Here is a 140085-nt window from a genome sequence, read left to right as displayed (position 1 = left end):
TTATGCTCTCTGAACTAAGCAAAAATGACATGTTTATCAAATTAAACTCAAAACGGGGCCCTTTAAATGTTTCTGAGAAAGGTGCCTCTGAGAAAGGTGATTTTAAATCTAGAACTGTCCAATTGTCAAACAGACACATACATCAAAACTTCAGCGATCTTCTCTCTGAATGAATCATCTATTCCAGTCAAGCTTTCTGAAGCGGGGATTTAATATTGGTCTCAGTCCAGATTCCTTCCCCGATCCAATCTATCAACTTCACTCTTCTAGCTATCAGACTTAACAAGATTTATTAACTAGCTGATAATAAAGCTAAATTGGATAAATGAGAAAAGAAAGCAAATTAACATCAGGCTTTCGCGATGGGATTGCATATAAACGCTATAATCATTCGATATTCCCTTCGCGATCCCCGTGCAGACGGCTCGGTGAAATCTGAAGATAGAAATGATAATTGATCAGCATTCCAGGTATCGCTCGTTCAAATCCCTCTTTTACTATGCCCCCGTCTGGTCTACAATGGATTCAGTTTTTTCAGTGTGTGCGTGTGTGTGTGTGCAGGTAGCCAGGTCTCCAACCACTCAGCCAGTTTTCCGAGCTCAAAGACTCGAAAGTCTGTCCTCGATTCCTGGTGTTCTTTGTCCTTGCATCTTCCTCTAAAGGCCCCAGAGTCATCAGGTGTACTTTGAGAAGAGGGAAGAGGAGGGGAAATCAGGAACAAATAGGAGACACATTTCATGTCTGTGTTATTGGATCAATAAGCCAGTCAGATGGTGAGCGGGTGCTGCCATGGCGATAGCAGTGTGATATCTTGGAACAGGCTAGCATCACAGTGTGAAGGCAGGCTTCAATAAGGTCTTAGCGACTACCCATAATACTTTGCCATCCAGGCCAGGGAGCCGATCCCTGCTGACATCAAACAGGCTGTCCCACTGGAAAAGAAAACTCTTCTAGCACTACATACAGTACAGTAGGTTGGATAGGTTGTGGTGTGCTGAACCCAATAATTAAAATCAGTGTTGACATACATTGACCTCGGAAGATGACAACATGATGCGTGTCCTATTCAAATCAAAAGGGCTATTTGCATATCACTTTTTTTTTTTACAAGCGTTGCCACAGATGGCTTCACAGATGACCTTAGACCAGCACATAACACCATTATAAAACTCTAGGAAGACATGGAAAATCTCTTGACACATGATAGAAGATGTACGTTTTCATTGTTTTCATGTTATGTCTGTAGTCCAGGATTGCATGTCCACAATGACAGGGCCGGAGCGTAATGGATCAAGTTGTCTTAGCTTCTGTAACTGAGATTCATATTGACAGACACAGCAGGACAGGTGTGTGTATGGTGGTCAGAAAAGGGAGGGTGTGTGTGTGTGTGTGTGTGTATGTGTGTGTGTGTGTGTATATGTGTGTGTGTGGACACCGCAGAGCTTCCCAGGATCCTGTCGGAGTGCCCAACACGGTGGAAAAAGTCTGCTGTCACAACGTTTCTCACAGCCCATTGTTTTCCATTGTGCAATCTGAACCCTGGAACGCATCCATCAACTGTTTGTGTTTACATAACGGCGGCCATATCTCCAAATTCCAGCAGCTGTTCCCGTCATCGTTATGATCCTGTTGGTGAAAAGTGATAACTCTGGCTTTAGTAAAGGTTGCTAGCCTGCTGCAGTTCTGCGCTAGCCTGCTGTGCTCCTCCCGGTGGTAAAGCAAGGGATTGAACCAGCGCCTGCGAGTGAAGCTGGGGTATTCGTTATGTGAGCACACAGTGCTGCAACAGTACCTTGTCCTCCCCCTAACCTCCCAGCTGGGGTAGTGAGATCCACCCCCCCACCCCCCCCCCCTCCCCTCCACACACAAAGAGAGATGGAGGTGCAGAGCTGGAGAGATCAGTCTGGAGCAGGGGAGGGAAAGGAGGGGTGGAATCTGATCTCTTTAGCCCCTCTGCGTCTGTGGTATCTCTGACACGGCCGCACGCTTGTCTCTCTTTGTCAGATAATGATCGGAGAGGGGATTCTGTTCTGCTGTCTCTCCCGGAGGAAGAACGGGGTCGGGGCTGAGGCCGACATCAACGCCGCCGGCTGTAACTTCAACTCCTTCATACGACGAGTGGTCAGGTTTGTCGGTAGGTTTCTCAGTCCTTCTTCTCTCTCCAGCAGCCAGCCAACAAACAGCTCAGAGGTGTGACAGTGTCGGTTATACATGATTAAACCCGTACGAAATGACGTGGAACGAGCACTTAAGACAAGATGGTGCTGTATGTTTGTCTTTGTGTTGCTCATGGGGATACACACATCCTTACGTGTGCCCGTGTGCGCGTTTGTGTGCTGTGCACGTGTGGTGCGTGGGGTGTGTCTACGCGTGCTTGTGTGTGACGTGTGTATGTGTGATGTGTGTGTTTGTGACGTCTAGGGGTGCACGTGTTTGGCCTGTGTGCCACAGCTCTCATCACTGACATCATCCAGCTGGCCACAGGCTACCATGCCCCCTACTTCCTGACCGTGTGTAAGCCCAACTACACCACCCTGAACCTCACCTGCGACCAGAACTCCTACATCCTGGACGACATCTGCTCTGGGGCCGACCTCACCGTCATCAACCAGGGAAGGTGGGACACTGTGGCCTTTCAACTTTGACCTGTGAACTCCCTTTTGTCACTTTTTTTGTGTTCCTAAAGAAGAACTTGAGGTGGTTTAGATTACTGGGCACATTGTGAGATGAGAATACTCCAGGGGTCTATTTTGAACAGTGAGCATTACCAAGTTTTACGAATTGAGCTTCAGCAAAAGAGGGTCTGTATCCTTGCTGTCTTTTATCTGCAGCCAATGTAGGTCTTGGTGCTGTATGTGAGTAACATTCTTCCAATTACTGGGCCTTTTTTAGCAGGTTTTCAGAGCAGCAGTGGAATGCCAAATTAACCAGGTTTTTAGGGTGGTTTGTTTATGAGGAATTTAGCTCAATGTCAGTTCTGGTTGCTCAGTTCTATTTTCATACTGAAACACACAGGACCAGACAAGTCTATTTTAGTATCTAACAGTGGGTACGGGAAAGAAGAGGAGCCCTATTGCTCTTCCTAATGAGGTCTCTTTCAAAGAGAAATATGCTGAAACACATCAGTAAATAGCTCCTCACACTCAACAGTCTTAGTTTAAGAAAGCAAGGCCCAAATGAGCTTCCTTCAATATTTACAAAGTCCATGGAATTCTTGGGAAAATAAATAAATTGGCCTTTTAGAAGGATAGTATCTGTGTTCAAACTTTTAAGTCGCCCGTTTAAAGACTATAGCCTGATACAGTATTTGTGTGAAGTGAACACTAGACATCAGCCTGCATGTGTTGCTGAAGAATAGCTCAAGCCTACTACCGTAGTTTAGACTGGATCATTTATCGTAGGATATTGTCCATCTTAATGCATCTTTTGTCACTTTAGTATCATCCATAATAAATCGATTCATCCTTCTTCCCCTTCCCGTGGAAGACAAAATGCCAAGTTGTCCCGCTGATTCATGCGTCTCACCTGCGTGCGAAACCACTCCGACCCGCTTTGTCATTCCGCCGACGGATGCACACCGTCAAGCGTCGCATCCATCCTCGGTACAAACGGAGAACGGCGAGACAGACCATTAAATTCTTCCTGAACCTTTTTAACCCTCCGCGCGAGCTGCAGCCAGAGGCGTAAACACGCTGTGCTCTTCTATGTGGCTACGCTAATTAACCAGAGACCCCGCTAGAGACATGACAGAGACCCCGCTAGAGACATGACAGCGTGGAACAGTGGAATTGTCTTTTACGTTGGAGGGTTGCAGATAGATAATGCGTCATTGAAGACGTAAGAATGTGTGATGTTCATTTAGTTAGGTCAATCATACAGACACGGCTTTATTTTTCGAATTATATATTCTCCGAGATCTCTTGTGTGGTTGTGTTGAAAGTTAATGATTAACGAGGAGTAAACTATGTGGGTAGGGTTCTGTTATATGTATTTTGATCTTTAAACCAAATGATAGAGCAAGTGGGAGAGCCAAAACAATAACAGGGTCAGATCTTGGGAGAAGTACGCTATTAAAGTGTAGCTCAGTGAATAACTGGGGCACCAGTTCAATTACATTATCAACGGTGTTATGTAGCTTTTGGTAATGCTTCAGATAAGCTCTTTATGGCATGCAGTCATCTATGATGCAAGCGCTGCATTCAAAATGAATCTAGAGCACTTTCATAATGATGTATTATGTGTTTGTGTGCTTACCTGTCTCCATATGTGTGCCCGGCTGTCTAGTTGACTTAACTACATTTGTGTGTGTGTCTGTGTGGGTGTGTGTGTGTGTGTCAATATGTGTCGGTGAGTCTGTGTATCCTCGGATGTTGTTTTGAGATAGCATCTCATTCAGTTGGTGTGAGGGTGATATTTATGTTTCCAATGACTCGTGTGCTAAGTGTGGGCTGAGGCGGCAACGTTGTTATTTCTATTCATCTGTCTCTTCCAGAAAATCCTTCCCTTCACAGCACGCCACCCTGGCCTCCTTCGCTGCCGTCTACGTCTCGGTGAGTTATCCGTCCCAACCGCACCCCAGTCCTCCCCCCTCGCCATCTCCAAACATCTCCGGATTGGCTGGTGCACTTGGCAGATGACTCAAGCAAGCCTTTCTGTGGCATATTCAATCAACCATTGTACCTGGGTGTTGCGGATTCAATCATCTGTGTTCTAAATAGAGCCGCTCGCCCACAAATCAGTCCTGTCTCCCATTGTTGCTTGTTTTCCGAGCCAGGTTCATCATCCTCATTTCCTGAGGCGAGATTAACCTCCCAGGTTAGTACAGCAGCAGCCACTTCCTGTGTGGGCTAGTAGGAGATTGAGTTCATGCTGATAGATACTAAAGAACAAACCCCTGAAGCTGGGCGATTGGTGGCCGAGGCACGTTACCCAGAATCCCGAGCACTGCTGTGTCCACAGTGAGGGCTGGAAGCCATAAATCTACTATAATATAGTACCTCCATGGGGGAGAGTGCTGACTCATGTGTTGTGAAATATAAACAACACTCTGCTACACTGTGACCTCTTCACAAAGGAGAGAACACAGAAGGAGGGATATATATATATATATATATATATATATATATATTAGAGAGAGAGAGAGAGAGAGAGAGAGAGAGAGAGAGAGAGAGAGAAAGGAAAGAAATATAGAGAGATAAGAAAGAAAGCGAGAGAGAGAGTACTGTAGAGGGAGCAAGAAGAGAAATAGAGAGAAAGAGGCAGAGGAAGAGAACGAGAGAGACAATATCACCCTAACCCTACAAATGCACCACAAGGTGACCAGTGACAAACACCTTGCTGTCAAACGATAACCTGACCTACAACTTCTCTCCACCCTGGCCCAGCGTGTGCAGATGGAGCCGTGCCGGGTGTGCTTAATCCCCCCCCCCCTCTCTCTGTGTGTGCCCCAGATGTACTTCAACAGCACGCTGACAGACTCCTCCAAGCTGCTGAAGCCCTTGCTGGTCTTCTCCTTCATCATGTGTGGCATCATCTGCGGCCTGACCAGGATCATCCAGTACAAGAACCACGCCATCGACGTCTACCTGGGCTTCCTGCTGGGTGGAGGCATCGCCGTCTACCTGGTAGGAATCTGAACCCGGGCACTTCTCATGTGACCGATGTTGCTGCCCGTCGGGCCGAATCAGCCTCGCTCTCGTTTGATCCTATGGTTTGATGGTGATTCAATTGAGGATGGATGGTAGGGGGTTTGTTTCATTTGAACCCCCTCTCCCCCCTCCAGGGAATGTATGCCGTGGGGAACTTCCAGCCCAACGAGGAGTTCTGCTGCCCACCTCCCCCGCCTCCACAGCGTCCCACCTGCACCCTCCCCCACATCAGCCAGGAGGCCGGGCGCCACCTGCAGGCCAAGGGCTTGTCCGCCTCCCACTCGGAGGGCATCCTGCACCGCAACCTCCACCACTGCCCCAACGACCCGGCGGGCAGCCTGAAGAGGTCGAGCGCCGGCGCGGAGGCCATCTCGCCCCGCGGCCCCCCGGGTCTGGACAGCCTGGTGACCTTCAGCCACACCCTGCCGCGGGCGCACACGCCGGCGACGCTGGAGGAGGCGGCCCGGCGCAGCGCTGCCATCCACGCCACCATGGACTCCAGCCGCTCCAAGCAGCTGCTGTCCCAGTGGAAGAGCAAGAACGAGGGCCGCAAGTCGTCCCTGCAGAGTCCCCACGCCTCCGACTCCTGCTCCTCCTCGGAGATGGGGGGCCAGCTCCCCCCGCCGCACCTCTACCACCACGGCAGCATGGAGCTCCGCTCCTGCCCTGACCCCTCGGCCATGGGCCTGGGCCTGGGCATGAACGGAGGAGACCACCTGTACCCCCACCCCTACCTAGCGGCAGGCTCCAGCAACACCCTGCCCAGCAACTGCAGCGGGCTGACGGGGGGAGCTCGGATGTCCATGCAGTCCAGACCCGGCTCCTCCCAGCTGGTTCACATCCCCGAGGAGACCCACGAGACCTTCAACAGCTCCTCCCCCAGGTCCGCCAGCACCACGGGGGAGGACGTGGCGGCCAACAGCTCCGCCCGCGACAACTGGATGAAGGCAGCCGAGAAGAGCGGCGCCCCCGCGAGGGCCAACGGAGGAGGGCCGGGCCAGCCCCGGATCATGCAAGTCATCGCCATGTCCAAACAGCAGGGGCTCCTCCACTCCAAGAGCCTGGACGAGAGCAGCATCGGCTGTGAAGGGAGTTGCCAGGCTGGGTCCGGCCCGGGTCGGTATCGCTCGCTGACCGACCAGGATCCTCCCAGCGCTCCGGGCAGCACGCTGGGCAGCACGGTGGGGAGCATATCCGGAAGCACCGGGGCCATCGTGAGGGTGGAGGCCCACCCCGAGAACCACCTACCCCTGGTCCAGGCTCCGTCCGTGGACGGGAGCGGCTCGTGGAGGTGGAGGTCCCAGGATGGTGGTGGAGGTGGAGGAGGAGGAGGGTGTAGTGTCCGTCAGTCCTTCGAACTCAATGACCTCAACAGAGACTCGGAGAGTTCCGAGTCGGTCAGGGACGGCACCATAGACAGGAAGAGAGTGACGGTCCAAAACCCCCACAACCCCCACGGCGCTAACAGCACCCCAGTCACCAGCCAGAGTCAACACCCAGGGGACCCGCGCCTCCAGGCCCAGCCCATCACCACCATAAGGGTCACCCCTGTGGAGGGGAGTGGGGTCGGGGGTGGGGGTGGGGTCGGATACGCTGCTTCGGACTCGGCTCCTTCAGTGGTGTCCAGTCGGGACTCGACTCTCCGGAGGAAAGGGAATAACATCATTCTGATCCCAGAGAGGGGAACCAGCCCAGATACGACCCGGAATATCTTCTACAAGGGGACCTCATCCACCCCTGCTTTTAAGGAATGACTTCTTAAAGAGACAGTACACTGGATATTAGTGACATCGTAACGATATAAACGTGAGGGCATTTGTTACAGTCTCTGACTATAGTATGTTTACAGCCACCCTCGGTCAGTGATTTGAGTCGGTTTGTCGCAATATCCAGATGTATTTGATCGACCAAACAGGCATGTGTTTTGCTCACACTTAAGCACAAATCCTTTTCGTGTTCTATAGGTTTGACTTTTCTTTGTTACTTATGCTGTCACTGACACGTGATAGGAATGGTGTAGCATTGATATTGTGCCAGTGTCATTTTAAAACTATAGTTTGAGTTGAATAAGTGTTTATATTCAACATGTTTACCTTTTCACATAAAATAGCTATTATGTAAAGATATAGTGAAATATTAGACTTGTGCACCATAACTGTGGAAACAAACTTTTCTTTTGCAATTTTCTCCTAATGTAAATTTTGTATTTTTACTTGGTGCTAAACCACTCGCACTATCTAGATTAATTACATAATCGAACAAAAAAAGTAAATTATTTTGCAAAGATTGATGTGTACTATCTTGATAACAGAAAGACAAATACCTTTTGTATGACACTTTCTGGTATACAAATTCCATATAACCTAGAGAAAACTGTGTTGACGACCAAAAGTGCTTGGTATACTAACTGTAGCTATGACTTCAATATGCTGTGAAATGCACTGATGTTTATTTTTTACTCTCGTGTCCTTTACAGTGACATTGTTGTGTTCTCTTTATAGAAATATCATACCCATGGCACAAAGTACAGACATCGGGTATATATATATATATGTCCAAATGTCACAGTCAGATGACATGGATGGCCCTTCTTTGATACTTGGGTGGGTGTGTGAGAACCAGGTTGACTCTTAACTGTGACGGTGGGTTAGGGTTCAACAGAGATCTCACAAAGCAACGCTGCATTTGAGTCCGTTTTCATTTTTTCTCTCCATGTAAAGCACCGTTCTCACCTTATGAAATATATATAATCTAAGTTAGACTGTAGCATAGGACAGATATATACTTTGTTTGATCCTCCTTGTAAGTTTACCAGTTGAGTTGACACCGTCAACCGTTATTGTTCGACCAGAGCACTCTATGTCATCTATTTCTGCTGCAGACTGTGAGTTGTTTTGGGCAAGATAAAAATAGAAAAGTTTTTTTTTTTTTTTTTTTTTTTTTCACAAAGACCTTGACACTGTATCCTGGCTAATGTTAGCTATCAGAAGTGACTAACCCTTAGAAGTGTGTTACGAATCCTGTGCATATCAGTGACAAATAATTGAAATAATAAATAGTTAATTAATTTTCATTTTAGCACCCCATGATGAGTCAACATATGTTATGTAATTATGAAGAAACGTTATGAATTCATTTTCCACCTGGGACTTTGAAGCGAATAACAACACAATATATGCCAAAGGGTATTTTTTAAGTAAATGCAATTACAACTTGGTTCTTTTTCGTGTCATATAGTTCTGTACTATAAACAGTAGCAGGCCCCTGTAGCCATGATTAACCCTGTGTTGTCCTGACCACTCTTTTTATTGGGAAGATTCTATTATTTCAGATCCAGTGTCTCTCTGCTCATCCCATAGCACATTTAGCCGGACTCACTCTATGAACTGACTTCAGATCATTAACGTGACTGTGAAACCAGAGAAACAATGTACTGGAGTGACTGAAAACAAAATGGTGATCAATAATCTTCTCCTGTCATAGCGAACATCCAACGCACGTTTATCAGGGCAGATGGCAAACTGTGTGTTGTCTAAGTATTGGAATAAATGTTTGCAATTTATACTGATGAAATCATTTCAACTGGAGTAGACTTCACATAATTTACCTATTTAATTCTTCTATCAGCTCTTCCTCAGTCTTTTCTTTTTCCTTTTTTATCTGGCCATCACTTTAGATTCAGTTTTTAGGAGAGTGCTTGAAGCTCTGGGCGTCTGCCTCAAGCGAATCGTGGAGATGTTTGATCTCGGTGTTCGACCTCATGAAAGGCTAGCTTTGTTGATTGTTCCCAAAGAAGACTCTCCCAGACGCATCACAGACATCCCTGTTTTTATGGTTATTACAGAATCATTCAAATCAAGCTGTCTCGTTCTCTCCGAAGATATGCCGAGCTGCCCTTTTATCAAAGTTCAAAAGAGCAATAATAATTTCACAGTTTGATGCAGCTCTCTCTGTCTCCCCCCGTTTCCGAACTTTCTCTGATTTTCAAACCTCTCTCTCTGTCTCTCTCTCGGTCTCTCCCTCCTCTTTTCTCTCTCTCCCTCTCTCTGAACCACCCACTGCTTTCACTTACTGTGTATAAGAAGCCGTACTTGTAAGCAATGCCATGTATAATTACCATCATTGGCTCCTAAGTAGGTCAGTGAATTGACCTAAATGGAAGGTTCCAGCACTCACAGGGAAAGCTTATCTTGGTAAGGAGGATGAGGATGAGAAACTAGGAAAACCAAGACAGCACACAATTAATTGTATGGTTTCTGCCAACCGAGCCATGTGTAAACTAATCAAGCATCACACCACTCACAAACAGAAACACATAGAAGGGCACACTCTTTCTCTCTCTCTCTCTCTGTCTCTCTCTCTCTCTCTCTCTCTCTCTCTCTCTCTCTCACACACACACACACACACAGGCACGCTCTCTCACACACCCACAGACACACACACACACACACAGGTGAGCACTCTCTCACACACACACAAGACAAGGAATCCCCATCAGAAACGCCGTGGCCGTGTCTGGTTAGAGCGGCAGCCATGTTCGGGTCACAGTGGCATCCCCCATGTAAGCTAACGCTGAGGAAAGTGTCCAAGGTTGGTGATGTAAGAACAGTTGGTCTTTCTGGGTCTTCTGCAGTGAGGCATGCCTGTCAGGGTCAGTTCAGCCAAGTGGAAAGTGGATACCTGGGTGCTGGGTGCGAGGTGAACTGTAACAGGAGAGTTGTAGTGTGAAAGACAACACCTGACCCGGCAAGGCTGAGGATGTCATCTCAACTTGAGTCTCTGTGATAAGAGAAAACCCAGGCATGAACTCATTGGACGCATCTGGCAATGGTATACTTGGCAGCTGGAGTAGGGGTTCATCTCTGAAAACAGTTATGTGCTGTATAATCGTTTTATAAATACTTGAGATTGTGTAAAAACTTTCATGATTGGATTAGGACGGTGTTATCATATATTTAACATATGTCACCATAAGCCTTTTGGTCTATACCAGTCTTGAGGTTTTAGCAATGCAAACTGATCTATGTTTTATTTTATGCTTACCTTCATGCTTGGTTTATTGATGCTCGTAGCAATAGTGTTAAATCTTCTTCGTCACCCACCCCCCCGTTCAATGTAGGTCAAAGAGAAAGAGGGTAATGCACATTTAAATAATTTGTCAAGTTTCTCCATCTTTATGAATGAGATAGCTTGCTTGGCATTTAGAATATGTACTCTTGAATTATGAATACAAACATTTTAATAATTTACCCTTCACTCCGTTAAGAGTAGACCTTAGAAATGCTGGTAATAGTATATAAATATTGGCTTTGAAGTGCTCCAGTGTTATGTTACCACCTAATTATTTTCTAGACCTATCAGGGCATGTAATGGTCTTAGAAAAAAACATCACAAATCAGTTTGTGCAAAGACGAGAACTTTGTATTTTGGGAGGTCTCAACAACCTATACAAATCACAGCGGATGGCAGAGCATTAGTGACTTGTTCAGTTGAACTCCTTCACACACATCCCTCCTGTTGTTCTGACAGGGGCCTACAGTACGGTCTATCTCAACCCAGGGATGAGCAACACATTAGCACCCAGCAGAGCCTCGTGTTACCGTCGTGACACGGTTGACACTGCAATTAGAACGCTGCCTGGAGGACGGATGTCTTCCCGAGGACGTGTCATCTCTTGCAAAGGTGCCGACACAAGAACTACTCCCAAACCTATGACATAAGCACGTTTATTTTCCAGTCAACGGACAGCCAATCAGGCTGGGTGTGTTCGAGACCAGGCTCAGAGGGGCCTCGGGGAGAAGAGAGAAAAGCACTTCTTCAAAGCCGTCGACGACTCGCGACCTCGGAGCTCCTCTAGAGTCAAGGTTGGGATACTGTTAGTGAGGTAACCAAGGGAAGAGCGAACAGGGACAGCGGTAAAACAATGGTCTCATGCAGACTGCAGTTAAAGTCAGACAGCGGCATCTCTCAGTGTCCTTCGTGCATTATCGGATGACCTTCTTGGGCTGTTTAATGGAACGACTCAATTACAGCATACGGCGCGGCCCTCTCTGGTGAGTGTCACATATTGTGATTTAAAATAAGGCTGCCGATTTTCACGACGCCAAAATGGCTCCTGTCGACAGCGAAAGGGCAAGGCACATTTTGACCCTCTGACATTTCTGGGACTCAACGGCCCATTAAAAAACAAGAATGAGTTGGCAGAAGGGTCCAACCGAATCACACGAAACAAAAAAAACTGGAAGATGATATCTGTCTTTCCCAGTATCCCATTACAGTACAGAAAAGTGCAGAGCGGCACAGTGTAGGTTAGGAAAAGCTATGGACAGATGGCTTCTTCACCGTGGGCTTGTCTAAGGGTCTCTCTGAGCTCCTGCTGAACCCTCAACGCTGAGTTGATGCATCTAACGCCAAATGATTTCATCGAGGGAAATGATTTGCCCTTTGAACTCCATTTACTGTGCATACAATTTCACTCTCCGCTTCAGCAACTTTCAGCTCTGGTATGGCTGGGTGGACTGTGTTGTTCACCGGGGTTGAATGGAGGATTGGACACCTTCTGCAGCCTCTCTAGGCTATGAATACGCCACTCTGACACTGAGCACCCTATCTACATATTGCGTTCCTCATCTGTTCCAATGCCGCCTGTTCAAGTGTGCACAGCTCCTTCAACGGCACACGACTCTCATGCTGCACATGATAGGATGAACAGTAGGATCACAGAGATGGATACAGTGAGATTTATTTACACAGAGAACAGACCATGCACAGATCATACTCGATGTTTATTTATTTATACATATATTTTTTTTTATGCTGTGATGTCATTATAAAGGTAGTTACGGCTGTGCCTGATCAGACGGGACAGGGACCAGGCACAAGGGAGGGGGGCTAGGAGGATGAACAGGTGGACGGAAGGCTATTCTTATTACCTGTCACATCAATATGGAGCCGTGGCTAACGTGAGCCTGCCCTATGAGAGACCCAGACGCAGTACATCCACTTGAGTTCATCAGGGTGTTGACCCTTTCGTGTGACAGGGTTTGGATATTTGTTGTTTTCTAATGGTTTTTAAAGTAAACGGAAATGTCAGAAGACTGGATAGCCTACTTCAGTGTTTCTCAAATGGGGTTGCTCGTACTCGTAGGGGTCGGCAAAGGTACTACTTAGGGTACTTGAGAGAAAGTGGAAAATAAAAGATCACAAGAAGAAATCATGAAAATATTGGTGTAAATGTTGTTTTTATACAATATAAAAATGGGTGCACAGGGTTCTTGAATTCATTAATCAGGATAAGGGGGTTACTGAAGACACTGGCAGACTCTATGTTTTGAAATCATTGCAGCCGTGAGGAGACAATGTTTTCGGATCAAGTCTGCCTGTCTTTTGGAGAGGTACTTTGCCAAACACTGGCATCAGCATTTTCTTTTTTAATTTTCAACCATCATCCACTCTCCAGAACTTCTAGAAGAAGAAAACTTTGAATTTGTCCATGGCAAAAGTAGAATTGCCACTCTGAAGACTGGAGTTGGTCCATCAACAACTGACAAGCCCTTAACCTTCTGACCTTGGTGGATATGAATTTTGGGCGTACACCACAGTACATTTTCAACACAAGTTTAATCATCTCAAATTAGAGCTAGTCTGAATAATGTTACTGTAATTCATTATTGTTTAATGTTGTTTGCTGAACTGGTGAACTCTAAAACTCTTTCAAGATGATAGACGAAGATAAATAATATATAAGTTAACACGCACGATTGTGATTTAGTTCAGTGAATAGAAAGGCTTTCCTCTCATTTTCTACTCCTGTAGACATCCAAGCAGCTGTGTGTGCCCTACTTTTGTGACCAACACCTTCAAAGAAGAATTAAGTGGGGGTGTAGTGTGCCCATGTGTGGGAGGAAGATTATCCTAATTACTAACTGTCAGTGAGTTAGCTTCCTGTATTTGCAACCCAACATGCATAAACTGTACTGCGCAAACATTCAGAGTAAACTAGCCTGATAGCGAGGCTAAATCATCAAATCGCAATTTCAAAGGTTTTCATTTGACAATTCCAAGATGAACCGCATGTGTATTTCCCTTTTTTTCCTTTCTCTCTCACACTCTCTTCCTCTCTGTCATTCAGAAGAACCCCCCAAACCCCCCACACCCCCTTACTGAGTGGCCTAGTTTTACAGCACCAGGGTGAATGGCTGGGTAGTGTCTCCACAGAGTTCTTCACGGCACAGTTTCATTAACAAATGTGTGGGCTCTTTGAGAACTCCAGAAACCTCCTGGGGAACAACAGACTCATTCATGGAATATTCAGTTCAGTTTGGAGAGGCTCTGTCTGTGAGAAGTACCTCCCGCAGGTAGAAGTGTAAGGCTTGCAAGTAGGACAAGGCAGCAGAAGCCTTCTAACTGCTGTCCGATATCTGGGCTCCACAAAATCTATGATGGATTTTCACTTTATCTTTAGCAGTGAAATTCCGATTCCAGAATCCATTTCTTTATGGATAAATTCATGTACTGTATTTATTTTTTCTTTATTTTGCCAACCAGAAACACAGAATATGCATATTTCATAATGGTCCCCAGCACGTTGTCGAGAGTATAAGTGAACCGCTTTTGAAACGATTGAAAAAGGGGACTGAAACGAACAGAAGGAACACTGTACAATGCTAACATGGTTGTTTCACATGCTTTCGAATGAGAGAGACGTCATTAAAACATGAAACACTCTTTCGCTTCCAGTGGTTTGCTGTGCTGCGCGGGTGAAGGAATCCCCAGCCATTTCAACTTTTGGAGTTGTTGTGTTGTCCTTGTACTTTTTGTTTTTGAAAGTGTCGTTTTTGACTCTCACTCTAACCCAGTTTGTCAGCCAACTGGAATGGTATACATTTCAAAGAAAACATTGATGTGAAGTTTTCGCTTCTGTTCCCGAGACGTCGATAGCTTTGAGGTAGGTTTGTGTGTACGTGAGTGTGCGTGTGTGTGTGTGTGTGTTCTGGGAGACGGTAATGGCATTATTTGACACGCATCTTTTTTGAGAAGGTTTTCGAGGACGCTTTGGGGACGTGATCTTTCTCCTGTAGAACCCACCAGTGACCGTCCACGTTTATCTTCATCCATACCTACCAAAGCATGACACAGCAAGCACGTCTGTCATCAGCAGCAGTAGACGACTACCACTAGACAACACCAATCACGGTGTCACACGTATTCCAGGAACAGTGTCTTCCGAGCAACCATGGGTATTTTATGAATGGCTGCCGAGATAAAGGTTAGCGGGCATGTCCCGTCCTCTTCAATTACGCTCCAGGCGTTTCACAGAAACCCCAAAATAGGCCATTGAGGCAAGACGCATGGGTTGGAAATATGTGAACTGAAGTTCACACGTTTGAGAAGTGATCCCGGTGACCTTTCCCACACGCCACACACACACACACATTCACACACACCTTCTGTATTAAACCAGTGTTCACACAATTGCTGTGAAAGCCATTTTCTAACAAAGTCTTCCGAGCATCCAAAGAGCCCTTTAAGTGTCCCTCGTCCCCTCCTACAGAGACCCCCACCCTGACAGACAACGTATATCAAAATGATTGCCAAGTCAAGCTGCAGGACACTTGGACATTTATAAAAAGCTGTGATCACATTTATTTTCCTGAAGTCAATATGGAGGCACAACGTGACATTTAAATCACCTCAATGTACAGAGGCTACTGTGAGCCTGCAGTAAATCAAAGTGACACTTTCAGATGTGCACTCGCGTGAGTGCCCTTCCGTTTACATGCAGCCTATAGAATATGTATGGGGGGGGGCAAGCAGTGTGTGTGTGTGTGTGTGTGTGTGTGTGTGTGTGTGTGTGTGTGTGTGTGTGTGTGTGTGTGTGTGTGTGTGTGTGTGAAAGAGAGAGAGAGAGAGAGAAAGAAATACCCTACAGCATTTCTTTAATACATTTGAATCCCTTATACCATCGTTCACCACACTGTCCGATGATGAAAAGATGAAAGTACTCTTAGGGGAGGGACACACAGCCCCCCTATCTGGACGATTTCTTAAAGAGTGCCATGAAATGAGGGAAAACCTGGGTGTACCCTAACCAGCCTTTGTTTTGATCTACTTTTGATGTTGTTGTCACTGTGTCCTACAAATGACTATTTGTTGACGTATAGTTTTTTGTTATTGTGCCTCTAGCTTTGGCAATAGGGTTGTAGTGACTGTCATGCTAATAAAGCTGAATTGAATTGAATTGAAAGAGAGAGAGCGAGAAAGAGAGAGAAGAGAGACAGAAACAGACAGGACAGAGGGAGAGGAGAGAGAGAGAGAGAGATAGAAGAGAGAGAGAGATTGCAATGGTGGACACCGCTTTTCATCGGCGGGCGTGAATAATCACCATGACAACCACACCTGCCGAATAACGTCCAAAGCGCTGCTAAGTGCAGCTGTCAGTTTTGCTCCCTCACTCGACCTGCTCTATCCCCGAGCCTGGATCCTGAAAGCAGGCGTCCCACTCTTAGCTTAGCTGCTTTACACCAGGACATCAAGAAGATTCTGTGGATGTGTCTGAGTGTTTATGTGTATAATAGGAATGAGTGTGTGTGTGTGTGTGTGTGTGTGCGTGTGCATAGGCGCGCAGGCTTGTGTTTGTGCGTGTGTGCCTCCAGATTCACAATTCTCAGACGTGCTGTATAGACAGTAGCGATGATCAAATTGAGCAGTGTCTCCTAACACAGCAATAGAAGGGACTGGAAAGCTACCATACATAGAATACTCAATATTCCAGGGGGCACACATTTGCACACACACACACATACACACACACACACATACTATGTACACAAACACAGATGTTTCATTGTCAAAGAAATACCTACTGTATAGGGCAAGCTAAGTCTTCAAGCTGACAGGGTGAGTTATTGCTTTTGACAGTGATCTACTGAAGACCTTGAAGGATTTCAAGACTGAGTTCAGAATATTGTTCTTCACAGTCTTCTACGAGATTTCCATTCTTCAAAGACCACCAGTAAAATGATGAAAGAGCCTTCTGACAATTGTCGCTCTGAGAAATGCACGCAGACTCAAATACACAGACACGTACAGAAATACACATGTACACACACTCACACACTCACACACACACACATGTCTTATTAAAGTTAGACGCAGCAGGAGGTAAGAGAAATGGTCTGACTCAGCATTTGGTTCTGACACACCAGGCTGGAGACATCTCTCTCTTTCTCTCTCTTTTTATTTCTGTATCTCTCTACCCCATCTCTCGTTTCCTCTCTTTTTGTGGATCTCTTTAATGCTCTCTCTCTCTCTTTTCTCTTTAATGCTCTCTCTCTCTCTCTCTCTCTCTCTCTCTCTCTCTCTCTCTCTCTCTCTCTCTCTCTCTCTCTCTCTCTCTCTCTCTCTCTCTCTCTCTCTCTCTCTCTCTCTCTCTCTCTCTCTCTCTCTCTCTTTCCCCTCTCTCACGTTCTCTCTCTCTGTCCCCCTCCCCACTTCAACTTTTTCAGTCAGTCTACAAAGGTGTGACTCACAGTTCACTTGACGGTATTCTCCATCTACTACGACAACGGAACTTGATCTGTATCCATCTTCTCTCCTCGCTGTGGCCTGCGATATGAGCAGCTGCATCCGTTTGGATTTACTGCCCTCTGTCGGACGCAAACGGCCACCGCAGCGCCACTAGGATCGTCTCCGTGAAGCAGCAATTCTTTGTCCTCTCGGCTTTAACCTTTAGATTCCTCTTCTTGTCGGATGAATGTAAACAACAGCTTTGCTTTGAGTATATTTACACAAGTGTGTGTGGGGGGGGGGGGCTTGTCATTCTGGACTGCTGAGATAGAGGACGGAGCTACGCACACATCCCAGCCAAGGAATTCTTTAGAGGGGTTGCCAGCGATCCTGTCCCCTTTCACCCGGCCACAATGATGAGTCTGTGGCCAGCACTGGATTCCTCCGCACACGCACACAGTCCCACACACACGCGCACACCTACACACAGACACCTATGTACAAACACACTTACACACAGACACTGACACATCTCCCCTCTCAGCCCGTGTGATAATCCCTGCGTGATTAAAAAAAGGCTCAAGGCAGATCTTTGAGCGGTATTAAACAATGATTAAACCATGACGAAGTTCCCTTACAGTGCAACATTTTTAAGGCTGGGGGATTTCCAGTTGCAGAGTCTCATTTTGTCCACCTTATCTCTCTCGGGGACATTGAGAGACTTATTTGGCTCCACCAGTCCTATTGACGGCCCTGGATCAGTCCCCCTAGGAGCTCACCGTGATGCGAATCAAACACACTGGAATGCCAATCGAACATTGATCCGCACGGCTGTCCCAGGTCTGCGCCACGTAACGGTGGACCGAGAACACTGCACCACACTTCCCAAACAGCTCCTCTCCCGCCGCTTTGGAGCCGCTGCCATAGCAACAGGGCATTAGCGAATCCCTGCCGATGACGTGGCTCGTCCCGTTTTGTCTGCGACGGACACTTTCGGTCAGTCTGGGCAGCGTCAAACACCATAAACATACACCCCCACCCCCCCAACCCCCCTTCTCCCTTCCCCCTCTAATCCCCCCCCCCCAATCTGCCAACTCCAGCATCCAGTTAATCTTATTTTTATTTTTATTGTCGCTCGCTTTTTCTACAGGTACACTTGCACTTAGAGATTCATGTTGTTTAATTGTGACTTGCTTAACTGCATGCTCTTATGGTTCTTTCCTTTGGCACTTATTTTTTGGTTGTTCACAATATGTGCTTCTTGTTTTTGGCTACCCGTAATGCTTTGGGGCTATCTTGTTGTTATTATCAGTGACATCTGCACTTTGTAAAGCTCTCTCTTGGAAGTCGCTTTGGAGAAAAAGCGTCTGCTAAATGAATGCATGTAAATGGGTCGCCGCTGTTTCCCTCGCTACGCTGGGACAGCATTAGAAGTCTCTCTGCAATCCATCGCATGGATTCTTCTATTGACCGTTGGACTGTGCCAAACAATCTGGATGAGCCCTGGACAGTGCGATTCAGTAGTTGAACCTCACGTTCGACATCCGCTTTCTTCTGTGTGACAGATGTGGGGAAGGTGGGGGGTGTTTGTGAACCAGGAAGTCAGAGAATCCTACCTATCAGGTGAAGGGTGTGGAACGAGCAGAACAATGAGAGGACGTAACAGGACAGTCACCGACAACGGAGCCACACATGAACACACACACACAGAAACACACACACAGGCACACACGTGAACACACGTAGGCACGCACACACACACACACACATACGCCCAATCACAGCTACAGACTGTGAAACGGGGTGAGAAACGTGTTTCTCCATGGACACACTGATGCTGCAGTGACAGTGTTGGGGAAACAGCCACTAGGCACACTGTGCATGGCTCCACTATGCTTCTCTATGTAGGTCAAGTGAGCGGACTGCCAACTTCACTAGCATGTCGGTGGAGGAGATGTCACGGCGTGAAGTCATCCGTATTTACAGGTCCACGTGTTTGCAGCATTTCTTCACCGCAGGGAAGTTCCATGAGACGATGTTGCGCTTCGAAATTGGACAGGAGTTGTCGTCAAGACGTGACTTGTCGTTGAATTGCATAGTTGTGTGTAATGACGAAATGTGACCCGTTGTGGGCGCTGTTGAGCCTGTTTCTCATTGAGGCGTCTCTCTGTGGCCGCACGGTGGAGGAAAACAGAGCCACACTAATAACACTGAAGAGCTCTGGAGTGGAGTCCTGCCACATCTCATCACCTCGGTCAAGAACCTTACTACACTCCTGTGTGCGTGTGTGCGTGTGTGTGTGTGTGCGTGCGTGCGTGCGTGTGTGTGTGTGTGTGAGAGAGTGGGGGCTGCATGTGGGTGGCAATTTGAGCCTGTGTGCATGTGTGTTTGCAGTTGGGTGTGTTGGAGTGTGTGTGTGTGTTTGTGTATGCGTGTGTGTGTGTGTGAGTGGGGGCTGCATGTGGGTGGCAATTTGAGCCAGTGTGCGTGTGTGTTTGCAGTTGTGTGTGTATGCGTGTGTGTGTGTGTGCGTGGACATGGTATGTGGGAGGGAATGTGGGCCAGAGTGCGTGTGTGTGCATGCATGCATTTGTGTGTGTGTGTGTGCGTGTGTTAGTGGGGGGCTGCATGTGGGAGGGAATGTGTTCATGTGTGTGTGGGGGCGGGAGATTGGATTGGCATTTGGGGGGATGGAGACCAAACCTGGATGTTTTTGTGAACACTTCATTTCAGACACACCAAACAGTCATACCAAACATCAACACAAACAGAAAAGTCTTCCGTGCATGTCTCAACTATGATTATTTTTCTGCCTCCCTTTCTGCTCAGGTGTATTTTTGTACCGTAAAAGACATGGTCTGTATAGAATTGGATTAACCTGGTTGACCATAATCCAGCCAGCGGAAGTACAGTATCAAACTCCAATACAGCAAGCGACAAGAGTGAGGACCAGAATGGGAGGATGAATATGAAGAACGAAAGGAAACAGAGAAGAGAGAAAAATAGCAGAGCAGAATGCAGTCAGTGTGACTTGGCTGTGTCTGGTGTGTTTCACAGTTGGTCCAGTTGTCAGCTGCCCCTCTCTGTGTGTTCCTGTAGAGGAAGTGGCAGACCAATACACAGATGACCAATCTGGACCTCCTGTCTCTCTCTCTCTCTCTCTCTCTCTCTCTCTCTCTCTCTCTCTCTCTCTCTCTCTCTCTATCTCTCTCTCTCTCTCTCTCTCTCTCTCTCTCTCTCTCTCTCTCTCTCTCTCTCTCTCTCTCTCTCTCTCTCTCTCTCTCTCTCTCTCTATCTCTCTCTCTCTCTCTCTCTCTCTCTCTCTCTCTCTCTCTCTCTCTCTCTCTCTCTCTCTCTCTCTCTCTCTCCCTCCCTCCCTCTCTCTCTATCTCCCTCTCGCTGTCTCTCTCTCATCCTCCCTCTCTCTCATTCTCTCTGTCTCTCTTTCTTTGCAACAGTTTCATCACCTGCGCCTCCCATCAGTTCATTTTAGTGTCCGCTTTCTCTTCACAGTGCAACAGTCACGTGCTCCCTCCTATTGAAAGTCGGCGGGCCTTGAATGCTAACTCCCTGTTCTCTTTGAATAGGACACGTGTTTCCTTGAGACGGAATGTATTACACGAAAGCTATTTCAGTCAGCTGATGCTAACTGGCTATCTATGCGGTTGAAGTCAGCACAGCGCACTAGCGCAGCGGCAAATCAAAACCACAGCAAGACGAGGCATGTTGTGGCTCGTGGCCACAACAGGTGGGTGGCAAACAATCTCAATCTTCCTGTCAGACACACTCTCACACGACCTTGAGGCATTTTCTTTAAAAGATTCTTCCTGGGCTTTTCCAAAAACAGGAAATGATGTCAGCTCACTTCAAGGCACACAGACGTGATGGGGAAAAAATGCATGTAAAAACTACCGGACGAAATCTTTTGCTACAGTCCCTCCTTCCATTCCAAGTTTATAACATCGCAGTAAAACTGTGCACTGGTTGGCTGAGTTGTAACTAGGGTGATTCTCTCTTTCTCTCTCTCTCTCCCTCTCTCTCTCCCTCTCTCTCTGTCCCTCTCTCCCTCTCTCTCTCCCTCTCTCCCTCTCTCTCTCCCTCTCTCTCTCCCTCTCTCACTCCCTCTCTCTTTCTCTCTCTCTCTCCCTCTCTCTCTCCCTCTCCCTCTCTCTCTCTCTCCCTCTCTCTCTCCCTCTCTCTCTCCCTCTCTCTCTCCCTCTCTCTCTCCCTCTCTCTCTCCCTTTCCCCTCTCTCTCTCTCTCTCTCTCTCTCTCTCTCTCCCTCTCTCTCTCCCTCTCTCTCTCCCTCTCTCTCTCCCTCTCTCCACAACAGAATGTGAGTGGGAAGCTCCAAACGAGCCCACAGCCCTCCTCAGTGGGTCCAGGCTGAGCAGCGATGAGCTCACCACAGATTCTGCATCCATTTCCATTCATTAGCGAGCTGATAGGGAATGAGGAGCGCTGGTGAGGGAGAGAGGGAGGGAGGGAGTGTGTCGGGGGGGGGAATTGACAGTTTAGGGAGTTGAACAGGCGGAGGAGGAGGAGGAGCGAGCTGTGGGACGGCCTCTGTTCCCGTCTCCCTGCCTCTAGCTCGTCTCTGTGCTGTCGGTCTAATGACCGGGCTGTCTGTCTGCCTGCTGTCCTCCCAGCCTGTGTACCTGTGCACCTGTCTGCCCATCTGTCAGCCAGCCTGTCTATCTGTCTGTGTTCCTGGCGGCCAGGTCTTTCTGCCTTCCCCTCCCTCCCTCCCTCCCTCCCTCCCTCCCTCCCTCCCTCCCTCCCTCCCTCCCTCCCTCCCTCCCTCCCTCCCTCCCTCCCTCCCTCCCTCCCTCCCTCCCTCCCTCCCCTCCCTCCCTCCCTCCCTCCCTCCCTCCCTCCCTCCGTCCGTCCCTCCCTCCCTCCCTCCCTCCCTCCCTCCCTCTAGCCCCCCGGTTGGATGAAGCAAACTATCAGAGTCTTCTTCTGTTACTGTGAGTTATGGCTCTGAGGTATGTGTGGCCCGGGTGACAGATTGGTCAACACTGACCTGTTTCTCCCTCGGCCGTGAGGTCATCGCACGCGCTCGCCTTCACCCTCCGAGGTCTGTAAACAAGCCGTGTGTCATGTGCCCAAACTGGGCCTGACCTGCCTTTTGTCAGGAGGACCCTGTAGGCATCTAGCATTGCTTCAAATCTTTATGATTTACCCTAACAATGGAAGTCTTTGACATAGCAAAAGTGATTTTATTTGACTTTGTGACTTCAAGCCATTTTGTCATGAGAGAGACGCAGCATTCCAGCCTCCATGCCTCTCCTGTGAGCTATCGGTGTTTAAAGCTTCGCTTGTATGTGGTCCCGGTCCCAGCTATCTTTAGACCGGGGGGAGCTCTCTCTCTCTCTCTGCTACACAGTTGACGATTGGGTTCAGCTGGTTGCCATGGATACACCTGTACCGTGCCTCCATGGCACAGAGGCAGTGTGAAGTATGTAGGCATGATGGGATGGCTCCGCTAATTACGAGCTGTGTGAAACCCAAACGAGACTGAGACGTGTTCGGTGTACGCTGCGGCGCATGCAGCTTGCAGCTCGCGAGCCAAACGGAGTGCGTGTGCCTTTGGCGTTCGCTTTACAACACGTATCAACCTTGTCTCAAGCTAGGTGAACACGAACCCAGACATGTTGGCTTCACAGGACAGCGTTAGGGTTTAGGAAGAACAACCTGCCAACTTATCTGGTGGATCAGCCTACATCAAGCAGCCAGCATGGAACCAGGTCAACATGGGTGTACTGGGCTCATAGGACTGGGTCAACTGATAATACCAGGAGATGAACTGGGGATCCAGCAGAATTTGGCAGTTGGCTTGGAAAGTATCCGAGATTGGGAGGTTTATCGTGGTCATTTAAATGACGATAGACCTGCACACACACACACACACACACACATACAAAGAGGGACTACTAATGGGCCATCCTCACTTTGACAGCCCAGGTCTTTGGAGCTAATTTTAGAGAGGGGTAATTCACTAATTGTGTGTTAGCGCTGATGGCTGTGCATGTCCGTCACTGGTGGGGACAGCTGATCACACAGAGACACACAAACACATCTACTGTAGTCACACACACACACACTCAGAGCTTATAGGCAATATAGGTGTGTGTTAGTGTGTGTGTGTGTGTGTGTGTTTGTGTAAAAAGCCATTGTTTTGGCAGTGCTCTGCTGGCACGCACATGGCTGAGCAGCTCATCTTCGACAGACTCATGGGAAGCTGAGGGGGTTGTTGAGAGAGAGAGAGAGAGAGAGAGAGAGAGAGAGAGAGAGAGAGGGAGGAGAGAGAGAGAGAGAGAGAGAGAGAGGGAGAGAGAGAGAGAGAGAGGGAGAGAGAGAGAGAGAGAGAGAGAGAGAGAGAGAGAGAGAGAGAGAGAGAGAGAGAGAGAGGGAGAGAGAGAGAGAGAGAGAGAGAGAGAGAGAGAGAGAGAGAGAGAGAGAGAGAGAGAGAGAGAGAGAGAGAGAGAGAGAGAGAGAGAGAGAGAGAGAGAGAGAGAGAGAGAGAGAGAGAGAGAGAGAGAGAGAGAGAGAGAGAGAGAGAGAGGGAGAGAGAGAGGGAGGGAGAGAGAGAGGGAGGGAGGGAGGGAGGGAGGGAGGGAGGGAGGGAGGGAGGGAGGGAGGGAGGGAGGGAGGGAGGGAGGGAGGGAGGGAGGGAGGGAGGGAGGGAGGGAGGGAGAGAGAGAGAGAGAGAGAGACAGAGCAAGACGGGAGGGAGTAGAGGAACAGAGAGAGAGAGAGTATTGAAAGAGAGGAGGGCAGTCAGCCAGTCAGAGCTAACCCCGTCTCAACCCCTCGTCCACTAGTACGGCTCGTATCGGTAATGCTGGATTCCGCCGCAACGCTCCTGAGAGCGAGTGTCCTCCACAGCTGAGCCGCTCACACACACTCACACACACACGCTCACACAGCCACACGCACACACACCCGCTTCGCAACTCCTGACAGATACGCAACCGGTGAGTACACTGTCCTCCAGGATGTCTGTATACAACTCTGCTGTGTCTGCTAATCTGTCCTCACTGTTCTTTTGTCTCGGCATGTCTGTTAAAAGGCTGGGTGTACATCCATGTTCATTTGTGAGGTGGATGTGTAAAGTAAGCTTCATGAACTGTGAAACAGCGCTCATCCTGTAGAGAACAGCAAGCTCGCAGTTACAGCCAGCATGCTCGTTGAGAGGAAAGTCTCTTACACTTATTAACAAGTATCATGAATCGAAATGCAACTCCGCGTCCAATGTTTATGCTCATATTTACCGGATGGGTCCAGGCAATTGTTCTGTGTTCTGTGTAGTGGAGTCCGTGAAGAGTGTGTGTGTGTGTGTGTGTGTGTGTCGGGGGGGGGGGGGGGGGGGGGGGTGGTCTTTTAGTTCTGTAATCTTTTAATTCCTCTAAAGCTCTCGGCTTCCCCCCCAGGGCTCTAGCACCGGGGGGTCTCCAAGGCTCCGGACGGCAGATTTGAGGCGGCCGTCTTTAACGGTCACTTTCACTGTGACACTGGGAGTTGTTAGCAGGGAGTGAAAGTGTGTGGGGGTGTGTGTGTGTGGGGGGGGGGGTGACTTTAGTAGGTTAAAAGCTTATGCATTTACTCCACTTCTGTGTGACAATGAGTACGACGGTTAATCTTTGGTGGCGGTCACTTTAAATCAAAACAAAATAGTCTTGGCAATTATGTATCCCCCCCCACACGCACACACAAACAGACATTAAGCACTCATGACCCCCCACCCCCACACACACTCTCTGAAACAGTGGGCTATACACGCGGCGATGCCCCTCTCTCTGGCCTCACCTCCCACACGTCTCCATCGGAACAGCCGGCTCTTTGGTTGTGAAGCGCAGGGGAGGGCTACATGCTAACAGCACTGAATGGCGTGCTCTCATCAGGGGGCACGACGCTTGCAGTAGCCTTCCCGAGACTTTTCTCTTCCAAGTGTGGCTCTCATCGGTACTGTACGTCGGCAGTCAGGGGATGGATGTTGATTGCTGTAGTTCATGACTGCAGTTTCCATCGATGGAATCGAGCTTGGTTTGATTTCAATGGAATGTATTTATGGCCGGTCGTCAATCTCGTTCCATATTTAAATCTAACCTTTATTTACCCATGAAAGGCTCGTTGAGGTTTGAAATCTATTTTGCGAAAACATCCTGGCGCAGACATTACACTTTTACAGATCCCATGAAAAACTGCAAGTTACCTAGTGAAAATGTAAGACGTAGAAATCCTGTAGCATTGTGATCACATACAAACCCCCCGAGTTATGAAAAGCATATGAAGTGCACAAATAATCGTGCTTCACAGGAACGAAATACCGTTTCTGCAGAATGTTTTCTGGGTTTGAAAACGGGTGAAAGCAGTGTGTGAGGTACACATGGCGTTCTAGACGATGAACACTTCACGCTTGAGTGTCCCCCCTCTCGTTCAGACGGCAGATTGTCCTCTTAATCTGGGAGAGATCAGATTAACCACGAGGGATTAGCAGGTGTGTTCACCTGAACTGAAGAGCCCTGTCTGTGATAGGCCCACGGTGGACTGTCTGAGAGAGAGAGAGAGAGAGAGAGAGAGAGAGAGAGAGAGAGAGAGAGAGAGAGAGAGAGAGAGAGAGAGAGAGAGAGAGAGAGAGAGAGAGAGAGAGAGAGAGAGAGAGAGAGAGAGAGAGAGAGAGAGAGAGAGAGAGAGAGAGAGAGAGAGAGAGAGAGAGAGGGAGAGAGAGAGAGAGAGAGAGAGAGAGAGAGAGAGAGAGAGAGAGAGAGAGGGAGAGAGAGAGAGAGAGAGAGAGAGAGAGAGAGAGAGAGAGAGAGAGAGAGAGAGAGAAACAAAGTGTGCATGTGCGTATGAGAGATGTATGAGAGTGTGTGTGAGTGTGTGTGGGTTTGTGCATATGTGTGTGTGCATAAATGTGTGTGTGTGCATGCAAGTGTGTGTATGTGTGTTTGTGTGCGTGTGCGTGTGGGTGGATCCCCACACACAGTGTAGAATACAGTCGTGTACAGTCGCCTCTGACGTTACTTATCACCTTAGACCCTCCATGAACTACATCATAGAATCTGCTATTGACACTGGCCAAACATGTCATGATTGCCTGAAACAGACAGTGGACAGGCAGCCAGTAGCTACACTCCAGACAGCCCACTCCCATTGCCCTGTGCGTGTGATTGGCTGCGAGCCAGGTGTTTGACCAGGGAGCAGGGAGAGGTTAAGGATCACTCTGACTGTCAGTGGCATTTTGCTGAGTCTCTGTCCAGATGCCCTCTGGCCAACAGGCCTACGTCACCTGCTGGAAACCATCAGCTCAAAGGGCCCGCCGACACACACACACACACACACACACGTATACAGGCCAAGTGACACACTTGCACACACACACATACGGTCAAATGATTATCAACTCTCTCACACACACACACACACATACTGGCAGACTAGTAGCCCAGCTGTAAGACTGATTGGTATTTTTAGCCAGGGTGGATCTGGGCTGACTGAGCACGCCATGCTGTCAACAGGTGGGGAGGAGAAGAGAGGAGAATTGAGGAAAGAAGAAGAGAGGAGAGGGGAGGAGAGGAGAGGAGAAAGGAAACCGAGACAGTGTGGGCTATTTGCGTCCATCTCTCCCCTGTCTTGTCCTCCCTCCCTCCAGCATGGGTGTCCTGGCCTCAGAGACCTGCTGTGTCGAGTCACTGGGAGGAGGGTTGCACTGCAGGGGGCACACCAGTTCAACAGGGGGGAGGAGAGCCGCGGCACAGAACACAAGGACAGCAGTGTCCGGTCTCGGTGGCCTCGTAAACATGTGTGTGCGTGTGTTTGTGTGTGTGTGTCGCTTCTGCTTGTGTACCTGTGGGTGTGTGTGAGCCTTTCTGGTAGCGTACATGTTTCCCTCGGCTGTGACTAACACCCTCCACCTCCTCAGCCCCCTCCCACTACTTTCCACAGAGCACTGGGAAGAATTCAGTTACGTAAACCCAATCCATACACGTTGTATAAGCCATGCATTCACACTGGTCTGACGGCACCGGAATGAGAAGCAACGTGCAATTAGAACTCCTGTCCTATATATCATGGATTATCGCATAACGTACGTCCAACCTCAATGTCTCAGACAGCTTCACGACCAGCGCTATGAATGCATGCAGTATGTAAATAGTCACACGCACGCATCCATTTTCACGAGTAAATACAGTCGTTTAACGTTTAGAACGCGATTATCCAGTTGAATGTACGGCATGGTTGGATACATTGTTCATGTTCACGGAACACAGCCCGCCTTCCGAAGCCGTATGTGATGAATCTTCAGACCATCTGTGCGAAGTGAGGTGATAATTGTGATTCCGTCTCACTGTTGAGAGAGGAAACGGTGGGCTTGTGTGTGGAGCACGCACGCGAGGGCCCCGCCCGTGCTCTGGGCATGCTCTCGACGGTCATGGCACATGCCTGTACACCCTTCCACCACACGTACGTCAATACACAGACACACAGATACACCCCCTCGCTCTTTCGCACACTCTCTTGCCTCGTTTTGGTCTCTCTCTCTTTCTCTTTCTCTTTCTCTCTCTCTCTCTCTCTCTCTCTCTCTCTCTCTCTCTCTCTCTCTCTCTCTCTCTCTCTCTCTCTCTCTCTCTCTCTCTCTCTCTCCTTCTCTCTCTCTCTCTCTCTCTCTTCATGGCAATCTCTGCCTTTCCCATGCGCACACACACACACACACACACGTATGACAAGTACATGTGGGCATGCCTGCATTGTTCCTCTATGTATTGACTATGTAAAGTCAGCTGCCCTGTGTGTGTGTGTGTGTGTGTGTGTGTGTGCGTGCGTGTGTGTTTGGTTTCACAGAGGTAGCACCGAGTCCCCGGGATCAGACACACTGACATTTAAGGAGCCCAGGTGCTAATAACGATGTGAACATTGGCGCCACACAAATAAACCGCCTCCGTCCGTCGACACGAGAGGTCACATAACCGCCCGTATATATTTGGAGTCGTGCTCTATTGTGACTTCAGCATACAGTCGAGCTCATTCCCTGTAAGTGGAGACGTTTCTAAAACAGCCTTACTTCATGCTGGGATGCAGGGCGAGGGTGAAAAACAACATGAAAGACTGCCGCACTACAAGAGCAGGAACAGCATACTCGATGAGGAAAGTGGGCACTACATACTTGCAGACTTTCAGATGTAAAAGAAGGATAGATGGATGGACGGATGGAGGGATGGAGGGAGGGGTTGTGAAGTGAACCAGAAGGCTCTGTGAATGGAGGGTGGGATGGCATGTGCGTGACTCGTTTGTTCAGGTCTGTAGCGCTCAGTGGGAAGAGCCTGGGCCATCTGTCCCCAAGACTGAGAGAGGCATTCTGCCGAAGACTCACGCACACACACCTTATAAATCACATCTCATATATCAGGGAGCTTTCATCGCTCGGTATGGGGTCCTTGCTTCATGGCACCATGGGTGGCTATCGATATGCCTCGTGAAAAGTCCGTTCGATTTTGGAATGCCTTGCTTTCCGTTTTGAGAATCCGTCAAGACGATTCGGCGTGTGAGAACGATTCATCAAATCGTGTCCTTTGATCTTATCATCATGAACACGGTTTGGTTGTCGTCTTCTGTATTTATGGAAAATCTTCTCTAACTCTTGATGTAAATGATCCCACGGATGTAGGTACAAACAGCTGTGTCCACATTGGCCAATCAATACGGTGCCCTGCAGTATCACACAAGAGCCGAGCTCTATTTAAGTTCCTCCCAGAGGACAGTGCGTCAACCATCTCTTGGTGATGTCATTTCTTACATTCAGGCTCCGTTGTACAGCTCACTTTTAGCTTGTCATTGTCTTTCAAGGACGGGAAATCTTTTGGGGCCCTGGCCCTCAGACAGGAAGAGGAGGGAGGTCAGTGCCTTGTGTATGTGCGTGTGTGGGGGGGTATAAATGTGTGTGTGGTTTAAACGTGTGTGTGTGTGCTGTATAAATGTGTGTGTGGGTGTGTGCTGTATAAATGTGTGTGCGTGTAATGAATGTGTCGGAGCATACAGATAGCAATAGGATCCTGCCCTGTTTCATAGCTCAGGGTTGTTATTTGAGTGGCCTCTGACCTTGGATCTGTGCCTAGGTGGTTCTGTGCGAGGAGATGTACTGTATATCCTGCCTCCTTAAGTGTTGACGAGAGAGGATGGGGAAGGAGGGAGGGAGGGAAAGTCCCTCCCCACACACTATTAATATCACATCAACATATAATCACGTCATAAATAACCCGGCTAACTGACAACCTGGCTCTAGCATCCAAGCTCATGACAGCATGCTGGTCGACTCACAATGATGCGAGCCAATATTTTACAGCTGCAATAAAGATGCGCGTGTTCGTCCTGTGTTGGGAAGTGTAGGGTCTTGAACTAACATCACAGTGGCCCTTTGCACTATGGTTTCACATGGTTGGTATTTTTCGCGTCAGTTTAACGTTTTTATTGGGCACCACTCTTGTCAGAGTTCTGGCCCTTGCTTTCAGCCAATCATGTACACTTTCAAGATCTCTAGTTATGGAGGTCATTCAAATGTTCCATGCCGGCTTTGTTTTTCCAACTCTGAGTGTGTGTCTGTGTGTGTGCATGTGTGCGTGTGTGTGTGACTTCAGTCACTGTCTTTAACAGTTATGTACTGTGGGACATTCAAATGGACAACTGCAACAGTAGATTCCAGAACAACAGGCCAGAGCAGGTCTTTCTGTCTGAGCACCTGTCTGTCAGTTGGCCTGACTGGATCCATTTAGCGTGTGATGTGTCTCACAGACACGTTAGTTATCTCAGCAGGACTCTATTAGGGACGAGCCGACCCATCTTTAACCACCCCCTCCTGTTCCTCGCTCACGCAGACACACACACGCGAGCGCGTGTTTCCTTCTGAAGTGGAATCCTTCCTTTTTCCTTCTTCCTTCTCTCCGTCCTTTCCTTCTTTCATCCCGTTGGTAGACTTTCCCTTACTGGAGATGCGTTCTGCTGTTGTCATTCACAACGAGGACCTGGCTCTCTCTCTCTCCTCGTTCTCTGCTGACTCCTCAGATCTGCCCTCCTCTCCCTTTCCTGTCACTCTGTCACTCTGCTCCCACCTGACCAGCTCTGGTGTACCCAGGCTGCTGCACACCACAACCGCCAGTTGTCTCTCTCTGTCAATCCATCAGCTTCTCTGCTCTCTCTCTCTCCCTTCCTCTCTCTCTCTCTCCCTTCCTCTCTCTCTCTTTCTCTCTCTCTCACCCACTCTCTTTGTCTCTAACACACACACACATTCTCCTTTATTCATCCGTGTGGGGTTCCTTCTCTGCTCTCTGTGTTCCAGGGCAGCATGGAGGAAGCCGACCTGCTGAAGGAGAGGCTCCTGGCCATCACGGTAAGCGTGCTAACAGCCTCGACCCCCTGAGCGCCGCTCTCTGTCTGTCGGGTACGGTCCGTGGCGAGGTGGCTCGTGGGCGTGCGAGCGGCCCCACCGCGTTCAGGTTGCCGGGGCTCAGGACGAGGGAAGACATTCGGAGCTCTGGTTTGTGGGGTGTGAAGATCAACGCCCCCCGTCAAGAGTCGAGTCTTCGCCGTCCTCTGTGTAGGATTTCTAATATGATGCGGGCTCTGGCACAGAGATCGCCTCTGGTCGGATCCATGTCCAGCCGTCTTCTAGATCTCTCTGCCTGTGTCCTCAGGGGATCCTGGCTTCACTGGGGTCAGTGTACCCAGAGTACCCAGCTCTGTGGAGCGTGAGGGCAGTCGGTGTGGAGTATGAGGGCAGTGGTTGTGTGGCGGGGCTCACGGCTAGGGCCTCACTTTCATGACTAGGGGCTTAGAGAGACATGGACCAAAGCAGCAGAGCTAAAAGAGACAACAATGACTGTTTTATGCGCGTGCGCAAACACACACATACACACCTGCACACATTTGTGTGCACACCAACTTATGAGGGATGGGGAGGGTAACTTTCTTCATTAAAGAAAACTCCCGATGTAATTGGAATTGAATTGATTGAAAGACTTCATTGTCAATGAACAGCTCCGCACACAACAAAATTAGGAGCCCCACTCCAGTTGGTGCATTGTACAAAGAAACAGCAAAAAAACAAAAAACAGATCCTGTAGATAATGTCAATCACACAAGATAACTTTCCAGTCTAAAAGTCTAAAAGTATTGCACAAGAAAATAACAGTATACTTTCAACTAAAATAGAAGCCTATACATGTATCCTGTTGGACCATAAATTGATGTCTGACTAACAGTGAACCAGGCTGAGAATATACTGAAACAACAGGGAACATGCAGTCCAGGCCCAGTTCTAATAATAAACAGAACCTGCTAAACTGTCACATTGGCCAGATGGACGACACACACATGATGGGTCTAGCTATCGGGTCATATCAGGTAACAGAAAGAATGACGGTGTATTATTCTCCATCTTGATTGGTCACGATGGGTCTCTGAGATGGCCCATTGGACGATTTATGAGATTGCTGAATGGCTTTGTTCAGCAGCTGACAAAGTTGAGGATGTGAAAATGGCAACAGGTGGAGTGTTTCTGGGATACACTGCTGTCACTGACTGACATGGAAAAAAAGGAAGTGATTTGCTACAGAGGGGATGGATAAGGTCTTGAAACCGATCGATCTATCTGACATCTGTTTCTTTTGTCGTAAAGGACAAGAGAAGAGTCCAGGAGGAAATCGCCAAAAAAAGGAGACAAATTGAAGAGGAGAAACTGAAACTCCAATACCTCAAGGTACACCATCACCCTTCAAATTGCCCGTGTTTCCATTCCCCAAAAACACGAACAAATGTGCAGGCTTTCATCTACTAAAAGCCCACGCAGAAAAACAAAAAAAAACAGTCCATTAGCAGACAAACTCAAACATGGAAAGGGAACCGTATTGACGTGCTCTCTGTCGGAACAGAAAAAGGCCCTGAGGGAGCAGTGGTTGATGGATGGGCTGAGCCCCCAGAACGAGGAGGAGCAGCAGGCCATCAAACAGCAGGCCCAGGACCACCAAGACCAGACCGTCCTGCTGCAGTCCAACATCGACAGGTAGGGGACTCTCTGTGTGTGGGTGGGTGGGTGTGGGTGTGGCCTTGTTTCACTTTTCTTGTCGATCAAGACAAATACGAGGAACGTTTAAACAGGTGGGGGACGTTCGTCGCCCTCACAAGTTCAGGTGTTGATTCCAGGGTGTTTTCTGGTCGGTGCTTGGGTTAGAATGAGTGGGAGGGCCGGAATGACTTTTAGGGTTTGGATTAGGAGTTGGGGGTTTTAGAGTTAGAGTTGAGGTTTGACTTGAGGTTGGAGGTTTGGGAAAACTGGATTTTGAATGGAACGGAATTTCCACAAGAACAGTGACTGAAACCTGAGTCATTAACAATGGGGGGGGGGGGGGGGGGTGAGTACATTTGTGAGAAAGAGTGAAACAGAGATAAGGTGGAATTAAGGATCAATAGAAAGACTGAATGGAAGGATGAAATGCAAAGAAAGATAGAAAGAATGCAAGTGAGACATAAGAAGGAGTGATCAAGGAACCCTGAGGGCAATGGAGGGAGGGAGCGTGCACAACAAATACACGTGCGCCTCCATCGACACCAGCCCCACAACAGCTTTCCCCTCGTCCATCCATGGCTTTACCTTTTGATACGGTAGGGTGGGAAGCGCTTGGGGGATTACGCAGAGACTCCTTACTGTGCCTAACCCCGCGCTGATGAGCTTTGTGTCTCAGACAGTTTACCCCTCCCCTCCCCCACACACATGATATAACCTGTCTTCCGAGCAGCAGACCGCTCCGCTCTGACCACTCACACTGCATGGGGATCTGAAGCCTCTCTCTCTCTCCCTCCCCCCCCCTCTCTCTCTGTCTCTCTCCCTCCCCCTCTCTTTCTCTCTGTCTCTCTCTCTCACACACACACACACAAACATACACTCAAACATGTGGTTGATTTGCGGTTTTATGAATCTTTTCTCATCAGAATCTTTTTTTACCGCTTATGAGAATTATTCAATTAAATTCAAAACTTTATTTCAGACTCACAAGAGGGTCAGTCGCAAGAAAAAGACAAACGAGACATGCAGGACAAAACCACAACAACTCGAATTAAAAACTGTTTACATCTCGCCAGTGTTTACTGAGAATACCAAGAGCAGCTTTTTCTAGGACTGCTTAAGCTCTCGATTACTTTGACCTAGAGTAAGAAAAACATGTTAATCATAACTCCATAGACAATTGAAATAAACATGCAGGTTTATTATCAATGGAAGGCATCTCAATGGAAGATGCTACATGGGTTCAGCAGGTTGACAGCAGGTTAACACAGTCATATGCCGTGCAAAATCCCCATGCTCCTGGCAGTCACCGATAATCCGTTCATGCTACGCTATAGCATTATTCCAACACATACATTTGTCCAAACGTGTGCCACAAAGTACATTTGTTTTGAAAGGAAGATTATGGCCTTGACATTAGCGAAAGGGAGAGCTGATCTTCAGTGACCTGTCTGATTAACTTCCCTGATAGCTGCCAGCCCTCGCTAATGGAGCCGAGGATGGAGTTCAGTGAGCCGTATCAGAGCTTCCGGAAAAACAACAAACTCATCATTAGAGATATTCCAACCCGTCTCCTGGACAAACGACCAATCAAGGCTCAGAAAGAGGATTCAGAAAAACATACGCCTCACCTTAACCAAGGCCATAACGCCCTCTTTTTTTTGACACTGCTTTCTAAAACGCCATCTGAGGGGCTAAGAAATTGAGATAGAGGTCACAGGAAGGTGACGGTTTTCTGAGTTCTGAAGCACGTTCTAGCGACCTGCATCTGTAGGCCTGAAGGCAGGCGCGCAGGAACACATACCGGGCCGTACGCGCCGTGTGACCATGTCTTCTGTGGACAGAATGGAGGAGGAGATTGAGAGCCTGGAGACCCAGGAGCTGAGCATCTCGGCCAACGAGGAGGTGATCCTGAGGAGGCTGAAGGAGGTGGAGAAGACGCCGGAAGACATCATCAAGGTAGCGCTCCGGCACTCTCTGTCTCTCTGTGTGGAACGGTCCCGTTTCGCCGCGCGTTGATTGGCCGGCGGTTGACGGAAGAGGGGAGGGGGGTGGGGGATGGGGCATGACAATAGGCGAACCCCTTGCGGCTGTCGCCTGCTGTGTGGGTGCATGCATGCACGGGTTGGTTTGAGGTCCTGGTTAGGGGTTTTCTCCTCTACATGCGGTGAGGTGAGGGAAGGGTCCTCTGATGGGTCGCTCGGAGTGTGAGAAGTCGTTTCTGAAACACTTTGCCTGGGTTTCTGGTTCACCGCGTGCTGTCTGACTTTAACAAGATCACCGAACACTCGAGCGTTTGACAGTAATCGCTTTGCTGTGCCTCATCCTAACCTTCTAACTTTTTGGTCTCGATCAATTTTCTCAACTATTCTTTTCTCTCGTTTTTTGAACACCTGTATCTTCACACAGGAACTAAATGCAGAATACCAGACAGGTAAATATTTCCATTCCTTAAGGTCTTTTTACATAATGAAGGGACATGTAGAATTGTAAGAGTGTAAGAATGAGTATTCTAATCTAACATGTTAGGTGTTTGTAATACACATTCTAATGTAATCAATATCCATCAATAAGAAAGAAGACAAACTACTTCACACTTGGCCGTTTGTTTGTCTTTCACAGATCCAATCCAATACATGTATTCACCTATCTCAGACTTGTCCCAGTTTTGTGAGTCTCTGCCACAGAAGAAGTCCCAAAGTCCTAAACCACAGCCTGACAAAGATGAGGAGCCAAAGAGAGGTATCAACCGTACCTCATGAGCCATCTAACAATATATAGGTGACCCCCAGATATAACGTGCAAGTGGACTTCAGGTCATATCTATTCTGTCAGTTCAGCACAGATGGGCAATGTTCAGAATATTTCCGTAACATGTTTCAGGTTAAAGTTGAGAGAGAAAGTCATTCATAGTCTCTGATTCACCACTGTCACACATTGTGAGTGATTGCACTTGCCGCTGTTCCAATTATACAAATTCACAAGCTATAATTTCCTCTTCTCAAGCTGAAGAAAATGGAAGGGGCTGTTTGAGAAACACACAGCCTTTCGATTTAGACCGAACGAGAAATGAAGGCGTGCTTTCAACGTCCTCCTCTTTCCTCTTCTCTTCCTGTAGCCATGTTTGCCATGGAGATCAGCGTCGAGAAGGATCACCGAACCGGTGAGAGCCAGGTGGTCTCCACGGCCACCCTCACGCCCCAGGAGTTCCAGCAGCGGGGCGTCAAGGTGTTCGACGACGGCAGGAAGTCCGTCTACGCCCTGCCCTCCGAGGGCAGCGAGGCCCGCAACGGTGTGGGGGAGCTCAGCCACCTGGAGGTGGACGAGCTGCTCCGCCAGGCCACAGAGGGGAAGGTTCCCAGTGAGGTCCAGTACCACCAGCCCGTCTATGCCGCGCCGTACACGGCCAGCAGGCCCGGCACCCCCAAGAGGCCCGATGAGGTGCAGCTCAGCCCCGGGTCAAATGGGCGCCGGACCCCTGACAAGACCCCCAGCCCAAGCCCTCTTTCGAATGATCCTGTGGACAGGGATGGTGCTCCGAATTGGGGAGAGGGAAGACAGACACCTCGCAAGACCCCCATACCCAGCCCAAGCCCCTTCCAGCCAGACATCAGACCCAGGGACGGAGCTCCAACTTGGGCAGAAGGAAGACAGACACCATGCAAGACACCCACTCCCAGCCCGAGCCCCTTCCAGCCATACATCATGTCCAGGGAACAAGCTCAAAATTGGGAAGAAGGTCTCGGGGCTCCCAGTAAGACCCCCAGTCCCTTTCAGCTGGACACCACACCCAGAGATGGAGCTCCGAGTTGGGGAGAGAAAACTCAGCAGTCCCAGTCTCACATTCCAAACATCCACGCCCCAGCTTACCAGCACCTGCCTCACCCTGGAGGTCACCAGGAGATCAGCACTGGACAGGGGAACGGCCTCAGTAACGGAGGTGGTTCAGGTACGAGCCCGAACCGGCTCAAACCGTCCACCTTCTCCTCAGCCCAGAGGTGTGGAGAGTCGCCTTGCCCCGTTCCTCTGATTGAGGGCACAGTGCAGGAGTACAGGCGACTGTCGCCGTTCTACCTCGACGACGAGTCCGCCCTCAACGTCGTCAACACCCTGCCTCCAGACCTGGCGTGCGAACCCGTCACTATGATCTTCATGGGCTACCAGACGGCGGAGGAGGAGGAGGAAGACGAGGAAGACATCCAGGCCGAGCTGGTCGTCATTGGCAATGACAACGACGACCCCGACAGCAACGATTCCTTCATCTCGTACCACCCCGAGGGCTACCGAAGTCAGATCTTCCAGCCCCACTTGACAGCCAAAGCCTTGAGTCTCGCGGGATATCCGGAAGATTCCACAAACTCGGACGATGTCCAGCTTCACCGGCCCACGTTCAGCCACAAACCGATCAAGCGCAGCCCCTGCCTCGACAGACAGACGGACAGGGAGGGGAACGAGGTCTCCACCACCGCAGGTATCAACAACAGCATCAAAAAGCAACAGCAAACTTACAGATCCTCTCACTATGTCTCTCTATCGCTCCCTCTCTCTTTCTCCCTTTCATCCAGCAATGACTGGGCCTCTTGTTTTCGCTAACCTCCTAACAGATTCGTTCTGATCTTTTGGGCTTTGAAGATCCTACACTGCTGTGTGCCTACTCACAATCTCTGCTTAGGATGGTCAATCTCTACCGCTTCTTGCTTACGTTCTGCTCAACATACAGTCATGGAACACAAAAATACTCATATGACCTCAACATAAACAGACTTTGCCAACCAAGATTCTTATCATATAATTATATGAAAAGAAACTGCCAGCAGAAATGAGTTGTGACATGACCGTTCATCTGCTTTGTGTTTATTAGAGACTTCAGCGCCATCTAGTGAAGCTGACTTGGTGTTTGAAGGAAAACCAAAAATCATGCAGCTGCTTTCTATGAGATACACCTCAGTCGGCAAATGAGATGCCTTATCTTGTTACTGAACTGTATTTGAGATGAATGTTTATCATTAATGCCCAATGGTAAACATTGTTCAATGCTAACTGTGTGGCATTTCTTTACATACTCAAAATGCATTAAAAAAAAACTTGGTCATAACAATAATAACAACGTGTGTTCTTTTTTTCTTTCATGACATTTGAAATCCTTTCATGAAACAATGTTATCAACCACACCCTTTAATCCTTCAAGTTCATATACTGGCACCAAGTGTACTAAAACAGATTTAACACTGACTGCCATCAACAAAACCATAACCTTTTTTACTTGATGTTGAATAAGTGTAATTAGTCTAACCATTTAACATTTAATACATTCTCATGTGGATCATAATTGATCATCATTCAAACATGTTCTTCTCACCCATTCCTTCATGATTCAGTCCCTGGGTTGCTACGGCACTGAGAGGAAGAGCGAGGTGTTCCGACACCACGTGGGTTCTGCCACCGACTGAGTCTGTTGTGAAGCGCTTGTCCTTGAGTGCTTTATTTTTCACCAGGCATCTCACAGGCATCTGAACAGAGCCAGCAGAAACCAAAGTGGCCTCTTCAGCATATATGCTTGAGAAACAGTTACATAAGCGCCCGTCTTGCATTATATAAGATATGACATTTCTGATCATACGTCCATTCTGAAAAACGTTATTGTTGTCAGATATACCTGTTCCACACGAAACGCAAATCGATAAAACACCCGGGGCAATTCGATATTTGTGAAATCAAGTGTATTAGAAGATATTAAACAAGAGAGCAGAAAAGAATCAGTTGGAAGATGGACTTGTCAAGTAAAACACTGAATCGTTCTCCATTTCTTTTCTCCACAGCTTTGGCAATGAGAATGGCAAAGCTAGGAGAAAAGGTGTAACCGTCAGAGTTTGAATCCTGTCCCTCCCCACCATTAATATTCCATGAAGAAAAAGGAACAGAGAATCCAATGGAACTGGGTCTTTTTCAACTTTGCACAAGAAAACAGGACTTATTAGACAGCCTTCGAAATTGAAATTGTGTGTCAATGTGTCAAGATTTAAATCAAATATTTCCTTTATTAAGTTGGTGTTATTTTGGGAACTGAAGATATGTACATTGTCGCCATGTGTAGAGATGGCTGTGTGAGTTTTGATGCCAAAGTGTTTTTTCTGCCTCTTTTTGCTGCTTTCTGTACTTTAACAGCTAATGTAGTTAGGCTTATGTTACCCTTTGTTCTGTTTCATTAAAACAAGGTTTTGAAAACCAGGTAAATGATTGCTAAACATGAAGTGCCAACGGCCATATTGGTATTAATAGAAAATAAAATAAAATATGACTCGAAATTCAAAGCACATAACCAACAAATTCATTTGCAGTGTGTTTTTAAAGTGCTGTGCCAATTTGTGTGTGAGAGTGAGAGAGAGAGAGAGAGAGAGAGAGAGAGAGAGAGAGAGAGAGAGAGAGAGAGAGAGAGAGAGAGTGGGGAGGTGGAGAAAAAACGGGAGAGAAAGGGAGAGAAAAGGAGAGAAAAGTAATTTTGCATCACTGCTCTGCTATTGGCTGCCCCCCCCCCCCTCATCCGCCCAACACACACTGACACACACACACACACACAGACAGACACTCAGTGAGAAATTGAGAGCCACCAGCCTTTACACCGCGTCCTCGCAGCCTCCTGCAGACTGCACCGGCACATCACCATCAGCACCAGGCGCTGGGAGGTAGGTTCACGCCAGCTATCAACTCTCGTTAAGTTCGCAGAGGGTTTCCCTGTCTCCAGGCTGTTGATGGATGTCAGGTATACAAGTGTGTGTTCTTTTCGGCACGGACGTGCGCTGTGTTGTCTGCAGATGCAACTGAGATCTGATCGCTGTAACTGTCAAATGCACTGTGGGTGCCTGGTGGGGATGGATATTGATCGGAAGGTGACGGTTATTTGTCTAGGGTGTGAGCATGTGCATGTGTGTGTGTGTGTGTGTGTGTGTGACAGAGAGAGAGAGAGAGAGAGAGAGAGAGAGAGAGAGAGAGAGAGAGAGAGAGAGAGAGAGAGAGAGAGAGAGAGAGAGAGAGAGAGAGAGAGAGAGAGAGATTATTAAAAATGTCTTCTGAATTACATCGATGACATCTATTTCACTGTTAGTGCCAAGTTGCAACAGTAAATACTTATATTGTGAAAGAAAGCAGTATTTCAGCTTTCTGCCTTCATAATTGCTTCTCATTTAGGTGACGTGTTGAATGGAAAACTTGGAGAAAAAAAAATGAATGATTCTGATATAGCCAAATTGTTTTAGATGCTATAAATGCAGTATATAATAGCTTCCATAGAATCATCAATTTATTCGGTAAACACCTCATCTGAATCCTGTTTGTGAAAGTTCAGAGTGAGGTGACACTATCTGGAATGTCGGAGTTAACGTGTGGTCGTGGGAGCTTTCATTAATTCTGAACAGAACATGGCAGGATTCCTAAAACATCTTACTGGAATTTATCTGCAGCTCTTTATGCTTGTTCAGACGTAAGCAGGTGTTAAGCTAAAGCAGAGAGAGCTAGAGAAGGAGACCGAAAAAAAGAGCGGGAGATAGAGAAAAAAGCTGGAGGATGTGTGTGAAAGAGAGAGAGAGAGAGAGAGAGAGAGAGAGAGAGAGAGAGAGAGAGAGAGAGAGAGAGAGAGAGAGAGAGAGAGAGAGAGAGAGAGAGAGAGAGAGAGAGAGAGAGAGAGAGAGAGAGAGAGAGAGAGAGAGAGAGAGAGAGAGAGAGAGAGAGAGAGAGAGAGAGAGAGAGAGAGAGAGAGAGAGAGAGAGAGAGAGAGAGAGAGAGAGAGAGAGAGAGAGAGAGAGAGAGAGAGAGAGAGAGAGAGAGAGAGAGAGAGAGAGAGAGAGAGAGAGAGAGAGAGAGAGAGAGAGAGAGAGAGAAAGAGAGAGAAAGAAAAAGATAGAGAAAGAAAAAGAGAGAGAGAAAAATAGAGAGAGAGAGAAAAAGAGAGAGAGAGATAATTATCTACTTCAATATACAGATGGCTGATGAAGAGGATTCAATCTCCTTCCTCTTCTCACAAGCGTCAGTGGGAAAAGGCCAGTCAAAGGCTAGGGCTCTCCAAAAAACATAGAAACTAATTCTTCCTCCATCTCTCAAGTGCTGTCACAAAGAATAGTGATAATGACCAAATATATATATAGCTACATTGGGCTAATCTGGCAAATACATTACAGCATTGTAAGATGGCTATTAATTAACAACGTATTGATCCCATTCTCTTCTCAGAGGGCTCCCCCATGCACACGTGCCTCTATTGAAGGCAAGCGTGTTCCTTCCATTATGGCCATTATGTCTTCTATGTGGAAAAAAACACCCTTTAAATGAATGAATGCAGGCAGACAGGCAGGCAGGCAGGCAGGCAGGCAGGCAGACAGACAGGCAGGCAGGCAGGCAGGCAGGCAGGCAGGCAGGCAGGCAGGCAGGCAGGCAGGCGTAACATCTCTGCCAGGCCTCCCATAGTCACACTGGGACAATCGAATGTCAAACGTAAGTGCATCTTGCCTGTTGATTGTTTCGTGAATGGAGGACATACGACCAAAACACTGTGAAAACCTCCGAAATGTTCCGTCCGACTTACAGTCCATCTGTCAATGAAGAATAACACGACAATCAATCCCTCATTGTTTTAGGGGATGGCCTGTGACCCACAGGTCACCTATCGACATCCCTGTAGCAGGAGACCTCTCTGCCGTTTCCATGGTCACACTGCCATGACCCGACACGTACACCAGTGCTTAGAGAAAACTCCCTGAGGGACACCAGTCTCTGCAGCAGGACTCATCTTAATGGCATTTCTGTCAATACATCCCTGCATCGCTTCATCATGGGTGCCATTTGACCTCGTAAAACTCCAGTGTGGGTATAATCACCAAACGACCTCATGCTGTGGACACAGTCTCTGAGAGGGGTCGGGTGCGAGGACGGTTTTGGGTTGGTCTGAAGATGATTTCTTTCTGGCGGATCTGCCTAAGGCTGCTGGTAGGTGACTGGACACGGAGAGACGGGTAATGTCACCATCTTTCTCCTCCTGGACTCCTGTTCATTTATCTGTACCTGACCAAGGAGCTAAAAATCTGAAAAGAAATGCTCTTGGTTTTAGTTAACGTCGCGATAATCGGAAACAGAAGTCTATATTTTAGGGAGTCGGACAAGCGAAACCAGTTTTCCCTTGAACTTAAGTAAATATCTACTCCATTCGTATTTCTATTTATTCTTCATTCTATTGACTTAATATGGAGACAGAATATCCCTTTAACACCTTTGTCTGCATGGCTCTAAATGCCTTTTTTCTGATGCAAATGGCATTGACACTGCATTACTTACTTCACATTATTCGAGACTCGGGTGTCAGAGCTGAGAGTCTGTGAGGAGGTGGACACTGGAACACTAGCTGAGATATGCACTAAGTGTTATGCCTACCAAGGGTTGCCATGGTAATCGGCAATGCTCAGTCTGTCATTCTCTCTGTGAAAGATTTCACAGACTTTTGCTTGGCTTTTTTTGTTGGGCTTGCAGGTACATCGATAGCTGAGATTGGTTTTATGTGGTTAGGTTACGGAGCGGATGTGAACCTTGACATTACTCCAATATCTGTTGTGTGACATCTGTGTTTGTTACTGTACTGTGTCTATAAAGATACTGTAGGTGTGGTGTTGAGAGGGAGAGAGAAACAGTATTTTGTCTCTGTGAAATGGTGGTGTTGATTCAGCTGACAGCGAAGGTACAATATCACACTGTCAACTGCCAAATTATTCAGCCACGTCAACACTTTAGACAGGAGGAGCAATAAAGCATTATTGCTGTGAGATCCGATCACTTGCATTAACAACTATTCCTTCATGGAATATTTACAGGTGCTGACTTTTACAAGAGACAGTATGTCTACGATTTTGACTGAGAGTAAAGGCTGAGCTACTGATACAAGATTGAAGGTCGGATAAATAACCTTTTCTGCCTTTTGGACATTGTCCTCCTTCGAGCTCTGGTCTGCTCTGGAATGTGCCTACAGGGAGGGGTCCTGGGGAGAGTCACAGGATGAGGATTACAGGGATTGGAGGTTGGCTGTCCTTACTGTGGAGTGTCAGCACGGCGGGCCTTTCTGGTAAAGCCCGCCCTGGGGTTGCTGATGAATCCCATGAGCTTTGAGGGTGAAAGTGCCCAAGGCCTGGGATCAGCATCGCTGCGGCACTTGGCAGGCTGACACTGGTGACATCACTGTCGGAGAAGTCAACGGAAACCCGGCCTGTTTTTGTGTGTGTGTGTGTGTGGGGGGGGAGGGGGTCACCCCAAATGATGGACTCAAGCAGTTTAATTATTGGAATTCCATACCCGGTGTTGACCTACCAGTCAATCCTCATGACTGACAATTACTCACAAGGTATTGATATGACAGTGTTGGCCAGATTCAGCACGGGGCAGCTGGCATGGGCGTGTGGGGTGTGTTGTTTTTCCCTGGGCTCACCTCTCCTGACTCCCTCGCCATTCTCCAGAGTCCTTCTGGTGTGACACAGCTAATCGACTGCAGGGACACAGCGCGGTGTGTGGGCGACAGCGTCGGTCCCCGCAGTCTTACATAACGGAACATCTCATTCAGCTGGCTTTGCGCTCTGCCTCCCTTACTCTGTTCATAACCCACTTTGCGGAATGATTCACATCAATAGTAAACAAACTACCTTCACTCCGCACCCCCTCCCCCTTCGTTATTTCATCTGAAGCCTCTTGTCTCCCCTGGGCCTTTGGTTACAAAGAGTTGGAGGGCCCTTGATGGGAGACAGAAGTGCCTTTTTTAACATTAGCATATAATGCTGGACTGGCTTTTGTGCCAGCCATTAGAAGTCAGATGAATAGTATTTACACTGGGATAAACAGATATTGTGGGCTGTGTCATCGTGTTTACAACATTGTTCTCATCCAGGATATTATGTGATTAATTAGCATATTTACCACGGTATGCAGTGTAGTAGTTATATGGCGCAATTTCAGAGATCCTAGAGAATGGGTGGAGCACGACGATTCTGTGTGCTTGAATAAAAACCTTTGTTGGGTGTTGTAGCGGGTGAAACACAAAGCCACCTCAGCAGTCAGATCACAACAGAAAGTATGTTCTGAGGTGAGTAGCAGGGTTGGGAGGTGTCTTGTAAAGAACGTGTGTTAAGGGATTTACAGCTCACTGGGGAAATAAAGGGGGAGAAAAATAAACATTCACAACGGCCGATGACGCTGAGGTAAAAGAGGCAGCCACAAATGTAAAGCCAAGCTGTCAAACCGTGTCAAAGTTAGACAGAGAGAGAGGCAAATTATTTTCATTTCCAAAGTGCGATACTCAGCAATCCTGCTTTCAGCGGGGGACCAGGCTAACAGGCCCCAGTCTCCCTCTCTGACGAAGGAATTATTCATTCCTTTATTCCCTTTTCAGAGAGCTACGGCTGTGGTGGAAGGCACGGACGAAAACGGAGCGAGGGAAAGCTGCAGTAGCCCCGAGAATCTCAATCCAGACAAACCCAGATCCGACACAGAGTTAGTTGCCATGGAGACGAGCGAACAACCTGAGGTGGCCAAGGTAACGGACTGCGAAGAGGAGCTGGCCTTGTGTGAATCACCTGAAAAACACAGTGCAGAAGACGAACGGGTTGGCCTCGACGACGACTGCCTGGTTTCCCAAGGAAAAAAGGCCATGGTCGACATCCTGAAAGAGCTGCCGACCGGTTCTATCGAGATGGAGGAGCTGGAAGGCCTGGGGAACGGCCACAGACCCTGTCAGAGAGAAGCCCTGATCCTCGACACGGCCCGCGACGAACTCAACAGAAACGAATCGATCAACTCGTCCGTCTCTGACACGCTGTCCAGCGCGGACAGCGTGTACGAAAACGAGGCTCATCGCAAGAGGCAGGACACCCAGGAACAGGACCCGGTCGAGGACCCCCTGCCCGGCCCTGAGGAGGACACGACCGGCGTCCACACCGCCGAGCCCTATGTGTGTGAGGACGACGCCTGCGACCCTCTGGCCGAGGACGTCCCAGAGGAGTCCATCCTGGAGCAGTACATCCGAGAGGAGGCCTTGTCCGACGTCTCCAACGAGGAGTACCCGGAGGAGCTTGACGAGTGTCTGAGGGTGGAGATCGCCGCCGCCTCGTCCGACAGCGACGGCGATGACAAATGGCGGGCCATTTTCTCCTCGTCCATCAACAGGGAGGACGATGACTCGTACTTGGACAGCTTGCAGCTCAGCGCGCAAGAGCTGTTTGTCCAGAAGGTTGAGGTGAACAACATGCAAAACCATGCCGACGGCTGCCCAGGAGATGAGGACCTGGAGACCAAACAGGAAGAGGATGTCGTCGTCGTGGAGCAACCAGACGACATCAATTACAACGGGACCCCTACGCAGGAAGTGATCTTTGACGCGTTGACCCTCCACGACCTATCACAGAACGCAGACAGCGACGAGGAGGAAAAACCCAATAACACACACCCACATCCCCACCACGCCACGGGCGACCCCAACAAGAAGATGCCCAAGGATTTCTGCGTGATCCAAGAGACCAAGAGCGAGAACGTCAGCACGGAGCATGTGGACTTCCAGCTGGCCCGAAGGCAGTGGCTCGAGATGGAAGAGCAGACCAAAAACCAGGTCCTCTCACCCACCAGCAAGACCCCCACCTTCCATGGCAGCCACAGCTTCATGTACACCCCAGTAAGGAACATTGACAGGCCCAAGAAGGACCCTAGTCTGGAAAACCTTCCCCTGCTAGGAGACCACCCTCACACCCAGTTCAGCCCCTGCTCTGAAGACTCTGGCCTGGATGACTCCAGCTACAGGTCCCCCTACGATGACCCGGAGACCCCCGTGGAAAAGGAGATCCGCCTGGCCATGGAGAGAGAGGAGAGCTTCCGGAAGGAGCGGGGCTTCTCCAAGACGTTCAAAACCACGGAATCGCCGCAGGTGAGGATCCCCAAATCCCCCAGCGCCCCCCTGACGCCGTCCTTCATCATCACCTCCTCGCCGGCGAAGGCGCCGCTCGACCAGATGGCGGGGAGCAGCGTTGTCATCCTGGAGCCTGGCCATGACGACTGTCCAGCGAGCCCGCGTCACGGCGGCAGCGCACGCACCCTCTCGGCCCGCACGGGCGAATGGCGTTCGGATGAGAGTCACAGCTCCAGCTCGAACCTCATCATCCTGGAGACGTCCAACCTGATCGTCCGCAGTGCGTCCGAGTTCTGCCTGAACAAGGCCAGCGACGAGGAGCAGCCGCAGGAGAAGGGCTTCCTGCAGAACCCCTTCTTCAAGCTGCGCTCGCGGTCCACGCTGTCGCTGGTGGACGAGGAGATCAAGATGGTGAAGCAGAGAGAGGAGGAGCTGAGGAGAGAGAGGGCCGGCATGTACACCAAAACAGGCCTGGTGACCCCAAATATGATGGACAGCTTGTCGTTTGAAAACTCAGGTGAGCCGACACACAAAACCTTTCTCACCAAACCACATAATGAACTCAAATATAATATATGATTAACAATTTGACGTTTTACGTTGAGATATTCATGTCAAAAACCTCACCTGCACTTTGTATGTTTATTTTAGCCATGCGTGTGGAAATTCATGTTTCTCTTGTTTCAGTTGATGTTCCTATGAAGTGCAAGTCCTCTCCATCGTCACCGATGAAAACACCATACAAGATGGATCGCTCCGCGCTCTCCTGTGATCACAGAGTAAGTTGTATTTCTAGTAAACACTTGAAGTGTCAGGGTCCCATGATGATGTCAGCCATAATATGGAATAATTTGAGGTTGCTTTCTTTGGTAATGGCATACATTGTAGTCTCCAAGTTGGTTAATGATACATTCGGCCATGTTCCATCGAAAAAACAAGGTGGTTAACCCACGTTTCTCTCTCAGTTTCCAGAGGTGTACACCGGTGGGCGGCGCAAGAGCGCCATGGCACTGCGCTGGGAGGCCGGGGAGTTCGCAAACAATGATGACTGAACACCAACAGAATGCAGCTGATCCTTATGAAAACACGTTCTTGTCCAATTTCAGCTGTTTTACCAGATCTCAATGCTGTGCTATAAACTCCAGTTTGTTTCTTGTTGCAACATGCTGTTTCATCGCTCGCTGCTTCTGTGTTGTTGATGAACCTCTGGAAAGAGACAGAGACAGACTTGTGGGCAACGTTTATTGACGAGACTATAGATCATGTATAGACACTAGCTATCAGCAAAGTGAACTGCAACTCTGTTGTTATCCAACAGCAAGATATGGTAAGTGGATTTTGTAAGTTTTTATTGATAGTTGAGCGTCTATATATTTTCTATAGAGGGGACCTCTTTTTGAAGTGACTATTGCAGTGTATGTTTACCAAGATGCCTATGTAATCTGAATGTAAAGTTTAGTCCACAGTTGCAAACGTTTTCTGACATTTCCATGTAAAGCAAATCTGAAGACATATTTTAATGTATTGTCTCGCTAAAGACTGTATTTATTGTATTTTCGTACTGTGTATTCCTCTGAAACAAATTATGTGGTTTCCAGACAATCTTGTAGAATTGTGCCAGGCCTGCATATTCTCAACACAATACAATGCAAAAACAATTTTCTCGATTAATTCAAAACAAATGAACATTACTTTACAGTATAGCCAGGTACGATACAAAAAAAAAGATTTTTAAACAGTATTGACGTCTGTTATGGATTTCTTTTTTTTCTTGTCCTAAAAACACTATATAAAGGCACTATTGGGACTTTCTGCATACCAAACTCAAGCAGAGGCATCTCTGCAATGCACCAGACTGGTCCACTGGTCTACCTCGAAAAATCCATGAAGTCAAATACATGTTCCAGTCAATTAGAAGTTTTTTTTCAAAGAAGGAAATACTGACTCCTGTTCATTTTATTCACATTTCTCAAAGCTGCTTCTGTCATTGTTTTTCCATTTCATACAATTTGTTTGTAAGCTTCATTGTTCCTGTCCCAGTTTAGAAGTCACCAGAGTTGCTTGCTTACATTGGATCACTCTGTATGAGAGAAGCACTGTGGTTGTCCTTTTTATGATTCTCTTCTGCGGGTGAATTTCTTTGCATTCTCAAAGCAAATGTATAAGAGGATATAGTGCAACAATAAATATATATGACCAATTCCATTTACGCTTCATCAATAACATTTTATTGACCAGTACACACACACAAACACAAAAAAGTGATCCAGTGCTCTAATCAGAAGAAAATTCCCACAAATGGCTGAAGGCACTTGCAGTCACAGTGGTGACATACTGAGGCGATCTCAAGAGCACAATTAGCATGCGCACATTTGAATGTAATTGGCTGGAACGAGTTGTCGCTTCAGCAAAAAGCACCGAAGAAACACTAATGAGCAGCACTATGTAGGATACCAGCAGAAAGCCCAGTCCTTTTCTGCGAGGCGAGCTGGAGGAGGTATTAAGCGGCACACGGTGAAACTGCAACACGTACAGCATCAACATGGTTGTGCCAATCAAGCCCCTTTGAGATACCAAATGATTAACATTTTGATTTGAGTTGTTCACATGTAATATGGGGTATTTATTCAAACAAGCAGAAGAAATACTAAATAAATCACAGCAGAAGTGTGTTGTTGAACAGAGACTTTTGATCCAGTGTGCGTTCCTTAAAATGATTTTTAAACAAATCATTCAAATCTGACAATGTCAGAGGCAGTGCCGTGCTAAATAGCACCATTTTGGCTTGTGTGGAAAAAATGATTAACAATTCTGGTACACAAATGACGTACCTGTAATCACAATAAATTAGAATACTTATTATAAAACTTTAACATTTCTAGTTACACATTTGCAATAGTACTTAGAAGGATAGCCAGGAATGTCACGTTTCCCAAAAGGAACACGGCCAGGACAACCTTTTTATACGGAGTCGCCTGAGAAGGAGGAGAAAAATGACAATCCCATTTTAAAAGATGAGAGCGAAACAGAGCAGAATGTAAATCTAGAAAGTCATCAGTCAGTCCGATTTCCAGCTCAGTCTCACCTGTTTCTCCCTCTGCTCCTCCTCAACCTGAGTGACCAAGATCTCCTTGTCCTCTGATCCTGTAAAATAGTGGAAACTGTGAACTGACTACATACTGACTGTTAACTGAAAAATACATTGCATTAATTCATGTAGCAGACAAAAGGTGCTGTCGGGTAGAGCAGTGCCACGTAGAAAAGAGTAGAGTACATGTGGTTATAGACCCTGTGGGGTATTAGTCAAAAACAAGAACATCCTTTACAATGTTCTGAACATTCAGTCTGCAATATAGAAGACCAACGGCCAGAGATGACATTTCAAAGCCGAATGGTATTAACGCCCACGCATTAAAGAAGTAGGCTTGTGTTTTTTCCACTTCTGCTTTGAATGGAATTGACAATTAGGTGTGCTTCGCCTCTGAGCATGAAACATTCAAATAGGCGCACATTGTTCTGTGTGTTCCTTTTCTGTTGTTTCAAGTTCTTCCAGGTTCAACTGAAGGTTTAATATCAAGTGGTCAGTCTTTTTTTTGGTACCTGGTAATAGTGGTGTTGGTGAAGACATCTACTGTAAATGCAAACTCAGCACCACTGACTCCACAAGCTCGACTACTACCAACTACTCCAATGAAAAGCTAGCGCTTCGCTGACTCGGGTGGCTTGTATGTATACCCAAGGAGTGAGTTTAAGTGAGTCTATGAAGACCAACAATGGATTTTGGTGTTTCAAAACCCATTGACACTGTTTGACTATGTTTAGCTTGTGTTCTGCTCCTCTCTCTTACCAACCGTCTCTGGAGGAGGGGATCCCTCTCTGAATTGCTCACCCATTGGGAGTTTTTCCTTGTCTTCCTTGAGAGTTTAGGTTGGTTGAGGGGCAGTTCTATGGGCGTATGTGAAGCCCTCTGTGACATGCTTGCGTGTAAAAGGGGCTATACAAATACATTTAAGTTGAGTTTAACTCGTCCACGCTTGTATTTCAAACATGTCGTTTGTTGCCCCCTAAACGCCACGGGTACCAAAAGTTACATCCCAGCAAGAGAGGAGAGAGGCACACCTTTGGCGAGCGATCTTCTCGTAAGGAGCTCCAGGAGCAGGTGGGTCACGACCAACCAGGCCACCCAGCCGGACAGCACGGCCGTAGGCCAGGGGCTGGGCAGGAGCAGGGCCTGCTGCTGGGGTCCCAGGAACATGGCTGCAACTGCAGGAGACAGAGTGTGAGGAAGGAGACTGGGGGTTCCTGTGTGATCGTCACCATCATCACCACCTCCACCATCATCGTCATTCGGATCATCCTCCCTTACCAGCCAGGACCTGTGCAGCGATGCCTGTCCCCAGATGCATCCAGTTGAAGATGTACCTCCTGAGGAACGAAATCGATCGATTCAATGCATTGGGTCAATAGATGCAGACATTGCACTGCCCGGACATAATATAGCGTTTTGCTGGTTCATACCCCACAAGCATGTCCGGGCTGGGTAGAATCGGGGTCTCTTACCGTGAGGAGTCAGGGGCCGGTCTGATGAAGGCCATGGTGGGCTGGATCACGGACAACGCCATGACGGTACTGCCAAGGTAAGGGTGGGGGCCGGCACGCTGTAGGGGTGGGGCAGAGGGGCGTGTTGGAACTAACCTTGAACAAACGTTCCACTCCCCATCCACCGAACTTATCAGTACTCGAAGGTTGAGGGGTGAAACGTATGTGGGGGGGGGGACCTGGGGGAGGGGGGGTCTGTTGAGGTTGATATTCAAGTACGACTCAAAGCAGAGCAGCGTTATCAGTGCTGATGAGACCTTCCTGTGATGTGTGATCCGAGAGCATTGTGGTTGCTGGGGTGCAGAAAATACAGCTTCAAAAGTTGGTCATCTAGGTACATACGCACTCATAAAATATTCAACTCGGGTCTCTGTTCTCAGAGAAAGAGGGACCCCTAGTGGTCATTTGAAAGCATGGCTCAGAAAACAAGAGTGAAATCAATAGCACAGAGGGCATTAGGCAGACACACAACAAAGGCTTCTCAGTGAGGTTGATGGGTCCAAGTCAAATTACCGTTCTTACTCCAGGTTCATAACTTCAGGAATGCAAGCCAGTGTTCCTGAAGTTGTGAGTCAGGCGTGACAAATACTTTGGTGGATCGCAGGCATGCTCAACACACCAACCCTTCCCTCTCCCTCTCCCTCTCTCTACCAGGGTGGCACAACATGTGACCACACAACTGACTCACACAGACAGACGGGTGAAGGAGGCGCAGGGAGAAAAACAGAGAGAGAGGAGGGAGAGAAACAGAGAGGAGAGAGAGAGAGACCGTCACCCAGCCAACCAGACAGGAAGGAGAGGAGCGTGGTGCATTGTTGAACATTGACTCATTACCAGCTGGCGTTGCAGAATCCTACAGGCGGCCATTAAAGTAAGAAGCAGGATAAGACCGGCTTGGAGGGCCGAGCAGACTCACCTTGCTCCATCCTCCTCTGTAGATGAAGGGTAAGGTGAACCCCACACAGGTCAGCACCACAGACGCGGCCATCAGGCCTCTATGCACCTGCAGGCACGCATTCGCATCATCGTCATTGAGAACAGGGAGAAAGACTGTGTTGTGTGTTGATGCCGAAGGGCTGTACCTGGAACCAGATCTTCTGCCCACATGCAGTCCTCTCCGGCCAGTCTGCTTTGAAGTGGCGAGCGACCACAACCCCGGTGCTGACAGTAAACATCCAGGCTACAAGCATCAAGGCACCTGGAGACAGACGGAGAGGGATTCAGAGCTCAGAGCTGTGGGGAAGCCCAGCCTTGCTGGAAGGGCTGAGCTTTCATAGCCAGGTATAGACCACCGCAAGTATGTGTATGTATATGACTGCTTGAGAATGGATGGGGAGGTAGCACGGGTTGAGGTGGTAATTGGAATTTCCTTTCATTTAAGGCCTTTTATTATCCGTTTTTGTTTTTTTATATGATGTATTATCAGGAGTTAGAACTGGGTTATGTGCACTCACCATGGAACTTGATCATCAAAGGTGATCGTGAGCCAATCAGATCCTCAGGAGTGCTTGTTAGGACCTTTGGATTGGTGGAAATCAAAGGCTGGCGGTCGTGTCTATGTATGGCGCCGTTTTCGGACCTGCCGTGAGCTAGAAACAGGAAGAAGCTCTGGTCCAGATTGAACCTGCCGTCGCTCTGTTGCGCGGTCCGCACGTTTCTACGGAAACGACACTGGATGACCCCGTCAGAGATCCTCCAGGCCCGTTCTGACAGAACATCCTGGGTGAAACACAGAGAGAAAGTTCCGGGGTTAAATCAGCCCCCTGTTTCCACATGTATTCCAACGGGAGCAGGCGTGCGGGAGTCCATGTGTGTGTGTCCACCTTCTCTGCCGGCACAGGGTGCGTTCGTCCCGAGACGTAGGCAGCGTCGATGTTCACGCTCTCGCCGTCTGTCACACACAGGTACACGTCATCGTCACCCTACAAACAGACAGACACATCACCTGCTGTAATACCTGGAGGGCCAAGGAGCATCGTTCCTATCAGCCCTCTGAGGGATAACTCGAGTCGACAAACACTGTGGCGCCATCTACTGACAGTTTTACGCTTTTATCCAAGCGCCCTGCGCACTCGGGTATGTTAAGTGCGGAACTGCTTCTTCTTGGGTCGAGTGATGCGGTCTCTGTACGAACCATCCATTTGTCTAGTGACAGGGCGAAGGACATGTATCCCTCCGCCGGCCCGCTCAGCTCAAAGAGCACAGTGTTTCCCTCCGGGGTGAAGGACAGGAAGAAGCAGTGCAGGTCGGCCTCTGGGTCACAGCCCACGGGGTCCCGCAAACACGACTTGCTGCTGCCGCAGCCAACCGAGGTGAACTGAGGTGGAGGAAGACAGCTATAATCACTGTGTGAATCGACACTCTCCTCTCCTTGCCTTCTCTCCTTTCCCCTCCCCTACGCTCCACTCCCTCTGCCTCCCCTCCCCTCCCCACCAAGATGGCGACTCACAGGACTGTGCAGTGGAGATGGGGTGGGGGGTTTAGAGGTGGAGGCAGAGGGGCTAGGAGGTTCCGGAGTCGTGCCCTTTAGAGACAACACAGGACCAGGGACCTTCACCCAATACTCCTTATATTTGTGCACCACCGTCACCCTGATACAAGAACACAGGCATGCACAGGTAGTAGAACATTGAATAGGTCCAAAAATCTATTGAAAACACAGTACAACCAGTGGTGTTGTATTTCAAAAGGTACACAAGCGTTTGACACAGTAAGTAGTACATAATGAATGTGAAACCAAAATGCCATCTTTTATGCAGGAGGCAAACTGAGAGGGTTGGTTGACTAACTGTTTCAGACGGGAACAGAAGTGGAGATTACTCACAGGATTTGAACTTTTTCTGGAGGGTTCCTTGGACATTCCCACAGAGCCCGGACCTCTGTCTTTTTGGAATCGCTGGTGTGGCTTACTGCGGATCCCTTCAAATGACAGGGTTGGTTGGCAACCATAGACACACAACGTTTTTTCACCAAACCCCACATTACTGTCAGGAAAGCTCGACCAAAAATCGAGACAAGTAAAACCTATTTTTCTTGGTTTGTTATGCCATAACTAAGGTAAAGCCAGGGGGATTAGAGGCCAGTCAGTCAGGCCTTCACAGTACCTGTGCGTGGCCACAGCGCAGCAGCTGGGAAACAGCCGGGTTGACCAGGATGAACGACCCTACAGGAGATCCAGTGGGGTTCCCAGCATCCCTTGCTTCCATCAGGAAGCCCTTAAAGTAGCCTGACCCAGAAGTGGCGACGGATAACGTCACTGCGGATGAGCAGGAAAAAATTAATAAAAAATAACACCTCAAAATGCTGCAATATCGGTCTTACTACCTTCTACTGTATGCAAAAAGATGTTTTGCTCACATGGTTGTCTAAGGATTGAACTAAACACTCTGCGGGCAGTTACCTGTTATATTGTCCCCAGGACCAAAAGTCGAAGTGTGTACAGAGATGTTGTAAGGAGCAGGTAGGGGGCTGGACACAGAGCCATGCACTGGCACCATGTCCCCACAGGCCTGGGAAACCTTCCCATTGCTAAAGCCAGAAACTGGCCCCATACACACAGCCACTACCACTGACAAGAGATGCAAGGCCAGCATCTGAAAAGACAGAGACATTTCATTAGAGAAGGTCTTTTAAGAATACTATAAGGAACCTTCTGGAAACAACCTGGGAGATTAAATAACCCTTTGTCTAAATTTAAGTGGATTTAAGTAAGTTTATCCAAGACTGGACACTGACTAATAGCACCTGACTGGATCCTGTACATGTGTTCCGTTTAGGATCACGGGAAGGGAATTTATGATGTTTTTTCTTCCTCTTAAAATTGCGTAAGTGATGTATTTTATCAGCCTGTTGCAGACGGAAAACCGAGCTGGTCTCAGAGATAATGAAGGGGTTTCTTGATAAATGTGTGCCGTTTCTCAATAAACTTTACACCAAATTGACCATGTAAACACAAATTTACGAACAATTGTCGTATAGGATAACACTTTGAATGCAACACCTATCGATACACCCAGAACACTGCCAGATGAGTAGGCCTATATATAAGTATTGTTGCCTCGAAGTCAATTGCAAGGCGTATTGCTCAAAGGCTCTCTTCGTACACCGCCACACAAGTGTCCGCATAGTTCACAGAGTGAAAGGAAAGTTGTTATTCAAGAAGCTGATCAACTATTGGCAAACATTATCTAAGTGTTTATGTAATTGACTTGAAGTTCGTATTTGTAAAGCTGATATGGATATCAATATCTTCTTACCTCGTTTCAGTTTCCTTGAACTTATTCATGTAAGATTCCCCGACCACACTGAAAAAGGGGGCGGTCTTTAGCCTACTCTATCAGTGGGTCGCCTGGGGTAGGCACAAAGATTATTCAAAGTTGGCCATTTGGTCCGTATTTTGACTTCAGATTGTATTTTTTCAGTAAGTAACCAATTGTTTGTTTTAATTATTCTACATGAAATACATTTAAGCTGAGCCAGCAATAACTTACAACAAGCAAGTCTTATCCGGATGTTTCACAAAAAAAGCTATTGTAAACCACCTTGATAACCAAACTACTTAATTTAAGCGTTGAGTTGAGTGCTCGTGTCAACGATACTTATTCAACACCGTCAGAGGACATAAACGGTAAAATGTCAAAAGGGGTTGGCAAAGTGTCCCAATGAAGCCACGCCCCCAACCATTGCAACTGTACACCAGCCCTCAAAGCTCATCGTGCGCAGTGGCCTGCTCACTCGCGGAAGAACAAGGTGATTTTGCTCTTATCGAATTAACTTGCTATGCAACCATAGTCCAATGTAGGGGGCTGAAACTATGTGTATGCGAATCCTGCAATGCACAGTCAATTCTGCTTCCACGCATTCATTCAAGTCTTGCTGGGCTGTATGCATGTCCGCATGTATATCTCCAAATTTAGTTATTTAGTACTATTCATGCTCTTAGATGTTTATTTGACAACAGTTAATTTGACTAAATGTTCAACTTTGGCAGTTGATTTTCACTTTGACATTGCAATCTTGAACAATATCCGGATTGGCAACACGAATTCGTAGTGTGCAAGTAGACTATGTTTAATTGAATTAGTTAAAAACACTTTGGAATTCAGCGTCCATTTTTCTCATTGTGGAGAAGCAGAAAGTGTAGTTACGCTCCACTATTGAGCAACTCATGTCCTGCCCTTGAATTTATGCTAAAAAGCCAAGCAGATGAGCACGTATGTTCATACTGTGGCGTCAATCCATACTATCTCATTACCCCCTGTCTCCCCCTTTATTGAAGTAGAGGGAAGCGGCGTGAGAAAGGGGCATCGCTTCCGTAAAGGGCATCCTAAAAAAGGAACGAGAAAATGGTCCGCGCCAGACAGACCCGCGTATTGCTTCTAAATGACATGGAGAGACTGGAGAGAACTCTGTTCCGGCTTGAGCAAGGTACGCCACTACGATTTCTATTATAAACCCTCTTGTTATGAATGAGCCAGCCTATACTCTGTGTTGTCACTTAATATAAACAATATACATGTGTTTAAGAAGTAGTATTAAAGAATGCAAGTGGGTTTATTCAAGTAGGGACGGATGTTTGTTAACTATTTAAACTCCGTTTTGTTATGGCAAGGGTTTCAACTATGACACATTTTATGAAAGTACATTCAAGTGTAAAGGTTAGTAAGGCTTAAGAGCTATTAAACTAAATATATCGTTGGATCTACTTGTAGTAGAACTGACCCACGCACATGTGTTCTGTGGCTTATCTGCAGACCTACTATATCAGTTTTCAACAAAATAGGCATACATTTGGTTTGCCGTCATATTTGCCGACATGTGTGTATGAACAGGCAATTCAGGAGGACAGAAATGTAAACGTCCCCCTTTCAGAAGTCCACTTTCTGTCCTTGACAGGTCATTCGTCGTTGTGTAATATTACCACCATGGCATGTACTGGGGGGGACACATTGTACAAGCACACAATATATACTCTTCTACAGACTCCCGTCCGAAATTGTGTGTAGATTTTAGCCTCTCTTATCGTCCCTCAAGGCAGCCCATGTTAGAAAATATCTGTCCTCACCACATAAGTGTTTCAATACTATATGACCCAACAGGCTTTGAGCTCCAGTTCCGCCTGGGCCCCACTCTGCAGGGAAAGCATGTCCACGTCCACACCAACTACCCAGCAGAAGGCGAGAAGTTTGAACGTGTTAAGTTCCGTCCTCTGGACTGGGTCAACGCCGCAGGGAAAGAGGATGACTCGGACAAGTATTGTAAACTGGAACTGAAGGTGGCCGGCTCATATCAGTACTACTTTGGTTGTGGGTAGGTCCCCTCCCCTCTCAGTGTGTGTGTGTAGAGATGGGAGTGTTGATTTGCCATGAAAGCAATCCCACCGTCGTTACCCACAATGCAAGGGACTTGTCTGACGTATCTTCCTGGTATTTGTTACGAAGTGGGTCGAGTCACAGATATGTTTCTCCCCTTTCAGAACCAATAAGGTAGCAGTGTGAGGATTCAAACGTTTACATCACGAATAATATACAGTATTATATGAATGCCATTGGTAAATCCTTCCATTTCTGGGGGTTTTGTGGGTCAGGAACGATGAGAAGGTGGGTGGTGGCTACATTGTGGTGGACCCTGTCCTGCGCGTGGGGGAAGATGACCACGTCTTGCCGCTGGACTGTGTCACCATCCAGACCTACCTGGCCAAGTGCCTCGGACCCCTGGACGAGTGGCCTGACAGGCTCCGGGTTGCCAAGGAGACCGGTGAGAGGGGCATCGTGGGAAGTTGTATGTTGTAGTGAGGTTGTATGTACATTAGTTGTATTACACTTCTGGGACAGCTTACGGTACAATTGTGGCATGTTTAGGTTCACATTAGAAGCAAACGAATATTTACTTATTGTAGACCACAGAAGTTCTTCAAATATGACATCATCATATCTTCAAATGCATATCTTCATTTTGGACATGACAAAACACAGTGTTTATCCTGCTTGTTGTTTTTGCCCATGCTCATCCCAAGGTATGTATACATCATTGTGTTTGACAGATATGACAGGACTGTTTACGTAGTCTGCTGGTCATTGAACTTGTCCAGTATTCGCAACAAATGAACCGTGAGGTCCACCTTGCTGATGTTGCTTCTTATCAGTTCATTTCAACATGAATATTACGTGCATTTGAAAAGGAATACAATGATGTTTCCACTAACCACTATTAATGACCCAATAGACACTGGATGTCTGTTCATTGATCCAGTCATCCATAGAGACGCGACCACTCTTGTCAGTCACAGAAATCAACCATAATCATCAAACTCTTTTTTTCTTCTTCTTCTTGGTTCTCTCTCTAGGTTACAACATGATCCACTTCACTCCTCTGCAGAAGCTAGGCCTCTCTCGCTCCTGCTACTCCCTGGCAGACCAGCTGGAGCTCAACCCGGACTTCTCTCCCCCCGGGAAGAACTACACCTGGATGGACGTGGGCCAGCTGGTGGACAAGCTGAAGAAGGAGTGGAACATGGTCTGCATCACCGACGTGGTCTACAATCACACAGGTTAGCGCTTTACCCATTCATGGGATAAAGAGGGACATGGGATTCATGCGATCGATATAGATGCGAGTGTTGGTTGATGGTCAAATTAGGTGGCATACGGTATGAGAGGGGATTTTACGACATAACTCAGTTCATTTGAGGCCGGATGAGGACGCCTTTCCCTCTTTTCGAATATTGGCAGTTGGGGTAGGTTAGTGGGGTGTTTTAACGATGCTGGCGAATTTGTCTCATAAATATGACATCATCCTACTTCTGTTCATCATTCAAAGAAGGTTGTGGCAACTCTCTGGCTGCTTGGCAGCAGCAGAAGAATTCCGATCTGCTTCTCGGCCTCTAACGCAACTTGTTGCTGACAGCCAATTAGACCCTTCAGACACACAATGGCACGGTTAAAGGTAGTTCCTGTCGTTGTTTGCAAACAGGAATTCCCCCTGCAATGTAGGAAGAGTATGCCACAGTGCTGAGTCGACCTTTGATGCCTGGTCTAGAACTATATGTGCTGACCTCAGAATGGCCTTTTCCTCTTGGCCAGAACGGCATTAGAGCTGCAGCTGTGAGGCTTGCATCATGGTCTCAGTTTGGACTTGGACAGCCTGCCAACCTGGCTTGATCTTATCCACACTGGAGGTAACTGAGGTGAACACATTCTCATAACCCCATGACATGGCGTCTTAAAAGGCCAGAAGCACAGGATTTTGGTATCTTCGGCTCCTCTTTTAGTCTGATAGTGGGGGTGAAAGTTGGGGGAATGGGAGGCTGTCAACTTCAAGGCCGCAGTCGGTCTAATGTGCTTTGGATTGTGTGCAGCAACATTCTGCTGACCAAGATAGAATAAATCAGTTGTCCTGGACTTTTCTATTTATAGATCGTGGAAGGGTGGAGTGCTTTAGGCTGGAACATTGCAGGACTATGTATTTGGAATGGACAGAATAGCCTCAGGGTTTCTTACAGTGTTGCTCACTGTTTACTTGGATTTGAGTACAGTTTAGTAATAAATCCTGGCCTGGCTCTGCCCTCCTACGTACTTCCGCTCAGTTTTTGATTTTGCTTCTGTACTCCGTCTGGGAATGAGGTACGTAAGTCAGATGTCTCAGGTTAACTTTCTACCTGTACTTTCTACCAGAGGGAGTGGCTGAGAACAATGACGTTGATGTAGTGTGCTAGTTTGTGTTGTAGTTCCGTAATGGCGGTGGAAAAAGATGCGAGCAAAGTTGTGGCAACGCTGCCGAATATCCATAAGCTAAAGCTAGAGCAAGAACAAGTTTTGATGATTTTTGTTGGTGGCCATGATGTTGTGGCCCTCCTCCCCACGGGGTTCGGGAACAGTTTGATGTTCCAGCTACGGCAGCTAGCTCTGTTACAGTAGTGGTTAAGGAATTGGCTAAGGCAAACGCTGGCGATTGGTTATGGCAGATCAGAGTGGCTCTAGGCAGAGTACCCGCCTACAAGGAAGTCAACGCTTGTCAATGGAGCGAGCCCAGACTCTCTGTACAAATGAAATGTACGAGTCTGGTTAGGACCAGGCTAAATGAATCCAAGGTTTCCCGCAGAAAATGTGTTGGTTAAGGTGGTAGGGGGGTGTTTGCCGTCAAACGGGATGGGGGGGGGGGGGGCAAACAGGGGAATGCCACAGTTGGCGCCCTCTGCTGGTAGTGCGTTTAAATGGATGCACTTGGGAAATTGCCTCCCCCCTCTTCATGCCGCCCTAGGCTGCTGCTTTTGTCGCCTATAGCAAGGACCGGAACTGGGTACACATGTCATATGTCTTTTTGGTGTTGCTCTGTATAGCTGCACGCATGCTAAATTTAGCAGCCTGCTATTCTATACGGGTGTAGACACATACAAAACATGCTAGTGAGGCTGGAGCTGCCAAATTGTATACTGAAGCCAGCTCCCTCAAATAGCTTAATCAGTTATCGTAATAGCTAATACCATCCTATTGTAGGTTCAGTTTGAAACGTATTCTTTTGAGACATGTGACAAAATCCCATCAAAAATCTGTTAAAAATAATAGGAGAGCTGCTTGTCCTGGTAGCTATCCAGTAGATTTTCTTTCATCTATTTAGACCGTTTTTTTCCAGGAAGAGTGACAGAGATCACTGCCATTAACTTGTTTATATTCAGTCATTATGGAGTCCAGAGTTGCCAGGGTGGCTTGGTCAGAAAGGGACACCATCATGCTCCAACATGAAACGCAATGTACCAGGTCAGAGAAGATCCCCTGTCTAAATCTAAAAATGTTCACGTGTGTGTGTGTGTGTGTGTGTGTTAGTGAAAGTGTGAGTGTGTTATGTACGGTATGTGTTCTCAGTGTAACACCATAGGCCACACTAAAAAGGCCAGTGAAGGAAAAGCGAACTTTTTAACTGTTTAACCTTGACATCAGTCTACGATTTAGTGAAACGCAACCATACCATGGGAATTTCCTGGGTTAGAGTAGAATAAAGAGTTTGTTAGATTAGTCGTTTAGCCCTAGATTGGTTTGTTTGTAAATGTAAACGCCCCTGTACGTGGAGCCCCTTACTGTGTGAGGTAATGTCCTTCGACACGTGTTCACCCAGGGTTCCCATTGGCCCCTGAAAATCATTGAAAGTCTGTGCATTTTAGTGAAAAAAAGTCGAAGTTGGAAAAGTACATAAAAGGACATGTTTTCATTGAAAGTGCTTGAATTGCATTGAATCTCTTTGCAAAAGAGTACAGATTGGAGATCTTTGCTGTGCTAGTTGTCTGCGAGCTTCTGTGAAGCCTGCAAGTTCTCATTATGAAATAGCAATGAATATTGATCCCTGTCTCAAACTATGCCGTTGGGTCCTTGAGTTTGAGGGAATTGGGCCTGAAAAGTCATTGGGTGTGATGTTTAAGGAGGCGTGTGGGAACTGGGAACCCTGGTTTATCCTACGTTTTCATCTGAGGATCCCCTTCATTCCACCCAGCTGCCAACAGCAAGTGGATCCGGCTTCACCCAGAGTGTGGCTACAACCTGGTGAACTCGCCCCACCTGAAACCTGCCTGGGTGCTGGACCGCGCCTTCTGGCACCTCACCTGCGACCTGGCTGACGGGGTATACGCCGAGCGGGGGGTCCCCGCCCTCATAGAGACCCAAACGCAGCTGAAGGTGAGTCTGTCGTTTTCAAGGCTTGTCGGGTGCTTGGTGTATTTGGATCCGAGTATGGATTTTTTCAAAGGAAGTATAGCTCCGATTTGAATGGGACGTGGTTAGAGCTGATTTGACTGCAGATTGAGGTTGCCCACCCCTGTGGTGCACGTTGCTTCGGATGGAAGTGCCTGCGAAATGAATAGCCACAAGTGGGAGATTAGTTGCTTAAGTACAGGGTTGGATGGAGGCACTGCCCGAGCTGTGCGTCTGTGTTCCCCCAGGCCCTGCGCCAGCTGCTGTCGGAGGAGGTCTACCCCAAGCTCAAGCTGTGGGAGTTCTTCCAGGTCAACGTGGAGAAAACAGCGGAGCAGTTCTTGAAGCTGCTGCAGTCAGGTCAGAGTGGTGGTGGTGTTCTTGTCGTTGTAAAGGGATGGGAAGCAGACGGCACATAACTGTTGTGACACAATGCCCTTAGCTTCTGAGGTAAAGATGAATTTCCACCTCCAAAACCTTTGCCTTTGATAGTTTTCAAAAACAAAAAAACCTATATAATGATAGACAATTGACTAGGTTAGGGGCTCACAAACAGCATTTAACATACAGACTAAAATGACACCAAAAAACATTAGGTGACTAAGTAAACATGATCATTTTTAGGTCTTTGACAACCAGTTCTAATCCCATCCTGTTTGGGGCCTGCTCCTTCAGGTAGTATCTCAGGTACAGCAGACCCTGACAGTAAGAAGCAGTTAAGGATCCTCCAGGACCCCCAGTGCAGGCGCTTTGGTAACTCTGTGGACATGTCCTCTGCCCTGGAGATCTTCATACCTCACCGGTGGGTCATTACATGAGATTAGAACAATGCTACCCATCCAATTCCAAAAAAACATGGATTACAACCCGTGTAGAGGTATCAAGAGTTGTGGTTCGGCAAGAAGGCCTTGACTTTACTGTCAAAGGCCAGAAGCTGTTATACCTTTCAGAAGTGTTTTGTTGATCGTGAAGTGGGGTGTGACAAATCTGTTTTGTGTGTTTTACAGTAATGGGCCCTCGGCCCTAACAGATTGCTGTGACTTGTTCAAGAAGAAGCTTGAACAGGTTAACCTGGAACGGGTTAAGGAAATGCAGCATCACCAGGAGAAGGTATATGCTTGTGCGCTGTATGTGGGTGTGGGACTGTCCATGCTCTTCTTGATTCACAGTTATCCCTCATTGTTGTTTTCATTTGCTCTCAGGCAATCGACTGCATCTTGGGAACTGTAGTTTACGAACGTCTTGCAGGCCACGGGCCTAAGCTTGGACCCATTACAAGGAATGATCCACTTGTTACAAGGTACCTGAACTCTTGAGCTGGTTGCTTGACCAGTCTAAATGTGTCCTTTAATTTGAACAGAAAAGGTTCCAAACTAATTGAACATCTCTTACTATTCAGATATTTCACCTTCCCCTTTGAAGAGGTGACCTTCGAGCAGGAAATGCAGCTGATGAACCAGGCTGACAAGGCTTGTCACTTCCTGGCTCACAATGGCTGGGTGATGGGAGACGACCCACTGAAGAACTTCGCAGAACCTGGTCAGCTTACCTCAGCCTATACGTAGCTAATGCATGGTAGCTGGGCTAGTTGACATCCTGCTAGCTAGCTTGAGGAGTAGCTAACAAGTGACCTAACCTAACAAATGTAATGTTTAGTATATTTAGTGGTGTGTTGTACATTTGTAGCTCCATATTCACGTACAATTCACTAAAGTTAAAATGTGTTCTTGAAAAGATTACAACAACCAGTGTGTACCAGAAGGGGGTGCTAGAGATTTGTGCTTTTTCTTCAGATGTCAGAACTTTTTTCTTCAGTTCAGATGTCATTGCCAGGACTGATATTCCTTGGGAAAATTCATGACCATGCATCGATCTCACTTTACCACAGTTCAAATAACAGTTTATTACTGTATGCCGGTCTATTTCTGAGAGACCCACCAGGATGATGATTTGCTCCTTGTCCAGGCTCTCAGGTGTACCTGCGGAGGGAGCTGATCTGCTGGGGGGACAGCGTGAAGCTGCGTTACGGGGACAAGCCCGAGGACTGTCCCTACCTGTGGGCCCACATGAAGATGTACACGGAAATCACAGCCAAGCACTTTGCTGGCGTCCGCCTCGACAACTGTCACTCCACACCCCTGCACGTGGCTGAGGTAATTGAATTACTCAACTCAAGTCTGGTTGATATCTACCACAACGTTGGACAAGAATACTGAAGTCTAGCGTTACTGTAGATATGAACCAGTACCATCGTTAGACTTGAGCTCCTTGGAGTACCAGGGCTTTTATTGATTGTCACTGGTGCTACCCATGTGTATCAGATCAAGTTCAAAATCATCTTCTGTAACCTCTCCAACAGTATTAGTTTGATACCTTTCTCTCTATGACCTCTGTAAACATTTGGATTTTTTTGAACATTTCACATGAAGCATTCTAGTCTGTATTGTAGTCTGTGAGGCCTGGTGTAAGCCTGGTGTAACTGTGGTGTCTCTATAGGCTATGTTGGCAGCTGCTAGGGCAGTCAGGCCTAACCTGTATGTGATAGCAGAACTGTTCACCGGCAGCGAGCTGATTGACAATTTGTTTGTGAACCGGCTGGGGATCACCAGTCTGGTCCGAGGTACTTGCCAGCACTCCGCGTGACGTTCAGCTGAGTGGAACTGAGGGTTGTTTTGGAAAATCGACTGTAGCTAGTTAGCCAACTCACAATTAATTAACTTGGCGCTTGTTTATTTCTCTTGGACATCAAAAAAACTATGCCTTAATGTGTTGGGACATTTGGAATTTAGTAGTATCAGTAAGTTATAAGCTCAAAATGTTTTTCGGACTCTTTGTTTTTGGAAAGTGAGTTGGCTAATCCTCAGTTAGCATGTTCTGGAACATCCTTTAAAGTGTATTGAAAAAGCATTGTTCTGTGCATGGTGCTAAATCTTTGTACTTTTGTCCCTCCCCTTGCCCTTTCTTTCTTTCTATCTCTCTCTCTCTCTCTCTCTCTCAATTGTTCAATTGGCATACTCCACTTACCGTCTCACCTTACAACATATTCTAATACCTGTATTTAAACAAACACGCTACCCTTTTCATTTCACCAAATTCCTTGTATTTATATCTGACATTTCTGCCTCAATTAAAACAATATTTTTTCACCAAATCCCTTCTTTAAATTAACATGTCTAAAAAAACTATTAATTTACCCTATCTGTACACCAACTGAATTCCTCCTTTCTTCTTTCTTCTCTCTGTTCCTTGCCGATGACCTACATGCTGCTAATTAAACTACATTTGTTCCTCTTGTGGTTGTTGCATGTTGCTCATTAACACTGCACGTCTTCCTCTTTTGTGTGTGGTCTTAATACCGACTTCTTGCTAAGCTCATTCGCTTGCACTCTTCCTTGCCCCATATTTTCATCGCTCTCCATCTCTCTGTCCCTCCCTCTTTCTCCATCTCTCTCCATCTCTCTGTCCCTCCCTCTTTCTCCATCTCTCTCCATCGCTCTCCATCTCTCTGTCCGTCCCTCTTTCTCCATCTCTCTCCATCTGTCTGTCCCTCCCTCTTTCTCCATCTCTCTCCATCTCTCTGTCCCTCCCTCTCTCTCCATCTCTCTGTCCCTCCCTCCATCTCCATCTCTCTCCATCTCTCTGTCCCTCCCTCTTTCTCCATCTCTCTCCATCGCTCTCTGTCTCTCTGTCCCTCCCTCTTTCTCCATCTCTCTCCATCGCTCTCTGTCCCTCTGTCCCTCCCTCCATCTCCAACTCTCTCCATCTCTCTGTCCCTCTGTCCCTCCCTCCATCTCCAACTCTCTCCATCTCTCTGTCCCTCTGTCCCTCCCTCCATCTCCAACTCTCTCCATCGCTCTCTGTCCCTCCCTCCATCTCCCTCTCCCTCCATCTCCCTCTCTCTCCATCTCTGTCTCTCTCCGTCTCCCACTCCACCCGCTCCATTCCCCGGTGTGTTGTTCCTCTCTGGGCTCCGCGTGTGTGTGTGTGTGCTCGCTGTGCGGTAGCACATGCTGGATCACGCTCGCCAGCAGCGGCCTGACCTGTATGTGGTGGCCGAGCTCTTCACCGGGAGCGAGGAGCTGGACAATGTGTTTGTCACTAGGCTGGGCATTACCTCTCTCATCAGAGGTAAGACATGCCGGCCCGAACGTGCCGCACTCCCACAGTACACCCAGGAAGTGAGCCCATGCAGTAGTCACACAACCCTCGACATAGTTCGGTTGTTACAGTACGCCCATATACGGCCCAATGTATTGCACACCCGTGCTGTACTTTCAGGCGATATACTTGAACGCGATACTTTAAAAACAGTACTCCCATATGCAGTGCGAGTACACAGCTCCAATATGCATACCGAGCTAGAAAGATAGATTGTTGTTTGTGCTCCAATGTGTGTGTGTGTGTGCGTTGCATGGATATGGTCATAATTATAGTACAGCCTGAACGTGATATGACATGTCTTAATGACACTCGGAGTGTCTCTTGCCGTGGCGTATTTTAATGACTGTTGACGGTTGCCAGTCACCCAAATCACAAAAGCACATTGTGTGTGTGTGCGTGCGTGCGTGTGTGTGTGCCAGAGGCCATGAGTGCAGGGACCAGCCACGAGGAGGGCAGACTGGTGTACAGGTTTGGCGGTGAGCCTGTGGGCTCGTTCGTCCAGCCCAGTCTGAGGCCTCTAGTGCCCTCCATCGCCCATGCCATGTTCCTGGACGTCACCCACGACAACGAGTGCCCCATTCAGGTGGGACTGCCAACCAGGGATTTGAATAGTGTTGTGAAACCGTGGCTGTGGACGGACCAATGTACTCGTATGTATCTCCCTCTCTCCCTCCTTGAAAACTGTAGATTCGCTCCGTGTACGATGCCCTCCCCAGCTCTGCCATCGTCTCAATGGCCTGCTGTGCTATAGGCAGCACTAGAGGATACGACGAGCTGGTCCCTCACCAGGTGGGTAAACTGGAAACGACAGCAATTAGCATGGATGAATGGGCAGGTTCATAATGTGTGTGTTTGTGTGTCCATGTATATTTGTTTCTGTGAATCTGACATTTTCTGTCCCCTGGCAGGTGGGTAAAGATGTGAACAACAACGCCAGCATGCATGGATGGACAGGTTAATAGGATGTGGTTAGTGTTTGCCTCTTTGTCATTTCCAGCGTTGTCCCCGCCTCCCCTCCAGATCTCAGTGGTGAAGGAGGAGCGCTTGTACCCCCGGTGGAATCCAGACGCCAAGCCTGCGTCCCCAGGGGAGGTGAACATCAGGACGGGGATCAACGCTGGCAAATTGGCCCTCAACAAGCTGCACAAGGAGCTGGCCGCACAGGGCTTCTCTCAGGTCAGCTCCAGAGGGCGGAAATGGCATGCAAACACTCTGCCTGTGTAGTCATGCTTTACAAGGTTATTAAACAGGATTTCACTGGCGGAACTAAACTTGTGTACTTGTTGTATGGTGTGTGCGTGTGTGTCCAGGTCTATGTGGACCAAGTGGATGAGGACGTAGTGGCTGTGACAAGACACAGCCCCAGCACACACCAGTCGGTGGTGGCTGTGTGTCGCACTGCATTCAAGAACCCCAAGACCCACCCCTACAAAGAAGATGCCCCCCCCATGTTCATCCCAGGTACACGCGTGTGTGTGTGTCATGTGGGGTCATGTGTTTTTGCTGTGTGTAAAATTGCAATTCAGGCCAGAGTATAGACGGTGACAGTCAAAGAGATGTATTTGTCGCATGCACAGTACGACACGGATCCTTCGTAGTGTGAAGATGCAAGGCAACGTGGGCATAACGTTGAAATCCCGACAGGTAAAATAGAGGAGGTGGTCCTCGAGGCCAGCACTGTGGAGAGGATGTCCGGGCCCTACAGGAAGGATGAGGACAACATCAACGGTCTGCCTGGCTACACTGTGGAGATCCGAGAACACATCCAGGTGCACGTCTCTCTCTCGAAGAAAGCGTTTTGTCCGTCTCTTCATAACCGGAGTGACTAAATTCAGTTGAGTTCTGGATTATTTAAGTATTTATCAAATATGCAGATTGGGAGAGAAAACCAGACCTCTGACAATAACTGACGACACAACGCCAGCAACGTTACAACAGTCTCAGAGCAAAGAGATTCACAGCTCCCAACACATGACCACTCAGACTAGAGAGTTCATAGTTGGAGCTCTCCTTGTAGTCATGACAAGGAGATTTAGCCAGTACTTTCTCCTGATCCCGAATATCTATTAACCCTGACACAGTCTACTCTTATTAATGGCAAGCTTACATGAGAACATACTAACTAGAATCCAATGACTAGTTCTGTTGATGAGTGAATAATGTAAGCACACAGGAAATCGCAATTTCTTCCACACTCTTTTCCTCCCTCTCTCTCGCTCTGTCGCCCTTTCCTCTCGCCCTCTTTCTCGCTCTCTTTTCTCTCTCGCTTTGTCTGTTTTGCTCCGTCTCTTTTTCTTCCCCCCCTCTCTCTCTCTGTGTCTCTTTCTTTCGCACCCATTGCCTTCTTTTTCTCGACTTTTCCTAGAATATCATGGCGCAGCAAAATACCGGTTGATCTGGTATATAAACAGAAGACGTAGCACCATATTGCCTCCAACGTACAAAACTGCTTAGTCATTCAGATCTTACAGTAACCGAGCTAAAGTTGACAAAGCGTTTTTAGTGCGATTATCTCCCTCTCTATTCACATCCCTCTCTCTTTCTCCCTCTCTCTCTCTGTCTTTCTTTCAAAGCCACTCCCTCCCCATCCCCCGATACTTCGTATCAACAAAAAAAGAGGGATCGTCTCACGTTACAGGCTTTGTCTGAAGACCTGTTGTTGTTAGATGGCCCTCTGATTGTTTGGCGCGATGGAACGTGAGAACCCCACCAACCATGGTGTCTTTCTTTCAGCTGAGGGACAGCAAGATCGCGAAGCAGGCTGACGTCAAGGCCAAGGGCCGCGGTGAATTCATCCAGGAGATTGCATTCAAGCACCTCACTCCCGGGAGTGTCATTGTCTTCAGGTACCCAACGCGTGGCATGAGGACGCATCCAGTCATCTAGTCACTAAGGGGCTGAAACTCCTCTGAAAGTTTTCCCCCCCCCCTCTTCCAGGGTGAGTCTTGACCCCACCTCCCAGGAGATGGTTGGGATCCTGAGGCGCCACCTGATCCAGTTCAGCTCCCATTACGAGGCAGGGAGTGTGCAGGGTGACCACATGCCTGACATCCTCACCTCTCCTCTGGACTTGTATGTGTTCCCAATAACAGAGGAGGACGTCACTTACATTACAGTACATATATGTATATGTACTTTTTGCCATTTATATGTATATCTTTGTGTATCTGTTTTTCCCTGTCTGTCTCCCTGTCCAAACACACACACACACACACACTGTCCTCCAGTATCATGTCTAACCTCACGCTGGCAGACATGAATATGTTGTTATTCCGCTGTGACGAAGAGGAGAAAGAGGATGGGGGAGGCTGCTACGGTGTCCCATCCTGGATGCCTCTCAAGTACGGTGGCCTGCAAGGTACAAATCCTGCAAGGGGCAAAAGTCTCCCAACTCTCTACAGTACAGGGATTCCAATTCTTGTCTGTTGGCGTCCCTGGTCAGGGCATTTCCAAATGCACATGAAATGATGAGCTTGGTCACTTAAGACGAAGTGAGTGGCGTTCTGTTGTTTTGCCTCAGGTCTGATGTCGGTGATGTCAGAGATCCGTCCGAAGAACGACCTGGGCCACCCATTCTGTGACAACCTGCGTCAGGGTGACTGGATGATCGACTACGTCAGCAAGCGCCTGGTCGCCAAGGGAGGGGCCCTGGGGGAGGTAAAAGATGAGAGGAACCTTTATTATGTACACGTCCTTCCCCCTTTCAAACGTGCGCGCGCGCACACACAAAAGCCCAAGCCACAAACACACCAGTAAACTTTCACCAGTAAAGTCAAATTTCTGTTTTACTATATATACAATTGTATTTTGTACTTATTATATATGTTATGTTATATATGTTATGTATATATGTACGGAGGCAGTATACTGTACGTACCGATAGTGGCCGGGTTTCCCAGATTCGTTAAGAAGCTCTTAACGCTAAGGAGCGTTCTAAGAACGCTCTCGAACGCTCCTTAGCGTGAAGAGCTTCTTGACGCATCTGGGAAACCCGGCCAGTGACCATAGTCGCCTAGTGACGAGTGTAGCGGTGATCCAGGTTGGGTACAGCAAGGTGTGTGTTGCCGTGTCCTCCAGGTGGGCGCCTGGTTCCAGGCCATGTTCAGCTACCTGAAGCACATCCCTCGCTACCTGGTGCCCTGCTACTTTGACGCCATCATCGTTGGGGCCTACGCTACTGCCCTGGATGTCGTCTTCAAGAACATGTCCGGGTTCGTTTTATGTTGTGTGTCGGGCAACTTTTAAGAGGCGCGTTTTTGCCTGGAGATGGAGGTGTGTGGGCCGTTTGCGAAACGAGTCGCGTTCATTGCGTCGGTTTGGTATTGGCCACAAACCAAAACGCGCACGTCCGTCATGCATCACTTTGAAATGTGTGTGTCTCTCTCTCTCTGGCTCTACTAGCTTCGTGCAGAATGGTTCCACCTTTGTAAAGCAGCTCTCTCTGGGCTCAGTGCAGATGTGCGGGGTGGGCAAATTCCCTGCCCTGCCCGCCCTTTCCCCTAAACTCAACGATGTGCCCTACCGCCTCAGTGATGTCACCAAGCAGGAAGAGCAGTGCTGCGTCTCCATGGCAGCAGGTCAGAGAAAGTGTCGTGGGCCACGGCCCCGAATGATATTGTACGCGCACTGCTGGAAGAGGCACAGCTTTCACCGCTGTTCATCGAAACCGACACACACTTGGACGCTAACGAATGGGAGTTTTAATGTTTGTGTTTGTTTGCCTCAGGTCTGCCTCACTTCTCGTCCGGGATTTTCCGTTGCTGGGGCAGAGACACTTTTATCGCCCTCAGAGGCCTGATGCTGGTGACTGGCAGACACATGGAGGCCAGGTCAGAACCTAACCAGCAGAGGACAGGAGAGGAGGGGGGGGGGGGGGGGAGAGAGTCAGACAGATTGAATAGAGGTATGGTAGAGTAGAGGTAAAAAAGAGGTAGGTTAAATAGAGGTGCGGTAGAGTAAAAGTAAGTAAAGGATTGGGTTCGATTGGAGAATACCGTCAACATAGTACTCCGTTCAGTACAGTACCCTACTGTTTCAATCAAACCAGAATACCCATCCCCCTAACCGTGGTCTAACCCCGGTTTCCATAGGAACATCATCCTGGCCTTCGCGGGCACCATGCGCTACGGCCTGATCCCCAACCTGCTGGGCCAGGGCACCGGCGCCCGCTACAACTGCCGTGACGCCGTGTGGTGGTGGCTGCAGTGTATCCAGGACTACGTGCGCTTGGTGCCCGGCGGAGCCAACATCCTCATGTGCCCCGTCTCCAGAATGTACCCCACCAACGTGTCTGAACCGCAGCCCGCAGGAGCCTGGGTGAGAGGGCGGGGCGAGGGAGGAGCTTGAGGATCCCGATGTGGTCATGAAATACAGTTTGTGTGTTTCGCACTGCGTTTGTATGCATGTATTTATATGAGAGAGACAGAGGATTGCTGACTGTGTTATATGATGATATACTTCTCCCCCTTGTCCCTCCGTGACCCGCGATGTCCCCACGGCAGGACCAGCCCCTGTATGACCTCATCCAGGAAGCCATGCAGCGTCACATGCAGGGGATTGAGTTCAGGGAGCCAAACGCCGGCCCGCAAATTGACAGCCACATGAGGGATGAAGGCAAGTTGTCCAGGTTCAACACATGCGTCACGTTTCCCTGACGTCCTCCAACCACAGCAGACCTGTCTGGCTCGTTTTTAAACGTGCGTGTGTGAAACTAGAAGGCAATTGTTGGGATTTGGCTCATTCGGGAAACAACACGGTCCATGTTTTGTTTGACTGTATGTGAATGTACTGTAGATAAACAGGAAACCAATTAATATAAGCAGTTATAATCAAAAGATTCCGTTTTTGTTTTTTTTATAACCAATCAAAATAAATGGTCCTAAAAATTGAATGAGGTGGAGTGTTTGTGTCACTGTCCCACAGGCTTCAATGTTGAGGCCAAGGTCAGTGAAGACACCGGGTTTGTTTATGGAGGCAACCGTCACAACTGCGGCACATGGATGGATAAGATGGGGGAGAGTGTGAAAGCTCACAACAAAGGTGTCCCAGCCACACCCAGGTAATGTGTGCGTTCGGCTCATTCGAATCCTCTTTTAAAGACTGCCTACCTTTTATGTTCTACAAGTAGATATCATATATCGAGAGCGCATTTGAGATCCGTTTACAAAACGTACAGTATGCGTTCTGTAGAAAAGAAGTGTATTTGAAGGGAGTGTGTGTGCGTGCGTGTCCAGGGATGGATCCGCGGTGGAGATAGTGGGGCTGTGTAAATCCACTATCCGCTGGCTGATCCAGCTCCAGAAGAAGGGACTTTTCCCTTACACCACCGTCACCATTCGTAGAGAAGGTACTCCAGGGGGCGCCCTAATAACCCATAATAGTGTTCCTTTTCATACTATGAAGTTTGAACCCATAATGTCCGGGTTTCCCCAGATTCGTCAAGAAGCTCTTAACGCTCGGAGCTTCTTAGGAGCGCTCGAAGAACGCTCTAGAATGCTCTTGGAACGTTCCTAAGAAGCCCTTAGCGTTAAGAGCTTCTTAAGGAATCCGGGAAACCAGGCCAATATTTGTATAAATGAATGTCAATTCTTTTTTTTTCTTTTTTTTTTTTTCATTCCATACAGTGTGTTCTGTTCATGGTACTCTGTGATCTATTCTAGATCGGAATCTCTCTGTGACCTATGAGGAGTGGAACAGGAAGATCCAGGAGAACTTTGAGCTGAAGTTCTACGTGTCCCATGACCCTCAGGACCCCAACGAGAAGCACCCTGAACTGGTCCACAAGAGAGGCATCTACAAGGACAGCTATGGGGCCTCCAGCCCCTGGTGTGACTACCAGCTACGATCCAACTTCCCCATTGCCATGGTCGTGGTATGTAAGCTGTGTGTGTGTGTGTGTGTGTGTATGGGTGTTTTTGTGTGTGTGAGGAGTGACGTCCTTTTAATTGAGCTGCTCTGTGTTTGGACTCGCCACACGTTTGGATTTTGGTTCGACATCTTTGTCAAGCCTATTAAATAGGCTGGACATGATTACTTCAGTGTGTGGATTCTTTTTTTTGTCACAGCCTCGAGACAATTGTGACAATGTGTATAGATGTGAATGAACATCTGCGCCCCCCCCTCTCCCCATGTCCTCACTGTGTGTGCGTGTGTTTCAGGCCCCTGAGTTGTTCACTGTGGAGAAAGCCTGGGAGGCCCTGGATGTAGCTGAGAAGAAGCTGCTCGGGCCCCTGGGGATGAAAACACTGGATCCAGAGTGAGTTGGATTCACCCCAGTCTGCCAGACAAGGGTTCCAGTCAGGTTTACTCCTAAGACCAGGAGTGCAGGGTACAGAGCTAGATATACAAGTACACCACTTACTGTTTTGTTTGTTACTTTAATCTTCAAATGGCCGACTTCACAAAAAACGAATCCTTGGCAGAAACATGTGACTTGTCAAGGTGTGCAGCTTGACTTGTCTCTCCATTTCTTGTCATCCTCCTACAGTGACATGGTGTACTGTGGAGTCTACGACAATAGTCTTGATAACGACAACCACAACCTGGCCAAGGGCTTCAACTATCATCAGGGACCCGTGAGTGTCTTTATTGCTCCTACCCACAGTCTCCTGTCTAATACGCTCTGATGCTTCTCTCTGGAGGCCATTTTGACGTCTCGTGGGGTCCTGTTTCCTTCTCAGGAGTGGCTTTGGCCTGTGGGATACTTCCTGCGAGCCAAGTTGTACTTTGCCAAGAAAATGGGGCCTGAGATATACAACAAGACTGTCTACATGGTGAAAAATGTCCTTTCTCGGCACAACGTCCATTTGGAGAGGTACAATTGGTGATCACACTGGTGACTCTTTGGGTCAAAAGTCACCCAATAATAATAATATGGACTGTAATATCCACTAACATCTGTTCTTTGTGTCGTGTTCATTCTTAATCCATGAGACATTGTCAATGGAGATACAGAATATCCACAAGCCCTTTCTTTTCTCGTCGCCGTCAGGTCATCGTGGAAGGGCCTGCCAGAGCTGACCAATGAGAACGGACAATACTGCCCCTTCAGCTGTGAGACCCAGGCTTGGTCCATTGCCACCATTCTGGAAGTCCTGCACGACATGTGACCTGCGAGACCCTCGTCCCCTCAGTGCTCTGCCAGACTGCCTGTCCTCCATGAACTGTGAACCAAAACCACTAGCTTCCTCAACACTCAATTCACTGTGGAGGGTGAACACAACCTCCCTGTCTGGTCTGTGATGGAGGACCGCAACTGCAGTCCTGTCAAATCCTTACAGCCTTCTTCTGTGACAAAGCTGATGTCTACATTTTCATCACTGTGTGTCAGCCTATTATCTCTGATCTACTATGCAAGAACGTTATCTAATACCTCTGGTGTTTTGAGGCATACTAGATTTCACACACTGTAACACCCTTTCCTGTCTTTCTGGACTAAAATAACTTCATGGATGAAGAGAAATTCTCAACACACACATTGTATGACTGTGACCTGAGAAATCCCATAGATTGGCATCATAGCTGACTACTCGAAAGCTTTGCCCATTGGATGACATTAGATACCTCTTAATGCTGAGTCACAGTGACAATGCTGATTACCTTGTTTCGTGTCAATGTGGTTTACCTCTACGTATGTGCCATGCATGGTTTTTCTATCACTCATCAGAGTCAGGGTTCGATATGAGGGTGGGCTGGGGGATCAGAGACCCTCCATAAGGACCCCTGAGGACCCCCACAATAATTTAGCCAATAGTTTGTTTTTGAGGGTTCCACAAAACTAGCATTTTTCACTATGTATCACGTCAGTAGACCTTGATATAATTTTCAGGAGTGAATATCAGATAGGCTAATCTTAAATTATTGTACAAAATATTCAAATTCCAAACTTAAGATTTTGTAACATTAAAAAGTGATTAAGATACGGATAACATAACAAAATACTAATCAAAAGGTTTTATGAAAAATTGTTGGGGAACCCCAACGAATCAGATCATTTCGAACCCTGATCTAAGTAAATCTGCAATATTAATAAGAATTACAATGTGGCATGTTTATTATATCTGCACTCTTGCATCTAATCATTTTCGTTATTAAAACTAACGTGAATCATCATCAGTACATCAATAAAGAAATAAATGCTGAAGTCATCAACTCGAACTGTTTTTTTCACCTGTTGCTTTCTAGCAATGCACCGGTTGTTTTCCTAGAAAGCCATTGCTCAACATAATACCCGTTCATCTGGTATATTAACTTCAAAGGTTCAAAGCACATCACACCAAATTTCTTCTCCCAGCATTCAGTATAAAAACTGCTTAGTCATTCTAATTCACACCTTAGTGTAATAAAATGTGCCTATACGCGCTAAAACGATAATGTGACAAATAGCGTAATGCATAAAATGATCAATAGACTGAAAATAACAATAACTACAGTAAATGTAATCGACATTGGTTTCCTCATGCCATTAATTGACACAAAGCAGGATAGTGAACCCAAATGCGGACAGGAAGCGGGGTAGTTTACAGTAGAACAGTTTATGTGTTCTACGTCAAGCGATCTCGTAGTCCAGGTCAAGCAACGGTTGGCAACAAGGTAGCAATTAGGTGCACTGGGGGCAGGCAGGTTCGTGGTTGGGAGACTAAACAGGCAGAGATAAAAAACCATGAAGACAGAAAAAAACGGGAATGAGAAAACGGGAATACTTAGTAATAGGAATTGATGGAAACGACTGTGAAGCACAAGACTATCCGGGCAACTGCCAGAATAGATAACAGGTTAAATACCGAAGACAATTATGGAACACCTGGTGACGAATCGGGGTGTGACAATGATGTGCTGTCCGTGAATTTACAGGCAATGACGAACTAGGCTATTGGGATGTTTCCACCCAGTGTGTGACAACACTGACACCCTCGTAGATAATATCCACTATTGACTCTGATCCAACACCGACCGGGGAAGAGCTTAATGGGCAGCAGTTATTTGAATATATTTCCATAACGCGAGGGACTTCACAGCTACAGTAACTCATCTCCATCAGGTTACTGTATCATCGATGTTTCGACCCACTTTAATACTCGCCTGCATTGTGCAGGTCGTGCGATGCTACCCGTCTGGTGATGTTTTGGCAAGTTGTTTGGATATGAGACCGGTGCACGGCGGAACTGCTCAGCAGAGTACTCCGCCGTTCACTCTCACCGCTGACCGGACCAGCTATGCAGATGGCGTGATCATAACAGGTGAGCCTCATCTTAATCGCAAAATTGGACTGCTGGTTGATCAGCAGGTAGTCTAAATATAACATCGGATACGCCTGAATGTTAGTGGGCCTAAAAATATGTTTTACTTCATTTATTTGTTTAATTTTGTTTTACAGTGTATCTCCAGGCATCTATCCAATTCAAGGGTTTCATGTTACAAGCTCGAGAGGAGGGAAGTAACAAGAATGTGGGGTCCTTCAGCACAATAGGATCTGGCACTCGACTTCTCAATTGCAACGGAGTAGCTGTAAGTCTACACAAAATCCCGCAGCTCTCATGAAAGCTGGTTCTATTTGGAAATAACGCGCTTGAATGTTCCCAAATGTCATGTTGAAATCATTACATTTCCATATGAGGCGAAAATGATAATTTCTTGGAAAGGGCGGAACCTTCGATCTAGTTTCAAATGTGCCAACATCTAATTTCCATTGCTTTCAGCAAACCTCGCACTTGTTTGATTTAACTCAGCAATTTTGGACAGTTACCCACTGTCCCAGACAGTTACCCTCTGGAAAAGGAACCATCATAAGCGTATTTTGATTTTGTGACAACTTACTGTTTGAAATCATTCAAATTCAAACCCCCATACTTTTTAGACCACCCTTAAATACCTATCATTGTTTTTGTTTTTTTTACTATGTGAAGTTGCTTCCGTTTGTGATGGAAGTAACACAGATTAACAAATTCATCTGTTTATTAAGGAACTGACAACTGATTGATCAGACTTCAGTATAATTGTGTGATTGATCAGTAGTACAAAATAACAAACAATGACATTTTCTTTCCATTTGCAGAATTCGGCATTGGTTCATTCGTCAGGTGCACTAAAGACTGGTATCCAGGGGACGTGGAAGGCTCCAGCATCAGGAAGTGTCCAGTCCATCCAGTTCAGGTGAGCGAGGACATGCAATTTCATTTGTGGAATAAGATACAGGTAAAACACAGAGACTGCCATCTAACTGTGGCACCACCTGGAACATTTCACACCATGTTCTTTGAATCATTTCCTTCCTCATAGTGCATCTTTGGTGAAAGATACCAAAACCTACTGGGTTAGCGTGAAAGGTCCACTGCTCAGAAGTACCAATGTAGTCTCAAATGTATCCTCCTCAACCTCATCTCCTTCATCATCCTCATACTCATCATCAGTGAGTACAGGTGGTCATGATATCTCAGTAGATAATACCCAGACATTGTCGCGGTTTATTTGAATCCTACACTGAATGATATGTGACTGAGATATCAACTTTACATGTACCCTCTTCAACAGTTATCCATTTCGAGTGCTGAATGTGGCATCAGTAAGGTGTGTTTCAGCCAACCTCCCGACTGTGACCCGAACGTTACCGCAAACTGCTACTTCTTGTCAGCCATGATGGCCTCACCTAACAATACAGCATTCCAGTTTGAGCTGGCTGGTGCGTCAACAGGATACGTTGCCATGGGCTTTTCTGATGACCAGATCATGGTAATGACCTTCACTATCTAATTAGATCTTTTACTATGGAGTGGGGCACCTTGAATGAATCAGAGTCAAGGACATCATGTTTGGCACGTCACAAACTGCCACAGCAATACTCATAGTAAAAACATTGTAGGTACATAGAAATAGCTTTGTAATGACATGGAATTAAGTGTTATAGGCTAGATGGTATAGGTGATGGACAATTTAACAAAGGTTTTCCTAAAAAGCCATTGCTCAACATAGTACCTGTTCAACTGGTTTATTAACTTCTTCAAAGGTTCAAAGCACATTACACCAAATTGCTACTCCCAGCATCCAGTATAAAACTGCTAGTCATTCAGACCTCAGTGATTGTGCAAAATTTGCCTATGTGTGCTGAAACGATAACAGACTAATAGTTTAATGCATAAATTGATCAATAGACTGAAAATAACTTTTAATTACTACCGTAAATGTAATGTAAACAACATTATATTGTTTTAATTTGAATTAATACTAACCTCATGCCAATAATGTGCTGTCCATGAATTCACAGGCAATGACGGACTATTAGCAATGTCTCCAACCAGTCTGTGTTACAATCTCCTCCATGCAAAGTGTTTCACCAGTATTAGGATGATGTCAGTGACTTTGACAATACTCATACTCCTCCTTTATGCAGGGCAGTGATGACATCTACATCTGTGGTTTGGACAATAACGGACTTGTCCAATTGCAACATGTCTACTCCACAGGAAGAAAACGGCCAGGGCCACTTCCTCTGGTACACTTCTTATTATGTCCCAGCTTGTCATAGTAGTAGGAATAACACATTACTTTTTTAACCATGTGTTTAAAACCCCTCTTAAATAATATCCTCAAATTGATAAGTAACTGCAGCCTGTTATCTTTTTGTCAACACTGTACACAATACTGTGCCCTAACTCCTTTTCCTCTGTATCTTGTAATATCCGTTCAGTTCAATTCATTTACATTTATGTTACATTTTATAAAAGTTCCATTGTCTATCTTTACTCTTTTTTTAGGGAAATGTTTCTCAAGTCAAAACCAGCATGAGTAATGGCGTCATCAGTTGCTCCTTCACCTCCTGGAACTTAATCTCCACTCAGCGGAGTACTGGGTCCGGCACAACGTACTACCTCATGTTTGTCTATGGAACCACCAATGGTCAGTAGAAGGTCAACAGAAACTGGAGAATGCAGACCAGTTATGGGCCCTGTTGTTTATCTTTAAATAACCTTCTGTTCTGTGGTTGCTAGGTTGTGTGTAGGTTTTTTATCGCTGTTCAGTGTAAACTTGACTGTTAATTATTACGGTGTCATGACTCTATATTTTCCCTTCACCATCTAATTATAATTATGTAAGAGGGTTATTATTATTTCAACAAGGTGGTAACGTTATTCCATATATTTTGTTGGCAGGTGGTCAAATCCAGATTCATTCACAGACCTTTGTTAGTGACAGGGCAATAGATATTTCCAACCCACAGCTTGTGGAACATGAAGTCTTTCCAGACATCATCAAGGCACATGGTAAGGCTGTGTTTAGAAGACAGCAAAACTGTCTCGTCTAGAAATGTACACTTGTTCACTGTGGGGATAAAATCTTGGTGTTTGGCCCACCAAGGTCCAAGCACTAGACCTTGGGGAATGGAACATTAGTCTTACTCTTGGGAAAAACAAGGCAACCTCAGGTGTTGATAAACCCACTTTTATGACACACAGACAAAGCAAATTAGTTCTTAGTCATCCATTTTATTTGTTTTGCCTCAGGTTGTTTGATGTTGATTTCCTGGATGACAACAGGAAGTCTAGGGATGCTCATAGCAAGGTATCTCAAAGGCCTCTCCAAAGGCACACAATACTGGGGCAAAGATGTTTGGTTTGTGGTGAGTCTCTGTCCAATATTTCATGCTCATTTTCACATTCGTTCACATGCTTCGAACACTTGCTTGTCCACTGTCAAAGAGGCACATTAACTAGTTGTTCACTTTTGGAACCAGTACTTTGTATTCAATTTTGTCCACCCAAACTCAGCCTAGCACAGCTACAATATTTGATTTCTGAAATTCTATTTTAATTTATGCCTTCTCTGATCTCTGCTCATATGACTATTCTCCTCAGTCACATGTCTCTCTGATGAGCGTAAGTGTTGTCGCCACTAGTATCGCCTTCATCTTGGCATTCTCATTTGCGAAGGACTGGGCTGGGGTATGTACAGCAGGTTACTGCACTGCACTTTTTTACATCAGTGTGGAATTATTGTACCTAAATCCTCTGTCCAGAAGTCACATCCAACTAAATATTTTGGATTGCTTATTTCCCTCTTAAATATAATTCTTATGTTTATTGTCATATGTCATTCTTCTAGTATTGTAGTTCAGTGTTAATTATTGGGTTCTAATCTATATGCGGAATTGATTCCGATGAAAGATCAATGAACTTTGATGTGTCTGCAGGGAGCTCATCCTGTTCTCGGTTGTCTGGTTATGATCCTCGCCTTACTTCAACCAACTGCAGCAATCTTTCGCTGTGGACCACATCACCATTGGTAAGCCATTTATGATTATATAGGGTGTGTGTGTCTGTGTACATAGGTGTCTGTGTGAGAGAGCAACTCGGGTATAAAATACACACTGATTTATTCTGCTTGTGTCCGCAGGAGATTTATTTTCAACTGGGCACATGCTATCAATGCACTGGTCATTAAAATACTGGCTGGTAAGGAACACATCATATAAGTTGTAATGTAACTACAACTGGTTGCATGTAGGCTTTACATTTTTACATGATCCTCACATTGTCTTGCAGTGGCAGCAATATTTACTGGCCTACAGTTAATTGAAAGCTCTGAAGACAGCTGGATGCCAAAGGTTATGGGTGGTTTTGTTGGATGGGAGGCACTATTTTTCCTCCTTATGGAGATCAACAGCCGGTGCAACAGAACAGGTAAGATAGGCGATATTCTTTTGTTGGGTAATGTTTACATTGTTGTTTTGTGATTGAGACTGGAGCCTTTCAAACATGTTTTTTGTGCTTTCTCGTAGAAGGTGAAGATGTGGATTCTAAATCGGTAAGATAACTCGCTTATCTGTAGCCTGTATGAAGTACAAGTCTGTTTGTTTGTTAATTACGTGTCCATTTTGTTACTCCTTACAGATAAGCATGAAAGGGCTGTTACTACTCCTGTTTTTCCTTGGAAACATTGCCTTTTTGGTGGCGCTACTTGTGGGAATTGGCATGACCGGATGAAGGTCCCTGTTTGGAGAAATTTTGAAATTATTCTGAAATTCGCAAGCATTCATGTGTTATATGAAATAAGTTATAGGCCTATAGAATGATTTTGATAGAATATGATACAAGATGATACACAAACAAAGTTAATACAATAGCCTATGTAACTTGACATTCATTATTCCCATCAAACCACTCTCTGTAAATAGTATCACATCAATACAACATGTTGAAAGTATTTGTGGAAAATGTGTAGCAGATGTTCGATAATACAAAAATAAAAAAATAAAAATGAAATTGTGTGCTTTCAGCTTTAATTGTAGTTGGGGCACTTAGCTAGGCACCGACTTCTTCCGATGCAATAGGTGGCAGCACAAAATATTTGAGTAGAGAGTTGCTTACTTACCACACCATCGAGAAGAGAAAGCATTTGGAACTCAAAAGCCATTTTCCCTACGTCAGCGAGACAAAAAGGCGAACGTTGAGGTTGTCTTGGCTTTTGTCCTATTTCATCACCGTTTTGCAGTTAAATCGACTCGGACAGACTAATTCATACGGCATTAAAGCGCCGAGATATTTCATATCTTCAAAGTTATCGCCCTAATATCGCATGTCCTCTATTCAGAACCTCCAATCTTTTGGTAAGTAAGGTATCTAGCTAGCCTAGTGCTAACACTAAAGGCGCTAGCACTGCAGTAACTGCCTTAGCTCGCTACGCGCTAGTCAGTGCAGGTAGCTTGTTGGTAAACAACATGTAGTCATTGTGAAAAAAATGCTAGTACATCCCCTTGTCATTTTTGATATCATGTTTCAATTCATCTTGCTCTAAATAGTGAAAATAAATCTTGTAGTGTAGCTAGCTTGCCTATTTTCAGGCCGTTGGCAAGCTAGCTAGCCTAGCTTCCTGTACCAACAAATGGATGGAATTTGGCAGGGGAACTGTACTTGCTAACGCGCAATGCCTGTCTAGGATATAGTTATATTTTCCAATTATAGCTAGTTAATCAGTGCTAGCTGTTTCATCAAAAACAACAGAAATATTCAAACCCGGACTGTATCAAAATAGATACATCCCAAGCTAATGTGTTTTAGCAGTGCTAGAGTGCATTACTTATTATAGCTACCTAACGATACCGCCAGACTTGAAGTATTGTTTTCGTTTTTCATATACTCAGATCCCTTTGCTGATGCAACCAAGGGTGACGACCTTCTCCCTGCCGGGACTGAGGATAAAATCCACATAAGGATACAGCAACGAAACGGACGCAAGACCCTGACCACTGTACAAGGGATTGCAACAGACTACGACAAGAAGAAGCTGGTGAAAGCCTTCAAAAAGGTGACAATGCCAGCTTCTTACTAGTTTGCAATTTTGCCAGAACTTGTACGTGATGATTAAGCAAACGTTCCTCTTTCCATCAACACTCATGCAATAATGTTGTGATATTTCGCCACACAGACTGATAAACCAGTTAACTTACGTGTTACCAGTGATATTAGCATATAGGTAGTGTTCAATGTGTGGTCTGTGGTTGTGTTTGGCAGAAATTTGCATGCAATGGGACTGTGATTGAGCACCCTGAGTACGGTGAGGTCATCCAGCTGCAGGGAGACCAGAGGAAAAACATCTGCCAATTCCTCCTTGAAGTGAGATTCTTCGATTGTTTCTATGTGTTTTCTTGTTGAGAAAACCAGCACGATGCCCTAAATGTTAATATCTTGGTGCTACAATTTTTTGCTCAACTTGTATATTGTCTTGAGCTTGTGGATTATCGCTGCTCAAAGAAATGGTAATTGAATTGTATTTTCAGTCTTTTATCTCCAGCTCCAGTGTGTAACTGCTTTTATCCTTCCCCAGATCGGTATTGTCAGGGAGGAGCAGTTGAAAGTCCACGGATTTTAACGTGATGCTGTTGCCTCCGGACCAGGACCTCACCACCACCACCCCTGTGTAGTCGTCTATTCATTATGCTTTGACCCGTCAAGTTTAGCCACATACATGTCTGATGTAACACTCTGAGAGGCAATAAAGACACCCACCATGTCCCCGTTTTTCAAGACGAAACGCTCCAATCTCGACTCTTCTTAACCCCCGGTCTCTCTTTCTGGCTGTCAGATTGTACTTGACAGTGGCTTCCACTCGGATGGAAGCAGTGCTGACTGAATCCATGGCTGATACTTTGTGTGGAAGTACATCTGGAGTTATGTACTCACACAAAATATCACTCAGCAAAATACCGTGATCTGAACTATGCAATATCTTTATATCCACTGATTTTGTTAAAACATCTTAGCCAGAGCCATACACTGCTCTGTACCTAGCAAAGTTCTTAGGTACATTTGATCATTACATCAATGTTCAGTGTTGTATTTTCTTGTCAGATTCTTCTAGGAGCTTCAGTGTAGTGTTGTATTGAGTTAATCCCACACAACAAGGTAATGTCATTGTTCCAGCCAGCCAAATCTCATGGAAGTTCATTTAATTCCCTAGATATAGTATTAACCTTTAAGTGTGGACAACAGTTCATGCATGCAGCGTGATACAGTGCAATGGATTTGTCTTTTTCATAGACAAAAGGTGCTATAAGTGGAATGGCAAACCTTTTCAGATGTGGGTTACTTTGACCATCTGTTCTGTATGATACAGGTCGTGAGACATACTCTGACTCGATGCCAGTCCAGATTTAATCCCTTGGGCACTTTGACACCTCTGTGTTAATCTGTTGAATATTTGGAAAGGAGTCTGATCACATGGTTACATTCACTGCCAAGGATTGGAGGGGGGCTGGGCCTGGGAAGTGGATTTGGAGTATTAAACCAAATTGACTAAAGTGGTCTGCAGTCTTTGACACTGTGTGTACATTTGTTAAGACTAATGCAAAGATCACCAACATCAGATTGTTCTTTTTTTGCATTTTTATCATGCATATTATAATATCCTTACCAAGGACTTCATGTTAAAAAGTTATCAAATCCTTTTCGTTGGTGTATTTGGTCCATGGTCTTGACAGTTTTGATCAAATTGTTTGCATCAAGTTATCTTTATTAAATCCTTGTTTCAATTTGGTTACTACCTCTGAATTGTGTCTTTTTTTTAAGACTTTGATAATGGGCAGGCCATACCAATACTGCTGAAAACATGCCATGGCCTGTCTGCTCCCCCAGCTACAACTCCTAAGCTTCAGTCACACCTGATCAGTCTTGGACCGAGGAGGAGTAGGACTGACTGGGCTATTTGAGTGTAATACAGCTGTATCAGTTTATCATCTTTCAAAACAATAACAGGTTTAGAACTAAAGGAACTTAGTTGACACTTTCTAGACAGATCACTATCCCTCCTTCCACCTAACCTTTGTCTCCTTGTGGCCACTAGACTAGACCTGTAATCCAGTTAGCTGTACACGGATCTCCCTCCAGCCTCCTTCTAAGCCCATAAAGGTCAAAATGTACACAAGCAGTAATCCCCTTATTGGTTCATGCTCCCTCCTGTGTGTTCTGCTGCTATAAAGGACAATGGGACAATGCCCAATGAAGGCAACCGCCAAGGGACAGCACAATTGATGGTCGTCAGCAGCTTCAAGAGGTTCCAGAAAGTCACAGACGGAGGAGGGAGGGAGGGAGGTGGTGGTGCCCCAGGCTACCCACTTTCCTCCCCATGCCTCTCAATGAATCCCTGCCAAAGGGAACCAGGGACAGACGGGCAAAGTTAATGATGGATGTTTCTCCATCCCGCAACAGGCACGTTCTAATGACAACCACATTCACACAACATGCTTTATTCGATTTTTTAACAGCACATGCACAGACACATCTTTAGCAAATGTATTTAAAACTTAAATGATGTTAGCCTACCTTTAAAAAATATTGCTCTGTAGAGCTGACAGAATGGTCATGTACAGGGGCGTTGTTAGACATAAAACTCTAATGGGGCACAGGCCCCTATTCATATCCCTTTTTTCATTCAAACTTGCGGCGCACAATGCACTATAGGCTATAAAAACTCAGCTTGCTTAACCCCACTATACAACAGTTCAGGGACACAAGTTTGAAATCAGCTTTGGCAGGGACATCAATAATTAATGCCAGCACACACATTTATTTTGCATTCATTTGGGCGCAAATAGCCTACTGTTTTTTTTAGCTTTTTTAAGTCGCTCTGGATAAGAGCATCTGCTAAATGACTAAATGTAGCTTTATACATAATATTGTTTTTATGTTTTAGTCAAAATATGATTATCGGTAGGCCTATCATTTCGAAACTTTCTTTAGTGTTGGCGGGGAATAAAAACAAGTCCAACTAAATAAAGAGCAAGGGTTCTGTAACTGATAGATTTATACAATAACCTAACAAGTACACAAGCTAAGCCTATCCCAAAACTGTAGCCCAAATAGCCGTATAAGAACAGCTAATCTGTCACTAAATGAGTGACTTGGCTTTATTTTGGACATACTATCCACAACCGAAGTGTGTTACACAATGTGCATTGCTCTTGGTACCCAGAATGCCCTGCGCCAAGCTGAAAAGCTACTAACTTAAGGACATTTGCTTGGTTAAATAAGTGTTGTTTGGAGTTGTGTTCGTTCTGTTTTTATATGTGTAATACTATGGTCTATAGTTTAGATAATGTGAGTGTTCATCTTGATTGGGAATGTTGTCTAGTTAGATCGGTTTCCAAGCTGTCCGATATAATAGTGCATTTGAATTGGCAAACAATTGTGAGTTATGGTTCGCTTAACGGTAGCCGGTGCAACGGTGACGTTGTTTGCTTAGAAGTGCGGCTTATACTCCGATTTATAAACACAAAGCGCTTATTCTGGGGGGGTGTGGCTTATGGGGGGCCTCAAAATTGTTCTCAGCCCAGGGCCTCCAATGACGTAAAACCGCCCCTGGTGCTGAGTCCGACACCTGAACTTCTGTGTGTGTGTGTGTCCCAATGGCTATTTGGCAAGCTCAGAGCACACTGACATGGAATTCTGCGGGCATCGGTTTGTGTTTTTGGTTAAACTGCTTTGATTTTTTCAAGCGTTGATTGGGATACTGCGTTAATTTTTTCTGAGAATATCAATCTAAATTAATGCACTGACTAATGAATTAAATTGTTAAAATTCAAACTTTAGATTTTACTGGGGCACAGTAAATTTATACTGGGCCACGTGCCCCAGTAAAAAGGGTCTGTATGAGTTTGAGTTATGAGATGTGGGTGTCAACCAAATGTGGAACAACTTCACTGGGCTCTATTGGCAGACGAATTAAGTATTTATTTGGTCGATATTTGCCACAGGCAAGACAGCTGTTGTTTTTTACTTGTTTAGTTCAAAATCCTCCCAATACATTGTATGCTACGTTCACCTCAAGACCACATTTCCTATTCAGCAATTCTGCCTCTCAGTCCAATAATTTACATTGGCAGTGGAAAAATAAAATCCATTAACAGCGTTGAGATTAATTATGTTCTACTTCCTGTCTTGCGGGGCCAGGTGATCGGATCAGATCATAAACACCTGTGTTGCTTGGAATGCCAGGTGTCGCTGAAGGTTTTGACCACAAGAGGGAGCATGACAAAATCTCAAGAAAACAAAAGGCCTATTATAGCTGCTCCGTCTTTGGTTACACTTCAGCTTTGGACTTTTTATGCCATTTCTACCACTGATTCTTGATTCAAATTCCCCTGTCTACTTTTCTAATTCTCCTGTCTACCTGCGCAGATATCAACAGCACAACTGGGTAGGTTGCCAGGTTGAGGTGACCTCAAGAGGTTGAAAATGTTATGATATGTATTATGTGCATAGGAGGCGTTTCATACAAGATCTGGCAACTGGACAACTTTGGAAAAATATAATGATGACATTCTCTGGTATGGTTGTTGCCAGAAAAACTTTTCTATAGCTCTGGTTGTTGCTAGCTAAAAAGTCAAATAGAAAAAGTGAACCCTATCGTTTATTTGTATTTTTTTGCCCTGACTGATTATAAGATTATATATGTACAATCTTGAATTTTTATAATCTTGCATATATATATAAGCTTAACATTTCTCAAAACTGGACACGGAAAGTGATAAATCATGGAAGATCGATGCCCGGAACTAAAGGATTTGCTTGAAACGACGGGAAAGAAGATTACAAAATTAGGCTATATAAAACCAGATAAGAAATGTTTTAGTTATTTAAAAGAATAAAACAACATTTGTCTTTTGTTATGGACTGTTAGCCTATATACTTTCATTTCTATTGAATGAGTATGAATTGTGGAATTGTGATGTCAAATTCAGAACACGGAGGATGTGGAATGCGCTCTCTCTGAGCCTCTATAAATGTAACGCTTTTCTTTGGCCAAATATGTGTGTGTAAAGAATGCTAATATGGGATATGAAACATAACCATTAGTCAATGTGCAAGCAGCCAGTTGAATAGTGAATGATGCTGCTCTGTTGAATTCATATATTTGTAAATCTGACTTTGAAAGAGTCAGTGCCTCCCTTACAAAAAAGAAGTATATTAAAATATACTATAAGTTTACTAAAATATGGATAGTACACTTTTAGTTCACTTTTGATATACTTTTAAGAAGTATGCTTAGAAAATAGTTCACTTTTAATATAATTTTAAGAAGTATACTTAGAACATAGTTTACTTTTAATATACTTTTAAGTATGCTTTGAAAATAGTTCACTTTTGTATACTGCAAAGTAGCCTGTGAAGTGAACTTTCAGTTCATCAAGTATACTTTCTCAAGTACTTCAAAGTATATTTTGGAATACCCTAAAGTAGCCTGTGTAGGGCACTTTCAGTTCATCAAGTATACTTCCTCAAGTACTTCAAAGTATACTTTGGAATACTCCAAAGTAGCATGTGTAGTGCACTTTTAGTTCATGAAGTATACTTCCTAAAGAACCTCAAAGTATACTTTGCAATACTTTCAAGTGCACTTTCATTTAATGTAAGTACGTCAACAAGTAAACTTCTAAATGTAATTTTACTATTATTTACTAATGTATTAAAATGTTTATGGGCACCTCAAACGCCTCAGATCTTGAGTCACTTGGCGAGAACAGGGCCCTCATAATAGTTTACTGCAGATTCGTAGCTCTTCACTACGTACTCAATAACGTACTTTTAAGAAGTATGCTTAGAAACAGAAAATTGTATACATTTTTTTCTGGAGTAGGATGTATGTTTTCTATTATTATACAGCAAAAACAGTCAAAATAATTTTAAAGTACATTACAGGTTACATTTTTTTAGATCCATCTCATTCTAATTATTCATGTCTATGAAAATCTAATGCATTGCACATTGAATCATTTTTTGTTACTGAAGCTGTAACCTTAATTACTGCTAAAACATTCTGAAACCCTATACTCTTATACAAATAATTATCAATTGGAGTATTAATGGAAAAAAACGAAAAAGCTACTTGAGAATTTGAAGGTTATACAGTCAAACTGACTGAAGAATGAAATAACGACGTGAAATAATGGAGATAGTGTGGCTCATTGGCTAGTCAATTCCCATGATGCAAGGCAGTAAATAGTGTTAAAATTTGCTGATAAGTTTGCCCTTTGTTCGAAATACAAATGTAACTTCATGAATTTCGTTTTTTAAATGTGTCTGCTTAGAATGTAGAGTTTTGTTGCGTGGTAATTGTCATTGTTGTACTGGTTTACCATTGTAACCATGAGTTAAATGACTTATACTTCATGAACTCGAAGTGCACTACACAGGTTACTTTAGAGTATTCCAAAGTATACTTTGAAGTACTTTAAGAAGTATACTTGATGAACTGAAAGTGCACTACACATGCTACTTTAGAGTATTCCAAAGTATACTTTGAAGTACTTGAGGAAGTATACTTGATGAACTGAAAGTGCACTACACAGGCTACTTTGCAGTATTCAAAAGTAAACCTTGAAATACACTACAAGTGTACTTTAAAGTGTACTAAATGACCTAAAAAGTGGGCCACTTCAGTTTACTTAGTACAAAAAAAGTATATAAATAAGTACACTGCTAGTATAGCCTACTTTAAGTAACATGATAATAGTATACTTTTTATACTAAGTATTCTTACAAAATAAACTTGAAGTATACTTCTTTTTTGTAAGGGCTCCCCAGCCACGAACCTCACCGCACGTCCCTGACTAGGCTATAAAAACTCCCTTGTGTCAAAGAATATAGAAGAAGAGGCGAAACGCTGATGCTTTTAAGGCTGCCCCTGGATACAAGGACAACTTGGCTGCCGTTGCCCTCTCAGCGTGAGAAATACTAGGTGTGGCGTGAGAGTGGGTGAAGGGGCTGAACTTCGTGTGTCTCACGGTCAATGCGTGAGGCTTGAGAACCCTGCTAGTGATTACGTTATTCTGTGTTGTCGTCATTATGTTTTTTTTTTTCACAAAACAGCTGATATTGCCAAAAGCGACAGCAAGCTAGTGGACTGCCAAGTCGCTTTCACCCCAAAATGGAGGAAACGTAGCGCTGCTACTGGGCACTGGTGTTGCAATGGAACGTTCTATTGGCATTCACGTCTTGTCAATACATGTTCTTTGCTTGTGTTATCTTCGGGTCATTGTGACCCTTCAGTCATTGTGACCCCCCCACGTCAACTCAACTCAATTGCGACAACTCATACAAAAATAAAGTGAAGCATTTTCTTTTAACCGTCTGACTGTCTCACACACCCGAAGTTTAAAAGGAAATGTTTTCATTTGTTTTTGCATTGGATAAACTTGTTGCAGCACAACAGTGGGTCGTTGTGAACCTTCGAGTCATTGTGATCCGAATGCAGCACAAGGGTTAACCCACGATATAGGCTAACAGTTCAGGGACGCAAGTGTGATATCAGCTTTGGCAGGGACATCAATAGTTAACCCTTTCCAGCCTAAGCCAACATTCTGAAAATCTGTGGGTAATGTAGAACAGAAGATAGATTAGAAAAATCCTTTCATTAAAAGTTATGACAATTCTGGTGATTAGTAGGTAGCACTCTGGCTGGATACTAGGGCTGTCCCCACTCAGTTGACTAATCGATTTTCTGGTCATATGCTCTTGGTCGACTAAGATTTTTTTAGTTGAGTGGCCAGATGGCAGTGTGAGATCTGATTTCCGCTTGTGTCACCATTGCAGAATTAAAGAAATGTTCTACAGAAATTATAGATTATATTATTTAAGACAAATAAAGCAACTCTGGCTACATTGAGTCAGATCGGGAAAATGTTTGTACATTTGTTTGTTTAGTTGTCATCTCCCTTCTTACGTATGTATTTCTTTCATATTATCTCTTAAAACAGTGAGGTAAAACATCACACAAAATGGTTTGATTAAAAACATTGTGACATTTATAAAAAACAAATTTTGATTAGTCGATTTTCAGAAGTGCTTATAGTCGAGTCTTGGTCGACCAAAGAAAATCTTAGTCGGGACAGCTCTACTGGATACACCTCTCCATAACTAAAAAAGATTCTGACTTTCTTACACAATCAACCAAATTGGCTAAACAAGATAGGCCTATATACATTTCTTAAAATGTACATAACCCAATCGAGCTAATTTTATTACAAGTTTCACATAAATCTGCAAAAATCGAGGCTACAGTGCTACTACTGTCATGGTTGCCTTTCACAAACGGCGAAACCAGGGTCAAGAATTAGCTAATTCTTTCCTGAAATAACTCGAGTTACCCCTACAAACAAATACCTTATTCAAATGAATGGATCATGATCAAGCTCAGCAGAAGCCTGATAACGATCATTCATTTGAATCAGGTGTGTTGGATCAGGGAAATGTCTAAAACGTATAGACCTTTTTTGATGAACATTCTAGAATTTTCATTCGCCAAGTTTGGCCCTTGAAAGCTTCCGGTTTCAGACGCGCGAATGATTGTTTTGATGGAAGTCAGCTAGTTTAGAAGCATAAGTGAGCACGTTACAGTGCCAAAAAATGGGACAACGATATGACTTGGTTGCTGCTGTAAATAATAGTTGATCTTTCAACGTTTCAATATTAGCTAATATTGGTGGAAATACCGTTAGATGGGCGCTCTACCAAATAGTATTTGGTAGGCTTATGATGTAGCTACTATTTGAAATAGTGGTAGACATCGGGATAGATTAGCTCTAGCTCCATGCTACTGTACCTTAGGTAGGCTATCAATTTCAGATCAGCCTAAAATAAATTATAGTGGGTCGGTTAGGGGACACTATTCGATGTATCGCTGCTATTCACAGCCAGTTAATTGATGGTAATATGCGTTAGTCATGTTTACTCGATGGTAAAGTGGCTAGCGACTAATGTATAAGATGCGCTAACCGGATGTAGTTCAGGGCCTTGCGTTCTAAACTGGTCTGTTATTGTTGACGTTTCAAAAAAGGTCTATAGGACAGCGGCCCCTGAGGACCAGGATTTGACACACCTGCTGTAGGCAATCTCCCATGGAATCCACTCTGGCTACGTCTTGGCTGATGTTGCTGATGATACATTAATTTTTTTACGGCCAGTAACCCCTTAACCCCTCAATTATATGTGCTTTTAGTTTATGTTGTAATGAGTATCTGGCAGAATTAAAATTGGTATTTGGACGGCCAAGATATTAACCATGCGTGTCCACTACAGTGGAGCGAGCGCCATGTCGGCTTCCAATTCATTTTCAATGAAACCCTACGCCCGGTTTCATTGAAAATGAATTGGGAGCCGACGCGCTGCCCGCTCTGCTGTAGTGGACACGCACGATAAAGCGTGAATCATGGGAAGCTGATTTCCCATATTTGAATGGTCCGGCTGGAAAGGGAATGTGGAAATGTGCGACAGTGCTCATTTTTTTCGCATTCATTGAGCGCAAATACTGTTTTTTTGAGCTTCTTCTAATAGTTTTTGATGATCATCATTTAGAAACTATCTTTAGTTTTGTAATGTTTTCTTAGCCTACCTCAATTCTGAATTGTGTGTGTCCGACACATGTGTCCGACACATGGACTTATGTGTGCGTGCTGAAGTGGCTATTTGGTAAGCTCAGAATGACATGGAATTCTGCATGCATCGGTTTGTGTTTTCGGTTACACACTTTGACAAACGTTGATTTGGATACTGTGTTTATATTTTCAGGAATTATCAATCTAAATTAATGCACTGACTAATAAAGTAAACTCAAACTTTAGATATTACTGGGCCCAGCAGATTTATACTGGGGCGCCCCAGTAAAAAGGGTCTAACGACGCCCCTGAATTAGCCAATAGGAATGGAGTGGACCTGTGTATAAAGATGAGTTCTCGACCGTTTATTAGTAATTGCGGGTTTACTCTCCTAAAGGGGCGCTTGATGATTGTCTCTACTGAACAGACAACTTTCTCTCAAAATGCTGTGCTTTGCTTTAGTCATCTTAACTATACTGTTGCGAACGGTGACGACGCAACAGTCCAACAAAGAGTAAGTTTATTTAATTCCGAGCACTAATATAAACAAGTGTGTGGGCTGAATTCACCCAGGGAAACAGGGAGGGAACGTATCCTTACCAATGTTAAAAGTAGCCTATGCGATTTTGACCCCTCAATAGTTTTGCTGTGTTTGTGCGTGCATCTCTGTTTGTTCCGACGATTATTTCCGTATTGTCCAACAATTATGAACTATTCCAAATTCATTTAACATTGTCATTTAGGGGAATCCATCTTAAGTTTGCCCCAACACAGACGGACGCATCCACCAGAGGAATATTGATAATTAAAGTTAAAGATTTACAACTGTATAAATGAGCGCTAGATAAAGATTTAGGCATATACCTTCTAACATGGAGCGCTCAATGCTTGCGTCTTTACATTTTGCGAGCGCACACTTTTGGCAAAGCCTAATTTGGTCCAAAATATTTCCAAGCAAGGCCACGCGCGTGGCTCCCCGAGTGACACTCACTAGTGTGCTAATTGGACCAGATTTAGCAAGAACCCCCCCAATTCTACTGTGCCAGCTTGGCATAGGTTTTGTGCTATGGTGAGCACCCATAAGCAGTCCAGGGGTCTCATTTATAAACGTTGTGTACGCAGGGGCGTGTCTACAACTATTTGAACAGGGTGGCCAGGCAGCGGCACAGCCTCAGAGCAGGGTGGCCATCAACCACTTATCGAGACTTAAGTTCAATTTTTTTAAATCTACGCTTTATGTTGTAGGTAATGAAACACTGTGTGTTATATCTCAATAAACTAAGAATTTTTCTATTAACATATTCTCCTCCTGTGTGTAGTTGTTAGTAAATGGTCACATCCTTAATCTAAATTGAGCATCCCGCATATGGGATTTCCCTATTGCAAATTATGATTTATTCTAATGTATTCATAATTATTTTCAACAGTCTAGAATTTATTTTACAGTTTCTTCGATGGATTCCGTAAATCCTACCAGACATATGTCAGAAACATTCTAACTTCTAACTTGAAATGACAGATTTATTATTTGTAGGCCTACTCGTACATTTAGAACCATTTATTCTGTAATTTTACCATTATTTATTTAAGCAATAAGGTATGAGAGGCAGTACTTTAACGCCAATAAAGTACGTGTTCCAGGGTTTGCTAACAACACCCTTGAACACGTACTTTATTGGCGATAAATTACTGCCACAAGTACCTTATTGCTTTTATAATACGGTTGCCAGCGAAATTATGAATAGTAAATAAATAGTAAGCTGCCTTTCATCACAAAATAGTTATAGCCAACAAACATTGTATCGCATTTCAGTAGCCGTGAGAAAATAGTCCCTGTAAACAGTGGCTGTTGCTATGCAACGGACAAACAGTATTGTGAACTTCACGTTTGTTAGCCTAGCTAGATCTTGCACCATCTCATTCATTCTCAATGCTCATTTTATAAAAGTTACCTTTAAAATACCAACGACAATAGGACACTTTCAATAAAATAATATTTAATTTAAACTTTAGGCCTAAACATTCTAAATCAGTCATAAATGTTTCGTAGGCACTGGGTATATGCTAGCTAGCTAGCCTACATATGTTGTAAACTAGTTACGAGAGACTTGGGACTCGATAGACTAACATTAGGCTGTTGTTATGGTTTGCTTATTTTGATTTGGATATCTCCATTAATTGTGCATCCGTGGAAAACGTAGTTTTAAGAAGCCAAGACCAGGTCATGTAATTGCGTGGCTACGAAGCTAAAATTAAATAAGTGGGTATCTACTAGTAGTTACAGTAGCAACTAATGGCTAGACCTGAGCTTCCGTCAAACGTTTCAGTAGCTAGTTAGCACTGATACAGTACGGGACAGTGCAATATTATTGCTCAAAAATTAACCGAATATTGCTAGTCTAGCTTGCTAACCAATAAACTGCTGAACGCCAGTACTTGTAGACTAAGTCTTTATCTTCGGCAACCTTTTAGTTATTTTGAGTGCGCACTAATATGGAATGCTTCCCTTTAAGGTAAATGTAAAAAGGCGTACAATACTCTATGCTCAATAAAGCACACCCCGTGACTCACTCTCAACCAATCAGAATGCTTGATTTCAACCACCCGTATTATAAAGATTACTATAGTAATAACAAACACAAACAATATAACTGATATCATACCTTTACTGTATTACGTACTTATTAAATCTTACTGATGTTAAATGGACATACCTTGATGAGCAGACATTGCATCAGGCACTGTTGGGTGCTCATTGTGTCAGTCATTTATTTGTTCTTCAGAAAGTTCACATTGTTCAATAATATTATGTTCACCTCACATCAGCCGTATGTAGAATTCCAATGATTTTATAATTTTGTATTGTATGTGGAAGTAGGCCAGACATTATTAGAATAATCTGGTGTAGCCTATATTTGAGATTATTTTAAACAATTTTGAAAAAGTTAAGATTTGGGGTTGTTATTGCTTTTAATAGAATAGAAGTACGCAGTGTCATAACTACATCTCTGCTGTTGATAACAAACCAAACCGTTTAAAAATCGGTTGAAAATTGAGCAAGTTATGGTTATTTAGAAAGTACATGGAGCACCAACACAATGTCCGCCATGTGCGGACCTTCTCGACTCCGGTGGCCGGCAATGCGGACGAGACATCTAGCTTTTATATAGGCCTATATATCAATGGGCTACACAGTCGGTAGTTCTTGAATCGATCTAATGGTGACTCGGTGCCGTCTCAAATCGGACCAAAAGTCTAACCAGAATTCACTGTTTCAAGTCAGCCGCCGCGCTGCATGAAGTCAGTCCATGTCGAACGCACATAATGTCAGTGTCTGAGAAGTTGCGCCTTTTCGTTCTTTTCCCTACCCTCCTGACACCATGATTGAACGTAACGTAATGTAAGAACAATCGCATGCCAGGACCATTAATATACTGGATTAGCATTCATGTGGTGCTTTGCATTGACCATTTATGGAAAAAAATGGGCTCGTTCAGGGCGGGGTAAAATGCTGATTCACGTACGCAAACTTGTGGGTAATCTGTAATTTATAAAGGGAACATTGCTTACAGGTGTGCGTACGTAAGGTTTTATAAATCAGATTGTTGGGGGTCTTACGCCATTTTAGGCTTTCGGGTGTACGTAGACTTTTAGTGAGAATCCTACACAAAGTTGAGACCCCTGATCATGTATTTCCCTCCCCTTTGCAGTGTCTACGTAGTGACTATGAGCTCCCAGGTGGTGGGTTGGAGTATGGAGAGCCTGTGTGCCCATATTCACAACCCATCGGCGCCACTTTCCTTGAGGGTGATCCTTCAGCTGGTGCAGGGACAGCCTGCCACGCTGCTGGAGAAGACTGGAATCAGGAATGACTTTTATAGCTGCATCTCCTTTAGGGTGTGTTATAATATATTTATTTTTGGCCTGTCCCTGTCTTACTTCTTACATTCTTATTTACGTGAACTGCATTTTGTTATCACAGTAGTTTTGTATAGGCCACGAGAAAAGTAATACCTTTTATAAAGTAATGTAGCTTTTCTGAGAACTCCACACTTTCTGCTGAGGTATCCACATTTCATGATTTTCACCAGCTAATCTTCCAAACCAAACTGCCCAAATCTAGATTTGAAATGTTTTCCAGGTACCTCATGTGGTCCTTGACACAGTGGCCACCCTCAGTGTCTCTGTGACAGGAGGGGTGGAGTCAATGCTCAAGGATACCAAGATCCTCATTAGACCGGCCAGCTTAATCACCCTTGTCCAGACAGACAAGCCCATCTACAAACCTGGCCAAAGGGGTAGGTTATATTCATATTGAGACCCTTCTGACAAGCATTCCCCTCTGCTGTTGAAGTCAGATTGCTCTGTATGGTGTAGAACACCGAGTTGCATGGCGTATAGATGGCTAGTCTGTGGCACACTTGCTAGTCTAATCAAGTCTACTTGCTTCATGGTATTGTTCCTGCATTTGACTGTTTGTATTGCCTATTTACAGTTCTGTTTCGAGTCGTCTCACTAACTTCTGGTTTTGGGTCATACGACCAGATGGTGAGCTACTTCCTGTGACTATGGAATATCGTTGCTCTGTTAGTTTTGTGTAGCTCGAGGAGGAATGATGACCAGATTTTAAAAACTTCTAGTTTCAGTGAAGTGGGGGGAGGGGGGGAGACCTGTGGATTAAAGTTTTAGACTAGGACCCAGAAGAACAGATGCAGAGGGTAACAGTTGCATGAAGGGGAAACATCTTGCACAAAGAGACTCAACATTGCTTTCTTTTTTTTTCAGTATAAAACTGTGGAAATTCAGGTAAGAATACTTAATATTTAACGACTAACCTTAAAAACCTAATGGATGCCATGGTCTAGGCAGGAAACATTTGTCTAAATTGATTCTATTTTGGAGTTCTGACGCTTTCTGCATTTCCGATTGGCACTCAGGATCCAAACTCCAACCGTATCGCTCAGTGGCTGAACCAGCCAACAGTCAGTGCTATCCTCGACCTGTCTCACCCCACAACCCCAGAGGCTGCTCAGGGCCGTTACACCATCACCGTCTGGAATGAGAGGGACGAGCAGACCTCCACTGGCTTCGACCTCAAAGAGTATGGTCAGTATGGCCTTTACCGGTGTATCTGACCGTCCGAGCCAGAATCAGGACGTTGGCAATGTGGTTGGTGCTGCAATGTAATGCTGCTTGTCTGTCATTCCAGTTCTGCCCAAGTACGAGGTCACGGTGTCTCTGCCCAGCGTCATCACCATCCAGGACACTGAGGTCACACTGAGGGTGTGTGGAAAGTAAGTTCTACAGAAACCTTGGTCACATGACTCCCTTTCAGTCCCATTTGAAGAATTCCATCAGTCTGTTTGCTGGTCCTCAGGTACACGTATGGGAAGCCAGTCCTGGGTTCAGTGACGGCTGAGGTCTGCAGGAAGTCGTACAATTTTTTTCGCAGGCCAGGCGGAGGAGGCTCCGACATCTGCGAGAAGTATAACATGGCTGTGACTGACCCGAGTGGTTGTGCAGCACAAGTGGTGAAATTGACTCCTTTTGGGTTGTCCCAGTGGGGATATCAAGACCTCTTCGATGTGCAGGCTGAGATTGAAGAGAGTGGGACAGGTAAGATGGAGGGGGAGGAGTAAAGGTCCTCGTACACATTGATAAAATGGTACCGGTACAGCCGTAATGTTGGAGCCTGTTTTAGTGGTGAGCTGTGCCCTCATTGTTCCTGCAGGGGTTGTCTTGAAGGGCAGTGGCAGTGCCACGTTCACCAGCATCATCAGACAGGTTACGTTCGAAGACGTCTCGGCTTATTACAAGCCTGGCGTCCCCTACCAGGGCAAGGTGACCACTCGAACATCCGCCTTAGAGTTCTGGAGCTTGTAATTAACTTGAGACACTGATGGTTTAAGGTCAAATATTCCTGCTCATCCTATGCTCTGGAAGTTGTATGTATACTGTTAGAAACTGAAAATGTATATTCTGAGGTAATTTTGAGCAGACAGCTCTGGTGTAGCTGTAGTGCAGTCATCTTGTTATCTGTGGGTTTCCAGATCAAGATGATGAGACCAGACTCCTCTCCTGCTGCAAACGAGCTGGTCTACTTGTTCCTGACTGCTGGTGGGCCTTTGGATAACTGGGCCCTGACAACAGACAGCAATGGCATGGTGGTCTTCTCTCTGGTCACCACTTTGTGGACGGACAGTGTATCTCTACAGGTCTGCCTTCTCCATAAAAGAAAAGAGCTACTGTTTTGTTTTTCTTTACAATGTCACGTAAACTCCTACACTGTGAACCACGTCTGTCTTAGGCTCGCTCTAAGCTGGAAGAGGACATGCTTTCTGGACAGGAACGCAAGCCTGAATACTCCCAGGCCTACCACTCCATCACGGCCTTCTACTCCAAGAGCAAGAGCTCCGTGTCTCTCCAGTATGCCAACCAGGTCTTCTCCTGTGAGGCTAATCCTGCCATACTCGCCACCTACATCATCAAGGGGAATGAATGGGATGCAAAACAAAGGACTCTGGACTTCTTTTACATGGTGAGATGCTAGATGAGAACATTTTGGGGCTAAAACGGGGACATTTTTCAACTTCTTGACTTGTCTTCATCATGTCACATCATCTCAAAGCAAGCCAATCCGAAATGGGAGTTTATAGCCAGCCTGTGCTTGTGAATCGTTAGTTTTAAAGATGTCTGACTAATGGTAAGTAAAGAGGAAAGCATGTTCTGCTGTTACAGCATGAGGTTGTGCTCTGCAGGTGATGTCCAAAGGCAGTGTGATGCGACATGGGCGTATCTCAGTGTCGCTGAAGAAGGAATCAGGTACAGTCCTGGAATCAGTCACTTCTTCCATCAGATGACCTCACTTCATACAAGACCTAACCATGCTTTTATGTCTTAGACAACCAAGGGGCTTTGCTTGTGCCACTTCGGAATGTGGCTGAACTTGCCCCGGTTGCACAGGTGGTTGTGTACGCAATCCTGCCCAGTGGAGTGATGGTGGCCGACAGCCTGGACTTCCCCATACAGCTCTGCCTCAAGAACAAGGTAAGCTCGTCTTAGTCACTGTCCGTGCATGTAGGACTTGGTCTTCTCCATATATACTGTATATGGTCACAGTGCATGTGTTATGTATTTGGCATGCTTGTTGTTTATCTGCCATGTGTGCAGGTGTCTCTGCAGTTTGCGTCGCCCCAGGAACTGCCTGGAGAGAGAACGTTCTTCAGGCTGACGGCTCATCCCGGCTCCCTCTGTTCCGTCAGGGCCATCGACCAGTCTGTCCTGCTGCTGCAGCCTGAAGAGGAGCTCAGCATCAAATCTGTACCCTACTGCTCCCATCTGACCACACACTCTGAACAGGGCTTGAAATCGACCGTTTTTGGTTGCATACGCTCCCAAAATTGTTTTTGCGACCTCAAAATATAGTTGGAGAACATTTGTGCGAGTGCAAATAATCGTTATGGTGCAACCTTTTTATTTCTTTACGAAACACTTGCTAATTAGCCTCTGTAGCGTGACAGGGAGTGAGCTAGCAAACAAAATGAATCTAACATAGAAATTGTCGTTTTTGGTGCTCCTAAATCTTTATACAAATGTAGGAGCACGAGTAGCACCAAGTTCATTTCAAGCCCTGCTGAATACCATCTCAACACAAGTTCCTGCTCAAAGAGTTGTTCCATTAATCTGTTTGTTTTTTGTATCCAGGTGTATCGTCTACTCCCAGTCCAGAAGCTGTCGGGCTACGTTTACAACATAGAAGATGCTGAATCATCCCCCTGCACACCTGGTAGACCCCCTATGCCACCTCCCATGCCAGTAGCTGTAGATGGGAGACGATTCAGCTCCTTTTGGCTGCCTCCCAACGTGAACGACGTCTACACTGTCTTCAGAGTGAGTCCTGTGGAGGGATGGCACCTTAAATGAATTGCACATTGTGTGTGCGTTTTTATCCATTTGAAATATGAAAACGATGTTAGTTACTGTACTACTTTTGGCAGTCATTTGAAATGGACACATTCTCTATCTTTGACGAGTAGCATGTACCTGCAGAGCCGTAGCGCCAGAGAGCTGCAGTTTCAGGACCGCAATCTCAGGACCACAGTTCTAGGACCCTCGTTTTATCTGACATAACCATGGACTGGAACAAGATAATAAATATTTTCCTGCAGTAGTGAATGTAGGTTACAGCTCAACATTAAATTATAACAAGAAGAGGAAGTAATGTAGGCTAGCTTGTTTCATAACAAGATGGACGAGAATCAGAGTGTAAGTAGCTAATTTGAATCATGTATGTTTATGTATAAAACAATTCTGGTGTCTTGAATTGGACAATAAAGTTAACATTAGCTAGCTAACTTCAACTTTACTATCAATCATTTCACGACACCGGAGAGGTTTTATACATAGCCACACGTGATTCACATTAGCTACTTTCACCTATGAGCTATACTGATTGCCAAACATACCACTAACAACCAAGTTGAAGACAGAACCAGTACTGTTTTTGGGGAGTACTGCTTTGGTTGCACTCTTTTTGGTCTTTTGGTGGTTGCGAAAATCTAGAAATCCTTCAAAATGTTGCTCTCAAGAGTGGTTGATGGGGTGGAGGGAAAGATGAAGAGTTGGATGGAGCGATGCAGGTGTATTTGGTGGAGGGGATGTGGTGGATGTGATACTGCGATGTATATTATTGTGTAGATATATTAAATATATCCATATCTGAATGATCAAATTCCTCAGTTTTGGTTGTTTCTTGCTTCTCCCAAACCATTCAAATAGCCTATCTTGTTGCGATCTAGTGACATGTCATAACGAGGGTCCTAGAACTGCTGTCCTGAAACTGAAGGTCTCCGGCTCTGCATGTTCATACAATTGTCTTTGACCAGGGACTTGTGTAGCTCTGACCTGTAGCTTTCTATTTTCAGGATATTGGAATGAAAATCCTGACTAACTCTGACGTGAAGAAGCCTGTCAGCTGTTATGAGTACCCTAGTATGTCAATGTTTTAACATGCAACAACATGGCCTATGTTAACATTTTGGAATATAAAGGCCCCATCTTACTAGTGTAGTTTTCATACACAAGATGTCAAACTTAGCGGTAAATATTCTACTGGATACAGTTGAAATTCAGACATGTTGGGAATGACCATGAACCCCAATTCCATACCCCAGTGATGATGGCCAGACCCATGGCGGCACCAGCCGCCCAAGACCCAATGGCCCCCCAGAGAGGTCCAGAAAATGTCAAAGATGAGACTGTGCGAACGTATTTCCCTGAGACTTGGATCTGGGACCTGGTGCCTGTTGGGTAAAGATACAGATTTTTAGTAGAGTTCAATAAATAAGCTTGGGTCATTTTAGCTCAAGTGCAGCGTCAGAATTACTGTGGTACTTCCCAAATATACTTGGACCAACTTAATTATCATTGCTAGATGTCAAATGAAAACTACTGAAAGTAGCCTGGGCATGCTGTTGGATCCTTCCAGATTTAACCATCCAGGTTCTCCCTCTCCAGAAACTTTGGCTCAGTGACGGTTCAGAAGACCGTCCCTGACACCATCACTAAGTGGGCTGCCGGGGCTTTCTGCGTGTCCCCTGTGGGTCTGGGGCTGGCTCCCAGTACGGCCCTCACGGCCTTCCAGCCCTTCTTCGTCAGTCTCACCCTACCTTACTCAGTCATCCGCGGTGAGGTGTTCGTCCTCCGGGCCACTGTCTTCAACTACCTCACCAAGTGCATCATGGTAAATATTAACTCTTTGTGTTCGGGTTTGATCTTGCTTGATGGGGTGATTTGGAGTTTGATGTACTGGTGTCATAATCACTGAAACTAGGAGTTCCACTGAGCGATACTTAAAAAAAAAATATATATATATAATTATTTTTTTCCCCTCATTATGGACTACACATAGCACATATTGACACAACAGTCATCACGGTCATGAATATAATGTAATTCAATACATAGTATAAAAAATAAACATCCAAAATAAAACATTGATCGGATTTACAGCATTAGGAGTCAGTCAGGGCCCTTTTGTACAACAGTAGAGGGTCCCAGATCTTATTATGGTATTTCAATCATTGTTTTGATATCTGATCTTTTCAAGGCTAAGTACATTCCCCATTAATCTTAGTCACATCTCAAAACTTGTTACTGAGTCACTTAAGCAGAATCATTTTTTTCTCCACAACCATACCATACCAACCAAGTAGAGCCCCTGTCCCTCCTAAGATCGCAACCAATGGATCTGGTTTCAAATTCTTCTTAAAGGCTTTAGAGAAGCATTCGAAAATATAAAACCAGTAAGATGACAACTTTGTACAAGACCAAAGAGCAAGTGTTCCTTCAGAAATCATAAATCTGTTACAAAGTGGGGATGTTAAAGGATCAAACATATGTATCTTGGTCCTGCAATAGCACAACCGGTGTAATGTCTATCAAGTTGTTAGACATTAACTGAACAATCACTTACATTTGCCAGACATTGTTCCCAGCACCCCTCGCCTATCTCCTCATTGAACTCACTGGCCCATGCCTGTGTGTGAGCTGAGGAATCTATAGGTGTACACTCAAGGAAAGTTTGATAGAAATATGAGACCGCCCCTTTCCAGAGGGGGTCAAATCTGTTGATTAAATTTAGTTTCATGGCAGGGTTTGTTTTGATAACTGGGTATGTGTTTTCTGGTGAATTCACGTATTTGAAAGTATCTGAACAGATTGGAAGCTGGAATTGAATATAAACTCTGGAGCTGAGCAAAAGAAGCAAAGATACCCTCAATGTATAGTGAATTTAAGTCACATATCCCTCTCTCTCTTGCCACATCACAAAAACAAAGTTGCTCATGCCAGGGGTAAAGGCATGATTATTGCATATTGGGCTATCCAAATAAGTACCAGGTGTTTTTATGAACCGTTTGATATGACTCCATATTTTGCTGGCTGTGCTGAACTGCAACTGTAGGCTGTTTTGTTTACTTTGGTGGGGCTATTCAACAGGGCTGGGAGTGAAGTGCTCCTGCTTAAGGAGCGTTCCAGTGTTAACCCGGCTGGACAATCATCTGAGTCAGCTGGAGGGCTTTTCTTCCACCAAGCTATGATGGACAGTTGAGGGGTCCAGTGATAGTTTGAAAAGAGGAAGACCAAAGCCTCCTTCCATTTTTGGCTTACCCCGACAGGGAGAACAGCACCCCGACGCAAAGCGGAGGGGTGTAGCTTCGCTCTGAAAAAAAAAACTTCACTTTTGATATACTTTTAAGGAGTATACTTAGAGAATAGTTCACTTTTGATATACTTTTAAGTATGCTTTGAAAATAGTTCACTTTTGATATACTTTTAAGAAGTATGCTTTGAAACAGAAAATGGTATGCATTTCTTCTGGAGTAGGATGTACGTTTTCTATTATACAGCAAAAAGTCAAAATAATTTAAAAGTACATTACAGGTTACATTTTTTAGATCCATTTCATTCTAATTATTCATATCTATAAAAATGTATTATGCATTGCACATTGAATCTTTGCATTGGTTCACACCACCAACATCAGCCGAGAACACCGCAGCATAGCCGAGAACACCGCAACATTAGCTGAGAACACAACAGCATTTAGCCGAGAACACCACAGCATTAGCCGAGAACACCGCAGCATTAGCCGAGAACACCATAGCATTAGCCGAGAACACCGCAGCATTAGCCGAGAACACCATAGCATTGGCACAAAACACAAGAGATGGGTATGGCTGCAGCCTGCAGCCTCCCGTCTCACGCCCTCCCGTCTCATGCCCTCCCTTCTAATGCCCAAGCTGTCCAACGATAAATTAAGAGGGCCAAAAATACGAAATTGCGAATTATTTTATGAATGGAGTTAAAGGTTAGTTCATGAGCACGTTTGTTGAAATACATTTAAAAACTTTTTATCAATAGGCCTATATTATTTGCTGATTTCTGGATGTTATTGTTCTGTCCCTGATGTTAACATATATTTGATGAGACCTGCGATAACCTTCATTTAAAACTGCATCAGCGTTCTATGTTGACATTTGTTAGCGAATATTAGCTAACGTTACCCAGAGCAATTTATGGTTGCAGACTTTGATGGTTTCTTTTTGTGATTTTCCTTAAGGTACACAACAGTGTCTTAAAAAAAAAAAAACAGCAGGTGACAAAATGCATAGTGTGCTGTACTGCCCATCATTGTCCCCCAACCGTCGTGGTTGTTTCTAACCTTAACCTCGACCTCTGCTACGACTCCTGGCCTTAAACTTATCCTAACCTCAACCGTTGTTGTGACACCTAAACTCAACCGGGCCTCCCAGGCTGCAGCCGTAGAATGGATTTTAGTTTGTGGTCTAGCTAAAAAAAGCAGGCATGAGACGGGAGGGCATGAGGCGGGAGGCTGCAGGCTGCAGCCATACACTCTTGGAGATACTTGGCGAGGGCCCCCGTCCACGTCAAGTGACGCAAGATCGGCGGCGTTTGAGGTGCCCTTAAACATTTAAATATTTTTGTAAATCATAGTAAATGGACATTTATTAAGTTTACTTCTTGAAGTACTTACATTAATTTAAGGTGCACTTGAAAGTATTCCAAAGTGTACTTTGAGGTACTTTAGGAAGTATACTTCATGAACTGAAAGTGCAATACACAGGTTACTTTACAGTATTCAAAGGTATACTTTGAAGTACTTTAGGAAGTATACTTCATAAACTAGAAGTGCACTACACAGGCTACTTTACAGTATTTAAAAGTAAACCTCAAATACACTATAAATGTACTTAAAAGTGTACTAAATGACCTAAAAAGTGGGACAATTCAGTTTACTTAGTACAAAACTAGTATATAAATAAGTACACTGCTAGTATACTTTCAGTACCATGATAATAGTATACTTTTTATACTTAAGATTAATTAAACTTGAAGTATACTTCTTTTTCATAAGGTAGCCTACTCTGACATTATTAGCTTAACCTTAGATCAATAAATTACATAGCTAAACAAAAAACGACTAATACCATTTTTAGGGGGGGGGGGGGGGGGGTCATTATGAAACGGGCTACATTTTACTAAAGCAACAATACAATGTTTGTTTGCTTTTTAAAGTAATGGTGAGTATTTCAGTTCAAAATAAATTGGTTATAATTTCTTTAAATATTTAAGACAAACATGATTATTGCTGGCATCGTGGCTGGGCCCCCCCACCACGGCTGGGCCCCCTTATGGGCGGCCCTGCTTATAGGCAACTAGTAATCATATATTTCGCTCCACGAAACACATGTTAATGTTAAGTAGCACATGGTTCTTTAATGTATTTGCCTTGTACAAAAATTCGTTCATTTTCAATGGGCATAAACAGGTGCAGACCAATTTTTTCAATATAACATTAGTCATTATGGCCTTTAGAAAAAAAAATTAGGTGGGGTGGTGCATTATAGGCCCCTGTGGTGCGGCCTAAGCTTGTCCTTAATGGCATTTTTTACCCTTACATTACTAATTTTACTTTTACTTGAGTAAAAAGCTTGAGTTGATACTTCAACTTCTACAAAAGTATTTTTAAACACTAGTATCTATATTTCTACTTGAGTAATGAATGTGAATACTTTTGACACCTCTGCTCAGGTGAAGGTGACACTGTTAGAAGCAGACCTGTTCTGCATAACACCCTGTGGTGCCTTCCAGTTCCAACTGTGTGTTTGTCCCGGCGAGAGCCGAACTCTCCGTTGGATTATCAACCCCACTGCCCTAGGTGAGATGAAAGCGTGGGGCTGAGGGGCAAGTGAGGTGAGCAACCAGGCAAAGACTTGCATCCTGTTTCTGAATGTTTCAAATTGTCTTTAGGGGAGCTGAGTGTGAAGGTGAGTGCAGAGGCCATAAAGACCACGGTTCTCTGTGGTAAGGAGTTGCCCATTGTTCCCGAGAGGGGTCGCATTGACACGGTGATCCAGACATTGTTGGTGGAGGTGAGAGCGTCATATCAAGGGTTCATGCCCATCTGAACCTAATGTGTTTAACCTGTGATCCAAAATCCTTGAAAATGTTGTACTTTTCTCCTCTAGGCTGAGGGCACCAAGGAGACTGTGAGCTACAACTTTCTGCTCTGCCCTGCAGGTGACCCTGCCGAGGGTGGTGTCATGACACTGGTGGGTTGCAGATCTGTTGGTTGAGGTTTTTGATGGGTTATGGTCTTGTCTTCTTGTCTCTAGACGGTGCAATAGTGGAGAGGATCTCTTTGCGGCTGCCCGCCGTGTTTGTGATTGGATCTGCAAAGGCATCGCTCTCTGTCCTGGGTAAGAACCTCCAGTACTGTACCGTCACCCTTTAGTACTTCTGCTACTTTGCTGTAGATGCAGTATTTTTCCAAATGTCATCGGCTCCTATAAGCGGGAATCATTTTGCTGTAGGGGATCCTCTGTGTGGAAACTCTTCCACAATGACACGCAGGATCCCATGTAGATGTAATATTTTCCCCAACAACATCACTGATCCTTGCTGCCCTCCTCCTAGGTGACTTGATGGGCCGAGCTTTGAAGAACCTGGACAGCCTGCTGGCCATGCCCTCTGGCTGCGGGGAGCAGACCATGCTTCAGTTTGCTCCCAACGTCTACATCCTGGCGTACCTGCGGAGCACCCAGCAGCTGACTCCTCAGATCAGGGACAGGGCCGTAGCTTTCCTGCAGAGTGGTGAGTCAGAGGGTGACACGTGCTGGACAGTTGGGTGACATGTCAGTTATCCTACCGTGCAGTCTGCACTTTTATGATCTGTAGAAAAACAGGAAAAATGACCATGACCTAAATGTGCACTACAATACCAGCACTTGTCACAAACGCTTAGATGAATGGGAAGGGTTGGCTTGCTGGCTCATGAAGGTGTTTGGTGTTGGTTTCTGCTTTTGCATTCTCGTTAACGGCGGTGTTCTTGCAGGCTACCAGAATGAGCTCACCTACAAACACAAGGATGGCTCGTACAGCGCCTTTGGCGAAAGTGATGGATCTGGCAACACCTGGTGAGTGAGCTCAAATGTGCTATACATGCCAATGACTGTGTAGTCATTACAAAATGGATCCAATTTCTCGACTGAGGCACTACATAAATGTGTGCACGCCCATAGGTTAACCACCTTCGTCATGAAGTCTTTCGGAGGGGCGCAGCCCTTCATGTTTATCGACCCCGTCCACATCACCATGGCAAAAACATGGTTGGCCGGTCTGCAGCAGCCTAATGGCTGCATCACCTCTGTGGGGAAACTCTTCCACAATGACATGCAGGTAAAGGAGAGAAGTGGACCAGTTCATTATAACTCATCTATTAAAGCACTATGATTGGCTCACTTTATTGCCTACCTTGTTGTTGGACAACTTTGTTTTCTAGTTCTCCTGAGTGAATTGTCTGTTTTCAGGGAGGGGTGAGCGATGACGTGTCCCTGACTGCCTATGTCACTGCTGCCCTTCTGGAGCTGGGACACAGCACCACTGTGAGTGGAAACGACTGTCCGGTCTTGCTGTAACCTACCCATGACCATACCTGTTAGCCTGACTCTGGCTGTGTCCCCAGGACCCCATGGTGATGAGATGTCTGATCTGCTTGCGGAGTGCTCTAGCGGTCCCACTGGACAACCTCTACACTGTTGCCCTGCTGTCTTACACATTCACCCTGGCGGGGGACCAGGTCACACGGAGAATGCTGGTTACACGCCTGGACCAAGCCTCCATCATCACAGGTACTTTTTTGTCGCGATCCAGTGGTGGGTACAACCATTTTGTGGAGAAACCTCTTTGTAGAGATCCAGTGATTGCCCCTGCAACTCACACGCACACACCTGCAGATGGTGCTCGTCACTGGGAAAGAGCTGCCACTCCTGGCAGTGGCCTGAACTCCATCGATGTGGAGATGACCTCGTACGTGCTGCTTGCGCTTCTCTCTGGGCCGATAATGAACGACTTTGGAATGGGCTACGCAGTCAGCATAGTCCGCTGGCTCGTCAGGCAACAGAATCCCTATGGAGGATTCTCTTCCACACAAGTACGAACCTGCGTTTCTACCTTCTAGCTTGAGCCAAACCCACAGTCTGCTTTTTAAAATGAATCAACTGACCGTGTTTTCCATCTTTCACTAGGACACTGTGGTGGCGCTACAAGCCTTGGCCAAGTATGGTGCTGCCACCTACAGTCCGGAAGGTTCCACTAGCGTGGTGGTGACCTCTGCCAGTGGCTGGAGACGAGACTTCACGGTGAACCAGCAGAACCGTCTGCTGTACCAGGAACAGCCACTACAGGATGTTCCCGGAGATTACACCATCCGCGTTGAAGGGCAGAGCTGCGTGTTTATCCAGGTCAGACTGCTGGACCCCATAAACGACACCGATCCAACCTTGCTGTGGTTGTCTGACCAATGTCCAATGCTTTTCAGATCTCTCTCCATTATAACATCCCTCCTCGTGCAGACTTCTCAAGCTTTACCTTGACTGTTGAGGTGGGAGGGTTATGTAAACCCAAACCCTCCCTTAAGGTAGTGGTTACAGTCAGGTACTTATCCTCTTAGAACAATTAGAGCACTTTGAATGCAATAGAAACACTTATTTTCGTACGGTTAAAACGGATGTATTCTGATTCTGAGGTATGACTTGCCTGTTTAAAATGTATTTTTAGGTACAATGGTCGAAGGGAGGAGACCAACATGGTCATTATTGACTTTAAACTACTTTCCGGCTTTTTACTGGACAAGAGCTCACTCGATGCTGTGAGTTCAGAAGTGAAGTTCAATTTGCTCATGACCTGTATACTATACTGTTTAACTCATTCCTACTCTTTCAGCTTAAGACTACAAATACCGTGAAGCGTGTCGATGAAAAGGATGGGAATGTGATCATCTACGTAGAAAGGGTAGGTGACAAAGCTCTGGGTCTGAATTGTACCTCTTCAATTTTGATGGCTGTCTAAAGCTGGACATCTTGGAGAAGGTAACCCCTGATATCAAATGAGTGCATTTCAGTCTAATGCAAGACCTTGTTTTTCAGTTGAAGCAGAAGGAGCCCATGTCCTTTGCCCTTTTCATCCTGGAGGATTTCAGTGTCAAGAACCTCAAACCTGCAGTGGTCAAGGTCTACGACTACTACAAAACAAGTAAACACCTGCATCACACACACCATGGGGGGTGTAATGTGTGAATATGCTCGTTCTAAATTTGAGTCTCTCCTCAGGTGATGCGGCAGTTGTGGAGTACAGCTCTTCATGTGTATAGAGTAAGTTAGTACTACAACTCATGTAACCTCACCTTTTAGCTGCAGTGTTCTGCCGCAATGGATGCAACCTGGCCTTTGACTACCGCTTGCTGTAACTGTTGTTTCTCCCCCTTTGCCCATATGAGCCACTTCCTTGTCCATTATCTGGCAGTTCCCTATTTACACAGGTGACGTCATCAAGTGGACCAATGGCAGCTTTTTAAAGAGCCAATGTTCATCGATTTTACAGTCCTTATTGTTCCAGCAATAAAACACTATTTAATAGTTTGGTTTGTCCTCTTTTTTTCTTTTACGTAAGAAACCCAGCCACAATTACATTTTAATCACCTGGGTTAAACACATTCAAAGGCGTTTAAATTAATCTTGTCCCCAAAATGGGGCCTGCTTAAGATGTACAAGGAAAACATTGGCCCTAGAATCTGTGTACACATTCAATGTTGAGGCTAGTTCCTAAGTGTACATATGGAGCACTAACACTGAAAGGTAGTGCAGCCAGAAGTCCCATTTATAGACATCAGGACCTGTACTACGAATCAAGATTTGGCGTTAACAAGGTAACTTCAGGTTCAACCCAGGGTTTACTGTATCATGACGGTGGATCACATGTTACTGGGGGTAACTCATGTTGAACGCCTAACCTGGTCGGGAGCAGGTAAAGGTGGAGATCAGAGATCAAACTGTATGAAAACACTGCCCACTGACTCATTCTTGATGATAATGGCGTCACCGCTCTGTGGAGCTTGGTGCGCGGATAGTGAGAGGTGCGCTCAGAGAAGATCCAGAAAATGTTGAGACCGACAAAATCCTTTGGCATTCCTTGAGTATCTTTATGAAAGCTTTCGATCCTCAGCAGAGGGCAGTGCATATCTTTGCCAGCTTTGTGAGCCGTACGTTGCCAATGCGACTAGGGATGGGCGAACGATGCCTTGTGAAGCTTTGGTGGTTTCTTCCAAATTGTGCCGGCCCAATAAAGAGCCGAACTATCGGCGCATTGAAAATGAACAGCGTCATCTAGCAACCGTTTAAACTGTCTGAATGAGGCATAGTGGATTCGACATGGACTGACTTCATGCAGCGCCTCAGCCGGCTGCAAGCGTATGGGGCGCCGTTTGTAAAAGGTTGCACGTCGGTTAATCCTGCTGATTTCCCCACATTTAGCACAAATAAATGCATTGGAATTTTCAACTGTCACTTTTTTTAAACATTGAGAGGGAAATCCATCTACGTGTCATAACTTTTCCAGAACAATGTTCTGTAGTAGGCTTATGCAAAATAATAAAATATTTTATTGAACTGTTAAATCTAAATGTTAAAAATTTAGCTCACTATATTTAGAAACGTCCTAGAACAAAGGCGTTGTGTTCAAATGCTGAAGACATCAGAAATCACTAATATTCATAGGTTATAGAGAGGATAGGCCTACATATTTACATACGCTATAGAATAGGCTACATTCATTGACAGAGCCAGAGATACAGATAAATTGTCAGAGCTGACAGAGCTGGATACATATAGTCAAATTAGGATCAGTAATATTTTGCTTTTGCAGAAAAAGATTTGCATCTGCAAAAAAAGATTTGCATCCGCAGGAAATCAAAAAGAAATTTAACGCTTCAGAAAAGCGATACTTTTTTACATTTAGACATTTCTAGTCATTTTAGCAGACACTCTTATCCAGAGCGACTTACAGTAAGTACAGGGACATTCCCCCCGAGGCAAGTAGGGTGAAGCGCCTTGCCCAAGGACACAACGTCATTTGGCAAAGCGGGGAATCGATCCGGCAACCTTTTTTGACACAATTGTTTCAAAAAGCTTGTTGTTTCGGAGAGCCCCCATCACTAGCTACTAGGGATGGGTATCGTTAATTTTTATCGATATCGATGCCATTTTTGAGACTGCTTAACGATTTGAGTCTTTATCGATACCACTATCGATACTTTTCTATTTCTTAAGTAAAACAGATGTAAAAAATAGAACAAGGGTAACGTGTTGCTCTCAGGAGAAGGCTGGCTAAAAGGAGCAAGTAGGCACAATGGATCCTGGCTCTGGCTATATCTTAAACTGTCCACAACCTGGATGAGTAACTAGACTGTGATTGGTTGGTTGACGAAGTGACATTGTCAAGCTCATCGACTTTATGAAAAGTTGAACACGTTTCAACAAAAGGCACCTGATATAGCTAAATGACCAGCTAACCAAACCCAAACCCAAACCTTCCTTATCCCGATTTTCTTCTGTCTCTGTTTTTGTTTAACACAAAGTTTAAGCATCCCACAGAGCCATGCTTGCGGTGGCTATGTTTTGAATGATCAACAGTGAGGGGGGGAGGCTTGTCTATACTCACACACTGTGCTCGTAAATAATTTTTGCAGTTCGCGCACACATCAAATTTTAGGGGCATATGCGAGTGAAATAGTTGCACTGTTGAGCCCTGAATTGGCTTTGTTGTGGTGTGCTCACCAGAGGATGGTCCTGCAAAGGCAGCTGGAGTTTGCACCGTTGCGACTCGGAGACAGTCGAAGTACTGCTTTTTATCTTAATCTGATGCACAACGTTGAGGTGCTTTTTCATCGCTGTTGTTTCCCCCCCTTTACAAGAAATTACTTTAGAACTTTGCACTTTGCTTCATCTTTATCTTTGGCTTTAATAAAATGTAGCCAAGCCTTTGACCGTTTTGTGTGCTCTGCCATCGTAGCTAGCAACAAAATGATAAATGAAGCGAGGTAGAACGTGAGGCAATAACATTCTTCTTTGTTTAGTTTAAAGGCGGTTGGCAGGCCATTCAATTGAAATGAGTCATTTTATTAGTCAAACGTTGTATGTTTGTGCACCAGCGATTTGATTTAAATAACATTCATTGTTTCTCGAGACATAAGTCAACGTTACATTATATGACTTGGTCTCGATAGCGGTATCGATAAGCTTGGACCTTATTGATATTCGGGTTTTGAGAAATTTGGAACCGGGTCCTTACAGAACCGTTCTCGATACCCATCCCTACTAGCTACCAAGGGCGTAACCATGGTTTAGACATTGGGGGGGTCCAAATGAATATCCTTCCCCATATTTTTTCAGGGGTGCAAACTCATCAGGAATGAAAAAGGTGACAAGGATCCAAACCCCCTCGGGGGTCCGGGGCATACTCCTCGGGGAATATATAAAAACAATATATACATAATATATATGCATAGTCAGTGAACACTGAAATGAATTTGAGGATTATAGGTCACATGACCAAAAAGCTATTGAAGTTTGAAGGTTTATTTTAAATAAATAAATACATTTTAATAACTTGAGATGAAAATGAACAAAATAAAGGCTTTTCAGCATGAATGCATACATCTTCAACAGTTTAACATTATTTTGACGCTCCTAGTTCATGTTGTTGAGAAGCTATTGACTTTTGAAACGTGTAATTTGTTGATGGTCCCTAAACATACGCGTTGTTTAGGCATTGGCTTAGCGGCCGGTGGTAGCGGTGCTAACACTGGTTAAAATAACAAAATACTGGGCGTCCGAATATCTGTTGAAATCCAACTTCAAACCAACTTACCACGGTCATTCACCAGCCTAAAATACAATACAATCATCTCTGTCCATAACTGCACCTGTAGCTTGCCGGGTAGCCCCACACAGGTATAGCAGAACTGCCCGCAATATAGTTAGGCTACGTCGTTATCCCCAAAATAGCATTTCGTGGCCACGAATTAGAATTTCGTGACCACAAATTTCGGAAGTCATGTCTGGGGCTCTGGGAGTTACAGACCCGAAGACTCGAAATGAAAAGTGTGCGTGTCATGTTGACATTGGTTGGCCAAACAACAAGCTTGAAAAAAGTATTCATGAAAGTTTGCGTTCGCAGACGGCTACTTGGAGGAACCCCTTTTTTAATTGCAGATCTACACGTATCACACAAATGACCTATTTTGGATAAAAAACTGCGAATTTCGCCGAAAGGTGACGAGTTTGCATGCACCCGTTTTTGTTGTTACGTGCATTGCCTACAATTTATATAGGCCTATGAAAATATGCACATTTAGAACATAGTTTTAAGGACTACATTGACCATTTGAATTCACATCTGAAGGAATAGTGAAATTTCTCAGCGACAGTGCATTGCAGTGCCTGCATTGTGACCACATCATTTTATCAGAAAAACAGCGACTCATGCTTTTATGAGGCTACTGGTTTTACTTGTTTAACCTACACATTTAGCTAGGTATCAAATTACTTACTGTCTGAAAAAAATATGCTTGGCTGCTGGTCAAGTTTTCTCGCTTTTAAGGTAACCTCAAATCCTCCATTAGCCTACTCCTCTCCAACAAGTTATCTGACGTTACTTTCTTTGCGCTCAACTGACTGACGAAAGTTTTAGGTAACCATGACAACGCAGAACGACGCAAGGTGGATCACAGAAGTGTACAATTAGGAGGGGGGATTCACACACTTATGTTTTTCTTAACAAACGGAAATACATTGAAAATAAATAAGACATAAGACCGATCCATTGACTTGGTTCATAAAAACAGAACATATATTTTACATATTTTCTGCTGTATATTGGGGGGACAGATTGCTATTTGCTCAATATTGGGGGGGACACGACCCCCCCAAAGAATGCGTGGTTACCTTGCTAGCTACTAGCAGAGCCTGTTTAAGGAGAGCCTTGCCACTCCCTATTAAGCCCCATTGTACCGAATTTGGTTGCAGTTCCACCAGAGTTCCACTGGGGCTGATCGCGAGCGAGTGCATGTTGAATGGGAGTCTATGGAGCTAAACGGCTAAATTTGTCTCTTTTGCCTGATTGTCGTTGAGAAATCGCAGATTTGATTGTAGTTTTTGCATGTTCAACATGGATTATAGGTCGAAAGTTGAATGAACGAGTACTTACGTCCTTTTGATTTCTTACAGGGTGAGTCGTTGTTGCCTATAACACGCTAGCATTCTGCTAATGAATGCTGATTGGTTAGTGAAGGACTGATACGACCACGGCTCTTGCTTGATGGCATCCGAAGCGGAATCAGAATGTCAGAGCATTAGCAACATTAGCAACAACTTAAATTACTAGACAAAAAATTATATCCTGAGAAAAGTGGATTTTGAGGGGTATAGCTCCATAGACCTCCATTCATTCTGCACTCGCTCGTTAGTGCCCTCACATGGAACTTCAACCAGTTCAGAACCCGGAAGTGTCCCGAGAGTGGCAGTTCTCTCCATAGATATAAACACTAGATGTTTCGTCCGCGTTACTGGACAACGGAGTCGAACGTCCGCACATGGCGGCCATCTTGCCACAGGCAACTCGCTCACCCATAACATTGTGTTGATGCTACATGTAGGCTACTTTTTAAATGACCATAACTTGCTCAATTTTCAACCGATTTTTAAACGGTTTGGTTTGTTATCAACGTCAGAGATGTCGCTATTCCACTGCATCCAACACATCTAGTGTATATATATATATCTATGGTTCTCTCTATCCACCTTATTCCTAGCTCCCATGATCCATTTCCTGAATTATGGGCGCGACTTCCGGAGCAGGCGGTTGTCATGGTAACGCTCATAAACAGTCATTGCCGTAAGCTAATTCTTATGCGAAATAAAACATGTGGGAACCCAGCCTGTTACACCAGAATCGGGACAGTTTGATCATACCTCTGCCTTCTACTATCGAGGGATGGGAGGCCGACCTGAAAAAGTGACCTCAAATAACGTACAATTAGCCTGGCTGCCAGCCCAACTTCTCTCCGCCCACAAAAAAAATTTGGTCGGGAATTTGGGTCTGGAGGGTCTCATATTGGGGAACAACCACAGAAAACCAGAATCTGGGCGTATCAATGAAATTGCCAAGGCAGGCTTTACACAATGATGGACAGATGATTAACAGTAACGTAATCACCCACGTCACAAAAGAGCACTTAAGTTGAATTCAGTAGACGCCCTGAGAATAAAGTGGATATTAGACATTCTCTGCTACCAGTAACGACTTTTTGATTGTGCACTTCAGTGGGTGTGGTGGTGAATGCAGGACAGGCCGTAATCATAATACATATTGGGGGGGACACATCCCCCAAATATTCAAATCTGGTCAAAATGACCCCCACAATATATTGAAATAAAAACAGCCTATAAATGTGCTACGTTACTTCAGGCAACCACGCAAGCTGTCCGAAATTATCATAAAAAAATTAATTCGCCCCCCCCAATGTTGACTCCATGGCTACGGCCTTGATGCAGGATCTTGTGTCCAATTTGTTAGACAGCTTCGAGGAAGATGATCATGAAGGGATAGCAGCAGTTAGCCAATAGGAAGAGTGAACATGTGTATAAAGATGTGTTTCCGGACGTTTGTCAGTAGGCTAATTGCGGGTTTGAACTCTCCTAATGTGGCGCTGGATGATTGTCTTTAGGCTACAGAACAGTCAACTTCATCTCAAAATGCTGTGCTTTGCTTTAGTCATCTTAACTATGCTATTGCGAACTGCCACGTCGCTCCATTTCAACGAAAAGTAAGTTGATTTACTACGGTTCCAAACGGTTATAGAAACGTCAAGTGTGCGGGCGAAATTCCCTACCAATATTCAGTAGGCCTATGAGATTTTGACCACTCAATTGTTTGGAAAACTGCGCATTCGTCTCTCGTTTTGTTCCGACGTACCTTGCCGTGTTGACCAAAAAATCGTAACCATTCCAAATTGATTTAAGATAGCCGATATGTTGTCATTGAGGTGAATCCATCGCATGTTTTCCACAACGCCTTGCCCCAACACAGACATACAGTATCCACCAGAGGAATAATGAAGGTAAATTACGGTAGACGACTTGCAGCTGTAAACTAAATAAAAAATCTAGGCCTACCTTCGAACTTGGAGCGCTCGATGATTGCGACTTTAAATTTTGCGCGCGCACACTTTTGGCTATGTCTCAAAGCCAAATTTGACTCCAATATTTTCAAGCAAGGCCACACATATGGCTCCCCCAAGTGACACTCACTAGTGTGCTAATTGGACCAGATCTTCCATGCGTGTTACAGCTAGAAATCCCCCATTCTACTGTGCTAGCTTTGAATTGGTTGTGTGCTATGGTGAACAACTATAGGCAGTCCTGATAATGTATTTCCCTCCCCATTGCAGTGTCTACGTAGTGACTATGAGCTCCCAGGTGGTGGGTGGAAGTATGGAGAGCCTGTGTGCCCATATTCACAACCCATCGGCGCCACTTTCCTTGAGGGTGATTCTTCAGCTGGTGCAGGGACAGCCTGCCACGCTGCTGGAGAAGACTGGAATCAGGAATGACTTTTATAGCTGCATCTCCTTTAGGGTGTGTTATTTTTGACCTGTCCCTGTCTTCCCTCATACAGTTCACATGTAAACACTCTTGTTTACGTGTGAACTGCACTTTGTTATCACAGGAGTTTTGTATAGGCCACGAGAAAAGTACCTTTTCCGAGAACTCCACTCTTTGCTGAGGTATACACATTTCATGATTTTCACCAGTGAATCTGCCAAATCTAGATTTGAAATGTTTTCCAGGTACCTCATGTGGTCCTTGACACAGTGGCCACCCTCAGTGTCTCTGTGACAGGAGGGGTGGAGTCAATGCTCAAGGATACCAAGATCCTCATTAGACCGGCCAGCTTAATCACCCTTGTCCAGACAGACAAGCCCATCTACAAACCTGGCCAGAAGGGTAGGTCATATTCCCATTGAGACCCTTCTGACAAGCATTCCCCTCTGCTGTTGACGCCACGTTGCTCTGTATGGTGTAGAACACCGAGTTGCATGGCGTAAAAATCGCTTGTCTGTGCCACACTTGGTAGTCTTTAATCAAGTCTACTTTATGTTATTCCTGTATTTGATGGTTTGTCTTGCCTATTTACAGTTCTGTTTCGAGTCGTCTCACTAACTTCCAGTTTTGGATCGTACGACCAGATGGTGAGCTACTGCTTGTGACTGTAATACCGTTGCTATGTTTTGTGTAGCTAGAGGAGAAAGGATGACCAGATTAAGAACTTCTAGTTTCAGTTGGGGTGTGTGGGGGAGGGGGGACCCAGAGGGGGAGACTAGGACCCAGAAGAAGTGTAGAGGGTAACGGTTACATGAAGGGGAAACATCTTGCACAAGAGACTCAACATTGCCATCTTTTTTTCCCCCCCAGTATAAAACTGTGGAGATTCAGGTAAGACTACTTAAAATATAACGACTAACCTTAAAAACATCGTTGATGCCATGGTCTAGGCGGAAAATGCTTGTCTGAATTGATTCTATTCTGGAATTTTCTGATGCTGTCTTTATTTCTGGTTGGCACTCAGGATCCAAACTCCAACCGTATCGCTCAGTGGCTTAACCAGCCAACAGTCAGTGCTATCCTCGACCTGTCTCACCCCACAACCCCAGAGGCTGCTCAGGGCCGTTACACCATCACTGTCTGGAATGAGAGGGACGAGCAGACCTCCACTGGCTTCGACCTCAAAGAATATGGTCAGTATGGCCTTTACCTGTGTATCTGACCGTCCGAGCCAGAATCAGGACGTTGGCAATGTGGTTGGTGCTGCAATGTAATGCTGCTTGTCTGTCATTCCAGTTCTGCCCAAGTACGAGGTCACGGTGTCTCTGCCTAGCGTCATCACCATCCAGGACACTGAGGTCACACTGAGGGTGTGTGGAAAGTAAGTTCTACAGAAACCTTGGTCACATGACTCCCTTTCAGTCCCATTTCAAATATTCCATCAGCATTAAGCCAAGTCTCTTTGCTGGTCGTCAGGTACACGTATGGGAAGCCAGTCCTGGGCTCCGTGAGGGCTGAGGTCTGCAGGAAGTCGTACAATTTTTTTCGCAGGCCCGGCGGAGGAGGCTCCGACATCTGCGAGAAGTATAACATGGCTGTGACTGACCTGAATGGTTGTGCAGCACAAGTGGTGAACGTGACTTCTTTTGGGTTGTCCCAGTGGGGATATCAAGACCTCTTCGATGTGCAGGCTGAGATTGAGGAGAGTGGGACAGGTACGATGGAGGGGGAGGAGTAAAGGGAGACGTTTTGTCGTACACATTGATATGGTAAAAAGCTGGGAGGTTGAAGCCTGTTTTAATGGTGAGCTGTGCCCTCACTGTTCCTGCAGGGGTTGTCTTGAAGGGCAGTGGCAGTGCCACGTTCACCAGCGTCATCAGACAGCTCACGTTTGAAGACGTCTCGGCTTATTACAAGCCTGGTGTCCCCTACCAGGGCAAGGTGACCACTGGAACATCAGCCTTAGAGTTCTGGAGCTTGTATTTACTTTGTGACACTGATGGTTTAAGGTCAAATATTCCTAGGCTAACATCCTATGCTCTGGAAGTTGTATGTATACTGTTCGAAACTGAAAATGTAAATTCTGAGGTCATTTTGAGTAGATGGCTCTGGTGTGGCTGTAGTGCAGTCATCTTCTCATCTGTGGGTTTCCAGATCAAGATGATGAGACCAGACTCCTCTCCTGCTGCAAACGAGCTAGTCTACTTGTTCCTGACTGCTGGTGGGCCTTTGGATAACTGGGCCCTGACAACAGACAGCAATGGCATGGCGGTCTTCTCTCTGGTCACCACCTTGTGGACGGACAGTGTATCTCTACAGGTCTGCCTTCTCCATAAAAGGGAAACAGTTTTTTTTTCTATTTTTTCTTTAGCATGTCACTCAAACTCCTACACTGTGAACCACGTCTGTCTTAGGCTCGCTCTAGGCTGGAAGAGGACATGCTTTCTGGACAGGAACGCAAGCCTGAATACTCCCAGGCCTACCACTCCATCACAGCCTTCTACTCCAAGAGCAAGAGCTCTGTGTCTCTCCAGTATGCCAACCAGGTCTTCTCCTGTGAGGCTAATGCTGTCATACTCGCCACCTACATCATTAAGGGGAATGAATGGGATACAAGTCGAAGGACTCTTGACTTCTTTTACATGGTGAGATGCTAAATGAGAACATTTTGGGGCTAAAATGGGGAAATGTTTCAACTTCCTGACTGTATCCATCATGTCACATCAACTCAAAGCAAGCCAATCTGAAATGGGAGTTTATAGCCAGCCTGTGCTTGTGATGGGTAAAGAGGAAAGCATGTTCTGCTGTTACAGCATGAGGTTGTGCTCTGCAGGTGATGTCCAGAGGCAGTGTGATGCGACATGGGCGTATCTCAGTGTCACTGATGGAGGAATCAGGTACAGTCCTGGAATCGTGTCACTTCTACCATCAGATGACCTCACTTCCTACAAGATGACTGTACTTCCGTTATGTCTTAGACAACCAAGGGGATTTGCTTGTGCCGCTTCGGAACGTGGCTGAACTTGCCCCGGTTGCACAGGTGGTTGTGTACGCAATCATGCCCAGTGGAGTGATGGTGGCCGACAGCCTGGACTTCCCCATACAGCTCTGCCTCAAGAACAAGGTAAGCTCGTCTTAGTCACTGTCCGTGCATGTAGGACTTGGTCTTCTCCATATATACTGTATATGGTCACAGTGCATGTGTTATGTATTTGGCATGCTTGTTGTTTATCTGCCATGTGTGCAGGTGTCTCTGCAGTTTGCGTCGCCCCAGGAACTGCCTGGAGAGAGAACGTTCTTCAGGCTGACGGCTCATCCCGGCTCCCTCTGTTCCGTCAGGGCCATCGACCAGTCTGTCCTGCTGCTGCAGCCTGAAGAGGAGCTCAGCATCAAATCTGTACCCTACTGCTCCCATCTGACAACACACTCTGAACAGGGCTTGAATTTGCGACTATCATTCTTTGACTAAATGCTTGCTAATTAGTCGCTATTATGGGCCTGCTGTGAGATGATGGTGACCAGTCCCCTTTTTTATCCAACGTTACATAACCAATTAAACTTCCATCTTTACGTTGTAGACTTTCAAGCCGATTTTCGATCAGTTTATATTGGCTGCCAGTGACAAGGGCTGCAACTAACAATTTTATTAATCTGTCGATTCTGTTTTTTCGATGAATCGGTTAAAGAAGCAAAAACGAAAGCATACATTTCCAACCCTTTATTCAAAAACAGAACTGACAGTGCAAAAAATCTAAACAATTTTGAAAGTTATTAATATTAGTGTGGATTTAATGCTATTTTCCAAGATGAGCAATTGATTTTTTAGTGTTTAAAACGTTATTGAAAGGTCGTGGAAGTAGGCCAGAATTTTCCTACCACATTTCTTGAAGTAAAGGCTGTGGAAGTATACCAGACATTAAGATACTCTGGTGTCTGAAGTTTTATATTTCTATAAATGAGTCTACATTTTTCAAATGGTATGGGTAGTTTTCACCCGGTCCCTAACGCGATGCTGCAGTAGCGTCTACCGAATGTGAGACGAATGTCGAATATGAAACTAGCATCTCGGTCAATTAACACTTTCGATGTCTTTAGTGTGAAATTTTACCACACTTTGGATGACTTGGGCCGTAGCTACTGATTTCTCTGCCGCCGCCATGTGTTTCAGAACAACAACGTCTCTCCGATGGCCGTTCCTCTACCTCCACTCCACGCTCGGCTCAACTAAACTTTTTTTGAATACTCAAACTTCTCTGCGACTTGTTGAGTGGCGTAATAATCGCGCGACACATATCGATAATGAAATTCGTTGCCAACGCTTTTAATATCGATTTGTTGTACAGAAATTTTAGTTTTGGGCGCTCCTGGCTCTTTGCTGGTGCTCTTAACTTTAGTTGGGAGCACCACCAGTGCCCCCAAGTATAATTTCAAGCCCTGGTGAATACCATCTCAACATAAGTTCCTGTTTGTACACCGTTGTTCCAGTGATCCGTTTTGTGTATGCAGGTGTATCGTCGACTCCCAGTCCAGAAGCTGTCGGGCTATGATTACAACATAGAGGATGCCGAGTCCTCCCCCTGTACTCCTGGGAGACTCCCTATGCCACTTCCCATGCCAGTAGCTGTAGATGGGAGACGATTCAGCTCCTTTTGGCTGCCTCGCAACGTGAACGACGTCTACACTGTCTTCAGAGTGAGTCCTGTGGAGGGATGGCATCTTAAATGAATTGCACATTGCGTTTTAGCATTTTCGTTTAATCCATTTGAAATGGACACATCTCCATATTTGACCAGGGCCTTCTGTAGCTCTGACCTGTAGCTTTCTCTTTTCAGGATATTGGAATGAAAATCCTGACTAACTCTGACGTGAGGAAGCCTGTCAACTGTGATGAGTACTATAGTATGTCAATGTTCTAACATGCAACATGGCCCATAGTAAATGTTTTGGAATATAAAGGCTACATCTAGTGTAATACACAAGATGTCAACCCTAATGTCTGAATTTCTACTGTATCCAGTAGAATATTTACCATGTTGGGACTGACCATGAACCCCAATTCCATACCCCAGTAATGATGGCCAGACCCATGGCGCCACCAGCCGCCCAAGGCCCGATGGGCCCCCAAAGAGGTCCAGAAAATGTCAAAGATGAGACTGTGCGGACGTATTTCCCTGAGACCTGGATCTGGGACCTGGTGCCTGTTGGGTAAAGCCAATTGATTTTTATGGGTGTTCAATAAGATTGGGTAATTTTAGCTCGTGCCGCAAGAATTACTGTCAAACTTCCCCAATATACTTTGACTTATAGTCCAACAAAAACTCAAGTAGCCTGGGCATGCTGTTGGATCCTTCCAGACTTAACCATCCAGGTTCTCCCTCCAGAAACTTTGGCTCAGTGACGGTTCAGAAGACCGTCCCTGACACCATCACTAAGTGGGCTGCCGGGGCTTTCTGCGTGTCCCCTGTGGGTCTGGGTCTGGCTCCCAGTACGGCCCTCACGGCCTTCCAGCCCTTCTTCGTCAGTCTCACCCTACCTTACTCAGTCATCCGCGGCGAGGTGTTCGCCCTCCGGGCCACTGTCTTCAACTACCTCACCAAGTGCATCATGGTAAATGTGAACTTATTGCTCTTGCCTGATGAGGGGGGGGTTCCACTGACCAGTACTTGATGGGAAGGTTTCCTGAAGGTCTTGCCTTTGCTCCTCAGGTAAAGGTGACTCTGTCAAAATCAGACCAGTTCTGCATAAAACCATGTGGTGGCTTCCAGTACCAGCTGTGTGTATGTCCCGGCGAGAGCCGAACTTTCCGTTGGATTATCACCCCCACTGCCCTAGGTAAGGTGAAAGGAAGTGGGGCTGAGGGGCAAGTGAGGTGAGCAACCAGGCAAAGACTTGAATCCTGTTTCTGAATGTTTCATATTGTCTTTAGGGGAGGTGAGTGTGAAGGTGAGTGCAGAGGCCATAAAGACCACGGTTCTCTGTGGTAAGGAGTTGCCCATTGTCCCAGAGAGGGGTCGCATTGACACAGTGATCCAGACATTGTTGGTGGAGGTCAGTGTGTCATAATAATCAAGGGTTCACGCCCATCTGAACCTAATGTGTATAACGTGTGATCCTTGATCTGTTTTGCTTTGTGTTGCTCCTCTAGGCGGAGGGCACCCAGGAGACTGTCAGCTACAACTTTCTGCTCTGCCCTGCAGGTGACCCTGCCGAGGGTGGTGTCATGACACTGGTGGGTTGCAGATCTGTTGGTTGAGGTTTTTGTTGGGTAATGGTCTTGTCTTGTCTCTAGACGGTGCAATAGTGGAGAGGATCTCTTTGCGGCTGCCCACCGTGTTTGTGATTGGATCTGCAAAGGCATCGCTCTCTGTCCTGGGTAAGAACCTCCAGTACTGTACCGTCACCCTTTAGTACTACTGCTACTTTGCTGTAGATGCAGTATTTTTCCAAATGTCATCGGCTCCTATAAGCGGGAATCATTTTGCTGTAGGGGATCCTCTGTGGGGAAACTCTTCCACAATGACACGCAGGATCCCATGTAGATGTAATATTTTCCCCAACAACGTCACTGATCCTTGCTGCCCTCCTCCTAGGTGACCTGATGGGCCGAGCTTTGAAGAACCTGGACAGCCTGCTGGCCATGCCCTCTGGCTGCGGGGAGCAGACCATGCTTCAGTTTGCTCCCAACGTCTACATCCTGGCGTACCTGCGGAGCACCCAGCAGCTGACTCCTCAGATCAGGGACAGGGCCGTAGCTTTCCTGCAGGGTGGTGCGTCAAAGGGATGGACGTTGTGACATGTGCTGGTTAAAGGATCCACATGTTGGTTATCTTACCGTGCTAGGACGCCACTCATTTACTACTTTATTCCAATTTCAAAGCATGATGCTTCTTTACGAAACAGGAAAAATGACCATGACCTAAATGTGCATTACAGTACCAGCACTTCTCACAAATGCTTCGATGAATGGGAAGGGTTGGCTTGCTGGCTCATGAAGGTGTTTGGTGTTGGTTTCTGCTTTTGCATTCTCGTTCATGGCGGTGTTCTTGTAGGCTACCAGAATGAACTCACCTACAAACACCGTGATGGCTCGTACAGCGCCTTTGGCGAAAGTGATGGGTCTGGCAACACCTGGTGAGTGAGCTCAAATGTGCTATACATGCCAATGACTGTGTAGTCATTACAAAATGGATCCAATTTATCGACTGAGGGCACTACATAAATGTGTGCACGCCCATAGGTTGACCACCTTCGTCATGAAGTCTTTCGGAGGGGCGCGGCCCTTCATGTTTATCGACCCTGTCCACATCACCATGGCAGAATTATGGTTGGCCGGTCTCCAGCAGCCTAATGGCTGCATCACCTCTGTGGGGAGACTCTTCCACAATGACATGCAGGTAAAGGAGAGAGGTGGACCACTTCATCATTACCCATGTGTTGTAGCACTATGATTGGCTCACTTTCTTGCCTACCCGTTATTGGACAACTTTGTTTTCTAGTTCTCTAGTGAATTGTCTGTTTTCAGGGAGGGGTGAGCGATGACGTGTCCCTGACTGCCTATGTCACTGCTGCCCTTCTGGAGCTGGGACACAGCACAACTGTAAGTGGAAACGACTGTCCGGTCTTGCTGTAACCTACCCATGACCATACCTGTTAGCCTGACTGGCTGTGTCCCCCAGGACCCCATGGTGATGAGATGTCTGATCTGCTTGCGGAGTGCTCTAGCGGTCCCACTGGACAACCTCTACACTGTTGCCCTGCTGTCTTACACATTCACCCTGGCGGGGGACCAGGTCACACGGAGAATGCTGGTTACACGCCTGGACCAAGCCTCCATCATCGCAGGTACTTGGCCAATTGGTTGAATGGACACAGTTTTGTCGCGATCCATTGGTGGGTACAACCATTTTGTGGAGAAACTTCTTTGTAGAGATCCAGTCTGTGATTGCCGCTGCAACTCACACACACACACACACACCTGCAGATGGTGCTCGTCACTGGGAAAGAGCTGCCACTCCTGGCAGTGGCCTGAACTCCATCGATGTGGAGATGACCTCGTACGTGCTGCTTGCGCTTCTCTCTGGGCCGATCATGAACGACTTTGGAATGGGCTACGCAGTCAGCATAGTCCGCTGGCTCGTCAGGCAACAGAATCCCTATGGAGGATTCTCTTCCACACAAGTACGAACCTGCGTTTCTACCTTCTAGCTTGAGCCAAACCCACAGTCTGCTTTTTTTTAAATGAATCAACTGACCGTGTTTTCCGTCTTTCACTAGGACACTGTGGTGGCGCTACAAGCCTTGGCCAAGTATGGTGCTGCCACCTACAGTCCGGAAGGTTCCACTAGCGTGGTGGTGACCTCTGCCAGTGGCTGGAGACGAGACTTCACGGTGAACCAGCAGAACCGTCTGCTGTACCAGGAACAGCCACTACAGGATGTTCCCGGAGATTACACCATCCGCGTTGAAGGGCAGAGCTGCGTGTTTATCCAGGTCAGACTGCTGGACCCCATAAACGACACCGATCCAACCTTGCTGTGGTTGTCTGACCAATGTCCAATGCTTTTCAGATCTCTCTCCATTACAACATCCCTCCTCGTGCAGACTTCTCAAGCTTTACCTTGACTGTTGAGGTGGGAGGGTTATGTAAGCCCAAACCCTCCCTCAAGGTAGTGGTTACAGTCAGGTACTGATCCTCTTAGAACAATTAGAGCACTTTGAATATAATAAACACTTCTTACGGTTAAAGCGGATGTATTCTGAGGTATGACTTGCCTGTTTAAAATGTATTTTTAGGTACAATGGTCAAAGGGAGGAGACCAACATGGTCATTATTGACTTTAGACTACTTTCTGGCTTTGTACTGGACAAGAGCTCACTCGATGCTGTGAGTTCAGAAGTGAAATTCACTAGAATTGGCTCATGACCTGTATACTACATCTGTACTGTAACTCATTCCTATTCTTTCAGCTTAAGACTACAAATACTGTGAAGCGTGTCGATGAAAAGGATGGGAATGTGATCATCTACGTAGAAAGGGTAGGTGACAAAGCTCTGGGTCTGACTTGTACATCTGCAATTTTGATGGCTGTCTAAAGCTGGACATCTTGGAGAAGGTAACCCCTGATATCAAATGAGTGCATTTCAGTCTAATGCAAGTTGTTGTTTTTCAGTTGAAGCAGAAGGAGCCCATGTCCTTTGCCCTTTTCATCCTGGAGGATTTCAGTGTCAAGAACCTCAAACCTGCAGTGGTCAAGGTCTACGACTACTACAAAACAAGTAACCACCTGCATCACACACACCATGGGGGGGGGGGGGGGGCTTAATGCGTGAAGATGCTCGTTCTAAATTTCAGTCTCCTCAGGTGATGCGGCGGTTGTGGAGTACAGCTCTTCATGTGCATAGAGTAAGTGATCATCTCTGCTTTACTACAACTCCTGTAACCTCACCTTTTTTGCTGCACTGTTCTCTGCAATGGATACAACCTGGCCTTTGACTACCACTTGCTGTAACTAATTTCTGTCTTGCCCACATCATCCACATCCTGTCCATGGTTTGGCAGTTATACAGGTCATCAAGCTGAGACATCTGTAGACCCAGCTGCATCGGTGCAAGTGGGCCTACTTTGCCACTGGCAGCTTTTAAGAGCAAACATACATCGATTTTACAGTCTTTGTTGTTCAAGCAATAAAACTCTTTTTGTATTTAATAGTTGTTTTTTTCTTACACGGGTGAAACCCAGCCGCAATTTTTTTTAATTACCTGGGTTACACGTTCAAAGGTATTAAAATGATTAGTCCCCAAGATGGGACCTGCATTTTAAGATGGACAAGGAACACATTGTAAGGCTAATCGGCATAGTCAATGTTGAGGCTAGTTCCTCCGGTACATATGATGGAGCATTAACACTGAAAGTAGTGCAGCCAGAAGGCCCAGTATAGACATCAGGGGTACAGAGGCTTGGTGAGCCATGCTGGGGTCCTGACATCTCAATGTTGCAATGATTTAGGACAGCAGTTCCAACAGGTATTCAGTTCTGTGTGGTTGTAAAAATCGGTGAATCATGCCACAAACATTTCTAAAGACTTTTTCAAAAATGTTAAAGCCATTATGTTCTAGACCTCCCAAGATTCATATTGTTCCAAATAGGAAGTTAGGAATGGTTGCGGATCTTCCAATGAGTGGCTGTCCGGTCATAATCTCAAGTTGAAATATAGCTGCAAGCAGCAATGTGGTGGCCAAGCAGTCAAATGACCCATAAAACACTTAAATCCTCAGAACAGGGTTCCGAGGGCATGCAGCAAGTTTGGTGTGAATCCATCAAAGATTCTGAGATACGACCCAACTTCCTGTTTGCTGGCTTAATTGCACATTTTGACTCCCTGTACCGGGCAAACGGTTCTGAAAATCAAAAAATCATGTGAAACCCTTTGAGGCTTGGTCTGAAGATACTCTCTGCCAAATTTGGTGAAGATTGGACAACATGTGTAGGAGGAGTAAAGAGAACGTTTTTCAATTAATTCAAAATGGCGGCCGGATCAATTCGGCTATTATCAAAAGTTATCATGTATCACATAGGGGATGTCCCAACATATCATGAGACAAAGGAATCACTTAATAAAAGCAAACAAATCAACAGTTATTGGCCAAAACACATTTTTGCTTCCTGCGGCCACGCCCAGTGATCACATGACACCAAATTAATTGGACAGCCTCAGAAGAGGGTTCCGAGTCCTTATATTAAGTTTGGTGTTGATTTCTCAAAGATTTGCTGAGATATGACCCAACTTCCTGTTTGGTTGCTTTGTTGCCGATTTTGATTGGCTGTACCGGACAAACGGTTTTGAAAATCAAATATCCTTTATATTATAACTTCTGTGAGGGTTGGTCTGATGATAATGTGTGCCAATTCTGGGGAAGATTTGACAAAAATAGAAGTAGTTGAAGCGAAAAAACGTGTTTCCTTAAAATTCAAAATGGTGGAAAATCTATATAACCGGAAATTGACGTCATAGGGTGTGTTGAACTCGTCTTGATCCAGGGAATCCAACGGTACCTCATTTTTGAAAATCGGTCATACGGTTCAAAAGTTACATGTGTAAACACAAGTCCAATTTTGACCAGTTGGTGGCGCTAGAGTGCTCCAATGAGATACATGAAACTTGGTGAATATTAAGAGGGGACTGTGCTTAATGAGTGTGCCAAATTTCACAACTTTTTACCATACGGTTCTAGGGGCTGCCATAGACTCCAATGACAGAAGAAGTGTAATAATAAGAAGAAGAAGAAGAAAAGGTAGAATCACTTATGTGGCTTCGCGGCTTGGCCACCAAATATGTTCCAGAAAGTCAAAGAACCATTGGCCAACATCCATAGAGCTTGAGGCCTTTCTGGCATCAGTTAAGGTCAGTGTGTCATTACACATGTCCCTAAGGATAATGAAAGGAATCTTGAATCAGGACCTGGACACCTTCCTATCATTTGAGGAGCTATTAACTCTGTGTCACATAATTATCCATGTTAAAACATCTGCCCGTAAACTGAACTTGAAGAGTAGCTGGGTTGTGCAGAAGACGATTAGCTCATATTTACAAGCACGTCTACCTCAGAATGGTTGGAAGACCAGAAGGAAGTCCAGGCTGAACACACAGCAGGAAGAGTTTGGCAAAATACCTTCACAGTAATGTGACACGTAAATAACTGCGGAAATCCTTTGGTTGGAGTACTGTTTAACCAGTAATACTGGTGTTACCAGTTATTGACCAGAGGCAATCACTTTTTGTACACAGGGGCATCGGTGATGTAGGCAACTGAAACTTTCTTTAATAAATGCATGAAAGATGTTTTGTCTTTTTTGGTTGTTCATCGAAAGGTCCCTGCATTCATAGGTTTTGGTTGAAGATCTGACGACATTCGTTATATATTATTGTCTGCTTGGATTTATCTCCCTGTCGTTTACCTCAGTCCCAGTAGATGGCGATGTTTAATAGTTACGCTTCAGCAGGCAAGCGAATGAGGTTTCTCGCTAATACTGATCTGGTAAAAGGTATCTTATCGTATTTCCTTCTTCCTCATACACGACAATAAAGGATTGTAATAATAGCATTCACTGTTGTTCACTAGTAGAACCAGTTCGAATGTTTCCAATCAGCGGGAGTTATTAGTAGAGGTGTGACTAAAAGTCTAATCACCGCATAGATCATCGTAGTCAGCCTTATAGTTAGCAAATACAGCTAGTTTCAATGACTTAGCTGCGAAGCCGAACAGCGTCTGTTAACAAATTATGCTAAAAGGATCTCCAATTAAAAGTGAAGACGGGACAATGTGTTTTCATTGGCGTTGGGCTGTTTGCCCTGTCGGCTATCTGCCTGCCAATTCGGTGACCCTCGTAGCATTCATGGTGTGATTATAAAAAATTCTAAATGCTTTGTCTTTCTCTCTGTCACAGAGTGCGTGCGTGTGTGTTGTGAAGCCCGGGTAACAGAAATATAGTGTTAAATACAGTGACGATAAATAAAATACCAACAATATGGCTCTATTTATTAATGTTGGCTCAGTCCACTTGTGGCAGCTGTGAGGTGCGATCCTCAGATGTCCCACTGACGGTGGATGACAGGGAGGGAAGAACATGGCGTTCAATCACTCCGTACTTTTCTCCAACACCTGTCACTGCGGTATATCGCTCCGCAGGGGGTCATTCACGCTCGCGCTTTGTCTTTAACGTCTTATCAGCCGTGGTTTTTCTTAGGTGCAAAAAAGGCCTAAAACAAGACTGCGTGTGTAAAGCTAATTGTTCAATACACTCAAATACAATTGTTTTTTAAAGCGGCCATTTACCATGTCTAACACGGCGTTTGGTAGTCAGAAGTTTTTTAAATGGCTTTAATTAACTTTCAAAATTGAAATGCATGGTCACAGAAAATGTATTTAGGATTTTGAACTTGTATTAAACCAAGTCAAATGTTATTCAAAGAGCCGTCTTTGTAGCATATCTACACATAAAACATCACAAGGAAATGACATTGATTAAATCTTCCAACGACCAGATGCACTCAGACAAACAGTCAGCATTTACCAGATGCTACTCTAGCCTATAAAGATACTATATTCATAGAAAAAGTATGTCTTCATTCCTTAGTCTATTTAATAACTTGGACAAAATAACATAAACAACATTGTAGAGTATATACATATCGGATTGGATCTCTGCTGTCTCTAGAGAAATTGTGCACCTTATGCTAATTTAGTAGTTGCATTAGGATTTCTTTAGCTTACTGAAATTTGAGATTTCTCAGCTTGGAACTGTGGTTTTAAATTGGAGATAGTTATATTAAGATATCCATATGTAATACTCAAGGACATTTACTACCCACTTTCCTGGAATCCAAAAATACATCCTGCTAAAATAGTCTGGTCTCTCTCTCTCTCTCTCTCTCTCTCTCTCTCTCTCTCTCTCTCTCTCTCTCTCTCTCTCTCTCTTTATCTCTTCCCCTCTCATTTTTGGCCCAGTCAAACTTTTAAAAAGTGGACCAAAGTGATTTTAAATAGCATAGTGCATGACTAATGACAGAAACATGTTAAAATCATTGCAGGAGAGTCCTTGGAAGACAAATGAATTTTCAGCAGAATAATTAACTTAATTAACAAATTTGCATGCATATTCATCAAGCTATTGAAGTCTTTCCAGCCCGGCCTGATGAGCGCTGGTGTAATAACCATCTCATTTACATTTTGCCATCTACATGCCATTCGTTGATAAAGATGGGAATTGTGGCATGCCCTCATGTCTGCACACAAATATCCGTGCATCACTCCGGTCTGATGTATAGATCTTATCAAATCTTTCCTCACATGTGCATTTCCTGAAGTCACTGATAGTTCAAGTGACCTCCAGAGAACACCTTCCAGTCTTATTCTCCTTCCATGGCTGCCAGTGTGGTGCTTGGTCCTGGACTGGGCCTGAGCTCTTCTCCCGCCAACCATGCACTCTCCTGGGCATAACATGTTGGCAATGATCCCTCACTCACAAATCTCCTGGGACCTTAGAGTGCAATGTGTAGCGGTTGACGCGCGCGCGCGCGCGCACACACACACACACACACACCACCACCCCCTATTCCCGTTCTTCTCCTCAGGGCAATCTCAAAAAGCAGCAAGGTATGACGGCACAGACTGGCATGCTGGCACGCACAACACCAGAGGATACTAGCAGAAGTCCTGCAATCAAGCAACCCTGTGCTGGCTCCACCCTTCACACACTGCTGTGAGGGTGTGTTTGAATATGTCTTCATGATGATGTCACACGTACACAAACACACACCTCATGGACCTCTGTCATTCCTTCTGATTCTGAACCCATAACAGGGTGTTAAATTAAAGGTTTGTTGTAACTTATTACAATAGAGAAGGACATAGTTTCCATACACTGCCATGGCTGCAACAGCCGAAAAAGCTGTTGTTTCACAGACGTTACCGGTCAGGCTTTTTTTGTCTCTTGGTGCGCGTTTGATGGAGAGTTGACAGAGAAAGTTCGGAAGAAAGTCCAGAATTCACTGAAGAATTTGATGACATCCATCAGTTCTCCACAGGGTGAGCAAAGGCGCATCCTGCCATCTGTCTCCTGGTTCATTTGCATCCACAACACCTGCCTTTCTGCCTGTTTACAACTCACACTCTTTTTTTTTCTTTTCCTCCTCCACCCTCTCTCATTTACTCTTTCCCCCCCTTTTCAAAAACACATATTTGATTAAATCAAAAATTGTATTGAGTAAGAATGGCTACAGCTCTGCTTTAGAGGAATTTGCTCTGTTGGGTTTGTTTGGATTCATTGCCAACAGTGTTGGGTAACGTTACTTTTAAAGTAACTAATCACAGTTACTAGTTACATTCCTTGTAAAGTAACTAGTCACGTTACTTAGTTACTGCTGTAGAGAGTAAGGCGTTAAGTTACTATAGCGTTACATTAAGAAAAGTATTTTATTTCTAAGACAATTCACCTTGGTCACTCTTATGCCCAGAAGGCACATTTAATGGGTTGACCTCAGCAATAGCACATATTGTACTGAATATTCAGTGCCACTCGCATATAACATGATCAATCCTCATTATACAGCAAGACGGATCAAGGTAATAATCCACTATAATGAAAAGCAATATTTGCATGAAGTTCTTAAATCAAGAAAGTCTTTAATCAATAAATGTAAAATTTCAGGCAGAAGTCTAGTAGTTCGCTAGCTCTACAAGGGCTAGGTTTGAATCTAGGAGCAAAACAGAGCTAAACTATAGCTAGGTATATGGTATCAAAATGGTGTTCACTTATGTACTGAACCAGACTATTTTACTTACGGTAATATAATCCTAAACTGAAACCACTGAACGATACAGCAACACATCACACAAGCTTGAGTTCAATACATTATTTAATGTGACATTACGTAGGCCCGTACATGCAAGTCTTAAATAACTATTTAGCTGGTCGGCTCCATGACGCCGTGTAAATTGAGCTTGTGAGACTGCGCACCAAAAGAACGAAGGGGAATCCACCTGTCTAGCAGATTAAGACGTTTTCGTAGGTACCTAGCCAAAAGTAGCCTCAACTTTCCTCGACTTTTGGCTACATGCTGAGTGCTCTCGACCAAAAGACTAAATTAAGTAACGTGTTACTTGTTTGAACAAGGAACTAGTAACGGATTCATTCAATTAAACAAGTAACGCGTGAAGTTACTTGTTACCTAACAAAAGTAGTCTGACTATTGTAACGCGTTACATTGTAACACCTTACACCCAACACTGATTGCCAACATGTTACACTCTGCCTTTGAATAAAGAAAATCACCAGGCGATTTTACAGCGACAATGCTTGAAAGAAACTCTTAATTTGGATGTTCCACCCTTTTTCATAGACTTATTAATCTAAAAAGTGAACACTGGATTGGACTCACTTCAAGGATGTTACCACAGGATTCACTCTTCCTGTTTTTTTTCCTGTCACACACAGCAAGCCAGGCACTATGAGTCGTTTCCCCAGAATTCCTTTTTCGATGTGAACCGTCATGTGGAGCCCTTTGCCTTCGTCTCTCGCGCTCGCTCTCTTTCCCTCTCTCCCCCCACTTCTGCATCTCTGCATCTTCTGGGTGACATGTCCTCACATGACACTTTGTTGGATCCTGACCAAAATCGAACTCGAAACACAAAAGAGCACCCCTCCCCCCTTCATTGCTCTCAAGTACCCTCTCTCGCTCACACACAAATACACGCACACACATTCTGTAGCCCCCCTTCCCTCCTGCCTCAATAATGGGGCAGAGGCTGCAGTGAGGCATGCAGACCAGCGGAATCCTGGGATAGCTGGTCTCCCTGGGGGGTTTGGTGTAGGGGAGGTGGGGGGAGTGTGTGGTGTGTGGCATGATGCCAGGGAGAACACCATGGTTTGTCACTGGGCTCCTAATAAAAGATTTTATCGTGGTCTCTTCCACAAGCCACTTCCATTTTTTGGTGGTTCTATTTCAAGGTCCAGAAGCCCGTATGTTTGGTCTCTGTCTCACGTAGGCCAACTCTTGACACTGTCTTTCAAGAGACACCATTTGTCCTGCTGTCAAAAGTGAAGAGATGTTTTTAGACGTGAGCTCGATCAACACCAGGCATCACATTTCAAGATGAGCCGTTTTACGAGCTTACTTAGTTGAGGTGCAAAATCCGAAACATTCAAATTCAGTGTGATATCTTACAACCCACTGGCACCCTTGTCACGCCCCATCACCCACCCACACACACGCTCACATGCAGAAATGTGCAACATATGTGCAGCCAAACACTCAAGCAGCATCTTGGCCAGCGCTGGGAGGAGGAGGGGGAAGAAAGCCAGGACAGGCTGTTCCTGACAGAAAAGACAGAGAAGGCACAGATGAATAGAATGCAACCAGTCCATACCTAGATGCCCTAACCCTAACATGATCCAAGGATTTCAGAAAATGCATTAGATGCGCAGTAAAGCTTTATAGTAGGTTGTATATTCATAATCTGATTTTATAACATTTGATTTCATATGTTTGATTTCCAACAGTTTTGGTGCTTTATTATTGAGTGTCTTGTCAGCTTTGGAACTGGTATTTATTAGCTCATTTTGACAATGTACTTGATCAGCTCCAATTTGGGTGGGATACTGGCTGTGTGTGGAGCAGATCAGAGTTTGAGTTTCCTGCCAAGTGAGCATTTGGTTTGTCTCTTTGCCTTGCTCACATACACTCACACACACACACACACACACAGATGCACGCACACACTCTCTTTCACACACTCATACACACTCACCGAGACACATACTCTCTCTCATACACACACATACAGATACACACTCAAAAATCTGCATAATTCTACACCAAATAATATCCTTTCCTGGGTTTTATCCGACATTCCATAGAAAATCACATTTTATCTAGAACGACTACCTTGCAAAACAAGTTTATGACAAGCATAACCATTACATTGGTACCAGGTTTTGAACCACATGCCGAATAAAAAAAAACACACACGTAGTCAAATCAAAATTGAACAGACAGTAGAAAAATGGACGAGGAACAACAAACCTGCACAACAGACCAAGCCTCTATCTTTACATTGATGTGTGCTAAACGACAGGTTGTGTCAAGGTTAAACAAACCCCCTGTAGAGCCCCAGCAGCAGTGTGCCCAGCCCTGGTCTCTAGCCAGCAGCCCTAGCCAGGTTCATTATAGCCTTCTGGACAGGACAAGGGCCAGGACAAAGCAAAATAACATGACTCAGCGCTGCTAAAGGTAGTTGTGACCAAATATGGGACCAAATGAGACGCATGCCATCACCAGCCTGTACACAAGCAGTTACTTTATCACAGGGAAACTCTTAACTCTACAGAATCTGATCTCTATCTTTACCTTTACATTCGGTGAAATATTGCCCAGTGTGGTAAATTAGTGGAGATATAAAATAATTAATTATTTGGGGTCATTAGCATTTTTTGGTTTAGCATTAGCTGTTAATATAAATGGCTTCAATGTCAGACAGCCTTTCCAAATGACTGTTAATGTGTCTCTGATTAGCCCCTGCCGACTGCAGACAAACTTCATACAATTTGTCCCAATAAGAAGAGTTCTTACATATTTAATCCCGGGCTCTCTGCTCTCACTAATGACCTTCACAGAGAAATGATGTCAGTGGCCCTCATACAGTTTTCTCATTCCAACAGCCATCATCAACTGCACTTGTTGAAATTCAGCAGTTTCATACAATTTTTGAATATTAAGAATGGCACAGCAGACATGATTCAAACATGTCATTGACTTTGATCCATCTTTGATTCAAACAATATAATTGACTTTTTACCATCTTTGGTTTTGAACACGCTTGTGGGAAAGTATATTTTCCTTTTGTTAGCAGGTATGCATGGTCTCTCTCTCTCACACACACACACACACAAACACACACGTACACACACACGCACATACACACCTATGACTTACAGTGTTATTTACCTTATCATAACAGTCTACGAACCCCTGACCCCCCTTATCGTAAAACTATTTCCTGTCTGCCAATACAGAACTGGAAAGTGTGCCAAGTCCAGTTATAGAGGGAGTTCTTGTATTAGCCAGGACTGCTGCCAAACCAACCCCAATCTAGTATGCAAACGAATAGTTGGCTGCTGATGGGGTGTGACTTCTGTTTGGAGTTTCACCTGCACCCAACTCTCTAAGGAGCTGCTTTTCAAAAGGGCTTAGCTCCTTAAACCTCCTAATTAAAATTAGAAATCCTTCCGCCAAAGGCCCCACTGCAGGCCTCCCCCACAAACATGCAGATCATTACAAACTTAATGGGGGGACATTTTGCATCCCCCACCATCTGCGGCACGGGACTTGTGGCACATTTTGGGAGTGATGACAGAGGGGGAGAGATAGGGTATGGGAGTGTGGGAGGGAGGTAAACAGGAAATGAAATAGACACAAGGAGAGAGAGAGAGAGAGAGAGAGAGAGAGAGAGAGAGAGAGAGAGAGAGAGAGAGAGAGAGAGAGAGGGGGGGGGGGGGGAGGGAGATTCTTTTTCGCCAACTGCAGCAGAGGTGTGAGCACAGAAAGAAGACTGTCACAATCATCGGCCAACACAGATAAATCAACATCACAAGTGAACAGCATTTCTCACTTTTAATTACACCGATGGTATTATTAACAGCCTATTCATTTAGGAGGCCATCCGCAGAGGTACTCAGGTGACTGCATGTCTTATAGCTTTGTTAGCCTGCCTAACTAGTATAGTTGTACTGTATAAAATAGTTATTGTTGACACTGTTGGCTTAACTTTCAAGGATTGTTTCAATACTGTTTTGTCTCAAAGAATTTCAGCAAAATGTTGGGCTAGCGTTCCATTAGAATCTCGTTACTATCTCAAACCGATGCATTTCATTATCAATATAGCATAAACATAAAACACTTAAGATATGATATGACTGTAGTCCTTTCATACCTTCACAATTTTCCTTCGTGTTGCCTAGCACCTGAAGTTTCCGTAAGTGGAAACATTTTAACAATTTCCACGTCAGATTGATTTATCCTACTGCACCTATCCGGGCCTTTATATTAGCAAGACGTCTCAAGACAAACATATGCTCGACTCCGACTTTCATTATAGAAACCGGTTTTTCGCAGGTAGCCATGTGCATAGGTCTAAAATGTTTATTTTCTGCCTTCAAAAATATGTGAGGGACATTTCCACAACATGGAGATGGATATAAACGAATGGTCTTACAACACATTGGCTAGGCCTATTTGGCTAACATGTCTTACATTTCCTGATCACATTTTAATTCTTGTACAGGTTTGACAATCAAAATCTCATTAAAGTCAGTCAAACGTCTGTCTAATGCATTCTGTCGCAGTAATTTCTCAAGATGACAATGCACTCGCCCGGGGATTATTGTGGGTAGCCTGTGATCCGCAATCTGCCGTCCCTTGGCCAACATCCAGGTCCAATACCAAACTTGGCGAAACCGACTGTGAAGTACACAACACTACACAAAGCATAGGCCTATCCGTCTTTAGCTCTGTCTCGCAACAGATTTTTGAATATTTTTAATATATGTCTCAATGGTGTAAAACTAAGATACATTCACACTTTCCCAACAACCAAATTAATTGTAACTTGTTTAACTACATGCTTCTTATTGTTCTTCCCATTGGCGCTTATTTGCTTTTCACAATGTATGCTTCATGTTTTGCCTACCCGCAATGTTTCTCGTTGTTATGATCAGTGACCTATATGCACTTTTGTAAAGCTCTCTCTTTGAAGTCTCTTTGGATAAAAGCGTCTGCTAAATGAATAAGTGTAATGTAATGAAATGTAACAAAAACACAAAACAACACACATATGGCTTGATTGATCAATTTTTATTAAGTATTTTTCCTATTTTAATTTCGTATAAAACAGATCTCAAATTACACTTTTCAAAGAAGGGAAAACAATATAATGCGCCAAACTATCGAATTCAGTTCACAATCATGTTAAAATACATTTGGAACATCTGTGATGGCACCGCATAATTAATGTACAAATTAAGGGAAAAAAATCTATTTTCAATCAACAAAATAGAATCAGGTGAGTGCTTTCATTCATTAAAAACAAAATGTAAGCGTAATGAATAACTTACTTTGATTTGTACATTTCTTAGGAGTAGGCTAACGATTCGACAATACTAAATTGTGATAGAGCAAAGAAGTTGCATAAAATGTAGGCTAGTCACCGCGTGCTTAATTAACATAATTAGCAAGAGTATCAACGTGTCATAACATCAAAAGCATCAAAATCTACCAGTATAGGCTATCACGAGCGCTCATTAAATAAATGAAGTCAGGCCGTTTTTTTTCAAAGAAATGTAGGCCTATTTCATGTCCGTACGAATACAATATAACGTTGTCCCTTTATTTACAAACATTTAAATCTTTAATAATATGACAAATAAACATTCTTCGATTCAGAGGTCACACAATAATAACTTTTTTTAACGCTAAAAACTGCACAATGTAAGCCACGTGTAGCCTATAGGACGTAAGAAAAAGAAAACCAGTTCCCTAGGCCGAAGAATTTTGAACGGAAATTACATTACTGAATGAAACAATAAACAAAGATGGGAGCGTTTGGCACAACTTTCTTGACTATCGTACTATCAGCAACTGCTCGTGGCCGCAGACTATGGGCCTGATCTTGTTAAATAACTAATTTATTATGGTTGACAAGTCCTTGACTGGCCTGCACCGTTTAAGGAGAATAATAAAGTTCCTGCGATGTCTGAAGTTCATTTATTGCATAGTTCCCGTTGCCTTTATTGCTGTCTGATTTACGACTTTGCACAATTGAACTATTTCGTGGGATTCAATTCAGACTATAGGCTATTAAAGGCTCAGAGGACACGACATACACTGTTCAACAGAAAGTGGCCGAAAAGGAATGGATTTAAACCGTTGCACTTGTAATGACAATTTCCTTTACTTCACTGGGTATAGCAATGTATGATACAACCACTTCACAAATCAATGTTTCCGTTGCCTAGTGTTTTGCCTGATGGGATTCCAGGACAAAACGTGTTTACCCGCAGGGCAATTACCATTCAATTACAATGAATTAATGATCACCCATCAGATGGCCCACAACCAAGTGCCTAACCTAAAAAGCGCTCTGTTGTAAATAATATATGTGGGTAAAGTGTTTCATTTATTTTTCCAGTAATTACTCCAATAAGAGGTGGTCACATTTGGACTCTCTTTTGGTCATTAATTATGAAAGGGAGTGTTGAATTCATCTTGCATCGGGTAAAACTGACTGCGGAGGTGGATGTCATAGGGGACGTGGATGTCTGACGACCCTCTCGACATCGAATTCTGAACGATAGAGCTTCGCCCTGCCACCGCACAGTAACGCATTCCATAGTGACAGCTTTTCCCGTAGTCCGCCGGGTCTTCGTGTTTGAGGGAGAATATACCGTTAAAGTTGAGAGGCGGGCTGAGAGGAGCTTCGAATGGCGGGCTTGAGCACTCCGGTGACGTGCTCTCGTAAAACGATTCATAGGAAGTGCAGTGGTTGTAGGGCCTGAAGGGCTTGGCGCTGTCCATGGTGCTGTTTCCGTGACCGGCTGAAGCCACGACCTCGGAGCTGTGGTAAGGTGGGTAGATGGCGTCGAATGGAGACCTGCCTGGGAACGAGGCCTCTCCGTTGTGGTCTGTGATGAAGTTTCTGGCATTCAGTTGTAGACAACCCGCAACTAAATTTGTTGTTGGCTGAGAAAGTCCTTTACACAACGTCTGGACAAAGGTTAATAGGTCCGGTCTCTTACCGGTGCTGAGAATCTCAGATAGGGCCCATATGTAATTCTTCGCCAGGCGGAGGGTTTCTATTTTAGACAGTTTCTGAGTTTTGGAGTAGCAGGGTACGACCTTTCGCAAGCTGTCCAGCGCGTTGTTGAGCCCGTGCATCCTGTTTCGCTCGCGCGTGTTGGCCTCCATGCGCCTCAGTTTGACCCTGTCGATTCGAGCCTTTGTCATTTTCTTCTTACGAGGTCCTCTCCTTCTTGGTAAGCCGTTCTCGTCATGGCTCTCCTCTCTCTCATCTTCTTCCCTGTCCGACTCGTCCTCCTCCATTGATCTTATGTCGGCCTGTGAGACGGTGTCTGATTTCATAAAAGGGTCCTGCTTACTGACCTTTGTGTCACCCACGAAGTCCAGAGACAAGTTTGTTCCAAAGTGACTCTCCCTTTCCCGCATCATGGATTGTTCATCAAACGGTAAGGTCAACATTGTCTTGGAGATGTGGAGATAAAGAGATTTGGTCAAATACTGTTTGATCTCTATGCCATCGATATTATTTCCACTCGGGCTGTTACAATACGTTTCGTGGATTACACAGAATTCTTTCCAGTCATCAGAAATATCTAAGTCTATGGAAATCACTTTTTTTGCTGCAGCTACAATGGGTTTAAATAATGTACAGTAGCCTAAATTAATCTTCCATTTTGACATTCAATAACACAGACAGTCACAGTGTAGCTTATCCGCCTCTCTAATAAAAAAAACTATCGTTACCAGGTAATTGAAATTATGACCCTGCTCTAATGTAGGCTTAAGACCATTTCACTAAACAGTCGTAAATCATGCCCACAAGTCATCACATTGCGCTTTTTCTTACCTGGATCTCGTGTCAGATTGCACAGCTCATCTTCCGAGGTTATCTTGTAGTCTAGTCGTTTTCTGTGGCGCTACAGTTTATGTATGGCTTCAGAAGCGCCAGTGAGAGACTCCTTTTCCCTCTCCTTCTTCCCGTCTCCTGTGCCGCTCTCTCCTCTTTGAGAAATGACACCGATGCCAACAGTGCCAGAGCTGGTACCCATGCCATCTGGAGCCAACGTCACGTGGCAGTGCTTGTCACGTGTTCTGATCTCTCTGTTCGCTCCTTCATCTGGCCATCTCAGAGCTTTGAGGACCTGATCAGGAAGGCCTTATCTTAGGGTGGATATGTAAAGACTGTAGGTCTAAAGCAATTTAATCAAATAGTTTATTTTCAGATGCATAATCCTTGATTATTAATTGATGAATATCAAGTAATTTATGATTTTTGTATGTATTTGTACGTATTTAAAAAAAATGTTTTGGGGCCTTTTTCATTTTTATTTTTATTTTTTTATTTTTACAAACAGTTGAGAGAGTGATTGAAAAGCAGGGAGAGAGAGAGAGAGAAAAACCTGCCGAAAATGTTTCTGACTGGAAACCAACCCGGGCCCCTGCTTTAAGGCCTTAGCCTCAGTGGTACAGGGCCTTACCCAGTGAGCCACCAGGGCATATCAAGTACATTTTAAAGCTAGCTGCCAACACAAATGTTCAAAGGGTCCCACACTCCAAATGTAGTAGCAAAAGTATCAAGCAACATATATGTCAGTTCATGTCAAATGAATGTTGCTCATCATGTTGGAGTTACATATAGTGAATTATTGTAATCAATACACCATGACTTATCAAATTGCTCACCAGCTTAAGTTGCTTACACATCTGAGTGACAGACAGATGATTGATGGTTCTCCTTTATTTCAGGTCATCTTGTCAAGGACATTTACCAACTGGCTGAGCTTGCACTGATTCAGAGATTCAGCACTCTTGCTCACATGTGTGTGACTGTGTTATTGAAGACAAAGGACGAGACTGAACCACACAGTTCAGATAGACCCCAGCCTCAACAAAGTATTCATCACCAAAATACTCCTTCCCTGAATTGTAAACACTGTTTATGATTTTAAATTGAACAAGATGTTTTGGAAACTCAGAGAACCCCGGTGTGAGCCTACATATGTATGGTGTTTTTTGACTGCTAATATTAATTGTTTTCCATGTGGAGCACAAATGAGCAAAACAATTACTATAGCATTCTGGCTCCATTCATGTAAATGGTTCAGACCAATGTTCAGACACACAGACACACACACGTACACACACACACACACATGCTCTCTCACACACACAAGCATGCTCACGTACACAAACACACAAACACATATACATACACACCCCTCCCTTCGTAGCCTCAGCTGGCGACGGTCTTTCCGGTCCAGTACACACACCAACATCTGATGAGTCAAACTTCCCATTTCAGAGTAATCACTTGACTGCACTAATTGCAAATGCAAATATGCAAATGTGTATTAATTAATTACTCTGTTAATTAGTTCTCTGGTCTTTTTGGGCAATAAATCATTATGCAGGAGAAAGGAAAAAGAGTAGGCCCATCCCTTTTCACATAAAAATTTAATACACACACTCCAAAATAGCCCCTGAGCTCGGTTTAAAGAAAAAAACTGTCTTCCCTTAATTGTCTACTGTCGGAACATGAAAGGGATTGTCACGAAAGAAATAACAAAATGGAAGATATCACTCTTTACATCACTCCTTGTATTTCTCCTCCACCAAGGCGTCCAGTCATTACAAACCACATGTACTTTCATTATCACTGAGTGATGCAAGGTAGAGTTGTCTGATGAAGACTGATTTTCACACGTTGGGCAGCTCTCACACTCATTCAGATCTCTGCTAGCATTACTGGAATGGCATCAGTGTAAAAGGTTTTGTCTAAAACACTC

General features: G+C 45.3%; 10 protein-coding genes across 21 annotated transcripts in view; 8 read left to right on the top strand and 2 right to left on the bottom strand.

Annotated features, from left to right (window-relative positions):
* The window catches only part of LOC146275239 (phospholipid phosphatase-related protein type 4-like), a 13756-nt gene extending 6324 nt beyond the window's left edge, over positions 1-7432 (top strand). The window contains exons 3-8 of one of the 3 annotated variants that reach the window (XM_084703243.1): positions 2005-2134; positions 2422-2617; positions 4493-4550; positions 5451-5624; positions 5783-7108; positions 7172-7432. In XM_084703243.1, the coding sequence (XP_084559369.1) occupies positions 2005-2134; positions 2422-2617; positions 4493-4550; positions 5451-5624; positions 5783-7108; positions 7172-7402 (2115 nt within the window). In that variant the 3' untranslated portion in view covers positions 7403-7432. Of the gene's footprint in view, positions 1-2004; positions 2135-2421; positions 2618-4492; positions 4551-5450; positions 5625-5782 lie in introns of all 3 variants that reach the window. The other 2 variants (XM_084703242.1, XM_084703241.1) reach the window with 2 other exon arrangements.
* A 16501-nt stretch (positions 7433-23933) lies between these two features.
* palmdb (palmdelphin b) lies at positions 23934-47337 on the top strand. Its single transcript, XM_084702492.1, has 8 exons — positions 23934-24135; positions 30492-30542; positions 31830-31910; positions 32083-32213; positions 34058-34172; positions 43627-45649; positions 45820-45911; positions 46098-47337. The coding sequence occupies exons 2-8, from the start codon at positions 30498-30500 to the stop codon at positions 46182-46184; spliced, it is 2574 nt and encodes an 857-aa protein (XP_084558618.1). The 5' UTR covers positions 23934-24135; positions 30492-30497; the 3' UTR covers positions 46185-47337.
* LOC146275238 (palmdelphin-like) lies at positions 34906-37580 on the top strand. Its single transcript, XM_084702497.1, has 3 exons — positions 34906-34994; positions 35332-36684; positions 37075-37580. Exons 2-3 carry the CDS (start codon positions 35334-35336, stop codon positions 37170-37172), a joined length of 1449 nt encoding a protein of 482 aa, XP_084558623.1. The 5' UTR covers positions 34906-34994; positions 35332-35333; the 3' UTR covers positions 37173-37580.
* LOC146275236 (ferric reductase 1-like) lies at positions 47338-54273 on the bottom strand. Of its 4 annotated transcripts, XM_084702493.1 has the most exons (16): positions 54222-54238; positions 53988-54079; positions 53132-53324; positions 52836-52987; positions 52556-52650; positions 52181-52322; positions 51866-52048; positions 51555-51653; positions 51186-51450; positions 50814-50929; positions 50648-50734; positions 49693-49790; positions 49499-49557; positions 49252-49395; positions 48218-48276; positions 47338-48107 (listed from the first exon to the last, which is right to left on the bottom strand). In XM_084702493.1, the coding sequence occupies exons 3-16, from the start codon at positions 53322-53324 to the stop codon at positions 48015-48017; spliced, it is 1785 nt and encodes a 594-aa protein (XP_084558619.1). In that variant the 5' UTR covers positions 53988-54079; positions 54222-54238; the 3' UTR covers positions 47338-48014. The 4 variants fall into 4 exon arrangements, with proteins under 4 accessions (XP_084558619.1, XP_084558620.1, XP_084558621.1 ...); XM_084702494.1 differs by lacking the exon at positions 50648-50734 and having other exon boundaries at positions 53988-54273; XM_084702495.1 differs by lacking the exon at positions 53132-53324 and having other exon boundaries at positions 53988-54265.
* A 130-nt stretch (positions 54274-54403) lies between these two features.
* On the top strand, positions 54404-73717 carry LOC146275235 (glycogen debranching enzyme-like). Of its 4 annotated transcripts, none has more exons than XM_084702491.1 (34): positions 54414-54480; positions 55010-55158; positions 55830-56040; positions 56318-56487; positions 57077-57280; positions 60214-60395; positions 60659-60770; positions 61086-61212; positions 61418-61520; positions 61613-61710; positions 61810-61949; positions 62376-62563; positions 64415-64538; positions 64991-65154; positions 65259-65360; positions 65592-65747; positions 65882-66032; positions 66216-66340; positions 67305-67417; positions 67509-67643; positions 67799-67929; positions 68092-68228; positions 68649-68782; positions 68973-69148; positions 69298-69400; positions 69662-69887; positions 70073-70184; positions 70494-70629; positions 70805-70917; positions 71231-71442; positions 71729-71826; positions 72058-72145; positions 72251-72384; positions 72562-73717. In XM_084702491.1, exons 2-34 carry the CDS (start codon positions 55077-55079, stop codon positions 72677-72679), a joined length of 4605 nt encoding a protein of 1534 aa, XP_084558617.1. In that variant the 5' UTR covers positions 54414-54480; positions 55010-55076; the 3' UTR covers positions 72680-73717. The 4 variants fall into 4 exon arrangements, 3 of the variants coding, with proteins under 3 accessions (XP_084558617.1, XP_084558615.1, XP_084558616.1); XM_084702489.1 differs by lacking the exon at positions 64415-64538 and adding an exon at positions 62907-63030 and having other exon boundaries at positions 54415-54480; XM_084702490.1 differs by lacking the exon at positions 64415-64538 and adding an exon at positions 62907-63030 and having other exon boundaries at positions 54461-54480; positions 55013-55158.
* A 494-nt stretch (positions 73718-74211) lies between these two features.
* On the top strand, positions 74212-79825 carry LOC146275234 (ferric reductase 1). Its single transcript, XM_084703495.1, has 15 exons — positions 74212-74809; positions 74947-75077; positions 75625-75722; positions 75849-75978; positions 76101-76298; positions 76957-77058; positions 77321-77462; positions 77717-77827; positions 78068-78183; positions 78419-78505; positions 78754-78845; positions 78957-79015; positions 79106-79243; positions 79342-79367; positions 79454-79825. Exons 1-15 carry the CDS (start codon positions 74626-74628, stop codon positions 79544-79546), a joined length of 1707 nt encoding a protein of 568 aa, XP_084559621.1. The 5' UTR covers positions 74212-74625; the 3' UTR covers positions 79547-79825.
* Positions 79826-79970: 145 nt separating this feature from the next.
* LOC146275233 (eukaryotic translation initiation factor 1b) lies at positions 79971-81593 on the top strand. Its single transcript, XM_084703496.1, has 4 exons — positions 79971-80169; positions 80704-80867; positions 81074-81175; positions 81387-81593. Exons 1-4 carry the CDS (start codon positions 80139-80141, stop codon positions 81429-81431), a joined length of 342 nt encoding a protein of 113 aa, XP_084559622.1. The 5' UTR covers positions 79971-80138; the 3' UTR covers positions 81432-81593.
* An 8037-nt stretch (positions 81594-89630) lies between these two features.
* LOC146275232 (alpha-2-macroglobulin-like protein 1) lies at positions 89631-107930 on the top strand. 4 transcript variants are annotated; one of them, XM_084703661.1, is made up of 35 exons: positions 90616-90943; positions 94140-94326; positions 94571-94727; positions 94925-94977; positions 95215-95235; positions 95367-95535; positions 95639-95723; positions 95807-96045; positions 96161-96270; positions 96480-96644; positions 96737-96967; positions 97188-97251; positions 97331-97476; positions 97600-97749; positions 98134-98319; positions 99354-99420; positions 99603-99738; positions 99946-100171; positions 104044-104170; positions 104263-104384; positions 104481-104532; positions 104628-104711; positions 104929-105105; positions 105347-105428; positions 105534-105690; positions 105822-105896; positions 105977-106142; positions 106248-106444; positions 106539-106754; positions 106832-106947; positions 107071-107161; positions 107236-107304; positions 107439-107544; positions 107622-107663; positions 107831-107930. In XM_084703661.1, the coding sequence occupies exons 1-34, from the start codon at positions 90873-90875 to the stop codon at positions 107660-107662; spliced, it is 4341 nt and encodes a 1446-aa protein (XP_084559787.1). In that variant the 5' UTR covers positions 90616-90872; the 3' UTR covers position 107663; positions 107831-107930. The 4 variants fall into 4 exon arrangements, with proteins under 4 accessions (XP_084559789.1, XP_084559788.1, XP_084559787.1 ...); XM_084703663.1 differs by lacking the exon at positions 90616-90943 and adding an exon at positions 89631-89662 and having other exon boundaries at positions 107622-107930; XM_084703662.1 differs by lacking the exon at positions 90616-90943 and adding an exon at positions 90474-90523 and having other exon boundaries at positions 107622-107930.
* A 5999-nt stretch (positions 107931-113929) lies between these two features.
* On the top strand, positions 113930-124656 carry LOC146275231 (alpha-2-macroglobulin-like protein 1). Its single transcript, XM_084703659.1, has 35 exons — positions 113930-114172; positions 114797-114983; positions 115196-115352; positions 115545-115597; positions 115821-115841; positions 115975-116143; positions 116247-116331; positions 116427-116665; positions 116782-116891; positions 117105-117269; positions 117365-117595; positions 117784-117847; positions 117929-118074; positions 118198-118347; positions 119457-119642; positions 119783-119849; positions 120020-120155; positions 120332-120557; positions 120656-120782; positions 120877-120998; positions 121096-121147; positions 121240-121323; positions 121541-121717; positions 122000-122081; positions 122188-122344; positions 122473-122547; positions 122627-122792; positions 122932-123128; positions 123225-123440; positions 123518-123633; positions 123744-123834; positions 123918-123986; positions 124121-124226; positions 124312-124353; positions 124510-124656. The coding sequence occupies exons 1-34, from the start codon at positions 114048-114050 to the stop codon at positions 124350-124352; spliced, it is 4395 nt and encodes a 1464-aa protein (XP_084559785.1). The 5' UTR covers positions 113930-114047; the 3' UTR covers position 124353; positions 124510-124656.
* Positions 124657-136738: 12082 nt separating this feature from the next.
* On the bottom strand, positions 136739-137758 carry neurod6a (neuronal differentiation 6a). The gene has a single exon (XM_084703143.1). It carries the CDS (start codon positions 137756-137758, stop codon positions 136739-136741), a length of 1020 nt encoding a protein of 339 aa, XP_084559269.1.
* Between the last annotated feature and the right edge of the window lie 2327 nt (positions 137759-140085).

This window comes from Hypomesus nipponensis, chromosome 8 (genome assembly GCF_054491055.1).
Source record: "Hypomesus nipponensis isolate SF chromosome 8, ASM5449105v1, whole genome shotgun sequence".
Classification (NCBI taxonomy): domain Eukaryota; kingdom Metazoa; phylum Chordata; class Actinopteri; order Osmeriformes; family Osmeridae; genus Hypomesus; species Hypomesus nipponensis.
The sequence above is the reverse complement of the archived record's forward strand: the minus strand, read 5'-3'. Positions and strand labels throughout refer to the sequence as shown.

Bases quoted from the DNA above. Each gene is read 5' to 3' on its own strand.
- palmdb (XM_084702492.1), top strand. From the start codon at position 30,498: ATGGAGGAAGCCGACCTGCTGAAGGAGAGGCTCCTGGCCATCACG. The intron at 32,214-34,057 runs GTAGGGGACTCT...TTCTGTGGACAG, and splicing joins CTGCAGTCCAACATCGACAG to AATGGAGGAGGAGATTGAGA. The intron at 34,173-43,626 runs GTAGCGCTCCGG...TTCCCTTTTCAG, and splicing joins CGCCGGAAGACATCATCAAG to AGAGCTACGGCTGTGGTGGA.
- LOC146275238 (XM_084702497.1), top strand. From the start codon at position 35,334: ATGTTTGCCATGGAGATCAGCGTCGAGAAGGATCACCGAACCGGTGAG. The intron at 36,685-37,074 runs GTATCAACAACA...TGTGTTTATTAG, and splicing joins CGAGGTCTCCACCACCGCAG to AGACTTCAGCGCCATCTAGT.
- LOC146275236 (XM_084702493.1), bottom strand. From the start codon at position 53,324: ATGCTGGCCTTGCATCTCTTGTCAGTGGTAGTGGCTGTGTGTATGGGG. The intron at 52,323-52,555 runs GTGAGTAATCTC...TTCTTGTATCAG, and splicing joins CCAGAAAAAGTTCAAATCCT to GGTGACGGTGGTGCACAAAT. The intron at 51,451-51,554 runs GTGGACACACAC...TGTTTCACCCAG, and splicing joins ACCCTGTGCCGGCAGAGAAG to GATGTTCTGTCAGAACGGGC.
- LOC146275235 (XM_084702491.1), top strand. From the start codon at position 55,077: ATGGTCCGCGCCAGACAGACCCGCGTATTGCTTCTAAATGACATGGAG. The intron at 66,033-66,215 runs GTACACGCGTGT...AAATCCCGACAG, and splicing joins CCCCCCCATGTTCATCCCAG to GTAAAATAGAGGAGGTGGTC. The intron at 69,149-69,297 runs GTCAGAGAAAGT...TGTTTGCCTCAG, and splicing joins CTGCGTCTCCATGGCAGCAG to GTCTGCCTCACTTCTCGTCC.
- LOC146275234 (XM_084703495.1), top strand. From the start codon at position 74,626: ATGTTTCGACCCACTTTAATACTCGCCTGCATTGTGCAGGTCGTGCGA. The intron at 78,184-78,418 runs GTGAGTCTCTGT...TATTCTCCTCAG, and splicing joins GCAAAGATGTTTGGTTTGTG to TCACATGTCTCTCTGATGAG. The intron at 79,368-79,453 runs GTAAGATAACTC...TACTCCTTACAG, and splicing joins AAGATGTGGATTCTAAATCG to ATAAGCATGAAAGGGCTGTT.
- LOC146275233 (XM_084703496.1), top strand. From the start codon at position 80,139: ATGTCCTCTATTCAGAACCTCCAATCTTTTG. The intron at 80,170-80,703 runs GTAAGTAAGGTA...TCATATACTCAG, and splicing joins TCAGAACCTCCAATCTTTTG to ATCCCTTTGCTGATGCAACC. The intron at 81,176-81,386 runs GTGAGATTCTTC...ATCCTTCCCCAG, and splicing joins TCTGCCAATTCCTCCTTGAA to ATCGGTATTGTCAGGGAGGA.
- LOC146275232 (XM_084703661.1), top strand. From the start codon at position 90,873: ATGCTGTGCTTTGCTTTAGTCATCTTAACTATACTGTTGCGAACGGTG. The intron at 96,046-96,160 runs GTAAGATGGAGG...TTGTTCCTGCAG, and splicing joins GATTGAAGAGAGTGGGACAG to GGGTTGTCTTGAAGGGCAGT. The intron at 105,691-105,821 runs GTAAAGGAGAGA...GTCTGTTTTCAG, and splicing joins TCTTCCACAATGACATGCAG to GGAGGGGTGAGCGATGACGT.
- LOC146275231 (XM_084703659.1), top strand. From the start codon at position 114,048: ATGTGGCGCTGGATGATTGTCTTTAGGCTACAGAACAGTCAACTTCAT. The intron at 120,156-120,331 runs GTAAAGCCAATT...TTCTCCCTCCAG, and splicing joins TGGGACCTGGTGCCTGTTGG to AAACTTTGGCTCAGTGACGG. The intron at 121,324-121,540 runs GTAAGAACCTCC...CCCTCCTCCTAG, and splicing joins GGCATCGCTCTCTGTCCTGG to GTGACCTGATGGGCCGAGCT.
- neurod6a (XM_084703143.1), bottom strand. From the start codon at position 137,758: ATGTTGACCTTACCGTTTGATGAACAATCCATGATGCGGGAAAGGGAG.